Source organism: Henckelia pumila, unplaced genomic scaffold (assembly GCF_033568475.1).
Source record: "Henckelia pumila isolate YLH828 unplaced genomic scaffold, ASM3356847v2 CTG_461:::fragment_3, whole genome shotgun sequence".
NCBI classification, from domain to species: Eukaryota; Viridiplantae; Streptophyta; class Magnoliopsida; order Lamiales; family Gesneriaceae; genus Henckelia; species Henckelia pumila.
The window spans coordinates 15,348,331-15,492,509 of record NW_027331831.1 but is presented as its reverse complement, the minus strand read 5'-3'; the positions used below and the strand labels follow the sequence as shown (position 1 = coordinate 15,492,509).

Below are 144,179 nucleotides of genomic sequence, written 5' to 3'. Positions count from 1 at the left end.
CTGAAGATTTTACCGTGCATGAGAAAGTTAAGGAAAAAAGATTTGAAACTATGTTTGAGAGAGACAAATGCACATTTTCTTGTAGTTGTCACCTATTTTAGTTCAGAGGAATAATTTGTAGGCATGCTATTATAGTTTTGATCCGCAATAAGTTTTCGGTCGTTCCCAAGCAATATATACTTCGGCGTTGGAGGAAGGATGTGCGTAGATTGTATACGAGGGTGAAGATCAATTATAATGGATGGATAACTACTCCTGGTCAGTTAAATTATGAGAAGTTGTGTGACGCATTTAAAAATGTTGCAGATTTGGCTGCAGATAATGATAATGAAACTCAAATGCTTCTCGAGTGGATTGAAAGTAAAACAAGTGATCTTGCTATTTCAAAGTTGCGATTAGATTGTGGTCGTAATTTGGTACCACCTCCAAGCATGCAAGTACAGTCTGATCATGTTGATAATTTATACCAAGCTTCTACTTGCAAAGTTCTTGATCCAAAATATACTAAAACAAAAGGAGCCCCTAAGAAACTTTGAAAAAATGTCCATTGGAGAAGTGCTCCAAGAAATCGAAGGTATAAGATATTCTCAATAATTTTTTATGAATTATCAATATCTGGCATTCTATTCATACATATGTTGGTTTGTAGGTATCGGTGAAATCAATCAAAGGAAAAAACTCACAACCAGAAAATATTGAATATAGTAATGTGTTTATTCAACCACCTGGTCAAAATTCTGTGATGACTCCGCTCTCTTTCTCACAACAATTAATGGTATAATATTATGATCTTAATGTTTCAAGTCGTTAATAATGTTTGTGTTTGTTTCTTACGTTTGCATAATAATTCTAGGGTGTTCATCATCTTCCTTGGAATATCGATTGCGACGTACATTTAGTATCCAATTACGGAATTGATCAAGCATCGAGGCGGTGTTCCAATGTGGATAAAGAGATGGAATGAGTTATGAAGCAAGTCAATTGGACATCCGATTAGATATATATTAATTTAGATTTTTTTAATGTTAGTTGGAAGATTCTGAATTTGAAACAAATGTGCATTCATGTTTTTTCACGCAATTTGATATGCTTCGGTTTGTATGTTTCATTCATGAAAACTCCTATTTAGTTTGTAATATGCATTCATTAAGATATTATAATATTTCTTATCAATTAAAAATATTGAAAATTTTAAATTTACAATTTTCAAGTAATCACCTTCATACGCAAAGTACAAATTAAGAAGAAAAAAATTTAAGAGAAAAATATAAACTAAAATAAATAAAAATAATCGAACAACAAAAATTTCTCAATTGGATCCCAATTTAAATTCTTGAAAATATGGACAATAAATAATGAAAAACGAAAAAAAAAATTTAAAACTAAGAATTTTTTGGCTTAAAATAAAAATAAAATAAATAAAAAACAATAGTTTTTATCTAAATGTATTTTTTGAGCAAATTAAACAATTAGAGAAGAAATCATTTTAAAAAGAATTTAGGGTAATTTTGTAATTTAAGAACAACTTGTAATCCTATTTGTAAGTCTATTTGTACATGTAGCATTATCCAAAAAAAAAATTTGAAAAAATTCAAATTATCGTGAGAAATTGATTATAATTCAATTGGAGAGATTTTGATGAGATGACTTGTAATCCAATTTGTAAAGCTATTTGTACATATAGCATTATCCAAACAATATTTGGTGCGACGTGCGAATACAACCTTGTAACAGCTTACTCTACGTATTTTTTGTTAGAATCCAAGAGAGGTTAAATAATTGGGTCACTTAACAAATATAATTTAACATTTTTAAAATGGTTTTAGGAAATTTTGTGTTCACGTTGTGGAAAAGTTGATGCCAATTGAATAATAAGTAACAATTTTATTTAAAAAAAAGACAATGAAAGCGATAAACAATACAAGAATTTGTTAAAAAATCTTTTGTGTGTGTGTGTGAGGAATTTTAATGATCTTGATCCTCATGCCGCTACTTTCTTTACGAGTGATCGCACCGCGATTTTGAACAGTTTTTCACTAATTTTAAATCGAATTATTATGTACGGTTCGATTTGAATTTTTTTTAATCATGTTTTTTTTAATATAAAAGTAGATGTGCGGTTTCGGACGGTCATGTGGTTTTTTTATGAATAGAAAATAATCAACAACTTAATTACAAACAAAGTATTAATGAGCAATGAAATAAAACAAAAAAAAGTTGATATAATAATATTAAATAACCTTAAAATGTCTTAAAAAAATATAGTCTAAATTACATAAAAAAAAATAGATAAAACGATAATAAAAATTTGAACCATGCAATTTTATAGTTCCAATCAGGCACTTGACGTCTTCTTCATCACTTTAACTTGAAGATGTTTCTGAGCTGGTTGACTCTGTATCTAATTCAACTCATTTGCATTTGTTCTCTTCTGCCAACAATGTTTTTTGATCTTTCTTCCTTCGGAAAATTTTCCTTTCTTCTCTGGATCCTTTCTTGACAGATGACTTCTTCCAATCTTTCTTTGGTCTGGTACATTCTGTTATGAAGTGTTAATTTCTTCCACAGTTGTAAAAAGCTTGATCTGATTCATTGGTTCTTTTCTTCGAAAACTAGACTTGTTCAAGCTTTGAAAGTTCTCGTGGTTCTTTCTCATGAATTTTTCAAATTTCTTCACAAACAATGACATGACATCACTGCTAAGTTGTTCTGCTTCCTTTGATGTAGATGATTCATCTACTGCTGTTAAGATTTTAGTGACTTGTGGAGAAGTTGGTTCCTCTTCAATACTAGCACCCTGCTCGAACTCATAAGCTTTGAGGTTTGCAAACAAATCATTTAGTTCAGTTTTGTTGAGGTCTTTTGATTCCCTCATTGCAATGGTTTTAACATCTCATTCTCTTGGTAATTCTCTCATGTCTTTCAGAGCAACCTCTTTGTTGATGTATCTTTTTCCCAATGCATTCAACTCAATGATGCTGCCGCTAAACCTTTCATCAAACTCGTTCATGGTTTCTCCAGCCTTCATTTTAATGCTATCAAACTTTTGAATAGCCACAACGAGTTTGTTTTTTTTTGGTCTGATCATTGGTTTCACAAAATTGAGTAAGCTTCTCCCAAATATCCTTGGCAGTAGAGCATGTTTTGATCTTGCTGAACATGTGACGCCCAGGGCTGAGGAGGCAGGGAGTGATCGCCGGTGCCAAGAGGTTTCACAGACAATGAGCGGCTTCTGGTAGGCTTCTAGGCGGAGGAAGACATGAATGAACCGATCCTGTACCGGAATGAGAGGGATTCTGCGACTGTGTAGGTATGAGACTGCATAGTTGAGGAGGGCTTAAAATATTTCATATTTACTACTCATATCAAGAAGGTGCATCTTCTTTTCGGGAGCTCATCATATAAGAACTTCAAAGTTAAGCGTACTTGACTTGTGAAAATTTTAGGATGGGTGACCCCCTGGGAAGTTTTCCAGGGTGCGTGTGAGTAAGGACATAAGCACACTGGAAAGAATCGTCTTGATACAGTGGGTCGTTAAAGAACATGTTTTTATCCAGAGTTTTTGTAGTGACCCTACCCGGATCACCTACTAACCAGAGTCTTAAGCATGCAACAATAACCAGAAAACTTAATCAGAGTTACTATGGAAAATAATACAATCTAAAGTGAATAGAAAAAAACCAATTACAAGATTAATCTAGAGACCACCGGCGGCCCCTTCTACCAAGCCCTGATCACCGAATAATCACTGGTCTCGATTCTGGTCCACCTGCATACCTGCCTCGTCGAATGGGATGTCCAACAAATATAAAAACAAGGATGTGAGAGAACTACACTCACGACGTAAAGCACGAGTATACAAATCTACTATGATGCATGCATATGACTTGGTACTGGGTATCACACTTTCTGCTCAGTCTGGGCGCCAATGAGTATGTAGTACCATCTGGGTTCAACTCTGCTGGAAATATACACACACTCGTCCGAACCACCATAGCGTCAGTCCCCATCAACATGACGTGTCTCGATGTCAGACAATATACAAGAAATATAGGGCTGAGCGACCCTACTACAAATGATATCTCGAAGGAGACTCGGCTCAATATGAATATTCACATGCAATATATCAAAGTAGTAAAACATGTATCATGGCACATAATATGCAGCACATAAACATGCATACTCGTTAGATATCTCAGTTAGTACTTAAGTACCTCAATCAATGGCCTTGATGTACAAGTATCTACAGTCCAAGCTTACAAGTCATGACAATACCATATCACTAATACTGGTCTATAAACCTTAACTAAGCTAATAAATACTCCCTAATACTAATAGGGATCTCGGACTATATCTGTATCTGTAGTCAACCCACTGATGTCGAAGGCCTTGACCCAAGCACAGCTCTTCTACAAGCCCCGTAGCACCTCGCTAATGTTCGAGCCTCGAGTATAAGGCTAAAACCCTATGAATATACACTGATACACACTCAAACACCTCAAACACACACTGAATTATGAATTTTAACCCCTATTTATAGGCAAGGGTTCGGAAGCTCTGATCCCTGGTTCGAAAGCTCCAAACTTGCATGTCTGCCACGTGCTAAACTTGCCCTCTTTGGAAGCTCCGATCCCACCATTTGGACGTTTCGATCTCATGCATGCGATTGCATGTCAAAATGTTGGCGACACGTCACTAATATGCATGGCCTAAATCTTCAGAAGTTTTGATTTCACGTTCGGTGGTTCCGATCTCTCCCTCAGCTTTCGACCTTCATCGATTGATCGGACCTTATGATCTTCCTATTGTTCATGTTTTGACCTTCCGAACTACCCGAGTCAACTTTGACTCTTGGACCATTTTCTAACATCCTGGATTCAATTTCTTGGTCCGATTAATCATATTAAAATCCCTTGATCATGTTTTAATCATTTAAGCTCGTAAATGGGATTCGGGTTACTATAATTTTGTACAATATGACTGCGTTTACTTAGTGAGATGTGATTACATATGGATAAATCATACTAAGACTATTAAAATAATTTTGAAGGATTTGGAATAATGATGGATAAATAATAACATGTTTACTTTGAATTATTAATTTTTAGATTGAAATAATGATTGATGAAAGAATTTCAGTTTTACCCTCCACATTTGATAAATAATCTTATGTTTAATTTTGTATTCATATAAGTTTTGTTGAATATGTAAAATATTTATTGATTCACATGTGAGTCATTTTTATTTATCAAAATTATTGGTTATAAAAATATGTATCTTTTAAAAAAATAGATAAAATTGATAAACTGAGTTATAGCAAAAAACAAAATGGAGAGAAATTGGGAAGGAAACAAAGGAATTAAAGGAGGGTAGATTAGGATTTCATAGATTTTTTTTCACAAATATTGTTCAGGATATGTTATACCTCATGTAATTAAGGATGATAAATCTCAGGAAATCAAGATTGAATGACGGGCCTTGAGATTTGAGGGAAATTAATATTTTATAAATAAACAATATATGAGATTAAATTAATAAGCTCATTCTATGGTTATCAAATCAAGTAAACACACCCTATGTATTTTGCCACATTATCTAGATTGACCTTATTTTTGTCCTCAGTAGTCTACTCTGGTATGGGCTTTTCTATCATCTGGGGTGCATCTTCGGTTATAGTCACTGCAGTGTTGGCTTTCAAGATCTTCATTGGTCCATCAGTGATGATGTACCACATATCACCGTCATGTGCAGACAAGTATGCCTGCATATGAATTTTTCAATCATCATATTCCTCCTTTGAAAACATATGAATCTTGTTAAAGGATGCCATAAGTATCAAGAGTAGTTCAAGTTAAGCAAAATCCTATGCTCTAATACCACTTTTTAGGATAAAAAATGTGTGTAGAGGGGGAATGAATACACAGTTTAAAATAATTTCAAAAGCTTGTCTTACAACTGAGCTGAGTTACCAGTTCGATTGTCAAAAATTTTGCTTAACAAAATTTTCTTGTTAGAACTGATCTGGTCAGATGAAAATTTTTTACACTAACTTAATTGAACTATTAGCTAGGCAAACTAAAAGTAAAGAACAGCAAGGACACGAGATTTTTTATGAAATTTTGAAGTCAAAAGCATCTATGTCTCCCCCTATTCTATTTCCAGAAAAATTTCTACTAGAAGAGTTTGATTTATAAAACACTTTGCACAAACTCAATCCAATCAACGCTTGACTGGAACTGTTAGCAATACTATCTCAGAATCAAAACACTTTTTGATGGAGTTACAACAAATATTAATGATATTGTATGATCTTCAAAGCTTGACTGAGTATCACAAGTTGATCACTAAATTCAATCTGGTATATCAATAAGTGTGTGTGTGATAGCAGCTTGAAGTGTTTGATCTGGTTCTTTGTTTGAATAGAGATTAGGAAAGCCTTTAGAACACTTGTATGCTTGATGATTCAAAAATTCAGGAGGAGCCTTCAAATACGTACATCTTCGAGTATTTATAGTAGAGAATGTTCAATGTTTAAAAATCTATTCGAGGAGAATATGTTCCAAGAATATCCATACACCAAATATAGTACAGATCGTACGGGGCAATAGGAATGTAGCTAGATATGGTAATAACGTCTTTATTATTTGTGTTTTTCTCCAAAAACCTAGATAAATTATAAGTGAAAGCGTGAACAAAGTTTGGAGATAATTTCTTTGATCTGGTCTGGATTGTCTGAACTTGTCTGGTAGCCTGAATTGGTCTCACAATGAAGATCAATCTAGAATGACCAGACTACTTCCTATTTAGCCAAAACGTGGTCCAATAAAATTACTAATCTGATAAGAGATTCGTTATCATTTTAGTCTTGTAACCATCAGATATTGTAGGACCAATTATGATATATATTTGAAAGTTTTCTTGGTTTTTTTCAAGGTTTCGTCTGGTCTGCTTGAACTTGTTCGAGTAAAACACTTTTATGTCATCACCAAAATTAAGATATAACTTTATCAAAACATGTTTTTGTAGTGACTCGCTTCCGGATCACCTACTAAACAATCTTAAGCATGCAATTAAATCTTAAAGCATGATTATGAATAAAAACAACAAAAATTAAAACTTACAAGAAATCAACCAGCAGAATATAACCGGCCCTAAAACCCAAGGTAAAATATAGTTTTACAACCCATAAAAAATAATACTGAAAATACTCTCAACCTAATATAGGAAACAAACAGGATCCACAGAACTGCTAAAACCTCAACGACCGCTCCCTTTGGGTCTGTCCAACCTAATCCCTGACCCGTGAAATGGGGTATCCAAGATAAAACCGAGGATGTGAGTGATAACAACGCTCAGTATGAAAGTATGAGTATACACATGCTATGAGTGCAAATGTAAATGTACGGGTACCATAAACCTATCACGGTAAACTCTGCTCAGTTAAGTGGAGCCATGATATGTAGCAATCTGGGCCATCGCATCAGGAGCTGGCTCACACACCAGAATAATATGTGGATATCGATGACCTGATCCCACATTAACGGGTCCAACCATCCACTCAAAAATACGATATTGAGCGACCCCACTACGGGTATGTAGTGACCCAACCCGAAATCACTAATTAACCAAAGCTTAAAGCATGAAATTCAACTTAAAATCGGTAATCACAAAATCCAGCGGAAACTTAATTAAAAATACTAAAACAACCGGCCCTAAATCAAATACTGCAATAATAATACTATTTTACAACCCCATCGAATAAAATGCTAAAATCCCAAAATAACAGAAACCTAGTATAGTACAAATCCACCCTGCAGTAGCTCAACGACCATTATTGTAGTGACCCGCACCGTGATCACCTACTAACCAGAAACTTAGTCATGCAATTAAACAATAGTTAATCATAATCATAGATATACTGTAGAAATTCAAACTAAATAAATAACTTAATACTAGTAAGGTAAAACCTAGTGGATAACCCTGCAATCCTGCCTTGGTCACCACTCAATCTCAAAATCTCTAGGAGAATTACCTGTAACTGCCTCATCGAATAGGGTGTCAAGACAACAGAAAATAACTGAACGTGAGCTTAAAATGCTCAATATAAGAGTATGAGTATACATATATTATATGCGCATGAATGCAAGTGATCTGGGTACCAAGACACTAAGTCAAGAAAACTGCTCACAGATCGGGCCCAAGTTATATAGCACTCTGCGCCGTCGCACCAGGAGGCGGCTCATATACCCGACAGTGGATTCTATCGGTGACCTGACACGAGTCAACGTGTCCAACCATCCACTACAAATATGGTGAGCACCCTACTACCAGCTAACTCAAGAATACATGATCGATATGCTCATGGATGCAGCATAATATCATGACAGGTATATGCAGATAAAATCATGTCATATAATCAATGTAACACATAATACATGCATACTCAGTCAGGATATCTCGAACAGTACTTTCGTACCCTAATTCTACCAGGCAGTCGTAGAAGAATCCATCTAGGTTCCAAGCCTATCAACAGCACTACAATTCATAATAACCATGCATCATCTTACATGCTACAAAATCCTTAATTAAACTATAACATACTCCCTTTCTATAAGAATTTATAGATATACCTTCGTCCTTTATCAGCCCGCTGATGTCGATTGCCCCAAAGCTTGGGCACAACCTTGCTACGACCTCTGGACACCTCGCCAAAGCTCCGCTGCTTGGCCACTATTACGGACACTGTCCGCTAACTATAAAAATACTACTACCTACTCCAATTTTTATAAAAGAGTCCCGAAGCCCTTAAAATCGAGCCATTACGGGAGAGGAGAGGTTTTGGAATTGGTGCGAAAATGAGCTCCTCGGAACCCCTATTTATAGAGCACGATCAGAATCTCCGATCGCACGATCAAAAGCTCCGATCGCACGATTGTAAGCTTCGATCTGCGCATGCATGCCACGTTTTGGACGGCTACGATCGGAAGCTCCGATCTGCACTTTGGAGGCTCCGATCTCCATGCATGCAGCTACGTGTTCAAACCACCTTGACACCTGTTTCTGGTTGAGTTCGGAAGCTCCAAAATGGATCGGAAGCTCCGATCTGTTCGCTTTTTCCGAACTGTTTTTGGGTGCTTCCGAACTTGTTTGGGACCCCCGGGGAGCCTTCCTACCATTTTCGGGCGTTTCGGATCCGAGTTTCAACTTATTTTAACCAAATAATGACTACTTAAACATGTTTTGACACTTTTAAAATTATATGTCATTTTTTAACATGTATAAAATCACTTAATCTTGTAAAATAGAATCGGGCAACTACATTCTCCTTTACTTAAGAGATTTCGTACTCGAAATCAGGTCTTAGTACCAGTAGAAATTTTAATTAAGAATTCACAGATTTTTATTATTTCAAAACATTTCACAAGATACTTCATTGAATTCAAGGATCAAATCATCTCAGGGCGCTCTGAACTCATCCAAATTTTTAGTTCCCAAGTGGCTTTCTCAGTGTCTTAACACTGCCACTAAACCACAAACAAAAGGAATAATATTATTCCACAATACTTTTCTCATGATTCCAAAAATATAATGGTCTCTCCACATATGTCAAATATGTATCCAGTTGTACCTTAGATGGTTGCAAGATGTAAAACTCATCTGCCACAAACTATCACAAAGATGATACATAAAACCCATCGTGGATAATAAACCAGTATAGCTGAAAGGTTATTCTGTAACTATATCTTGTTTATTTTCCAACATCCCAAATGGACCAATAAACCTTGGAGATATCTTTCTTGTAGATAAACTATATCAACATCCTGTTGCTCCAACTCTGGTCCTTCTACTTGTCATTTTCTCTAACATTTCAAATAGCAGTGGAATATGACATTTCTCCTGTACAACTTTTCAAATGGTGTCATACCATTACTACTATGATAACCATTGTTGTACGCGAGTTCAATAAAAGAAAATGATCTTACCAAGCTGGGTCAAAATCCATAGTGAAAGCTCGTAACATATTTTCAAAATACAGGTATTAAGCTCTGACTGGTCATCAGTCTCCGAATGATAGGTTGTACTCACATTGAAATAGTCCCCAAGACATGTTGGAAACTCCCACAGAATCTGGAAACAAATCTGGATCTCTATCCCTAACAATTCTTACTGGCATGCCATGAAAACGCACAATCACTTGAATGTACAAACGAACCATTCAGTCAAACTGAAATCTAGGTTATATGGAAGGAAATGCGCTATTTTTATGAGTCAATACATCACAAACCTGATAGCATCATAATTCCTCGAGAATACTGGCAAATGGGTCACAAAGTTCGTCGTGATAATTCCCATTTCCACTCAGGAATCAGTAAACTATGATACAAACCTCCAGGTTGTCGATGTTCTGTCTTAATCTGTTGACATACCCAATACTCAGAATCATATTGATACTCAATGCGCTTCATACCTTTCCACCAGAACCGAGTAAACAAATCCTTGTGCATGTTTCAATAGTAACTTTATCCTTGAACTGAATACACTCACCTTATCAGTTCTAAAGTACCCCGGATAATCTTGTCATTAGGTAATACCATTAACACAAAGTTCTTGTAATCTTTCTAATTACTTAACTAAAATATTAACTACTGACTGCTAATCCGAGTTATGACACTTCTGCGAAAATCACAATTAGTCATCAACTAAATTTGGATACGCATAATTACTCTCATTATCCTCTGTCAGTATCAAATGAAAAGATAAGATTCATCTATACTGTATCACTTATCTGGTCAGACACTGGTCTTGACCTTCCAGTGTTAAAAACATTATTGATAACCATCAATCACAAATTTCTAATTCCCAAGTCACAACTCTTAGGATTTCTTTCTTTGAAATATTAGATTGAAATATTCTTATCACTGTAGATTGGATCCTTATACATCAAAAGGATACTACTACTCATAACAAAGAATAACTAATACTCTGTCAATTCTCTCGTATATGTGTGACCGCTAGAATCGGTGTGATTAAATATCTACTGGCAAACGTACCAGGTCAAGTAATAGTAAAGTGGACAAAGGTCCAGATGTCGAACCCACAGGGACTGTACAAATATGACTACCAGGATATGATTATTCCTATTTAATCTAGACTAATCAATAAGAGTGATTTTAGATTTTAAACTAAGAAATTAAATTGCAAATAAAATTCAACTCAAACACAGCAGATATTTTTGGATTAAATTAGATAGGGAAAAAGATCGATCAAGGAGTCACGTAGGTACCAGCAAAATTATGTAACAAGTAGTTGATTCAAGATTCAGATTTAATCTTAATTCACGGGAATTCTCCTAGTTTGTTCAAAGGACTATTTTTAGAACAATCAAACCTATTGAAATATTGATGGATTAATATTTCATAATTCTAATCAAATTTGAATGCATGACGAATAGTGAAAATTCAGTAAACACCTACACCGCACACTGAAACCGAATTCTATTTCTAGTCGATTTTACAATATGTTGATTATCAAAGTGATCAAAATCAAAACCTCTTCTGTCGACCTGGAATCGATTAACATGCAAGAAAATAACTGGCCAGATCACTCACAAGACAAATATAAATTTGATAATCAATAAAATAAAATCATGTAGTAACCCGTATCCAAAATTAACGATTAATGAGTGATTAATAGAACGATCATGTTAGATTAAATAAAACATGATTAAGGAAGTTCCAGATGGGTTAACAAGGTTCGGAAGTGGATTCAGAACACTGGATAATGTTTAGAGGGTTGTCGAGTTTGGAGGCTCCGTTGTCGAGTTCGGAGGCTCCGATGTCGAAGTTCGGACGACCCGAAGAGGGTTCGGACGCTCCGATCGTTCTGCCGACAGAAGTCATGGATGACGTCATTTTTCTGACATAAGCAATGACACATTATCGAGTTCGGACGACCCAAAGTCAAGATCGGATGGTCCAATTGTGTTCAGACGCTCCAAAGCGTGGTTCGGACGGTCCGAACTCCGTTTATAAATAGGAGGGCCGAGATTCATTTTCAGTCGCACCATTCACCTCTCTTCTCTCGATTCCTTGGTCTTCCAGCTTAGATCTAGGGCATTCTAGGTGTCCCGTTGGGAATCCAGAAGTGACATAGCGATCCAGGCTTCGTAGCGGAGCTGTGGCATAGTTTTAAGGCAAGCGACAGCAAAGGGCTGACGACGGACGCAGGTATAGCTTTTGCTTACTAAAAATATTTAGGAGTATGCAATAGCTTAGTTAAGGCTTTTAGAGCACTATAATGATATTAGTATCATTTGGCATTGTAGTGCGGATTATAGGCGTAGACCTAGAGCTGGTAGAGCACGCCTAGCATTTGAGGTACAAAATTACTGTTCGAGATATCCTGACTGAGTATGCATGTATTATGTGACTGCATGATTTATATGACATGATTTTATGCTGCATACATTTGCATCTTGAGCTATATCTTTTGAGATGTCTGTTAGTAGGGTTCTACCCTATCCTGTTAGTGGATGGACTTCCATCGATTTGGGTCCGGCGTATCCACTAGTATTTCGGTATGTGAGCCACCTCTTGAAGTGACGGCACAACGTGCTACATACCAGGGCCCGGTCTGTCTCTGTATCTGATTCTTGACCTCTAGTCTGTAGGCGGTTCACTTGCATTCATGTATACTCATACTCTCGTGCTGAGCATTCTATTCTCACGTCTCGTACTCTATGTTTCTGGAAACCCTTTTCCATGGGGCAGGTTTGCGATTGGACGAGGCAGGTGGATCCAAGAGGGGCTAGGCGGTGGTTGGCCAGCTGGAGCTTCGTCTAGGTTTTTATTCTGTTGTATTTGTATTGATACAGCTTTTGATTTGGTTGTATAAACTATTTGGGTATTTGCAGATTCCTTTCCGTGGGATTGTATTAGTGTTTATGGTTTCCGCAGTTTAATTCTGATTACTGTTTAATTAAGTTAATTGCATGCCTAAGTTCTGTTTAGTAGGTGATCTTGGTAAGGGTCACTACATTTATGGTATCAGAGCATGCATAGTATTCTTGGGATTAGACTCTGCATAAGATAACCGCGAGGTAATTTTGTAGATGGAAGACCGCGATGATCAGAGCTGCCATGGCATTATAGGTGGACGTTGGGGCGATGCGGACCGGGAGCGTCGTCGGGAACGCCATCATCGTCGCCATGATGATCAGCGTTTCAGTGTGCACCGATTCTTATCTATGGGTCCTAAGCCCTTGTTTGGAGGCGAGTCTCCAGAGGATGCGGAGAACTGGTTAGACTGCATGGAGACTACTTTTCGGACATTCCACTATACTGAGGAGCAGAAGATGGAGACGCTTGGTTATCTTCTGGATGGGCGAGCCCGTAGGTGGTGGAGGTTTACTTCTACACCCTTTGTTACGGCGAGAGGAGTAGCCACCTGGGCCGAGTTCCGCACAGCTTTTCAGAAGCTGTATTTTCCCCCTGCACTCCGTCAGACGAAGGCGGGTGAGTTACTGAGCTTGCGTCAGGGAGCCATGTCTATTGAAGAGTATCCGCAGAATTTCTTTGATCTGTTGTCCTATTGCCCCAAGATCGCTGATAGCCCTGAGATGAAGTACAATCTGTTCCTTCAGGGCCTTAACCCTGAGATTCATGATCGTGTGGCAGTTGGTGATGATATGACCTATGAGGGTTTGGTGAGCCATTGTCACCAGGCAGAGGATAGCATCCGGCGGAACAGGTCTTTTTCTCAGTCTAGGTCTGCGAGTTCTTTGGGTCCCCGTGCTCAGTCTTTCAAGAAGTCTGGATCTACTTCTTCTTCCTCTGGTTCCGCTGGTGTTGTTCATTTTGGGAAGAAGGACAAGTGCGACCATTGCGGGAAGAACCATCCATCAGACAAGTGTCGTAGAGCTTCTGGAGTTTGTTTTCGTTGTGGAGAGGTGGGTCATCTCCAGAGGGATTGTCCACTATCTGAAAGAGGCGGTTCTGGCTCTGGTTCAGGATCTGGTTCTCAGGCTACCATTCAGCAGAGGTCGCAGGGACAGTCTGCTGGGAGTTCTCATTTGAGGCCGTGGGCTTCTGGCTAGGTGTTTGCCTTGAAGCACGATCAGGTAGTGGAGGAGAATGAGAAGGTCATCGCAGGTACATTTCTGTTATATGGTATACCTGCTCTTGTACTTATTGACACTGGTGCATCTTATTCCTTTATTTTTGCACGTTTTGTTAAGAGGAATAAGTTACCATGCATTGCACTAGATGTAGTAGTTTCTGTTTCTACTCCGACGGGTCAATCTGTTTTGGCTAAGCGTCTAGTGATGGGTTGCCCTTTAGAATTCAAAGGGAACATTCTGATAGCGAATCTCATGGTTCTTGCGATGGATGACTTTGATTTTATTCTGGGGATTGATATGTTGACTACCTATCGAGCTTTAGTGGACTGCTATCAGAGATTAGTACGTTTTCATTCGGATGGGAGTGATAGCTGGTTTTTCTATGGTGAGCGAGCGCGACCCCCGATGCCCTTGGTGAGCTTTACGAGCCCGCTCGATAAATATTTGATTCGTATTCGAGCTTATCAAACTCGAGGCGAATTCGAACATGTTCGAACTTTTTTTCGAGCCGAGCTCGAGCCAAAATTACTCTGTTCGATAGTTCGCGAATAGTTCGCAAGCCTTAATATTTAATTAATATAATATAATTATATACTAATATATATACATTTCGAGCTTTCGAACCATAATATCCGAATAGTTCACGAATAGGTTCGAATATTTCGAATCGAACTTGAACTCGAACTTCATTTCGAGCCGAACTCGAGCCAAAATATTTGAAATTATCGAACTTCGAATCGAGCTCAAACTCGAATATACTCTTATCGAGCCGAATTTGAACCTTAAAATTTTACCATTATTTGGCTCGATTCGGTTCGTTTGCACCCCTACTTTGCCCTATGAGTGTAGAGTTTCTGTAGATTGGCATGACTCTCTGTCTTGCGTTATATTTCGTCGTATTTTTTTCTCGTTTTCTTTTTCCCGAGGAGTGCAACTCATCAGTTTACTCGATGTGTATGTATTTTTCGGCTCTAGACAACAGCTCCTCCAAGGTGTTTGGGGATTTTCCTGCTATAGATTCCTTGAACCTTCCAGGGTGAAAGTTTTGCTGCATTATTCCAGACAGCAAATCGTGGTTCACGTGTAGGACTTCGTGAACTGCGTGAGTAAATCGTCGAACATATTCTCAAAAGCTTTCTCCTTATTTTTGAATGATTGTGAATAGGTATGTTGTTGTTTTCGGGTATTTTTTGTTAATCGAGAATTGATGGATGAAGCACTGGATGAGCTGCTCCAGGTTGCCGATGCATCCGGACGGTAGCTTATTGAAGAGTGCTCGCCCTGATAACGTTGTTATGAATATCTTGCAGTAAGCAGCATCTGTGATGTCAAACAAATCTGCTTTTGCATAGAACATGTCAATATGATCTTGAAGATCACTAGTTCCATCGAACTCAGGTAGGCTGGGGATTTAGACTCCCTTAGGCAATGCTTCAGATAGAATGGCGTTAGTGAACAGGCTCCGACATGCAGGAAAGATTACTGACGAATTCTCTCCAGTTACATATGTGTGAGATCCATCTACACGGGTTGGATTAGTGGTTTTGTTTTCATCAGAGACGTCGTGAACTGTGTGAGCACTTGCTTCCCTCTCTTTAAGAGTAGTATTTTTCTTGCTCCCCTTAGGATCTTTGTCATTCACTTTAGACTTAGTTTTCTTTAGGTCTTTGTTACCGGGGTCATGAGATGAGAGACCTCTGCTATGAGCTCTCTTGTCGGTGCTTCGGCGTTGATGGGATTCCACGAACTGAGCGACCGTTTCAGTCGCTACGCGTGCGGTTGTTCCTTCTATTAAGGCTGTCAACGTTTCCTGTGTGAAACTAAATCCAGGTGGTGGTTTGGAGATTGGAGGTAGGTCTCCATTGAGATTATTTCCTTGAGATGTTTGTGAAGGAGTATGCATTCTCAATGATGCAATGAACAATTTCCCACAGACGGCGCCAAGCTGATGTAGCAAAAAATTGATATTACCCAATTAGAGAAAATCTGGGTAACTTGTGAAGATCTGGATGGTAGGATTTATACTCGAACTGTTCCAAAAACTGAACTTCGTGGGTTGTTACCTGCATCACAAAGCAAAGTGAGTGGCGCCGGGGGTTGCCCGACGAAGACACTCCGATGCTCAAGTCAGTATTTGCCCAATAAAAGTTCTAGAGAACTAGAGCATGTGACTATAAAGTGTGTATCTTAAGAATGAGAGAACTTGAGCTATTTATAGATAGTCGGAGAGTTTCATGGGCTTGAGCCTCTTATGGGCTTTTAGGAATTTATGGGCCTTGATAAAGAGTCCAAATAAATAACTAAATTATATGAGACCCAAATGGATTGAGTCGTTGGACTTGGGCCCGGGAGAAAGTCAAATTGAGTAATAACCCATCAACCAGGATAACTTTTCTCATACCAAAATATCGCACTACAAAATCATGTTTGTATGTTGGATCCTCCATATCTCAATAATCTATGTATAAAAAGGCAAAGTTAAACTATATATTTACAATTATTAATGATTTTTTTTTAAAAAAATAAAATTTATGTAAACATATATAAAATTTTAGAAATAATATATAAAAAATTAAAATATAACCTACCAATTGATGACATTGAAATAATTTTGACTTAGTTACGACAATCACGTAAACATTGATTGTCTGGTATAGAGACTACATTGAGAGGATTGAACCCAATAAGATAAATGCATAAAAAAGCAAATTTTTGCTCTCATGAACAGTCTCATCAACCACATCTGTATTCAAAGGTTCACTAGAAAACTTGAATCCACATATCATTGATGGAGAATGTATGATCGAAAATCTCTCATACATGAGTCTTAATGATAAAATTAATTTCATATTTATTTGTTGTTTTCTTATACTTCATGTTTTTTTTTGCAACAGACATTTTTTATGATAAACTAGCGACAGAAGCACACGCAACTGCGTGTATGATATAATATATGATTTTTTATGATTTTTTATTTATGAAATAATGTATTATTTAATATTTAAAAATTAGTTATTGAGAAGATAATATAAATTTAATATACTACTATATTAAAAAAGGTAGAATAAAAAGAATGGAGAAAAATGTGAATAAAGGGTAAAATTGAAAGATATTTTGGTATGTGATGACACACCAAAAAGTAGTTATTCAAAGACCCTCAACCATTATATAATAGTATAGATATATGACCTTTTTGAGAATAAGTTTTACTCTTTCCATGACTGGACTCTTGATTGTTCCGTGTATGCGCGAACCTTAAAAAAGAAAAAAATATAAATAATACTCCCTTTAATCAGAAAAAAATGTATAAAAAAACAATTTCTTGATCATGGAATGCGCATTCCAAACTGAAATCTATGTTGTTTCGATACGTAAGTAAATCCTAACAACGAACCAATCGAGTTTAAGCATACATAAATCTTCGAAGGATTTACCTCACGAATGACACTAAACAATGAAACCATATTTTTTTCCCATTCTAATTGAATACCGATTGTCTGAATATATAATAAAATGTCGAAATCACAATAAATTAGTGAGCATCTAAACGTACAACTAAATATATAAAAGTAACATAAAACCATAAACAAAAGTGATGATATCGATTTTTTCCTCCGGGTTCGGTCTGGTAGAGTGGATCTCCAAATCTTCAATAAATCGGGTCGGGTCGGGCACGATGGATTTTTGCACAGACAGAAGCCAAGTTAGGGGGCGCTGAAAGTGTTTTCGGCGTGACCCCTCCGATGCCTAAGTCAGTACTCGAAAGTGAAAGAGATTGACTAAAAGTAAGAACAAGAGAATATGTGTGCGTGAGTGCGTGAACAAAAAGTGAATAGAAGAGATGAATGAATAAACCATGAACCATACTTGTATTTATAGGGGCTTAGAGGGGTAGGTTACCTTGTCAAGGTAGAACATGTGTTAGAGTAGGACTCTAATTGATGAGTCTGAAATCATATCAAATCTTGGATTCATAAGATATTGTCCTTATCTGTTGCAGATCTTCATGTATCCGAGAGTACTGGAAGATTCTAGATATTGGGCCCTTCCTGCGCCCGGGTCGGGCTTCAACCATACCAGTTAGGGCTCAAGCCCATGAATTTATGATCATGAGCACATTCCCTAACAGGGTCATCCCATACTGGACTTCTCATAAAATAAGACTAGATGGGCCTCAAAGTATATTTCCAAAAATATGGATTATTAGGCTCGGGTCGGGATTTTACCATGCCTAGATAGGGCTCGGCCCAGTGAGCTCAACAGTTAGGGCTTGAGTCAAGCGCTCTTTCCTTTGTCTTGAATATGTCCATCTAACTTGAATTGGTACATGAGGCATGATCGAATGGGCTTTGTATTGTCTTAAATCCTGTATCATAATAATAGTAGATGATTTTTTACCCACGTTCCCTGATTATGGGTTGTCGGGTTCGGGTCGGACCAGACCCAATTATTTATGGGGGCATCAATAGTAACTCCCCTTTTGGTCTAAAAGAAGTATGAAGTTTAGACCAAGTGGTCTGGTTGGATCCCGAACCGAGCAGGAAAAATTTTCTCCGTACAGATCATATCTCTAATAGGAGTACAACTGTGATATAAACCGTGTTACCAAGCTGGAATTAACAAGTATGAGTCATATTCCCGAGGCTGAAATATGACAAAATTTTGCAAAGTACTAAACATATTCCCGAGCTGGAATATAGCAAAATTTTTCTTAAGCATTAAACATATTCCCTAACTGGAAACATGATTTAAAGATCCACACCAAGTGCAAAGTATATTCCCGAGCTGGAATAAGATTATGAAATTTTAACAAGTGTAAAGCATACTCCGAGCTGGAATTTTGCTAAAATTCAACCACAAATCGCATGATGTACGCCGAGCTGATCGGGCTATTAAGTTTGATCACAAATTCCGTGTTGTATACGGAGTTGGTCGGGCTTTGATTTTGACCACGAGTGGCTGGGTGTCAAGCTTGGTCGAGATTTTGAGATAACCACGAGTGGCATGGGTTTACATATTGCCGAGCTGGTCGGGATTTTGAGATAACCACGAGTGGCGTGGGTTTATATATTGCCGAGCGGGTCGGGCTTTTGAGATAACCACGAGTGGCGTGGGTTTACATATTGCCGAGCTGGTCGAGCTTTTGAGATAACCACGAGTGGCATGGGTTTACATATTACCGAGCTGGTCGGGCTTTTGAGATAACCACGAGTGGCGTGGGTTTACTGATAAGTGCATTTCGTGCACGTAATTTGCATATGGTTTTACTTGACTTTTGATATTTATTGGTAGATATTACGTGAAATTGTTGTTGTTTTTGTGTTTGTAGGTAGTTATGGACCTTGATGAGTATTTAAAGGATTTGAGCCTAAAAGATGAAAATTAAAGGAAGAATCAAGAGCTGAAAAAGAGAAGAAAAAGGCAAAAATCGAGGTCAAGGCGCGCCCGCGCCAACTGATGGGGCGCCCGCGTTGTTATTGAAGAATTAGGCAGAAAATTCGAGCTGAAGGCGAGCCCACGCTGACCATCCGCACGCCCGCGCTGTTGAAGAAGATTTTGAAGAGTGTTTTGCGAGTCTAAGGCGCGCCCGCCCTGTTCCCTGTGCGCCCGCGCCGTCGTTTGTGAGGAAATAAAGAGTCCGAATGTTTATGGAAATTTTGGGGATATTTTTGGTATTATATTTGGAAGATTGTTAGGTCATATTTAAGGGATTTTTCTGAGTCATTAAGCTATCTATCAGCCGCCAATACACACAATATTCTTGAGAGCACTTTTGTGAGTTTTTGGGATCAAGAATTGAAGATTACTTGGAACGAAGACGAAGATTTTCAACCGGACACGGAAGAAAGACTACGGCTTTGTTACTTCTTTTTTATTTTCTTTTGATTGTTGAATTATGTTTGAGATATTAAACATGATTTGGTTTTTATTGAATTTGAGCATGAACTAAACTTTTCTAGTCTAGAGGTTGACGTAGCTTGGTTGAGACATATTCATGAATATTTGATTTTAATGCATTGAATTTCTATAGATTAATTGTGTTTCTAGAATTGAATGTCTTCTTAATTTACTGGCCATAAATTGGGTTGTTATATTTACATAGAATCGTTGCTCGGGAGAGGGGATTTTGAGTAGGATCATTAGAAACTACACTATTAATTGTTTATATAGCTCGGAAGAGTATATAGCTTTAATAGAACCTTTAATGAACATCGTTTTACATATATCACTACATCTAGATTTTTAATAGGGATATTAAAATCGAACTGTAGTTGATACACTCTATTTATTGCTCAGGAGAGGGGAATAGAATAATTTAAGTGTTCTTGGTTATTAATCGAAAGAAATTCATAAAATAGATTAATTAGGATTGAATATTGTTGAGACCAAGTGAAATCAAAACCTCTGGACTATTTTTTTCTCTGATTGATAATTTCTATAAATTTGTGTGTGCGTGAGCTTGATAATTCTTCATTACTTTTTTAAGTTTTCAGCAAATTTCCAAAGTTGATTTTTTAGATAAAATTAAGACTGTTTTAATTACAAGTATTGAATATTTTCAAATTACTCTTCGTGGGATCGACACTCTCTCTTTCACTATACTAAAACTTGACACTTGTACGCTTGCGAGAAATTTTCACAACAAGTTTTTGGCGCCGTTGCCGGGGAGTAATGTTTGATTTTGTTTAGTCTTGTTACCAATTAGTCTAAGTTTTAATTAAGAGCTTTTATTTCATCTTATTTTTAGTACTAATTAATTTTTTTCTTATTTTTAATTGCAGTCTATGCGACGATCTCAAAGTGCGAACTCTCTATTATTTGATCCGGAGATCGAGCGCACTACACGTGCTCTAAGAAGATTTAGAAGAGAAGAATTAAGGAACATGGCTGAAGAAGAAGCACAACAAGCTCCTCTGGTGCCAATCAGAGATCACTTCAGGCCGACGATCCAGGCTCACTATTCTGGAATCGCTCGAGGGACAAAAAATTCCAACAACTTTGAGTTGAAGCCGGCCTTAATCAACATGGTTCAGCAGAACCAATTCAATGTAACTGCCACAGCTGATCCTCACTTACACTTGCGCACTTTTCTAGATATTACTGATACTGTAAAAATAAATGGTGTTTCTGAGGATATAATACGCTTACGTTTGTTTCCTTTTTCTCTCAGGGACAAGGCACGGAGTTGGCTACAGTCATTGCCGCTAGGAAGCATAACAACTTGGGAGGGCATGGCTGTGAAATTTTTAGAGAAGTTCTTTCCACCATCTAAGGCAACCCTGCTGAAGATTGAGATCAGTACCTTTCAACAGCATGATTCAGAACAGCTATACGAGGCATGGGAAAGGTACAAAGATTTGTTAAGGCGTTGTCCTAATCATAATTTTGCAGATTGGGAAGAAATAGAGTTTTTCTACAATGGACTAAATGCGCCTACAAGAATGTCTGTGGACTCTGCTGCTGGAGGTATCATATTTGCCAAAGATCCCATTCAGGCTTATGATATGCTGAACAGATGACTATCAATAGTTATCAATGGCCGTCTGAACGTATGGGAGTCAAGAAGGGAGTGTACAGTGTAGATCCTCTCACATCCATCATTGCACAGCTGTCTGCATTGAGTACACAAGTTGCTTCTCTGAATAAGGTGAATATTGCAGAACCTGCAGGTTGTTGGTTGTTATAGAAGAATCTCATCCACCTGAGGAAGCTCAATATATCAATCCCAGAGGCTATGAAAATTATCGAGGTAACCCTCCACCCAATACTTATCATCCTGGCTTACGTAACCATGAAAACTTTTCTTATGCCAACAACAAAAATGTGTTGAAACCCCCTCCGAGATTCAATACAAATCAAGGGGAAGGGAAAGCGTCTTTGGAGGATGTTGTGTCTACATTTTTTACTGAATCTAACAAGAGGATGTCGAGGACTGAAACTCGAATGGACAACATGGAGACACACATGTGCAGTTTGGGAGCTATGATGAAATCCATGGAGACACAGATTGGACAGCTTGCACATGCATTGAAGGATCAAAATCGAGGACAGTTTCCCAGCAATACTGAAGTGAATCCAAAAGAACAATGCAAAGAAGTTGAGTTAAGAAGTGAGAAGAAGTTAGAAGCTGAGGAGAAGAGCAGAGCAAAAGAAGTAGATGAACCAGTGGTTGAAGAAATTGTGGTTGAAGAGCCCAAGAAGGAATCTGAATCTAAACCGATGTACAAGCCACAGCTTCCATACCCACAGCGGTTTAAGAAGAAGGCACTTGATGAGCAGTTTTCCAAGTTTCTAGACATCTTCAAGTACACATCAATATTCCATTTGCAGATGCCTTGGAACAAATGCCTAACTATGCAAAGTTTGTTGGAGAACGCGGCGATCAGATCAATCAGAATTGATACCCGGTGCAGCGGAAGTTTAAAAATTTTATATGGAACGATTCCATAATGGGTATCAAAACCTTACGATTAAATTGTGTGTGTAAAAATTAAATAACAATTATAAATTTTTACCTCCAATCTCGAATCGAGATTATGGACACCAACAGATTGCTCTGCTCTTGTTGTATATCCCTGGAACTGATGGACGAACTGTTCTTCAATCAGGTCCACGGACGGATATTTAATCCCTCTGATAGATTGCACTAGAAAATCTATCAGAAGTTTCTACGAAGAGAATTAACGAATTTGATCCGTTAAACCAGACTGTAATTCAAAATTCACAGGCTGGATTTTCCTGAGCAGAGGGGAGGGGGGCGGCCACTGTTAGAGAAAAATACTAGGGTTTTCGAAAATTTGTGACCTGTTGTATGTAATTTCTGTACTGCAATAACTTATTTATAATGTAGGCCACTAACAGCTTAGGGCCCATTAGTCATAAGTTCAAGCCCGACAAGCAAAGCCCGCATGTTCAGAAATTAATATAAAATTCATCATGACTCCGATTGATAAACTGATTTCACCAATGTGCACAGAAACCATTTCTGTACCTTTTAAAGTCAAGATAAATTTTTCTGAATCCGAATTCAGTGATTTCCAAAAATTCCCATCCCTATGTCATTTTAGGAAATCTTACTCCTCTACTCTTAAATAAGAAGTCCAACTTCTTTGTTCATTAAATTTAACTCTTTAAATTTAACTATCTCAACGGGGATTAAAAATCCATTACTCTGTGTGACCCTCAATGGTTCAGGGATACAGCTAGCCGTGGGCTCACAACTCCTTGTGTCTCGGAACAACAATTTCCGACTTGCCCATCGAATCATGGTAAGAGCGCCTAGCAACATCGCCCCATGATTCCCTAGGTATCACTGATAGTGCCTGCAAGAACCAATAGATTTTGGTTAGCGTACAGTACGGTCCCTTCATCCATATATCCCGATCGAATCAACAACCATTGGTATATCGAGAGTTGTTCGAGATTCGATAACTATGCAATAAATCTTGAAGATCAAATAGTGACATCGCATGTGCTACTAAGAAACCATTTCTTAAATCACATCATGTACTCTGGCCAGAGATTCGTCACACTAATATCTCCTCAGATCGCATAGGATATCCACACTCGCAAGTATGTGGTGAATCCTTGACAACAAAGCATCGACTCCTATATGTGTTGTAACTGTACCCAATCCCGACACCTAATGACCCCAATAGAGTCGGTAAACGAGTCAAAGCACAGTACTAGCATATAGAGTCTCAATGATGTTTCAAGTAGTAAGGACTAATGGTGTACAACCAAAACCGCGGACTTTATCCACTCGATAAGTGATAACCACTTGAAAAGTCCGGATAGGGTAGTTCGATCATTCATCGTATGAATATCCATTTGCATGCTTCGAACATCTCTATGTTCCTTATCAATGAAACGTGGTACTCTGCATCGCAAATGCTAGTCTCAATCTCGAGCGATCCTTATCCTTATTATCGGACGGCTCAATCGACTAGGAACAGTTTAGAATATACAGTGACTATAAGATGTGTTTCATGATAGACATCCCCATGTACTACCACATCTTACATACACTATAGTATATTCAAAGTCTTTATCAAAACAACAATAGTATATCACAATATAACAATATGAATAAAGATAAAGTCATTGCCATTAATAAAAGTGTAAATTATATTAAACAAAAGATTGTTTATACAAAGAGTCATCAAAGCCCTTAGCCACAAGTTGGCTCACCGGGCACCCACTCTTTCAATCTCCCACTTGCCCTAAAGCCAACTAGTCATACTACGTAGACCCATTGCTTCGCGATGTTTGTCAAATAATGGTCCTGGCAAGGGCTTAGTAAGTGGATCAACGATATTGTCTGCAGAGGCCACTCTTTCGACAGTGATGTCTCCTCTTTCCACAATCTTCCGGATGATGTGGTATTTCCTCAGTACGTGTTTGGATCTTTGATGAGACCTTGGTTCCTTTGCCTGAGCAATGGCACCCGTGTTGTCACAGTACACCGGGACTGGACCAACAACTTCAGGAATGACGCCCAACTCTTGGACGAAATTCCTCATCCAAACGGCCTCTTTAGCAGCAGCTAATGCTGCAATGTATTCTGCCTCAGTGGTGGAATCCGCTGTGGTGTCCTGCTTGGAACTCTTTCAAGAGACAGCACCGCCATTGAGCATGAACACAAATCCAGAGGTTGACTTCGAGTCATCCACGTCACTTTGGAAGCTAGAGTCGGTATAGCCTTCCAATCTTAGTTCTCTTCCTCCATATACCATGAACATATTCTTAGTCCTTCGTAAGTACTTAAGAATGTCCTTCACGGCTTTCCAATGCATTTGACCGGGATTAGCTTGATATCTGCTCATGACACTCAAAGCAAATGCTACATCCGGTCTGGTAGATATCATCCCATACATGATACTACCTATGGCTGACGCATATGGTACATGTGTCATTTTCTCTATCTCTTCATTAGTCTTGGGATACATAGACCTGGATAGAGAAACTCCATGACACATGGGTAGATGTCCTCTCTTGGACCCATCCATTGAAAACCGTTTCAATATGGTGTCGATGTAGGTTGATTGAGTGAGTCCTATCATTCTCTTAGATCTATCTCTATAGATCTGTATCCCTAGAATATAGGATGCCTCACCCAAATCCTTCATCGAGAATCTACCTGATAACCATATCTTTGTTGACTGCAACATCCCTACATCATTCCCAATGAGTAGGATGTCATCAACATAAAGTACTAAGAATGTCACAGCATCCTTAACTACTTTCTTGTACACGCATGGTTCCTCCGCGCCTTGTAGGTCAATACCTTACCATCAGGCCCAAGCTTTCTCTTGTAGATCCATTTACACCCTATTGGAACAATTCCATCGGGAGGATCTACTAAAGACCAAACTTGGTTTGTATGCATCGAATCTATTTCCGACTGCATAGCTTCAAGCCATAAATTTGAATCCGCATCAGAAATCGCTTCCTTGAAGTTTCTTGGATCATATCCAACATCGGGTTCATCTTGATCCCCTTCAAGAAGAAGACCATATCGAATAGGAGGTCTAAAAGTCCTCTCGGATCTTCTAGGTACAGGCGTGTCTATCAATGGTTCCTGAGGTGTAGGATCGTTATTTTGTATTTCGGGTTCTTCTCGAATTTCTTCGAGTTCCATCATCTTGCCTTTCTTATCCAATAAGAACTCCTTCTCCAAGAAGGTGGCATTCCTTGAAACAAACACCTTTGTTTCAGCAGGATAATAGAAATAATATCCGATTGAATTCTTCGGATACCCTACAAAATAACATAAGGTGGATCGACTATCCAACTTATCTCCCACTGTCTGCTTCACGTAAGCAGGACATCCCCAAATCCTCAAGTACGAATACTTAGGAGCTTTGCCATTCCATAACTCGTATGGTGTTTTGTCCACTGCTTTAGTGTGGACGTTGTTCAACAACAATACCGCCGTTTCAAGCGCATAGACCCAAAACGAAGGTGGAAGCTCAGTGAAGCTCATCATGGATCGAACCATGTCCAACAAAGTTCAATTACGACGCTCCGATACACCATTCAGCTGTGGTGTCATAGGAGGAGTCCACTGAGAGAGAATCCCATTCTCTTTCAGATAGTCCAAAAACTCGATACTTAAGTATTCTCCACCTCGATCCGATCGAAGTGCTTTAATACTTTTACCTAACTTGTTTTCTACTTCAGCCTTGAATTCTTTGAACTTTTCAAATGCTTCAGACTTATATTTCATTAAATATAAATACCCATACCTTGAAAAATCATCATTAAAGGTAATGAAGTAGGTGTGGCCATATTGAGTACCAATTCTAAATGGACCACAAACGTCTGTATGGATCAAATCCAACAGATTTTGACTACGCTCAGGTTTCCCCTTAAAAGGAGATTTAGTCATTTTTCCTTTCAGGCAGGATTCACAAGTAGGTAGAGAGTTAATATCAGACATATCAAACATGCCCTCTCCCACTAGCTTGTTCATCCTCCTTGAGGAAATATGACCTAGCCTAACATGCCAAAGGTTTGCCGGGTTTTGACTATCGATTTTCCTTTTGTTTGTTGTTACCGGTTTATCAACATAATTTATTGGAACGTCTTTTAATTTTAAGTTATATAGATCGTTTTCAAGTTGTTCATTTTCAATCAAACATTCATTCTTGTAAATATTGCAAATCCCATTCACAAAATTGCAAAAAAAACCATCTCTATCAAGCATAGAAACAGAAATAATGTTTTTAATCAAATCTGGAACAAATAAAACATCTGTCAAAAGTAACTTAAAATCGTTCTGCAAAATTAAATAAACATCTCCCACAGCTTTGGTTTCAACTCTAGAACCATTTCTGAGCCTCAGCTGGGTCTCACCCATCCTTAGCCTATTACTTCTTGTCATCATTTGCAACTCATTGCAAATATGAGATCCACATCCGGTATCCAATACCCAAGAAGTAGTGTTAAGTGAAACATTTATTTCAATATAGAACATACCCTTCGCAGTTCGCAAGTGCTCGAGGTATTCCTTGCAGTTACGTTTCCAATGACCGGGTTTCTTGCAGTGATGGCAAACTTGTTTAGACTTGTCCAATTTTTCATGTAACATTTGGCCTTGAGATCATGGTCCAACCATTTCTCTAGTTCGGCCAACCTTTCGGCAGTTACATCAGCCGGGGCTGTTTTCGGAGAAGCCTTTTCTAACACTTAGAAAATCTTTTCCGAACTTAGGACAATCTTAACTTATGGAATCATTCTGTATTGTTTGCGCCAGTAAGTTTGTTTTGTTGGAGAATTGAAACATGTGGATTACGAAGATTCATCATAATGATATACTGAGATGAAACAGATCGATGATTGTTTAATTAATTTACTAAGACATAAAATATGGCGAAATTTATTTTATGAATCTCACTCCCACTATTTTAACGGTTTCACTACCCTCTAGTGAAAACGGGAAACTGTTTTCCTTAGTGGGAACATGGAGTCCAATTGACAAACTATGGTCCCGAATAATATCAGCCAACCATAATTTTCAAAAGGTAGAGCCCAATTGCTTCCAAAGCAACCTCCACGTTTTTTACCTCATGTCCAATAAGGGCCCAATAATATGACGTCGTTTATTGTGACATGTCAAGATGACCCATCAATATTAAGTTGTGATGGACGGTCGCCATGTGGATCCTCCAATAATATGAGCCGATCCCATGGGAGTTTCACCCAACTTACAACATGTGTCGATCCAATGTACAGCTTTTCGACGAACGGGCCCCCCCAATAATATGAGCCGGACCGTATCCGCGGGTAGCATCTCATACATTGATCGTTGATGGAAGGTTGGAACATTTAAACAATTTTAAATTTCCTTTATTTATCTTGATATCAATTTTAAATCATATTTAAAATGAGGGATTTTATTTTTGAAAATTTGTCTCATCATTTTTAAAATTTTGTATGCTTGTCGGATTCACACAATTTTGTCTAAAACATGCATACAACAATAATATCATATATTATATAGGATGATCGATTCCATTTCTAATCGACCCGTGGTTGCCAATCACGAGTCTTAGTCCAATCCTAGGTAATATGCAGTATGCAATGCAATCCTATTACATTGAGCTTCCAATTTACATTTCTTCTGTCTTTATTGTCTGCTGGGCCCACCTCCATCTTCAAATCTTCATCTCCCACTAAATCTAATGTATTTACAATAAATAACAATGACAAGTAGGGGATACATTTTTGAGGGGTGAAAACGGGCCATAAACCAAGCCCACTTTTATTACATATGACATTCATATTGGGCCATAAACCAGGCCCATTAATAAATCCAACAACAATAAAAACAAATATAAATTCCTAACATACACCTACAAAATTTTTCATGGCAATCGATCATCCTTATCCAATAACATTTAATTCAAAATTAATTTATTGGATAACATGCAATGGCAATTTAAATTTAAAAGGATAAAATCATATTTCATATATAAAATCTTATTTTACATACAAAATCATATTTTATCTTTTTATCAAATAAAATCATATTTTATCTATAAAATCCAATTTTATACATAAAATCATATTTTACTCAATATATCCATAAGATCATATCTTATCATCAATTGTACCAAAAATAATTAATTTCAAAAATCTGATTTAATGGATAAAATATTTAAATTTTCCAAAAATTCAAATTTATCTAAAAATCAATTTTAAAATTTTCGGACTCGAACAATTCGATCCGATGCCTCGTGGACCAATCAAAAACAAATTTCGATCGGACCAAAAATAGAATTTTAACATATTAAAATTTAATTTTAAAATTAAAAAATTAATTTTTCCGCGGGCCGCCCGGGACACTCCCGGGCTGCCCGCGCCCCAAAGGGCTCGGGCCGGGCAGCTCGGCTGCCCCTAGGGCAGCGACGATTGCTGCCCTGGGCAGCGCCGTGCGCCGCCCTGCGCTGCCCGGGGCAGCGACCATCGCTGCCCCCCCAGGCAGCGATCCAATCGCTGCCCATGTTTTGCCTGAAAAAAAAAAATTTATTTTAAAAATTTATTTTGTTTCAAAAAACCGAGGCTTAAAAATTTTTGTACAATCGATTAATTTAATCGCTTGATCTGAGCAACCTGGCTCTGATACCACTGTTGGAGAACGCGACGATCAGATCAATCAGAATTGATACCCGGTGCAGCGGAAGTTTAAAAATTTTATATGGAACGATTCCATAATGGGTATCAAAACTTTACGATTAAATTGTGTGTGTAAAAATTAAATAACAATTATAAATTTTTACCTCCAATCTCGAATCGAGATTATGGACACCAACAGATTGCTCTGCTCTTGTTGTATATCTCTGGAACTGATGGACGAACTGTTCTTCAATCAGGTCCACGAACGGATATTTAATCCCTCTGATAGATTGCACTAGAAAATCTATCAGAAGTTTCTACAAAGAGAATTAACGAATTTGATCCGTTAAACCAGACTGTAATTCAAAATTTACAGGCTGGATTTTCCTGAGCAGAGGGGAGGGGGGCGGCCACTGTTAGAGAAAAATACTAGGGTTTTCGAAAATTTGTGACCTGTTGTATGTAATTTCTGTACAGCAATAACTTATTTATAATGTAGGCCACTAACAGCTTAGGGCCCATTAGTCATAAGTTCAAGCCCGACAAGCAAAGCCCGCATGTTCAGAAATTAATATAAAATTCATCATGACTCCGATTGATAAACTGATTTCACCAATGTGCACAGAAACCATTTCTGCACCTTTTAAAGTCAAGATAAATTTTTCTGAATCCGAATTCAGTGATTTCCAAAAATGCCCATCCCTATGTCATTTTAGGAAATCTTACTCCTCTACTCTTAAATAAGAAGTCCAACTTCTTTGTTCATTAAATTTAACTCTTTAAATTTAACTATCTCAACGGGGATTAAAAATCCATTACTCTGTGTGACCCTCAATGGTTCAGGGATACAGCTAGCCGTGGGCTCACAACTCCTTGTGACTCGGAACAACAATTTCCGACTTGCCCATCGAATCATGGTAAGAGCGCCTAGCAACATCGCCCCATGATTCCCTAGGTATCACTGATAGTGCCTGCAAGAACCAATAGATTTTGGTTAGCGTACAGTATGGTCCCTTCATCCATATATCCCGATCGAATCAACAACCATTGGTATATCGAGAGTTGTTCGAGATTCGATAACTATGCAATACATCTTGAAGATCAAATAGTGACATCGCATGTGCTACTAAGAAACCATTTCTTAAATCACATCATGTACTCTGGCCAGAGATTCGTCACACTAATATCTCCTTAGATCGCATAGGATATCCACACTCGCAAGTATGTGGTGAATCCTTGACAACAAAGCATCGACTCCTATATGTGTTATAACTGTACCCAATCTCGATACCTAATGACCCCAATAGAGTCGGTAAACGAGTCAAAGCACAGTACTAGCATATAGAGTCTCAATGATATTTCAAGTAGTAAGGACTAATGGTGTACAACCAAAACCGCGGACTTTATCCACTCGATAAGTGATAACCACTTGGAATGTCCGGATAGGGTAGTTCGATCATTCATCGTATGAATATCCATTTGCATGCTTCGAACATCTCTATGTTCCTTATCAATGAAACGTGGTACTCTGCATCGCAAATGCTAGTCTCAATCTCGAGTGATCCTTATCCTTATTATCGGACGGCTCAATCGACTAGGAACAATTTAGAATATACAGTGACTATAAGATGTGTTTCATGATAGACATCCCCATGTACTACCACATCTTACATACACTATAGTATATTCAAGGTCTTTATCAAATCAACAATAGTATATCACAATATAACAATATGAAGAAAGATAAAGTCATTGCCATTAATAAAAGTGTAAATTATATTAAACAAAAGATTGTTTATACAAAGAGTCATCAAAGCCCTTAGCCACAAGTTGGCTCACCGGGCACCCACTCTTTCAAAGTTCATCAAAGATGTAATGTATAAGAAGAGGAGATTGCAAGACAATGAAGTGGTGAATTTGACAGAAGAGTGTAGCGCAATCCTGCAGAAAAAATTGCCACAAAAGCTCAAGGATCCAGGGAGTTTTACTATCCCTTGTTTTATTGGTGGTTCTAAGGTAAATAGAGTTTTATGTGATTTAGGAGCAAGTATAAATTTAATGTCTTTTTCTGTGTACAGGACCTTGGAGCTTGGAGAAGTCAGGATGACTACCATCACATTACAGCTGGCTGATCGGAGTATCACATATCCACGTGGTATTGTGGAGGATGTTTTGGTGAAGGTCGAAAAGTTCATATTTCCAGCAGACTTCGTGATTTTGGACATGGATTAAGATGAAGAAACTCCCTTCTCGCTACTGCACGCGCATTGATTGATGTCCACAAAGGAGAACTCACACTTCGAGTTGGTGGTGAAGCGGTTATTTTCAATATTTATCACACCATGAGGGGACCAAACGAGGTAAGTACATGTAAAAGTATTGAAATTGTTGATTCTAATAATTCTTTTTCATGTGCAGGAATTACTGATCCACTCGAAAGATGTTTAGTGGCGGATTAGGTATTTGAGAAGGACGAGGATTGGGAGCTACATGAACAAAAATCATTCCTTGACAGCGCTCCGAAAGAAAAAATGGTGAGTACTAAGGAATCTGAAGCATTGAAAAATAGTGCGCCAGAGGTATCCACTGAAACTCATGATCTGAAAGAATTACCTGCGCATTTATGCTATGAATTCCTTGGTGAAAATTCTACTTGTCCTGTTATTATCTCTGCTCACCTGTCTGCTGTAGAAAAAGATAAGTTGTTGCGAGTTTTGAGAAATTTTAAAACTGCTCTAGGATGGTCAATTTCTGACATTAAGGGTATTAGTCCAACAATTTGCATGCATAAAATTTTGATGGAAGAGTCTTATACCCCTTATGTTGATCATCAGAGGCGGTTGAATCCCGCCATGAAAGAAGTAGTTAAGAAAGAAGTTTTAAAGTTGTTGAATGCGGGAGTGATTTATGTTATTTCTGACAGTAGTTGGGTATCTTCTGTTCAAGTGATGCCTAAAAAGGGTGGGATTACCGTGGTTAAAAACGAAAATAATGAGTTAATCTCCACACGTACAGTAACTGGTTGGCGAGTTTGTATAGATTATAGGAAGTTGAATAAAGCTACTCGTAAGGATCATTTTCCACTTCCTTTCATTGATCAAATGCTTGATAGACTTGCTGGTTATTGCTATTACTGCTTCTTAGATGGTTATTCAGGGTATAATCAAATTGCTATCGCACCGGAGGATCAGGATAAGACTACTTTTACGTGTCCCTATGGCACGTTTGCTTTCAGGAGGATGCCGTTTGGATTGTGTAATGCACCTGCAACTTTTCAGCGGTGTATGATGGTGATTTTTGCAGATATGGTGGAGGAAGTGATGGAAGTTTTTATGGATGACTGTTCAGTATTTGGTACCTCTTTTGATCATTGCTTGCATAATTTGTCTCTTGTTTTGTAGAGGAAAAGAATTTAGTTCTTAACTGGAAGAAGTGTCACTTTATGGTTCAAGAGGGCATTGTCCTAGGACATAAAGTATCATCCAATGGATTAGAGGTGGATCGAGCCAAAGTGGCTGCAATTGAGAAGCTTCCACCTCCAAAGAATATCAAGGGCATCAGAAGTTTTTTAGGCCATGCAGGGTTTTATCGGCGTTTCATCAAGGATTTTTCTAAAATCATACAACCCTTGTGTAATTTACTTGAAAAAGATTCTACATTCATTTTGGATGATGATTGTTTGCAGGCCTTTGAAAAGATCAAGACGGCGTTGACCACCGCACCCATCATGATTGTGCCGGATTGGAAGGAGCCCTTTGAGCTTATGTGCGATGCTAGTGACTATGCAGTGGGCGCTGTATTAGGCCAGAGGAGAGATAAGATTTTTAGAGCAATCTATTATGTCATTCGCACCATGGATGCCGCGCAGCAAAACTACACTACTACCGAAAAAGAGATGCTTGCAGTAGTTTTTGCTTTTGATAAATTTCGTCCTTATTTAATTGGTACTAAAGTAGTTGTTTACACTGACCATGGAACGATTCGCTACTTGTTTGCCAAAAAGGATGCTAAGCCACGCTTGATAAGGTGGATTCTACTTTTACAAGAGTTTGATTTTGAAATCAAGGATAAAAAGGGTAGCGAAAATCAGGTTGCTGATCATTTGTCGAGATTGGAGTTAGAGGACGTTAAGGAGGAGGAGAGCATAAAGGAATTATTTCCGGATGAACAGATCTTTCAGGTAAGTTCTTCTATTCCATGGTTTGCTGATTTCGCTAATTTTTTGTCTTGTGGTGCTATGCCTCCGGAATTGAACCGACATCAGAAAAAGAAATTTTTTCATGACGTTAAGTTCTACTTGTGGGATGATCCCTATGTTTTCAAACGTTGTGCCGATCAAGTGATTTGGAGATGTGTGGCGGGGCAAGAGGCAAATAAAATTTTGGAACAATGCCATTTCTCACCCTATGGAGGACATTTTGGAGCCACACGAACTGCTGCTAAGGTACTACAATCTGGTTTTTATTGGCCTACATTGTTTAAAGATAGTTATACCTTAGTGAAATCATGCGATAATTGTCAAAGAACGGGAACTATTTTTAGAAGGCATGAATTACCCCTCACAAATATTTTAGAAGTGGAATTGTTTGATGTGTGGGGTATTGATTTTATGGGTCTCTTTTCCCCTTCTTTCGGGTACACTTATATTTTATTAGCAGTCGCTTATGTTTCGAAATGGGTGGAAGTCATTGCTACCTCTTCTAATGATGCTCGTGTTGTAGTAAAATTTCTGCAAAAGAATATCTTTACGAGGTTTGGAACTTCACGAGCAATAATCAGTGATGAAGGTACGCACTTTTGAAATAAGATTTTTAATACCTTGCTCACTAAGTATGGTGTCAGGCATAAGGTGGCGTGCACATACCATCCTCAAAACAATGGCCAGGCGGAGATCTCTAACCGGGAAATCAAGCAAATCTTGAAGAAAACGGTTAAGAAAAATCGGAAAGATTGGGCAATCAAGCTAGATGACGCCATTTGGGCCTACCGCACTGCATTCAAAACACTCATTGGGATGTCTCCCTACAGGCTGGTTTTTGGTAAGGCATGCCATTTACCTTTGGAGTTGGAGCACAAGGCATTTTGGGCTATCAAGAAGCTAAACATGGATCTCGAAGCATCCGAGGAGTTACGTAAATTACTATTAGAACCTAATGGGGGGGGGGGATTTAGGTTCTATTGGCAACTTTAGCAATTTAAAGCGATTATGCAAGTACGCAAGTGGAAGACTTAAGCAATCAAATAATAAGTGCGGTAAATAAATGCGTAATGTAAATAAAGCAGTAAAAGGGATAAGAGATGTTTATGGAAGTTCGACGATAAATCGTCTACGTCTCCCCTTCTTGGTTAAGTCGATTAACCAAGGATCCACTAGCACTTCGAACGTCTTGGCCTTGATGGCTCCAAGGATATCCTTACAACTTGACACGATCACCGCGCCGATACAACTCAACACTCTTGGCCTTAAGGGCTCCAAGGATAGCCTCAACACTCGTAAAATACACTTGGCTTCACACACAAGTATTTACAAAACCGAGCAACCAACTCACAAACAAACAACCCTCGATTTTACAACCCAGTATACAACTCGATATGTGAATATATTTTGAACACTCAAAAGGGGCTACAAATTGCTCAACAAATGGCTTGAATAATTCTTGAGAGGATTGAGAGACTTGAAGATGTTGGGATGTGTTGAATGGCCTCGGAATGCCTCTTTTATAGCTGAAAATTCGGCATCGATCGAAACTTCCGATCCCTGCATCGAAGCTTCTGAAATTTGAATTCTGAGACACGCGGGTGTACTGGATCGGAACGTCCGATCCACTTCGGAGCTTCCGATCGGCGCAATAAATGTGTTGTCGAGCAAAAGTCTTCCGGACAAGATTATCAGGCGGCCGTTCAAGATCGGAACGTCCGATCACGTTCGGTGCTTCCGATCTGCTTCACTTCGTTGCCTCTGATCTGCTTCCGAACAATATAATATTCTTAGAAAATGATCGGACCTTCCGATCATAGATCGGAGCTTCCGAACTTGTTCTTTGTAGCTTTCGTTCTTCATTCCGAACAATATAAAACTCCCTGAAATAGATCGGAGCTTCCGAACCCTGATCGGAGCTTCCGATCTACCCTTAGCTTCCGAAGACGCTTCTGATCATGATCGGAGGTTCCGATCTCCAATCGGAGCTTCCGATCCCGTAGCAGTATACTTCTTCGAATTTTGTTTCTGATCTTGAGTATGAATTTAGTCTTAATTCATCTTGAAAATTTTAACTCTGTAATAAGCTCAATGTAAAGATTAGTAACATTTTAACCTAGTTTTGTTAATCATCAAAACATAGAGAAATAAGACTTGTTAATGTATTAAAAACATTAATCTCATAATTCGAGATTTATATGCGTTTAAGGCGTAACAATCTCCCCCTTTTTGATGATCACAAAACTTGGTTAAAAACAGGAGATAAAATATACGATAATCATAAACAATTTTTTTTATAAGTAACAGAGTTTAACGGATAAACAAATTTTATCAGATAAACAAATTTTATCCCAATTAATATTTTAACCATTAATTCTCCCCCTTTGTGATAAGCAAAAAGTAATGAAACATAGAATTAAAAAATACGCAACAATTTCATTACAATAATAATTTTTTTAATACAAAGCAAGAGAAAAAATACAAATAAAAAAATAAAAATCTAAGAGTCATCATCATGCTGCGTAGGAGGATAGCGAGCGGCGAAGTCATCAAATCGAGTCTCCAGAGAGGCAACTCTAGCAGTCAACTCGGTAAAATGAGTGTGCATACTCGTCTCAATGCGATGAAGAGTCTCAAAGAGTCGGTCGCTAGGAAATTGGTTTATTGGTGTAGGAGGAACCTCAGGAGCCTGGAAAGGAAGATCACCAATGGTAGATGCAAAGGCCTCAAAACTGGAAGAGGATGGAATATCAGTGTTGGGCGGACCAGTCGGAAAACCTTTGGTTTGGATAGAGTGAGGAAGAGAGGAAAAGTCTCGATGAAAATCAGAAATAAGAGAAAATCTAGAAAAAGCTCGACTAGGATCATCAACCCATCGAGAATACACAGGATTCCAAGATAAATCCATCCTGATAATAGACTGATGGTTGATGATATGACTCGACTGGATTTCAAGGGATCCCCTCAAAATCAATATCAAAACGACTCAAAATCCGGTTAATAAACCGGGCAAAAGGAAAGGAAACCTTTTTAGCCGTCGTTGCCGTGTGATGCATAGTCTGCATAACAAGGCGCGGAAGGTTAAAAGGTCGAGAGGAGATGATATGAAAAAGGATATACAAATCCAGATATTTGCAAGTGGAGAGGTCTCCACTGCGGGAAACTATGGATGTGGTAATGAGTTTTTGAATGATTTGGAAATCAGGACAAAGACTCTTGAGATGGATTCGATCGTCAGCAGTAGTGGCTTGTCGACCGAGAATAGTAGTAAGAAAGAGATTACGATCAAAGTTTGGATCATTTTGTGGCCAAGTTTGGGAAAAGTATTCACCGGGTCCATTCCTGGGAAGATCAAACCAGGAGGACAGATCAGCAGAAGAAAAGATGATATGCCTTCCTTGAAAGATCGTGGCAATGGTGATATCACCATGCCCTAATTCGAGTTCAAGGTTTGCATAGAACTCGTGAATCAGTGGAGAAAAGATTCGGTCGGGGACAGATGGCTGAAAAAAGGATTCCCAATGTTGAGCATTGATTAAGTTCAACAGTAAGAGATGGGATTGGGCCAAGTAGGTAGTATCTAAGATACGACTTGGATGAATATGACGATGCAAATAATCATCAGGAATGGGCCTAGAAACAGCTGGTTGGGTAGGATCACGGATAATAATAGGGAGACTAGAACTCGCTTGATCGCGACGGCGTTTGACAGGCATTTTTATAGGTTGGAATCGGATGAAATAGAGAAAAGAGAAGAAATTTAGGTGCAAGAAATCGGACTGAGCGATCTGATATTTATAGGGGCTGGAACGATCGGAAGCTCCGATCCGGATCGGTCGTTCCGATCGTGCGGTCCACTGAGGTAAGGCCACGTGTCGATCGGAAGCTCCGAACAGGCTTCGGACGTTCCGATCCTGAGGCGGTAATTAAAGATAAGGCGGTGAAAAGTAATTTGAAAAGACGGATCAGATGGGGATCGGACTTTCCGATTGTGATCGGTGGTTCCGATCCTCATCTTGGAGGGAAAATTTACCACGCAAGTTGAAAAGTGGCGGGATACAGATCGGAAGTTCCGATCTGGATCGGTGGTTCCGATCTGCCTTAGGAAGAAAGCATGATTTCGACTCTTTAAAATTTATTTTATTTAACATTTAAGCAAATAATTCACATAAAAATGTGAGCTTCTTAATTTTGAATAAATACAATTGATTTGTATTATCCAAAATTAATTTGCTCGAATTTAATATTAAGCTCCCCCTTAATATGACATTAAATTTAATTTATGCCTACAAGTGATTACAACTCAATCATGCCAAGTTCACCACGCAAACGAATAAAAGTATTTTCATCTAGTGGTTTTGTAAAAATATCGGCAATTTTATTAGACGTGTCAACATATTGAAGTTCAACTTCATTTCGTTCGATGTGGTCACGAATAAAATGATGACGAATGTCAATATGTTTGGTGCGCAAATGTTGAATCGGATTCTTTGTTAGACATATGGCGCTAGTGTTGTCACAGAAAATAGAGATTTTTGAAAAAGAGACGCCATAGTCGAGCAATTGATGCTTCATCCAAAGAATTTGCACACAACAACTACCAGCAGCCATATATTCGGCTTCGGTCATTGACAACGCAACACAGTTTTGCTTTTTGGAAAACCAAAAAACTAAACAGTTTCCTAAAAAGAAACAGGTTCCACTAGTGCTTTTCCTGTCCACCTTATATCCACCAAAGTCGGCATCACAGTATGCTTTTAAATCAAAGAAAGAATTTTTCGAATACCACAAGCCGAGATTTGGAGTATTTGAAAGATATTTGAAAATGCGTTTTAAGGCGAACAAATGTGATTTCTTTGGACATGATTGAAATCGTGCACACAAGCAAACACTAAACATAATGTCCGGTCTACTAGCAGTAGCATAAAGTAAGGATCCAATCATACTACGAAAGGAAGATTGATCTACAGTTTTACCATTTTCATCCTTGTCGAGTCTGATTGCTGTGCTCATCGGTGTGGATGATGATTTTGTGTTCTCCATTCCAAACTTCTTTAGAATCTCCTTGATGTATTTGCTTTGGTTCACAAAGAACCCATCCTTGCACTGTTTGATTTGTAATCCGAGGAAATAGTTAAGTTTCCCCATCATACTCATCTCGAAGTGTTCCTGCATCAACTTAGAGAAATCTTGACAAAGAGTTTCGTCAGTAAAACCAAAAATTATATCATCAACATAAATTTGCACAATCAAAAGATCATTTTTGACATTCTTGGTAAATAAGGTAATGTCGATCTTTCCTCTTGAAAAACCATTTGAAAGCAAGAAAGTAGACAGTTTATCATACCAAGCTCGAGGAGCTTGTTTCAAACCATACAATGCTTTGTTTAGTCTAAACACATGATCAGGCAAAGAAAGATCAACAAAGCCATCAGGTTGCTCAATATAAACCTCTTCTTTCAATTCACCATTAAGAAAGGCACTTTTGACATCCATTTGAAATAACTTAAAATTTCTAGAGCAAGCAAAAGCAAGTAGCATGCGAATAGATTCTAGTCTAGCAACAGGCGCATAAGTTTCATCATAATCTATGCCTTCTTCTTGACTATATCCTTTAGCAACAAGCCTAGCTTTATTTCTAGTGATAGTACCATGCTCGTCAAGTTTATTCCTAAACACCCATTTAGTACCAATGATAGATCTATCATGCGGCCTAGGAACAAGAAACCAAACATCATTGCGTTTAAACTCATTTAACTCATCTTGCATCGCAATTATCCATGCATCATCTAACAAAGCATCATCTATGCATTTAGGTTCAACATGCGAAACAAAGGCAAGATGATTACCAATATTATTAAGAGAAGAACGAGTGGCTACTCCCTTCGAAGGACTTCCGATGATAAGATCCATTGGGTGATCTTTGTGAAGCGTCCAATCCTTCGGAAGTGGTGTTTTCTCAACGGAAACATCTATATCATTTAGGCTTGAGAAAGCCAACTCTTCTTCGAGTAATTCTACATCATCAATGTTAGAGCGAACAATAGTAGACATAGATTCATCAAAAATAACATGCATAGATTCTTCAACAAGTAAAGTGCGTTTATTAAAAACTGTAAAGGCCTTACTTGAGGTAGAATATCCGAGAAAGATACCTTTGTCGGATTTGGCATCAAATTTTCCAAGGTTGTCCTTACCATTTTTATGTATGTAGCATTTGGAACCGAAAGCTCGAAAGTAAGAAATGTTAGGCTTTCTCCCTCTCCATAATTCATATGGAGTTTTCTTGAGAATTGGCCTTATTGATACGCGATTGATAATGTAACAGGCAGTGTTCATTGCTTCAGCCCAAAAATATTTTGGTAGAGAATGCTCACATATCATGGTCCTCGCAATCTCCACAAGTATCCTATTTTTCCTCTCAACGACCCCGTTTTGTTGAGGAGTCCTAGGACAAGAAAAATTATGACCGATGCCTTTCTCTTCACAAAAGTTTGAAAAACTCTCATTTTGAAATTCAGTTTCGTGGTCACTACGGATCTGCTTTATTGAAAGATTTTTCTCATTCTCAACACGTTTCACAAAAGTTTTAAAATAATCAAAGGCATCATTTTTGTGGGCTAAAAACAATGTTCACGTGAATCGTGAGAAATCATCCACAATGACAAATGCATAAAGCTTCCCTCCTAGGTTAGCGTTCCTCGAGGGATCACATAGATCTAGGTGAAGAAGTTCAAGGGGCATAGAAGTTGATATAAAATTTTTGCTTTTAAAAGATTCCCTTGTATGTTTTCCAAGTTGACATGCATCACAAAAAGAATCTAATTTTAAATTGAGTTTTGGCATACCAACAACTAAATCAAGTTTAAAAAGTTTTTCTATGGTACTAGGACCAACATGACCTAGTCGTCTATGCCAAAGAATGTTGTCATCAACATTCAAGGATACAAGGCTTTTAATATTTGATAAAGATAAATTGTTTAAAGAAACCTTGTAAACATTTTCACTTCTATATCCTTTGAAATTTATGGATTTGTCAGTCGTGAGTGATATAGTGCAGTGTTGGGGAGTGAATTTGACTTCATAACCTCTATCGCACAATTGACTTATGCTTAGTAGATTAGGCTTAAGCCCTTTCACTAGGAGTACATCATCAATCAAGCAAGATTCAGATATACCTATTGAGCCGATTCCTTCAATGATTCCTTTGCTGTTGTCTCCAAAGGTTACAGTTCCCTTCTCCTTTGGTTTGATTGATTGAAGTAGCTCCTTGTTCCCCGTCATATGTCTAGAACATCCACTGTCTAGATACCATATGTTAGGGAGAACAATTTTCCTATTTCCCTACAAGAAGATATTTTGGTACCCTTTAGTTCTTTTGGGTCCACAGTGTTAGAAAAGAAAAATACAAAACAGATTTCCAAGAGTTCAGTCTCTCATAGCGACATTATCGCCACTTTATAAGAGTGCTCCTAGTAGTAGGTAGGGCTATGCCTCTTTAAAAACCTATTTTCTTGGACAGAGCAGCGTTCATCAGGAAGACCAGTCGCATCAAGGCAATTTAAACCGGTCTATGATGAACTCCGTTAGATCATGATCTCATAATGCCAACTGATGAGTTGTTAAGTACTCTTAGGCCTCCATTTCATATAGCTCTTTTTATCATATTGATATTTTAAAGATCTACACTTATGTCTAGCATGTCCTATTTTACAACAGTAAGAACATGCAGGGGATGATCTCATTTTTGCTTTAGCAATTAGACTAGTGAAATCTATAGATTTCTTACCATACCCTATTTCACCTTTATCAAAACTACATTTTTGCATGCTTAGTAAATTATTCAAGTTATTACTACTTACATTGAATTTAGCAAAAGATTTCTCTAAGTGAGCTATGTCATCCTTTAATCTTAGGTTTTCATGCTCCTTAGTTTCTAATTCATGTTTGAGCTTTCTATTTTCTTTTCTAAGAGATTTAGCCATATCAAACATGTTTTTATATGCATGTAGTAGTTCGTCATAGGAAGGTACCTCATCATCGTCGTCGAAGATGATGTCATCACTTTTAGCCATGAGGCAGATGTTGGCTTCCTCCTCGTCATTGTCGCTATCGCTCCAAGTGGCTAGAAGTGCTTTCTTCTTTCCCTTGTCAACTTTCTTCTTGAGAGGACACTCATTTACATAGTGGCCTTGTTGTTGACAGTTGTAGCAAGTAACTTCCTTATCCGGCTTCTTTTGGAATTTGTTTCCTCGCATGAATCGTTTGAACTTTCTTGCGAAGAGCGCCATATCATCATCATCATCATCTTCTTTGGATTGTCTAGATAGAGCAATCCCCTTTGCCTTGGTATCTTCTTTCTTTAATTCCTTCCTTGTTGATAATTCCAGCTCATGGGTTTTTAGAGTCCCATGTAGTTGATCAAGATCGTAGGATGCGGTGTCGCCTTTGTTTGACTCGATGATGACCGTCCTCTTGGCATCCCACTCCTTGGATAAGGCGTATAGAGCTCTCCTCCACACTTGTTTGGTTGGATATTGTTCCCCGAGTTGGGCTAGCTCATTGATAATTTGAGTAAGCCTTCGGAACATAGTATCTACATCTTCGTTTGATTCCATCTCGAATGTTTCATATTTGAGTTGGAGTAGATCGATCTTCGTCTCTTTGACTTGATTAGTCCCTTCATGGCATATCTCCAACTTGTTCCATATCTCTTTAGCTGATGAGCACATTGAGATCCAGTTGTACTCATTCATATCTAAGGAACAATGAAGAATATTCATGGCTTTAGCATTTTGAGAAATTAATCGCATGTCCTCCTTGGAAAAGTCGTCCATTCCCTTGGGAATTTTGACACCCTCAACCTCTTTAGTAGGTATGTAGGGACCTTTCACAGTAACTTTCCAAAGATCATAATCTAAGGATTGGATATATAGGGACATTCGGTTTTTTCAATATCCGTAGTTTATGCCATTGAAAAGAGGAGGACGATTTGTTGATTGCCCTTGAGCATAGTCGCTCGCTAGATTTTCCATAGAGCCTTTTTGAAAATATTTTGTAAAAAAGGTGGCTCTGATACCACTTGTTAGAACCTAATGGGGGGGGGATTTAGGTTCTATTGGCAACTTTAGCAATTTAAAGCGATTATGCAAGTACGCAAGCGGAAGACTTAAGCAATCAAATAATAAGTGCGGTAAATAAATGCGTAATGTAAATAAAGCAGTAAAAGGGATAAGAGATGTTTATGGAAGTTCGACGATAAATCGTCTACGTCTCCCCTTCTTGGTTAAGTCGATTAACCAAGGATCCACTAGCACTTCGAACGTCTTGGCCTTGATGACTCCAAGGATAGCCTTACAACTTGACACGATCACCGCGCCGATACAACTCAACACTCTTGGCCTTAAGGGCTCCTAGGATAGCCTCAACACTCGTAAAATACACTTGTCTTCACACACAAGTGTTTACAAAACCGAGCAACCAACTCACAAACAAACAACCCTCGATTTTACAACCCAGTATACAACTCGATATGTGAATATATTTTGAACACTCAAAAGGGGCTACAAATTGCTCAACAAATGGCTTGAATAATGCTTGAGAGGATTGAGAGACTTGAAGATGTTGGGATGTGTTGAATGGCCTCGGAATGCCTCCTTTTATAGCTGAAAATTCGGCATCGATCGGAACTTCCGATCCCTGCATCGGAGCTTCCGAAATTTTAATTCTGAGACACGCGGGTGTACTGGATCGGAACGTCCGATCCACTTCGGAGCTTCCAATCGGCGCAATAAATGTGTTGTCGAGCAAAAGTCTTCCGGACAAGATTATCAAGCGGCCGTTCAAGATCGGAACATCCGATCACGTTCGGTGCTTCCGATCTGCTTCACTTCGTTGCCTCCGATCTGCTTCTGAACAATATAATATTCTTAGAAAATGATCGGACCTTCCGATCATAGATCGGAGCTTCCGAACTTGTTCTTCATAGCTTCCGTTCTTCATTCCGAACAATATAAAACTCCCTGAAATAGATCGGAGCTTCCGAACCCTGATCAGAGCTTCCGATCTACCCTTAGCTTCCGAAGACGCTTCTGATCATGATCGGAGGTTCCGATCTCCAATCGGAGCTTCCGATCCCGTAGCAGTATACTTCTTCGAATTTTGTTTCTAATCTTGAGTATGAATTTAGTCTTAATTCATCTTGAAAATTCTAACTCTGTAATAAGCTCAATGTAAAGATTAGTAACATTTTAACATAGTTTTGTTAATCATCAAAACATAGAGAAATAAGACTTGTTAATGCATTAAAAACATTAATCTCATAATTCGAGATTTATATGCGTTTAAGGCGTAACAATTACAGTTGACGGAATTGGACGAGTTTCGAAGTAAAGCATATGAGAATGCCAAGCTATACAAAGAACAAACAAAGAAGTGGCATGATAAAAACATTGTGCATAGGGAATTCGAAACGGGTCAGAAAGTTTTGTTATTTAACTCTCGTTTGAAATTATTTCCAGGGAAGTTGAAATCGCGATGGTCCGGGCCGTTTCTCTTGGTGACCGTTTATCCACATGGTGCCATTGAATTGCGGTGTACAGATGGAAGAACTTTCAAGGTTAATGGGCAGAGAGTCAAGCACTACTTTGGCAATGAAGTACCACCCGCATCCAGCACTTTGCTTGATGATCCCAACTAAAGACTGGTGCAAGTCGGGCTGATGACTTTAAACCAAGAGCTTTTTGGGAGGCAACCCAAACCTTTTAGTTTATGTCTTTATTTTTCCTTATTTTCTCGTTGTTTTTTTTGCTTTTTAGTTTTTACTATTATTTTTGTATGCTTTGGAATTAATTTGGTTATTTTTCTATGTTTTTTTCAGGATTTTGGAGCCCAAGTTCGAGCTCACGGCGCGCCCGCCCCAATAATCAGCGCGCCCGCGCCTCTCCTGAGTTATTTCTGTGAATTTTTTGAGCCTAAGGCGCGCCCGCCCTATCCATCCGCGCGCCCGCCCCGACTGCATGATATTTTTTTCGAGCAAGAGGCGCGCCCGCCCTGTTCCCTGCGCACCCGCCCCGCCCCTAAATTCTTAAAATCGACAACAATCGAGCTGGAGGCGCGCCCGCCCTATCACGCCGAGCGCCCGCCCCGCCTCTGTTATTCCATATATCCGACTTTCCCTTCTATTCTTTCTTCAAATCTTTTCCCTAATTTTTCTAGACGCCTCCATCCTCACGCCACCTTCCATTCTCACACTTCACAATTCGGCGATTCTATCTACTAATCTCCAACATACACCCTCTAATTTCTTTTCTCATCATCTTTTTGAAGCGGGTCGGTGTATCACATTCAAAGAAGGCTTGCCTCGATTCGGAATTCTATCGGTTCTACAATGGGAAACTTTTGATTCTCTACTCTTATCGGACTCATCTGGCGTAAGTTCATCTTTTTCTGATCATAAACTTGATTTGGGTGAAGAGTATTCAGAAATTCTATCTATTGCGGTGTGTGGATATTGAAGTCTTGTGTGTTACTCAATCTGTGGAGTGTGGATTCTATTGGATTGTAGTTGAAGCGTTCGTTGTTGTTTGTGGATTGGGAATTCTATTCAAGTTTGGGGGAGTTGTGATTGTTGCAAATTGGTTGATTTTTGTGTTACTTGGGGTGCATACTAAGTGTTTGATTAATGGCACCAAAGAAGAAACAAAAATATGTTGCATCCTCTTCTACTGCCGCTCCGGAGCCTGAACCGCAGCGTTTTTGGAATGAGAGTGCCGAAGAGCATTACCAACGCTGTCTAGGGAAAACGATACTACCGGAGCGTGGGTTTGATACGACATCGGGATTTGAGAATGATGAATTTTTTAGTACAATTGGTCGGGCTGTGGCTGGGCGTCAATGGTTACATTTTGTTAAGCCACCTCAGGATGCAGTCGTCCCAGTAGTTCGTGAATTTTATGCGAGCTTGAAAGTAAAGCACATGCAGTTTAAAGTGCATGTCCGCGGCCAGCTGGTGCCTTTTGATGCTCACACTATTAACACCATGTACAACCTCCCGCCAGTGTTTCACGATGAGTACGAGGAATACCGAGCTAATGACGTGGATTACACGGCGATTCTGAGCCATATATGTGTTTCGGGTGCGAAATGGCGCATGGGCCATGATCATTTGCCCTCCAAATTGAAGAAGACAGAGCTAATTCCTGATGCTAAGCTGTGGTATAACTTTGTGTGTGCTCGCCTTAAACCAACTGACCACGAGCATGAGGTGACACGAAAACAAGCGATTCTTGTTTATTGTATTTTGGAGGGAAAAGCAATTGATTTGGGATAGATTTGTCAAGCAATGATTCAAGGTGCGGTGGCAGGTAAGACGACTGGCGGGTTTGCATTGCCGGCACTTATCACTGACCTTTGTGAATAGGCGGGAGTACAGTGGAGCCAGAATGAAGAATTGCTGAAAGCTACTGCTCCTATTGCTTGTCATGCTCAATTCCGTATGGTGTCGACTTCTGAGCAGAGAACGCGTGCTGAGAGGCGAGATTTTAATGAGAGAGTAGCTGCACGAAGTGGCCCTACCACCCGACCTCAGGTTCCCCCAGTTGCGCCTGATCGTGTTGCTATTCTGGAGGATGAATTGCGATTGCACCGTCAAGAGTTTCGGACGTTTCAGCAGACTACTGATGTCTTTATGGACTACATGATGGATTTTACAGATGCTTTGCGACATCAGTTTCCACAGGCTGCTAATTCGACTCATCCATTCCCTCTGTATCCACAGTGGCCGCCTACTTTTGGGCCTTTCGGTCCTGCTCATGATGATGTTGCTGGTGATGGCGACGACCACTGACGGTCGTCTTTTGTGGTACATGTCCTTTATGCCTTTTTGTTTTAATTCCTTGAGGACAATGAATGTACTAAGTTTGGGGGGATTGTGTCCTTTTTTACTTTTGGTGTTTTTGCTTTTTCTTTTGCTTTTATTTTGTTTTGTGTTTTATTTTAGTTGTTTGGTTCTTAGGCGTTGTGTTGGTGTGTGGCTGAATTTGAGTAATTGTGTTTTTGGTGAGTGATGTTGAGAAGTCATGAATGAAATGGATTGATGGCCAATGATGTTAACTTTTTTGTTTTATAACTGAAATCTATGATTATCTGCCTAGTTGACAAAATTTTGAAATAAACGGAACCAAGTGAACAATTGAACTTCTATATACTCTGGGATTTTGCTTGAATCTGAATCTTGATACAGACAAACATAAAAATGATTGAGGCATTTTTTGGATTTTTTGGGCCTGAATTTTATTGAATCAATGTATCCTTAGTTGCCCAGTTGAGCCTACACGTTTATTAGTACATTGAGGTACTGAAAAATCTGAATTTGTGTGAAAATCATCGTTTACTGCTGATGATTATTCTTTTCTGCACTGATTGGAATTCGTATGATTTAATTGTAGATTGAGACTTGTCTAGAACTAGTTCAAACACTCCTCGAGGCGAAATACGGGCATAACTGTGATTAGGAATGATTTAGGCAATTTTTCTGAAATCGTTTGAGCCTTTCAAGCTACCTTGTAATGCATGTATCCCTAGTACCGTGTTTGAGCTTTATTTGAAAATCGAATGGCATACGTGTAAACGTGTGATTAAACCCCCATTCATCATTATTTCAAGGTCCTACATTGACTACCTAATTAGCCTAAACACTAATTCCTACCTTTAAGGGAGTAATTTGAGTGCTAAAATGTTATATGCTCCTGGTGTTATTTGTGAAAAATGGAATGGTGTAGTGAATGAATTGAAAATATGAAAAGAGGTAGTAGAAAAAAAAAAGAGTTGAAAAAAGTTGTGAAAGAAAGTGTGAAAAGTTGAAAAAATCAATGAAGTGAAGAAAAAAGTGTAAATTTGTGAATGAAAGGAGTTGAAATTAGAGTTTAAGCATAAGTATGAATTACTCCTTATTTTGAATTCTTATCCTTCAATTGTAGCCATGAGCCAGGCCTGACATTATAAGCTGATTAAGTCCTAATTGACCGAGTCACAGTTGCCCAATATACTAGTGGAGAGGGGTTGCGAGAATTTAGCCTATGGACTGTTGATTGAAACTCTTAATGATTATGAATTCTTGATCGAAACACGCACACACTTTTATTCTTTGAATCACACTGATTATGAGTGTTTTTGATGATACCTCCTTGAATTTGATCCTGTGCTACCATGAAAGTCCTCATGATTTGTGAATGTTTGAATTGAGTTAAGAGAAGAGAATTTTGAACTGTGAGTTGCGGAGTTTCTTAAGTTTATGAGGTTGAATTATTTTTCTGGTTAACTTATTTTTCAAGTGTTAGTAGGATAGATTTGATTGGATTTAAATTGTTTTGGAATTCCAAACTGAGGTCATTGATCCATAGTAATTCTTTATGGTTAGTGTTCATGCATTTGTGGTGAGTTGTGTTAGTTTTGCTCGAGACGAACAAAAGTTCAAGTTTGGGGGAATTTGATAAGTGCATTTTGTGCACGTAATTTGTATATGATTTTACTTGACTTTTGATATTTATTGATAGATATTGCGTGAAATTGTTGTTGTTTTTGTGTTTGTAGGTAGTTATGGACCTTGATGAGTATTTAAAGGATTTGAGCCTAAAAAATGAAAATTAAAGGAAGAATCAAGAGCTGAAAAAGAGAAGAAAAAGGCAAAAATCGAGGTCAAGGCGCGCCCGCGCCAACTGATGGGGCGCCCACGCTGTTATTGAAGAATTAGGCAGAAAAGTTGAGCTGAAGGCGAGCCCGCGCTGACCATCCGCGCGCCCGCACTGTTGAAGAAGATTTTGAAGAGTGTTTTGCGAGTCTAAGGCACGCCCGCCCTGTTCCCTGCGCGCCCGCGCCGTCGTCTGTGAGGAAATAAAGAGTCCGACTGTTTATGGAAACTTTGGGGATATTTTTGGTATTATGTTTGGAAGATTGTTAGGTCATATTTAAGGGATTTTTCTGAGTCATTAAGCTATCTATCAGCCGCCAATACACACAATATTCTTGAGAGCACTTTTGTGAGTTTTTGGGATCAAGAATTGAAGATTGCTTGGAACGAAGACGAAGATTTTCCACCGGACACGGAAGAAAGACTACGGCTTTGTTACTTCTTTTTTTATTTTCTTTTGATTGTTGAATTATGTTTGAGATATTAAACATGATTTGGTTTTTATTGAATTTGAGCATGAACTAAATTTTCTAGTCTAGAGGTTGACGTAGCTTGGTTGAGACATATTCATGAATATTTGATTTTAATGCATTGAATTTCTATAGATTAATTATGTTTCTAGAATTGAATGTCTTCTTAATTTACTGGCCATAAATTGAGTTGTTATATTTACTTAAAATAGTTGCTCGGGAGAGGGGATTTTGAGTAGGATCATTAGGAACTACACTATTAATTGTTTATATAGCTCGGGAGAGTATATAGCTTTAATATAACCTTTAATGAACATATTTTTACACATATCACTACATCTAGATTTTTAATAGGGATATTAAAATCGAACTGTAGTTGATACACTATATTTATTGCTCGGGAGAGGGGAATAGAATAATCTAAGTGTTCTTGGTTATTAATCGAAAGAAATTCATAAAATAGATTAATTAGGATTGAATATTGTTGAGACCAAGTGAAATCAAAACCTCTGGACTATTTTTTTTCTCTGATTGATAATTTCTATAAATTTGTGTGTGCGTGAGCTTGATAATTCTTCATTACTTTTTTAAGTTTTCAGCAAATTTCTAAAGTTGATTTTCTAGATAAAATTAAGACTATTTTAATTACAAGTATTGAATATTTTCAAATTACTCTTCGTGGGATCGACACTCTCTCTTTCACTATACTAAAACTTGACACTCGTACGCTTGCGAGAAATTTTCACAACATTTACATATTGCCGAGCTGGTCGGGCTTTTGAGATAACCACGAGTGACGTGGGTTTACATATTGCCGAGCTGTTTGGGCTTTGGAGATAACCACGAGTGGCGTGGGTTTACATATTGCCGAGCTGGTCGAGCTTTTGAGATAACCATGAGTTGTGTAGGTTTACATATTGCCGAGCTGGTCGGGCTTTTGAATTCTTCGCTTTTGACAAAAAACATGTCTTTTTCATTAATAACTCAAAAAGATATTTCAAAAATTTGAAATATAACAAAATAACTTGGATACTATTGTTAACAAAATTAATGAAATAACTCACAACCCATTGTGTTATGAGGCTCGGTAGTGGAGTAGGATTGTCCAAGAACCTATGCATAATATTTCATCAAGTGTTGGGCGTTCCATGACCTCTTTTCTTTCGCTCATAATGGTCTGGACCATCCCGAACCCTTTTTCCGGGCCGATACCTTCTTCCTTGTCGCGCTACCAATATATCTTTCATTACCTCATCTTGTTGAATTATCCTCTCAATCTCTTGTTCCAATTGTCGACAGTCATTGGTGATGTGCCCATATTCATTGTGAAAATCACAATACTTATCAGATTTTGGCCTGCGAGGCCCCTGCTCACTCCATGGGGGTATTTGTAGAAGTCTTTTTTCCTCGCATATTCGCAGGGTCTGAGTCTTACTCATCCTTAGAGGGGTGAAGGATGTGAATTTTCCAAGCAGCTCGGGTCGGGGAGATGGTCCAGCCCTCCGCGGTGTGTTAGGGATTTTAGGATTCCTTGGACTTGCAGGCTTGTCTGTCCACCCATTTGACCGGAAAACATGTATCTCTTCTAAATTCACGTATTTTTCTGCCCGAGCAAGCAACTCATCGTATGTAGACGGTGGTTTTTTTTTTATCAAGGATTTAAGTAAATCCCCTGTAGCTAGTCCCTGGGTGAAGGCGCTGATGAGCAGATCGGTAGTAGCAGTAGGCACTTCAAGGGCCAAAGCACTGAATCGACGAATATATGTGCGCAAATCCTCTTGGCCTTGCTGTTTGATAGCGAAAAGGCTGAGAGTGGTCGTAGGGTGTTTTTTGCTACTAGCAAAATGGTGTAGAAAGGCCTTACTGAAATCCTAGAACTCCTTGATATCCCCTAGCCGCAATAGGTTGAACCATTGTTGTGCTGGCCCAATTAGAGTATTGAGGAAGACTCGGCACTTGATCGGTCAGAATATTTATGCAGCAGTGCAGCATTCTCAAAACGGGACAGGTGTTCTTTCGGATCCCCTTTTCCATCATATTCCCCCACATGTGGAAACTTAAAGTTTTTAGGGAGTTCGGACTCCAGTATTTCAGCAGAGAAAGGAATATTCCGGACCGGCGTGGATAGGTATCCGGACTCTTTCTTTTTCAATAGTTCCATCTCCTCTTTTAATTTCTTGATCTCTTCCAATTGTGCGTTCTGATCTGGCGGTGGGGGAGGGGGATTGGCTCCCGCCCTTGCAGTCATAGCCCTTTCAACAGCGGCAGTAACTAGTTGTTCCATCTGTGCGTTTATTCCATTCGTGTCAGCCATTCCAACTCTTTTTCTTCAAATTCCCACAGACGGCGCCAATTGATGATGTCGATTTTTTCCTCCGGATTCGGTCTGATAGAGTGGATCTCCAAATATTCAATAAATCGGGTCGGGTCGGGCACGATGGATTTCTGCACAGACAGAAGCCAAGTTAGGGGGCGCCGAAGGTGTTTTCGGCGTGACCCCTCCGATGCCTAAGTCAGTACTCGAAAGTGAAAGAGCTTGACTAAAAGTAAGAACAAGAGAATATGTGTGCGTGAGTGTGTGAACAAAAAGCGAATAGAAGAGATGAATGAATAAACCATGAACCATACTTGTATTTATAGGGGCTTAGAGGGGTAGGTTACCTTGTCAAGGTAGAACATGTGTTAAAGTAGGACTCTAATTGATGAGTCTGAAATCATATCAAATCTTGGATTCATAAGATATTGTCCTTATCTGTTGCAGATCTTCATGTGTCCGAGAGTACTGAAAAATTCTAGATATTGGGCCATACCTGCGCCCGGGTCGGGCTTCAACCATACCAGTTAGAGCTCAAGCCCATGAATTTATGATCATGAGCCCATTCCCTAACAAGGTCATCCCAGACTGGGCTTCTCATAAAATAAGAATAGATGTGCCTCAAAGTATATTTCCAAAAATATGGATTATTGGGCTCGGGTCGGGATTTTACCATGCCTGGATAGGGCTCGGCCTAGTGAGCTCAACAGCTAGGGCTTGAGTCAAGCGCTCTTCCCTTTGTCTTGAATATGTCCATCTAACTTGCATTGGTACATGAGGCATGATCGAATGGGCTTTGTATTGTCTTAAATCATGTATCATAACAATAGTAGGTGATTTTTGACCCACGTTCCCTGATTATGAGTTGTCGGGTTCGGGTCGGACCAAACCCAATTATTTATGGGGCATCAAAAAGTAAATTGATTGATATAACCAACACAAATATTTCAACGTAGTTTCTATTTTCAGACCTCATATTCAAATTTGAAGTATAATAAAAATGAAATCAAAAAGACTTGATAAAAAAAAATCCATCAAAAAGCACAAAACTAATCTATTAAGGTAGTGTTTGAAAGAGCTTCTAGAAAACATTTTTCATCTTTTCGTTAACAAAATTTTTGTTAACAAAAAAGCTGATAAGTGCAAGAGGTCTTTAACACTACCGAAATGTTTTCAAATGTTTACTGCAGCAAGCTTAAACATATATCCTAATAACTTTTTGACAGGTTATTTATTGTGTCTCTTAAAAAAAAAAAAAATATATTTTTTGTTATATTTATTAATTAAAATATAATATATATTATATGTATGTGTGTGAGAGAGATGTGTGGTGCACCGCCTTGCCTGTAGTTTGAGAAGGTGGGGAGAATTGGAATTCATGGAAGACAGTTTCAGGTGTCGCGTAGACAAGGCTTTCGGCTCCCTCGCCGCTACCAGCCCTTCCTTGTGGTCTCTTACGGACCAAGAAATCGAAAGGCGGGAGTGGAATCGAAGCAAATACCTCCAGGAGGAGGAAGAAGAAGAAGTGGATGAAGCAGGACCTTCCGTTTTTCGATCTCAGTTTAAGGCGGATCTTCGCGACTTCGATGCAAGAGATGAGGAGGATCAGGAAATTGATGCTCACAAACCGCGTAATCCGATTCGCGATGTGGAATCTGTTGCCGATGAACACTGGGATGTTCAATCTAACATTGGCCTCGACTGTACCCTTGATTATGAGGTAAATTTCTTAAATTTTTACGTGCAGATAGTTCGGATTATGTGACTTTAGTCGGATACCTCCTGCCCTAGTTTTTTTGTGCCTAATATGAGGAGCGTGGAGCACGATATTTGGAATTACGGCTATGTGTGTGTAATCTTGTTTGATTAAAAGATAATTATGTTTTTGAGTTGTCACTTGAGCCTAGCAGTTTGGTCCATTCCTAATTCAACACTACACAACTGCGAAATGGGTTTTAATTTGTACGCAGTTTGTAGAGTTTTGTAGATGTTAGGTTTTAAAGTCCTTGTTGGATTTTCCACATCCGTTTATCTGGAAATAGATTTTTATGGATGCGAAACTGTGAGTTATGGTTTACGGTGCTTGTGTTGTGATTGTGTTTTTTCTTTTCATTATATTTTTAAGAGGGGAGGTTCTGCTCTAAATTAGATTGGTTTGGCTCCTTGTACCATGAGCTTCAGAGTGTTTCTTCTCATTGCAAATGTTTCGTTAATATTTTTTGAATTGCTTTGAATGTAAATGGATAAAGTGCCATTAAGCTTGTTGACAATGTCCGGCCAAATTCAAACTAGGCAACGTTAATTGGCTGTGATCACTGTGTGATATTCAAGTCCCAAAAGCCTTGTTATAACTTTCCTTCTCTCAGTCAATCAAAATACTCTTGACGTATAAGTTATAATCGATAGGTGAATTAGCTAATATTTTACTTATCAATAGTCGGCTTTAATTTGATGCGTTCCTTTTTTATTTGGACTTGTTCTTCCTTTGGAAGAAGAATTGCGCAGAGCTTATATGACAGTTGATTATTTTTTACACCTGTGTACTGTACACGTACAGCTATTTAGGTGGATCTGGTGTCTGAGTAACCATGTTTAGTGCTCTAGCCAAGTGGATGTGCTCTAAAGCCAAGTGGGTGTGCATGTAATATAGGTTCTGAAGTGGATGTATTTCAGGAAGAGATTATGTTCCTGGTCTGTGAGATACAACAAGTTCTTTCTTTAGACATTAGATGGAAGAATTCTGGTGCATGATCTCTGATGCGTTTATTATCATCATCTTATATTGCATACTGTTTTGATTGTTTCTGTGGGTTTTTCTCTTGGTTAGTGGAAGTTTGTCTTTTTTTCTTATGGAGTTTTACTGAGTTTTCATCGTCTTCCACCACCCTCTTTTGGCTTATGCAGGAAGAAGAAGATGAATATGACAAAGTGGCAGTTGGCATGGAAGAGACTGGTGACCGCTTGTACATGAGAGATGTTAAATTTGCTGATTATAAAGTTGATGAACTAAGCACGCATAGTGAGCTTCCCAATTCATTCCAGGTTGCTGGAAGAGACCCTCGTGCAAATCACATGGCTGCTAAAATTAGACTAAATGAAGATGCAGAAGCTGCTGGGAACTTCGATTCTTTGCAACTTTCTGAAAAGTCAGTGACCACGGATTCAGAGGTTGTAGAGCTTAAAAAGGGGGATTTAGATAGTGATAATCTGAAATCAATACTGAAGAAGAGAGAGAATTTGATGGAGTCCAGGTCACATAAACGGGTCCGCTTCATGTTTGACCACAAAAGCAATAATACTCAGAACCAGGACGAACAGCAGCCTCCAGGGGCCAATGATTTTGCATCGGAGGCATGTTCAAAGGACAACGGTGGAGCGCCAGAACAAGCATCTGATCTTTTGCAAGATCGACCTGGTGTTCCAGACTACATTAGAAATCCTTCAAAGTACACACGCTATACATTTGACTCATCCGAGGATATGGACGAGCAATCCAATCGAAAAGCTTACATGGATCTCTTCCATTACTTGAGGCAAAAAAACAGTGATAGCTCATCAATGCACGACACATCTGTTGATACTCCGAAATCAGTAATCTTCACTCCAAAAAGGAAACATTATGATTTGATGGTAGAGGGCAGTGAGACTAAACCACGATTAAGAGATCATCTCGAAAACAAGGGCTGCTCCATTGCTTCTACATCAGTGAACACCCTAGAAACTGAAGTCTCAGCCATGGACGAAGATGAACCACTTCCTGCAGTTGATAAAGGCTGCACCTTTCCCAAACCAGGTCGTCAATATCGGACAAAGACTACTACTTTTAAGCCTGACGATGATGCGAGTTGATAGAGCGTTTCTTATTCCTAGCTTAGCTCTAATACATGTAATTTGTGCTGCTTGGGCGCTTGTCATTGAGACTTGAAGAAATGCCCATTTATCGACTATCGTCACTTCTCCTGTTTTAATTTGCTTGGATGCTCTAAAATTTATCGTGTTTTTCTCACAGCCTCATGAGTCACGACCTGCTTCATTATCATGTCCGTTGCCATTTGAAAAAGATAATGTTGATTTTGTTTTTTTGGGTGTTGGAAACATATGTTCATACGTCCCAATGGTATGGTAGCAGGTTGTATTCGGACGAGTGAATTCGGAATTTAAAAAAGATTTAAAAGAAAAATATTTGAAAAAGGTTTCAATTATTTGATCATTTCATATGTTTTTAAAAATGTAAACAAAATGTAACAAAAAAAAAAAAATTAAACAAAATGCCCCTCCATCGTTTCAGTCAATGCAGTCATTTCAATCATGGTGGAAACTAATTTGGACCATGCGGCTGCCTCCAAACGTACGAATCTTCTTGGAATTTTATACATGCGTCGATGAATTTGTTAGCACATCATGTCCCATGTAATGGTATTTGTAAACTGTGCAATATTAATTATTACATCTAAAAATTCCACTTGTTTAGGCTCAATCTTAAAAATTAACTCCAAATATTTTTTAGGCCGAAGCTTATTTGTATTATATATTTAATTTAAGCAGACCGTTCTACAAAAGCCTATATAACGCTCTCGATGATTTGAGCGTGCCGGAAACCCTCTCGGCACCTTTGATTTTGTTTTGTGACGGTTGAAGATCTCGACTACTTATGCTCTATATATTATTATGTCCGATTGTGAAAGGAGTGTGGAAGAACTCCATATTTTGGGGTCTTTTAAAAAAGTTCCGAGCAGGGTCGTTTCTTTAGTGTGCTGCCTGTAGCATCATCAAAGTGTCTGCGTATTGAGGATTTTGAATTATTTGATATGATTATGATATGTTGGGCTGTCTGGATATAATCGCGGAAGAGAGTGCATGATAAGGGGAGACCGAATTATGGTAGTGACATTATTAACGGAGTCATATATTGACGATCTACTACTGTCCATGCAATTTGTTTGCACAGATTTTCAGCCAACATCAGAAACAGAATGGAAACCACCACTTCCAAACACACGATGTTGATGCGGGTTTTGATGTCGTCGGAAATCGTTTCAGCGTGGGGGGCAGTAGTTAGGGATGCAAATGGATCAGTTCGGGGTGCATCATCAAGCATTATTAAAACCCAGACGTGTGGAGCTATTGGCCATCAGATTCGGAATAGATTTCTGCTTGCGTTGTGGGTTCTCGGATGTGTACATTTTCTAAAATTCTTCTCAAGCTATCAATGCACTTATTAATGCACCTAAAGAGGATCTTGGACATCATGGAGTTTTAGCAATGGAAATACAAGCAATGATCGAGTCTGAAACATTCATTTCATTACAACATATGAGAAGATCCGCTAATAAAGTGGCTCATGGTTTAGGCCAAAAAGTTATCTCGGTATCTCTTCGAATTCGAGTGGCTAGATGGAGATATCCACTTTGGTTTCATGATATTGTATCTAAGGATATTTGATTATGGTTCTATGGTATTTTAGATTATTTTTTATAAAAAAAAACAGTAGATTGATTGGGATTCTACATCCAAAAAAAAAATGTAAACGTAATGTATTGAAAAAAATATGTTAAAACATCCAACTAATATTTTGTAAAAAAATCTAAAAAAGTGTAATTAATTTGATTCAAAAATTTGAAATCCATTATTTTAAAACTCAACTATCCAAATAAGCGCCTTAGGAGTTAGGAATTTGTTGCCGTGCATGAAAAAAACAAAAGGTCAAAAAAACAATTTTGGTCGTATTCGGTCGACATAAATTAGGTTCCACTGGTTTCTAAGCAACAGTGGTCCGGAAAGGCTGGGCACGGGCTTTTTCAAGAAAAGCCATTGGCAATTAAGTGACAAACTGCATAAAAAGTATTCCACAAAAAAGAAAGAAAAAAAAGTGTAGCATCAAATCTTATATTACATTCTCCGTCTAAGTTTACCATTTTTTGTAGGGAATTTGGTTTGACAAGGCATGAATGTATTCATATAATGTCAATGGATGAGATAATGATCTAATTGTTAGTTCAGACGTGTGAATCACCCATTCTATTATCCTTGAACTTAGACCACTTGCTTTGTATAAGTATCTTGCGTCAACTTCAGGATTACTAAAATTAGATGCTCAAGTCGAGTACGAAATCAATCCAGCTACCGACGTAAAGATCTTAAACCATCAGAGATCGTCGTGCTCTCACTTCTGCTACGTCTAAATGACGTCGAGCTCAAAATTTTTAAGATCGGGATGATAGAAAAATACAAAGACGACGAAAGTGTATAAGATATCGACCACTCACTCTAAGACTAGGGTACCATTAGCCCTCTCCTCAGGTCAGGCCCAAGCATGGAAGATTGGTATACATGTGCTGTACATGAACATAAATGGGTGGATGGAGACTACACATACGGACATACTTCAGCATTTAAATAAAGATGTGATTTATATTTTAATAGAATAATTTACTTATGAGTATATTTATAACTTTTTCAATAATAATTTTGTAGTATTTATACATGCTTTGAATTTTTAAAATATCCTCAAGGAGCAAGGATGAAGCTAAAAAGACAATTATCTGTACATAAACTACACGTTACATTTCTAGCAACAAAAAAGAAATGCTAACTAATGACTGTCACACTATCACGGCAAAAAGAACTACTAAAATACAAAAAATAAGGTCAAAATAAATCAACATCATTAAATTATTAATAAATAAATCAACATTACATTACTATCTGATTGATAATGTAACAGTAAATGGCTGTATGTCGTTAGTTTGTAGCGCCAAGGAAGGCGGTTACGGCTGTATTACCATCAAGAAAGCTTCCAAACACAGGCTGCAATAGGGGGAGAAAAGGTTACTTAATAATCGAATATCTAAAAAAATATGAGTGATAAAAAATGAGCTTCAAATATATGAACATACTTAGATGCAGCTTTTAGTACATGCACAATACAATAAAGACTTTCAATTGGTTCGCACAGCCATTCCAAAAATAAAAATAAAAATGGTTTGCACAGGTTTAGATTAGCCTCACTTGAGCAGGGCCAAGAGCTAAGTTATCAAAAACCCATAGTACTGGCACCAGGGCTCAATACTCTATCCTTGCACAGGACACAGGATAGGACAGTGTCCTCTAACGAAGCTCACGCTCAAGGCTCTATTTCTGCGCCGCGCAAAGGATAGGACGCAGTCCTTTAACGAAGCTCCCACAGCATAAGCATAACCAAGTCTTGACGAGCTTTAAAATCTCAAGGCCACTTTTAAGTGGACCTTCTGGAAATAGTAAATCAGCTATGAACTGCAAGATACCAAACATCTTTCTTCCCTTGTATATGCTAGGAATTTTGTTTTCTTGCTATTTAACAATTCGTAAATACATATGTTATGTTGATGAAACTTTCTTCAGATATTTTGATTCTAGAACAGCATTATTTAGGACACCATGTATAAAGCATGTGGCTCGCCTTGTGCCCGCTGACTAGGCTCTGCAATACTTATAATCCTTAGTGCGCCTAATAACTATGATCGAGTGGGTTGAGAAAATTTACATCCTAAATAATAACAAAACTATTGAAAACGAATAATTATGTATAGGACTATCAGGTGCAATATTCCAGCACTTCAAGAACAGAGTGATTCAATATACCATCCACAGTTTCACTTCACAGACTCGTTAAACCCAAATCACTTCTGATTGGTCATGATCAATACTTGAAATACAGCTAGCGAGGTCATTGTGTAGCTTGCTTAAACTCATCCTAATACTTATTAAAATTGGAAGAAAAAACGCTTCAATATCATGGTGTGAAACAAAAAGAGTTTATATTTTAAAAATAAAAATCAACCCACCAGCAGGATAATGATAATTTTATCGTCATCTACAAGACTTGATAAACATAAATTTACGATGCACCGATTGATAATTTAAACGCAATCCCACACTCGAAGAGAGAAGTTTTAATGGCAGAGAAAAATATAAATGTCAGGATATAATATATACATGATTCACACTCCTTTTCAGGCGAGGAGACAAAAAACTGCCCCCACCCAACCACAATCCCCCCATCACTCGTTAGAAGAGTTCAAAGTCAGGTTCCCAAGACTCCGTAACAACCAACCTTCTGCCTCACTACATCTCTCATCCCCTTTTATGCCCTGCACATGCATAACAAACTACCCTATCTTGTTGGGCTTCTCTCATCAGGACATGGGCCTATAAGTATTTGTCCCGTAACACATTCAAAGAAGAGTTCTATTATGTAATTTTTGTACAAACCTTAGCCTTTAGGGTTTCAAGACAAATATAAGCTTCTTTATATCTCAGAAACTTCAAACAATCTTTTAGCTTTCCTGCCTTTTAAAGTGGTATAAAGGAGTTGAATCAATTCTCAGCAGTCGTACCTCTATATAATCGGAACTTGAAAGGAAAAATGGCTCTTGCTCCAGAACACCACCATTGTTTGCGACAATTCTTTCTAATTCCTGCCATAACGCATACAAGCCAATGAAGTAGAAAACAAGGTAATAATAATTTTTCAAGGAAATAACAGTTGAGCACTCTGAACTTTAAATGCAAGATTCCAAAACAATGACAGGCCATAAACTATCAAGATAGAGAAAACATTCTTTGTTGAGTATGTTTCTTGCTAGACGGTCTCACGGATCTTTATCCGTGGATGGGTCAACCATGCTCATATTTACAATAAAAAGTAAAACTTTTGAGTTTTGACATAAAAAGTAATAATTTTTCATGGGTAATCCAAATAGGAGATCTGTCTCACAAAATTGACACGCGAGACCGTCTCTCAGGAATTTTTGTGTTCTTTGTTTATGGTGGATGAGAAGATAGCGAAATAATTTTTGTAAAAACTAGAAAATATGAGGGAGCTTAACATTTTCTTTTTTAAAAAACAACTGCACATAGGCACACTTTTATCATTAGACCGCAAAACATATAAGGGAGGGGAAGACTATGTCAAGGCCTCCTAGTATAGCCGTATTGTCGGAGATTGAGATAATTGGATTGATAACATGTATCCTTGATTAGCATAGATAAGGGGATTAGACGATTAGAAGTCCAAAATTATAGTGATAGGATTTCCTAAAATTCTTTCTTGAAATGCGTATAAATAGCTGTGCGGAACTGTTGAGAAATAATATCATAATTTGACCATTTCTTCTGACATGGTAACAGAGCCGGGCCAGATCCAAAATCAATTTCCCTGACCGTCTATTCCAGCCTTCACCTATCGCATGCTTTGTGCGAGTTTAATTTCACTTTTCTGCCCTATTCATATCACAAACCCTATTGGCGTTCTGGTGTCAACCTCTGAAGACTCTACAAAATCAGTTCAATCTGGAGATGTAATCGTAACATGTCGATAGGAGATTTACAGAACATTCGGACGACTTATCAGCTCGATGGTAAGAATTGCTTAAAGTGGTCTCAGTTTGTGCAGACCTACTTGAAAGGAAAGGAGGGAATCAAGCACATTCTAGGCAAAGGACCGAAACCTGGTGAAAAACGTTCAGGCATGGGACGAAGCCGATTCAGTGGTTATGTCAGGACTGTCGGATTCAGACATTCAGTGGATCCAAGAATAAGTGACAGTCATGTTCCTAAACTCTGCTAAAGCCATATGGGACTCAATCCGGTGGATCTACTCAAAGGCTCGAGACACAACTCACGTCTATGAATTAAAAGTCAAGGTGGGATCGATTAAGCAAGGTAACAAATCAGTAACTGAGTATGCAACTACTCAGAAATTTTATTGATAAAGACATGTTATATGATTTTCCAGCCCGATAAACTCTGAATTGATCAAGTTAGAGTTCAAATCCTTGAAAAGGATGAAGTCCCTTTACTGGATGAAACAATCTCCTTAATACAAGCCGAGGAGAGTAAAAGGAGTGTGATACTGGAACATCAGAATCTGGATGGATCAGCCATGGTGGCAGAAAATTCAGAACTTTCACATCCAGTTCAATGTAATGGAAAGGGGGGCAGCCAAAAGCTATGGCACGTGACAGCAAGAAGGATCTTTGGTGCTCCTATTGCATGAAGAGTGGAAATACAAAAGATAAGTGTTGGAAACTCCATGGCAGACAACGTGAATGGAACCAGCGAGGAGGACAACTGAGAAATTCAGCACATGCACACCTCGGTCAATCAAGCTTGGAAAATAATTAAAAAATAACGACCTTAAAGATGAGATTGAAAAGCTCAAGGTCATGATCATGTCTCTTAAGAAATCTGGTGGAGAAAAATCTGGAGATTGCTCCTTAGCAGTTTTAGGCAAGTATCCAATTTCTTTAGGGATAAATGTCTCAGATAAAGCTATTAGAAATTCATGGGTTATAGACTCGGGAGCTACTGACCACGTGGCACATTTCTCACTTAAGTTCACAACCAATACACTATGTCCTAGTAGTCGAAAAATAACTACAGACGATGGATCCTTCATTACTTTTGCTAGAATAGGTAATGTTCACATTAGCGAATTACTTACCTTAAATTGTACTCCATGCGCCAAAGTTATCCACAAACCTTGTATTCATTCAAAACTCACGTCTGATATGAACTGTAATGTCTTATTTTATCCATCATTCTGTGTTTTCTTGGACCAGAGTTCGGGAAGGAAGATTGGACTGGCTTTCCTCATCCTTTCTCTCTTCACTATCAAATAATCTGTGGCTTCAACATTTTAAGCTAGGGCATAACATCATTTGGGATTTTAAAGTTATGTTTCCATCTTTGTTCAAGGGATTAGAAAATAAACAACTTCATTTTGACGTGAGTGAGTTTGCAAAACACGAGCGTGTACCCTTTCCAATCAGCAATAAAAGAACTACTTTTTATTTAAGTCATAGTGATATTTGGGGACTTTCACATATGCTGAATGTGTCTGATTCTCGCTGGTTTGTTTTGTTTGTTGATGATTGCACTAGGATTTCATGGGTCTTCCTTCTCAAATCCAAGATATAAACAAGTGGTGTATTTCAAAATTTCCACAACATGATTCAGAATTTGGGGTGAAAATAAAAAAAGTTAGGTCGGACAATGGGAAGGATTATTTCAACCATGCCTTATCCCCGTATCTTGAAAAAGAAGGGTTCCTAAGTTAATACTCCACAACAAAATGGAGTGGCTGAACACCAAAATGGTCACTTACTAGCCCACCACTCGACAACTTCTCTTTCATCATAACGTTCCTAAACTTTACGGGGGAGTGGGAGTTTTCACAGCTGTGTATATCATAAATCGTTTGCCTTCCAAAATCTTGGGATTCAAATTACCATAAATATTCTCTCTCAATTCTATCCTACCCCGAAGACAGCAAATAATCTCACCCTTCGAGTCTTTGAATGTACTGCATTGTTCACATTCATAGCCAAAATTAGGGGTGCCAAATTTTTAAAAAATCCCGACCCGTCCCGATTCCCAACCCGTTCCCGTCCCGAATTTTTCCTGTCCCGAACTTTTCCCGACCCGAGTGTTCGGGATTTTTCCCGACCCGATCAATGTCGGGATCGGGATCGGGATAGGCAACCCTTCCCCGACGGGATTTCCGACCCGACCCGAATATAAAAATAATATTTTTTAATAATATTTTTTTAATTAAAAAAATTAATTTTTTTTAATTTTATGTTTTAATATTAATGTTTTATAATTATATACCATATAATTTTTTTTATATTTATATTTTTTAATATTAACATTGAGTTATAATTTTTTATTTTGTTTTTTTTATTATTATGAATAATTATATGTTTTTTTATTAATCAAGTACTTGTTTTAGTTTATTTGTAATGTACTAAAAAAATGTTTTAGTTTTTTAATGGTTATATATAAAGAAATTTTAATTTATTTGTAATGTATTAAGAAATTGTTTGATTTTTTTCATAAATTTTTTTCAAAAAAATATTTTCATAGAATTTTTTTAAAAAAAAAATATTATTCGCGATTACCCTCTCCCGAACGACGGGATCCCGAACATTCGGGTCCCGACACATCTCGGGTGCGTGATCGGGAGAAAAAAAATATCTCAATTCCTATCGGAACGGGAATCGGGTAAGGGGGTTACGGGACGGGTCCCGACCAGATTCCACCCCTAGCCAAAATAGGGGGAAACTTGAACCTAGAGCTGTTGAGTGTGTTTTTGGGATGCTCATCAACTAAGAAAGGTTACAAGTGTTATCATCTGTCTACCAAACGATGTTTTGTATCCGTCGATGTCACTTTTGACTAGCAAACTCCATATTTCAGCCGACCTCATTCACAAGGGGAACACATATAATCTCTCAATGACCAAGATAGGGATGCCTTTTTGCTGGACATATCCTCAGCCATTGAGACACCCAAATCAACTTGTACACCAGCTGAACCTTCTTCAACAATTGATGGCTGGCCTGATCACTTGTGTTTTAACCATGTATACTCGAGAAGAAAGAAGCCCGATGCTGATCCTGAGCAAGTTCAACAATTCCCTCTCAACTCCATAACTGAGGTTCGTCCCTCTTTATATTTCGATTTCCCAATCTGTCCAAAATAATGATTTGTCCATTGCTCTTAGAAAACGAAAAAGAGAATGCACAAAACAACCTATTTATCCTATGGCAAAGTGGGTCACCTTTAAAAACTTACCCTACCACATAGAAACTTCTTAACGAGTTTAAATACTATATAAATCTTTATCTGAAGCTTTATCTAATGAGAATTGGAGACTTGCTATGAAACATGACATGCAGGCACTAGAGAAGAATCAAACATGGGAAATTACAGATCTATCACCTGGAAAGAGAGCTATTGGATGCAGACGGGTGTTACAATTAAGTATAAATTGGATTGCTAAAAAGATAATAAGCTAGGCTAGTTGCTAAAAGATCTACACAGACGTATGAGGTGGATTACCAAGAGATTTTGCACAGTTAATATATGTGTAGAGTCTAATTATTTATTTAAATTATTTTAGGCATTTTACATGTATTGATGTAGCCCTAATACTATTTATATGTATTGGTAGCCGTCACTGTATAGCCGATTGACATACATTGTGTGACAGATAGTTATAAAAAAATAGTTCAGAGAGGGAACATATTCTTGTAAAAAATTCTTTGTTTTTTTGGTTTCAATATAGAAAATTGCAGTGGTTGCAAGTGGACGTAACTCTCACATCGAGAGTGAACAATTATAAATCTTGTGTTTTATTGTGTTTATTTTTCGTCATCTTTCATCGTGTTCGGTAATCAATTAAATCCTAACAACTGGTACCAAAGCGCCAACCAAAGCACTCTTACCCAAGTTGATTTTCAATCCAGACATAGCACAAAAAATATTCACAATATCCAAAATAAGTGTGACGTGTCCATCCTCCACAAAAAAAAAAAGTATCATCCGCAAAATTGAAGGTGGGAAATTCCAACCCTATCTTTGCCCACCTCCAATCCACGAATCACATTCATTGATTTAGCCTTATCCAACATTCTGCGCAACACATCCACTACAACATTAAATAAAAAAGGAGATAAAGGATCCCCTTGCCTAAGATAAGAATCGAGAACGACACAAATGTAAGTCTCGTTTGTTATACCATTGATAGTTCACCCCTCAAAAAATTCTCGGAAACCTTCGTCAAATCCCCCTTTCATAATATCCCAACATTCTTGATAAACTGCCAATGTGAAGCTGTCTGGACCCGGAGATTTATATCCCTCACTGTCAAAAACCGCCTTATTATTCCTCAGTAGGTCTTCTCGAGCTCTGCGTTTGACTCTGCACCAATAGGACCCCAGTCCACTCTATCAACTCCCCAACCCCAACTACGCTGCTTGCCATACAAATCACGAAAAAAATCAACAATATGTGACTCAATCTGCGCATCCTCCGTAATACACGAACCGTCTTCCAAATCCAATCTATTAATAACTGCTCTACTTCTTCGATGATTAAGTAACGAATGGAAAAACTTAGTGTTGCAGTCCCCTTCCTTAATCCATCCAACCCTCGTCGAACCTGAAAGGCGTCGGACCCCAAACTGCTTTGGAAGTGTCCAACAAAGGAAAATGATCTGAAGGAATACTAGGCAACACTGACTGCCCAAGAAAATATCGAGTCAGCAACAGATAAGAACCTTCCTCAAATTAGTCCAAGTAAATTTAGCATTCAAAAGAGGAGGATCACACAAATCGAGCTCATTAATCAAAGTGCCAAAACTCCTCATGCTAGAAGTCAACGAAGGGCTATTAAGCTTCTCACTTGATGATCTGACCACGTTAATCCCCTCCCACACACCATCGATCTCCACAGATGACTAGCAACCATGCCAATTCATCCCAAAAACACCTGTCTATCCCTTGGTCTACACGGCCCATACACTGCTGAGAACCACCAATCTGTAGCACCGTCTTTCTCAATATTCAAGAATACGGAAAACTGGCCCAAAAGGCATCCTTCACCTTCACCGACCTACTATCCCACACCACCAAAATACCCCCTGCTGAACCCATGGCCGGAAGAATTAACCACTCAACAAACCTACTTTCCAAAGACTAGCAATAAAACTCCTGTCTATTGGCTGCTTTCTAATCTCTTGACTCACCAAAATATCCGGCTTTTCTCGAACCCCCTAGTTTCAAACCTTTGTCATAATTTTTGCCGCAAACCAACCGATTTAACTCCCTCACATTTTTGGTGCCGACCAAGCACCTCCTCCCCTCTCCTTCTTGCCTTGAAAATTAACCTTCCTCGACCCCAAAAGAGATAGACAATCACTGATTCCCTCCTCCCCCTTATTACCCTTCCCAGCGACCGAGATTTCTCCCTGCCCCCCTCTTTCACTCCCTCGACTGGGAATTCTACCTAGAGGACCGGCTTTTCAACAGTCATCGAATTCTTAACAAGATCCAACTCCCCAAGTGGACCCCGAGAAGAGAAAAAGGCGCCGGAGAACATAATTAAGATAGAACAATTTTCAGAAAAGGAACAATTGCAAAATCAAGTTAGGGACTATAAGCCATTAGGCCCCTCCATTCAGTCCAACTAAAAAAGTTATGATTTTATCCATACATTTTTACATAAAACTTTGAATCAAATCATTATTTCATACTTCAATTAACTATTCAAAGCACAACTATAACACAATCACACGTTTTTTCTCTCCTCATCCATCCAATGAACCTGCTATGCCTACGATAAATCTCAACCTTTCAAACTGAGATTAAACTGCAGAAAGGTTTGAATCTCAATGAGAAAATATGTGAAAGCTAAAATTATCATAGAAGAATAAGCAAAGAACAAGATCGGTGCCCGACTCAGACCACTCGGTGACAGCTCCACAAGAATCCTTTTTTTACATTCTCAATCAAATGATACAGGTTACTTGTTTCTCTAGATTCTAGCGTATATTGTGAAGGTAGATGTGATTTCCAACAACTTAAAAGCATTCACACTGTTATGCACTTGGCATAGACGTCTTAATAGAGCTAGGCAATGCTCATGTGATTTAAACACCATATTCACTCAATCAGCAGCTCGTAAGTTTGATTATTGAGTTTCTGTCCTCGAATAAAGTAAAATAGGAGTATTAGGAATTTCAAACTAAAATGTCCATGATTGCTGCAACAGAACCATCAGGTATGGATACATCTCATGACATTTAAAACTGAGACATACCTTTCCCGTCAAAATTTCATACTCGAGGAGATCCTCCACAATTTTCTTCAACACCAGATGATTTTTCTGAAGCATCATTTTTGCTTTATCATAAGCCAAGTTGTAGATCTGCAATATACAGTTGAAAATGGCATAAAAATAGCATCCTCACATTTTTAGTTTGGCCAGGGATGCTTAAGGAATGTCTACAAGACAAACCGACTTAAACGCATTAGGAAAGTGAGATTCAACCCGAAATCACATATCATCGACCATTTTAAACCACATTTTCTAGAACAAAATTTTCTATATGACATAATGTTGTTCACATTTCTGTCATTCACATTCATGTGTTCACTCTTTCATTAAAATACCAAACACGAAGAAAAACCCACAAGTAAATGTCAAATTCTACCCAAAAAACCGCTTAAGCTTGTTCTTTTGCCAGATAAATAAGATCATGCAGCAAAGCAAGTGCAAGAACCATACTTTTTCGACTTTAGATGCCATCTCATATTCAAAGTTGTCTCCCATACTCAAAGCTGTGTCCTGTGCCAATTAATTGAAGAATGAATATACCTATCAGTGTGAGATATTTCAGGACGTGAGTTATGCATGAAAAATGACATGAAATTATAATGTGGATAAAGCATATAAAAATGCTACCACATCAAGTCTCAGATAGTTTCAACCCTTTTACACTACCATGTTTAAATTATAAGTTACAAGGATTGCATCCTACTGATGTAGGCATTTGAATCCTTCTCCGTTCTGCCCACAAACTTATTTCAATTTATTGATATGGACCTACAGCCATCAGAATTATGCAAATCTAACAACTTTGGAAAGATGATTGCATCGACAAGATAAAAAACATGATAACAGATTAATAAACCAGACAGGGAGGAAGGCTTAAAAACCATGAAACATGATCTTTTACTGTGCGGGGCGGAGCCAAGATCTTGGTTCAGTGTAAGCAACAACATCATATCATTTAATTAATAAGGCAAAAAAAAAAGGCACCGGTAAATTGACAGCCATAAATAATGTGCCCTAAGGTTCGAACACAAGCTACACATGACCAGAAGCACCTGTTAATCGATGGGAAAATGTCGGAAAAATGACGAAGAATAGCACGCACAGAACCCACAATGAAAACAAAATTTGATGGAAAATAGAAACTCTATAGTAAAAAAATAAGCATGAATTGATTCCCGATCGCAACAAGGAAACAAACTTTAAAAAAATTGAATAATCGATGAACATTGAAGGAAAAAGAGAGCCTAAGATTTGGTGAAATTCTGAATTTTGTAAAGAATATGGAAGATGAGACAGTATGTAATATGAATTGAAATGATTGTCAATCAAAGCATGTCTTTCGTGACTCGTGAGGAGAAATCATCGTACAAAAGGTTCTAGACTATCTATCTGGGTAGTAATAGCACGTAAAAATTTAAATTTTTGCCTAAAATTTGGGCCTTAAAATTATTTTAAAAAAATGTTGTTTCTTTTGGTCCAATATAGGCAGCTGGCCCTGTAATAATACCAAGTAAAATTGAAAATTTTGGGTTTAAAAATTATAATATATATAATATTTGTTGGTTTTTTGGGCCCAGTGTGGGCAGCTAGCTCCGCCCATGTCACCGTTGTGGAAAGCAAAGCTGCCCACACTAGGCCCATGCTATCTCAGCCCATGTCATTGTGGCGGTAAGCAAACTAAGGTCTCGGCAGAATAATGATACCTCATCCTAGATAAGATCCATAAAACCAAGGAAAAATATCAACCACTGGAAAAGGTTCTATTCTGTAGGGTGTGGTAGTAGCAGAACAATGAAGATGAAGAGTGATGGAATGGCGAGTTCTAAAATTCGCTAGGCGCTAAAAAGGTTTTATACCGAAATAAATTAAAATGATTATCATTTGGGACTAAAAATAAATAAATTGTACCGCATTCCCATGATGGTAAATTGTTGGACTATCATCAGGACCCCATCCAAACTGAATAACCATCCGCGTAGCTATCTGCACCAAATATTTATTTTCAGACAACTGATTCAAGCATAGTGCAAAACGACAAATTATGTGGAGATAAAAACCTCTTGTGCCTCGTTTAATTCTGATGAAGAAAGAATGTTTTCTTCCCCAAACGGAAGCATCATTTGGGATGCAATATAAGAACCAAAATTAAATACAAGTTTCTTTTCAAGATATGCTCTTGTTTCAACATTCCCATTCATGGAATCCTCATTCCTAGCCTTGGTAATTTTGGTGCATCCAATTCCCTAAAATACAATGAACCAAATTCCCTTAATAATTGTTAGAAGAAATATTTGGTCACATACATCTGGTAAAAGTCAATCCGGCCTTACAAATAGCTCATTGGTGGTCCTTGTTCTCAGTACATAGACAGAAGTCACAAGAAAAAGTGGCACATCATTTTCTGGTTCCTAGAAGCATAGCTAAATAGCTAAATCAAGCACACGTGGCTAGTTGGACTCGACCACAGTTCCCTCGAGATTGTAAATAAAAAACGGAACTGCCTCTCAAAAACCAAAACTGGAAATGGAACTAACCGCTTACGATTTGGTTCCAGTTCTTGAAAATAGAAAACCAGAACTGAGACTGTGTAGAAATGTAATTTAAAATCTCTAATTAATCTTAAATTTTATGATCCAGTAGCATAGGAAGATAACTTAATTTATATAAATCTTATATTATAAATTATATTTAATTCCCCTTTCTATTTATTTTATAATAAAAATATAATATTTTATAATTATACTATTAAATAATGAATTTTAATTAGTTCTATCATCACAAACTGTACCTTTGTTTTTTTAATATTTGACATTTAATTTAAATAAATAAATAAATTTCAATTTAAATCGGTTCAAACCGAAACCAAAACTATATCCAAACGGCTCAATATCAGTTCTGCTTTTCATTGAAACTAGAATAATTGGTTTAAAACTGTGGTCAGGCCTATGCGCTGGCATTATGGCACTGTTCCAATAAGCATGGGAATAAAACTTTCATTGCTACTCCTGATAAGCAATTCTTTCCAAGTACTACAAGAAAAAAGAATTGCACTTCCGCATACGTAATAGTTATTTTTTTTTTGGTATGAAACTATAATATTATAGATAAAATTAGATTATAAGATTTACAAAAAATGGACCAGTGGTCCACAAAAGCTAACTATTATCCAATGCAAACAGCCACAGTTATCAAACTAAATCAAAGCCAATTTCCAATCCCTATACAAGTCTAATATAGCCAAGGATTGAAAATTAGAACCCTTGTGGGCCCACGTGGATACTCTCAATTTGATCTTGTCCCAAATTTTCTGCACTGATTCTTCACTATCTTCAAAAATTCTTTTGTTCCTCTCCAGCCATAACGACCAACACATGCAATGAACCACTATTAACCAAAAAACTTTTCCTTTCTCTCCAAGCCAAACTCCTAGATCAGTAGCATAAAGGTCATTGTTGATTTCGGGATTACCCAAGATAATCCCAATTCCTTGAGAACAAGGTTCCACAAGGAGCCAGAGAACGGGCAATGAATAACCATGTGATCCTGAGTCTCTCCCCCCTGTTTGCATAGCACACACCAGTTCGGGCTAAGGGAGATAATCGGGAGCCTCTTTTGAATCAAATCACAGGTAGGTAATCTTCCCAACGCAGCTGTCCATGAGAAAACCTGAACCTTTGTCGGAATAGGGGCTTTCCAGATAGGGTAAAAAAGAGAGAAGCTAGGGAATCGCTCCTCTAGAAAGAAGGACTCGAAGAAAGATTTTACCGAAAATACGCCTGAGCTGTCCCACACCCATTTCCTCACATCCTCCGCTCCCTCTATTAAGTTTACCCCCCTCAAAACTTCCAGCAAGTTACCTAGCTGGCCCAATTCATCATCCCTCAAATCGCGTCGAAAATGCAAATTCCAAGATAAAGAGTCAGAGGAAAAAGATGGATCTCGACAAAGGAAAAAATAAATCTGTCTATTGTGCTCCCTAGAAATCTGAAAGAGGTTAGGAAAAAGATCTTTAAAACTAGAATTCCCCACCCAACAATCTTCCCAAAATCTAAATCTATCCCCCCCCTAAAACCACAGCCCTCACAGAGTGACTGAAAGCCAGATACATCCTCGATATGAATTTCCACGGACTTCTAAAAGTGTTGTGTCTAGCCAATCCCGCATCCCAACCGTTATCTTGAACTCCGTATTTGCTCGCTATAATTTTCTTCCAAAAAGTGTGCCCCTCCGTCGAAAATCGCCACCACCATTTACCTAGCAAAGCCTTGTTTCGAAGGCAAAGATTGCCTATTCCCAAGCCTCCTCTATCTTTTGGTCTACAAACTTTATCCCAGCCTACCAGATGACAATGGGTCTCCCCATCCAATACATCCCACAAAAAGTTCCGCATAATTTTCTCCATATCCTCTGCAACGCCTCGTGGAATCCTAAACAACGACATAAAATACAAGGAAAGGGCACTCATGACCGCCGAAATCAGCGTGAGTCTGCCACCTCTCGAGAGGAAAGCTTTCTTCCAACTAGCTAGCCTTTTAGACATCTTAAAGATCACTGGTTCCCAGAATGAAACCTTTAATGGGTTCCCTCCCAATGGTACTCCAAGGTATTGAATGGGCCAAGATTCCACCCCACAACCAATCTCCCTAGCCAACCCTTCCTCCACTTCTTTATCACAGTTACAGCTCAAGAGTGCACTTTTCTCCTTGTTAATCTTTAATCCGAACATATCACAGAAAACAAATAGGATATCCATCAACATTCTCACATGATTCTCATTATGCGCAAAAAACAGAGCATCATCGGCAAATTGTATGTGAGAGACCTCAATTCTATCCTTCTCAATCTCCCAACCTCTAAAGATATCTAAAGACTTTGCCTTGTCAATCAATCTTCCCAAAACATCCGCCACCAAGTTAAACAGGAACGGAGATAAAGGGTCTCCCTGTCGTAACCCTTTCTCCCCCTTAAATTTACCGGTTGGTCTCCCGTTAACAAAAACTGAATAACATACATTGCTGAGACATCCTTTAATCCATTTCCTCCATCTATTCCCAAACCCTTTCTTATGGAGAACAAAATCCAAGAATCGCCAATTAACGTTATCATAGGCTTTCTCAAAGTCCGCCTTGAAAACCCAACCTCTCTTCTTCTTCAATCTGAATTCTTCCACCGCCTCATTCGCTATCAAGCAACAATCCAAGATTTGACGACCTTCAATGAAAGCGCTCTGTGAATGTGCAATGGTGATCTCTAGCACCTTCTTGAGACGCGACGCTAGTACCTTAGCGATTATCTTGTAAAGACTAGTGACTAGGCTAATCGGTCTAAAATCCTTAATGCGCAGTGATTCTTTCTTTTTTGATACCAAACTAATATATGTCTCATTCGTTACTCCGTTCACAATACCTCCCTCATAGAATTCCTTAAACACCCTCATCAAATCTTCCTTAATCGTATGCCAACACTCCTTATACACTTCCATTGAGAAACCATCCGGTCCCGGGGCTTTCGATCCTTCACACTCAAACACTGCTTTTTTAATTTCATACTCGGAAAAAGGTAGCTCGAGCTGCTCCATAGAATCTCTGTCAATTGCGCTCCATTCCACCCCCTCAACACCCCATCCCCTCTCTCTGATTCGCTGTAAAGTTTTGTGAAGAAGTCTATAATTGCCGAACTGATAATCTCTTTATTTGTGCTTACAGTTCCGTCTTCCAGTTCCAGACTCTCTATACATGTCCTGCTTCTCCTTTGACTTAGTAACGAATGAAAGAATTTTGAGTTGCAGTCCCCTTCCTTTAACCATTTCACCTTTGCCTTCTGCGCTTCCATTTGCAGTTTCCTACATACTAACTCTTCTAGCTCAGTTCTGAAAACTCTTCTGTCCTCCACCAAGGTATCTGATCCCGTTCCTTCCCACTCTTGAACGTCCAGCGCTTGAATCTTGTTCTCCAGCTCATATCTCCTCATATCTAAGTTCCCAAAACTCTGTACATTCCATCTCTTAACCTCCACTTTCGTTCCCTTCAATTTGCTCATAAATTTATATCCTTCCCAGCCTTGAGGATTTTGACTCGACCACCATTTAAAGAATTCCTCCTTGAAGTTCTTAAGCTTAAGCCAAACATTTTCAAATCTAAAAGGTGTAGGCCCCCACTCTTCCTTCGATGTATTCAAAATCAAAGGAAAATGATCAGAAGTAATTCTTGGTAGCACTGATTGTCTGCCGCACCCGAACGCCTCCTTCCATCCTCCCGAGAACAAAAATCTGTCCAACCTGCACCAGATGGGTGAAGCCCGCATATTTGACCATGTGAATTTTGCATTCAACAAGGGAGGGTCGTACAGCTCTAGCTCATACGTAATAGTTATAACTACTGAAAATGTTAAAAAATGGCCACACAATTACCCTGGGTCATGGATATTGAAAATTGTATCCCAACTGGATCAAATAAAATATATTCTACAATTGCATAATGTCTATTTAGACTCGACGAAAAATGAGGATCTGGTAATAGTAAAGAGATGGTATCATGGTAAAATAATTAGAAGCATACTGGCAAAAGATGAAGACAGATCATCTACCTCCCACGAAGAAGGTTCAAGCCATAGATTATCAACATAATCAAAATTTGGTAACAATAGAGCTATAAGACCACGACCGGCAGCCCAAACAGCATGCGGAAATTTTGTTTCCCTTGACCACTGTAAAAGAAAGAATCAAATAACATGTCAGTTCCACACCGAATATATAATGACTAAATCATAGGCAATTAAGACACCGTACGAGGAAATACATAAAATATAAAGCCAGTCCCATGCCGAAGATATAATGACTAAATCATAGACAATTAAGACATCATAGAAGGACATACATAAAATAAAACTTGTACTGCCTTTAGAAGCTGTCTTCTCTGTATTCAGCTTACATTAGACATACTCGTATATATTGTTAGGCAAGACATTACCAGAACAAGTCAGATAAATGCATTCTTGATAAACAATGGCAACATGATTGCAAGTCAATGTTTTGACAACAAATAGAACAAACGATATCGTAATTAGAATCAACATGATTTGTCACAACAAGTAAATTGAGGTTTTCAAGGGTTAAGTCAAATAAAAATTTGAAATAAAAATAAACAAACCTTAGAGATGGTAGTAGGGCCGTAGGCAGTAACATAAGAATGAAAATAGAACAGGAAAAAAAAATCAAAATTGTTAAAACAAAGCACGTGGCAACATTACATCGAAAAACCCGTTCCAAAATCTTTGAAGCCTACAAACATCGTTTTCCACTTGTTGCAAAGTGGGAAAGATAATATTAATTAATCACATTATATTTCAGTAATGTCCTAGGTATTTTTGCAGATACCAGTTAATAGAACTCTACAGATTATTTATCCGACTTTCAGTAATGGAGCACCTAGCTAATTCCTGCACTGCAGTACTTTCTTTGCATGATACGGAGCATTGTATAAAATAAATATAGTCAAAATGGCAACTTACATCAAGAGGTGGATTCAGAAATTCTATGCCATTGGTTATTTGACCATATGGTTCCATCAGGTCAACAACATCCTGCAAATCCTCTTTCGTCAATGTCAGTCCAAGATGATTCACCAACATCCTGCTAATTTTCTTCGAAGTTTTGGTTTTCCTGGCCCATTTGGGGATGATACCACTAAAAGTCTGCATAATGGTAATATAAACCAAATATAAAATAACATAAATTAGATAGTTCCACATTTACTACGTGACAAAAGACTGCAAAAAGAAAAAGAGGAAATGTGATGTTCTCACAAAAACCATGAAACTTTTTTTCATCATGGTCATACATTACAAACAAAAAGTTTGTCATCTATATAAAGGAAATGAATGTCCTATTGGCATTGCTATGTGTTGATAAATGGATTTGAACATAACTCAACCCCAAAAGCTAGCTCTAGGGAGAGGGTTGCCCTTGTCTATATAACAAACTCTCAGGAACTCTATCCAACCGATGTGGGACATATTTCAATACACACCCCACTCGCATAGGAATGAACATTTGGAGCGTGGAGATATTAACGGGTGTCTTAAGTCTTAACTATAGGCAGCCCAATTATGGGCGATCCAACAAATAACGGTGAGTCTGGGCTCTAATACCATGTTAAGAAATTTCTTAACTTAGACCTAACTCATCCCCAAAAGCTAGCTCAAGAGGGAGGGTTGTCCTTGTCTATATAAGAAACTCCGAGGATCTCTATCCACCGATGTGGAACATATTTCAACACTATGGCTTGCATCATGTCTACCGCCAATTCCTCTAGTTTAAATGTACCAAAAGTGTAGGTGAAGTTCTTCAAAAATATGATACCGAAACAAAAATTGGATGGTGGAGGTCAATGAAACAATGGTTCCCAATTAAGTCATGCATGGGAAAAATAACTGGTCCACCAAATCAGGATGGAACATACTAGTAGTCTCCCATCAAACCCAACCCCAAACCTGTTCATAATAAAAATGTGCCAACACCTCCTCAATTAGGTGTCAACGAAGCCACATAAATTGCATTACATTGTAAATAAACATCGAATTTGAGCCATAGAAAGGTGTTTACAACAAAGAAATCAAAATTTTCCATTACCATATCTGAATGGTTTGTACAACAGAAAGTAAATTGAACATATATTGATGACAACAAATTGGATCAAATAATTTTTCTTTTTTTTTTTTAATAAAAAAAATCAATCAAAGAGTATTTTGGAACAATGAGAATTTGATCTCCAAGAGAAAGTGACTAGCCACCTAAAATATTTCTGAAAACAAAAGAATTGAGATAAAAACACTACTTACTACCTCACCCAATCATCCTTTCCCCCACCTCGCTTAATACAGAAAATGATAACAATGACCACTAATTCATGTTCCGTTTGTTGTCTTTAATCAATTTTAAAATAATAATCACAGAAGGAAACAACATGAATATGGAGAATGATAAAAACCTGAATAAAATGGTGTTCAACACTAATTACCAACCGTGTGTTGTATCTATCCTTCCCTCTTCTGATTGTTGTTCTTGAAATCCATTTGAGTTCGTTCGTATGTGGGGCTGGTCAAGATTCTTTTCTCGATGTGGTATCGACTGTGTGTACAATGAATTTCTTGCAAATAACAATATTCTTTTTGTCAAAATTCAAAATCTTAGGGTTTTGAAGAAGGAACTGAAGCAACTCAACTTTGCCTATTTCTGGCATGATTCCACTTAAGCTCGTGAGACTAGAGAGCTCTTGGATGCACAATTTCGGTTACTCTAGTCTTAGTACTTCTATTGGCCATTGTAATTCTAATTCTTACCACACTACAAGCCTTCAAAAACTGCTTGATTTCTATTCGAAGCAGAACGATTCTCGATTCTTCAATGCTCAGAAAGCTAAGTACGGTTATTTGAGAAGTTTTGATGGTATGCTCACTTCTTTCATGACCTAGCAAGGAAAAATTGCTCCGTAGTTCAATTGTTGATTTGTTTCCTTGTGTCTTGACAATGGGCAGTACACTAGTGACTCTTCTCAGGTTGTGCACGAATTCGAGGGATTTTATTCTCGTCTGCTAAGTGCGGTTATTTTGGTTGTAGGCTGCTCTCATGGATCAACAACATGCTATGTTTATTGCTAATGTTATTCGACATGAGATTAAAGATCCTATGTTTAACATTGGAGATTATAAAGCTCTAGGCTTGGATGGATGTAACACCTTTTCTTTAAGAAATATTAGAGCGATCACGAAAGACGTTTCTCTTCTGGTGTTGGAATTCATTCAACTGACTTCCATGTTAAGGAAGCTTAATCACTCGGCAATTGCACTTGATCCCAAGTCTTTTCACACATCTTGGCTCAATGACTATCGTCCAATTTCTTGTTGAAACATTTTCTCTAAGATCATCCCCAAGATTCTTGTTATACGGATTTATGTCATCTTGGATTGTAGTATTGATGGTGCTTAGATGACTTCCATAAAGGGGCATGTTGTTTCTGAAAATATTCACCTTGCACAGGAACTTCTTTGCAAACGCCATCGCTGATGAACTTCGTGTAGATGTATTTTGAAGGAGGACATCCAAGAGCATTTGATACAAAGAAATAGGGCTTCCTGTGTGAGGTACTCCTAAATTTGGGAATTTGGCTTTCATTCTACCTTTTCTAGGTTGGATCATGGAGCGTGACCATGACATCATATAATATCTCGAGATGGATTGATGGAACATCAGCATTTGTCACCGTGATACCTTCCTTCCTATATATTTGCATTCTAAGTTGAGTATTTCTCTAGAATGCCCAAGCGGGAAACGAGCTAGCCCAGAAGAACTCTTTTATACATTGGGAAGGTGGAACTCATTCCATCTAATCTGCAGGTAATTAAATGTTTATGATTTTCTATTCTACCTATTCCCTTAGACACGATTGATAGGATAGCCTACGTTGCTCTTTTTCTAGGAATACAAACAATCCCCTAGTTTTCTGGACAGCCCTTTTTAATTCTAAGGACATGGTGATGTCGGGCTTAGGTATCTCGTTCTCTATGAATTCAATGGATTCACAACACTTATTTGAGAAGGGTTGACATGTGGGCTTGGACTGCAAGAAATATCCTCTCTCCTTTGATCAATAATATCTTGTTAATTTGATATGAATGGGTGAGCGTGACAAGATCAGTACAATGTGTTGAGCAAGAAATATCAATTATTCTTTGATCAAGACAATCTTATTGATTCGAGACTAATTGGTGAATTTGGCGGGATCAATTCAATGTGTTGCGCAATTTTCAGTCTCTTGGTCATAGCCTGGTCTCCGAGTTGTATTTAAATTTCAAGTGTAGGAGCAATCAGGTGGCTTGGATCTCTGTAGATTGAGACTCATGCACCCTTCACTCTCTGATTGGGGTTGCACGACAAATCACTCACTAGGGACAAGCTCCCTTTGTCATGGACAAGAAATGTGTTCTTTGTCATTTGGCAGATGAATCTATCAATTATCCTTCTTTGGATGTGCGTACAGTTCAAATAGGTGGGGCAAGGTAAGGAATTGGCTTAAATTGGGTTTTCTATGAAGACTATCAAGAGTATCTTGAAGTGGTTCAAGAAGACCATCTAAGGGAAGTTCAGAATTACGAAAACTAGGTTATTACCCATGTCTTGTAATGGGTACTAAATTTGGTTAACTCTTGATTAAAAACACTTTGAGAATATAGACCCACGTGAATAAACTTTTTGTAAAAAAATATTGCACGTACTTAGGTGTTTGTACTCCTTGCATTCATTCTGTTGAAGATTTCAGAAATATTTAGGTGATATTGTAGATACTAATTTGTACATTTTCCTTTGTGTAAATTATCTAGAATAGGAAATTATCTTAAGATCAATTGGTGATTTGATTACCTTTTATTATGATCATATAACTTGTATAAAGGCTGTGCAATTTCAGTAGGAATTTAAGCAAGATTTACAAAATTATTCTTGTTTCATGGTATCAGAGACACCGATCTTGGGGGTGTTTCTGCATCTCTGCGTTTTTTTTACAGCCTATCACAATATGGCCTTAGAATCATCCTCCTTCGCGGTAAACCAGGTGACTCCGCCAACCCCAGTATCCTCGAATCCTTCATTTGACAGACATTCGCTGCAAATTACCCAACACAAGCTCGATGGATTGAATTTTATAGAGTGGTTCCAAGCCGTCGTTCTTGTAATCAAGGGAAGGGAGAAGATTGGATATTTGATAGGTACGAAAAAAGTTCCATTAGAAACTGATCCAAGTTTCGGTTCATGGGAAGCCGAAAACTCCATTGTTATGGCTTGGCTCATAAACTTTATGGAGCCAAGCGTTGGCCGCACATACTTGTACCACCAGACAGCCAAGGAAATCTGGGAAACCGTACAAGAAATCTACTCGGATTTAGAAAATACATCACAATGTTTTGAGATTCGGTCGAAACTTCGAAACACAAGGCAAGGAAATCTGAACGTGACAGAATACTTCAACTCTCTCATGGAATTAGGGCAAGAAATCGATCTATTCTATGACCATCCAACTTATGCAACAAAATACAAGACGATGCTTGAAAAGGAGCGCATTTTTTACAAGGTCTTAATCATGATTTGGATGAAGTTCGTGGATGCTGGAGACAAAACCATTCCCGTCTCTTGGGGAATCATTTGCTGAAGTTCGAAGGGAGGAAAGTAAACAACGTGTTATGTTGCATTCCCCGTGACAAGATATCCTCTTCCTTAGATGTCCAGGGTTCTGCTCCGATCGCGCACAAGCAAGACGGAAATCGCGTCGATCGCGATTGCTACTCAGCTGTATAAACCAGAAGTAGCCCGTGGGTATCAATCCGATGGTCGAGTGGTGTGCGATTTTTGCAAAAAGCCCAATCATACTCGTGATACTTGTTGGGAAATTCACAGAAAGCCCATTGATTGGAAGCCCAAGAAGCAACAAAGACTGCCCAAGTCAGCCCATATTGCTGAGTCCACCTCTAGCGTTGCTACTGGACCAGAATTCTCCAGTGAGGATTTGGACATGTTGCGTCAACTGTTGCAACAAACTAGAGCATCCATGGGATCTGTGACTCAAACCTCAAAATCGCCTACTGCAGCTATGGCCAAAACATGTATGATTCATCATAATTTCCTATCAAAATCACCACACATAGATTGCTGGATTGTTGACACAGGAGCCTCCGACCATACGACTGGAACAATAGCCGTCTTTGACACAACAATTGCAACAACAAAATTGATGTTTGGGTTATTGATTGAAAAGTATCACCTGCTGTGGGGAAGGGCACGGTAAGTTTATCGAATATGACACTAAAATAAGTGTTATTTGTGCCTAATTTATCTCACAATTTCCTGTCAGTAAGTAAACTAACCGAGGATATGAATGTGTTGTAACCTTTTTTCGTTTTATTGTTAATTTCAGGACAATTTTTCGGGGAAGATGATTGGAGTTGCTGAGAAGAAAGATGGATTGTATTATCTGTTGGGAACAAAGAATTCTAGCCGTGCTAAGCCTCAAAATCTTTCAATTTTAGTTGTTTCTAACTCTAATGTAATGTTGTGGCACCAACGTTTGGGACACCCTAGCTTTTAGTATATGAAAATTTTGTATCCTCGTCTTTTTATCAATAAAGATCAACATTCCTTTCAGTGTGAACAATGTGTACTTGCAAAGCAACCTCGTACAAATTACCCTATGCATGTATCAACCTTCAAAACCATTTCAGCTAGTCCATATCAGCTAGTCCATAGTGATATATGGGGACGGCTAGAACTTCAAATCTCACTAAAACACAATGGTTTGTAACCGTCATCGATGATCACACGAGGGTGTGTTGGGCAGTGTTCTAAAAGGCGGGGCCTAGGACTGCCTATGCGGTTGTCCACCGCCCCGATTTTTAGACAGTTGAAGCTTTTTTAAAAAAATATTATTTGACATATTTGTCCATCAATTTGTATTAGATGAAGATTGAAATTATGTCATGTAATTGGAGTTTGAATTCGATAAAGAGAAATTATTGGGAAAATATTAAGATAAACAAGAATAATTAGATATTTAGACTAAAAAAACACCGCTTAGGCAGGTGAATTCGATAAAGAGGAATTATTGGAGAAATATTAAGATGAGTCGGACTAAAATAATTAGATATTTAGGTTAAAAAGAAAAAACCGCCTAGGCGGAGATATTTAGGCTAAAATGAAAAAATCGCCTAGGCGCCGCCTAAGCGTCTAGGCGCTAGGCAGGGGGTGACCGCCCGCTTACCGATTTTTAGAACCTTGGTGCGGGTATACCTAATGAAAGAAAAATCTGAAACCTTCTACTCGTTCAACAATTTCATAATTTTTCTTGAATGTATTTCAGTCCAATATTCATTTTTTCGCACAGATAATGGAAGGGAATACCTATCAAGTGAGTTTAACCAGTACTTGGGAGAAAATGGGATACACCATCAAACCTCTTGTGTCAATATACTAAAACAAAATGAGGTGGCAGAGAGAAAAAATCGTCATTTGCTAGAAGTTGCTAGGTCCCTATGTTCACTAGCTCCATTCCAAATTCCTAATGAGGGGAGGCAATTCTCACATCTACTTATTTTATAAACCGTCTACCCTCGAAAACATTCAAATTCAAAACTCCTTTGAGTGCTCTAGCGGTCTGTTTTCCCAACCTTAATCTTTTCAGTTAGTTATCCCAAAAATTTTTGGTTGTACTGTTTTTGTTCACAACAAACAACCAAACCGAAGGCATTCAAGTGTGTTTTTGTAGGATACTCACCAACCCAAAAAGGATACAAGTGTTACTCCCCTTCTTTCAAAAGTTTTTTGTCTCTTTGGAAGTCACTTTCTTTGAAAATACTTTTTTTCTACTCTCCTACTCTCCAGTCACTTTCTTCGAAAATACTTTTTTCTACTCTCCTACTCCTCTCCAGGGGAAAATAATGAAGAGGATAGTATTTGGGATCCTACTTTGTCATTACCCAAATTAGAAGATGTGTCTCCTCCTATAAATTCAGCTCTTGTACCTGCTTCTAGTCCTATCCAGATTCAGGAACAGGGGAGGGAAGTACATGAGGAGGTAGTTTCAAGGAAACCACTTCAGACCTAGTCTCGCAAACCAAAGACTTCTCAGCACAACCAAACATCGATCCCAGAATTGGAACCTGCTATGAGCAAAGATTTGGAACTTCCAATTGCACAAGGGAAAGGAGTAAGATCTTGTACTATGCATCATATCGCAAATTTTCTAACTTGTAAAAGGTTGTCTCTTGTTTTAAGACCTTCGCACCAAAACTTGACAGAGTGGAAATTCAAAAAAAAATTGATGATGCTTTGAAAGATTAAAAAATGGGAAAGTGTTGTAAGGAAGAAATGACAGATCTGCATAAGAATGAAACTTGGGATATAGTGGATCTACCCAAGCATAAGAAAGTGGTTGGAAGTAAATGGATGTTTACAGTGAAGTAAAGGGATTATGGAGAAGTCGAAAGATACAAGGCTCGGTTGGTGGCACAAAGGTTTACTCAAACATATAGAATAGACTACGAAGAGACATTTGCTCCAGTGCCAAAATTCAATTCAATACGCGTGTTGTTATCTCTTGCTACAAACTTGGATTGGGAATGCACCAGCAATCATTCAAAAATGGACGAGGAGTACATGAAGATTCCACCTAGTTTCCAGTCAGAACATGAGCAAGGGAAAGCTTGTAAGCTGCAGAAATCATTGATTGGGTTGAAACAATCCCCACAAGTGTTGTTCACTAGATTTAGCTCCACTCTCATACGACTAGGATATAGTCAAGGAAAGAAGGCCATCTTCATTGTGTATGTGGATAACATCCTGATTACAGGTGATGACTTTGTTGAGATCCATCAGCTCAAAGAAATATTGAGGAAGGAATTTGAAATAAAAGATTAAGGATCCTTAAAGTATTTTCTTGGCATGGAGAGAGCTAGAAGTAAAGATGACATCTTCGTTTCTCAAAGCAAATACACTCTTGATTTGCTGAAAGAAAAATTGGACTGCAAACCGGTAGTAACCCCGTGGGAAAAAAATTGGAAGAGCGGTATTATGGAGAATGAACCTTATGCAGGCAGACATTGGAAGATACAAACGCCTAGTTGGCAGACTAATATACTTATCTCTCACAGGACCTGATACCGCATATGTCGTTGGTAAGGTGAGTCAATGCATCCATTCTCCAACTCAAAGCCATCTAACAAGCAGTGAATCATATTTTGAGATATCTCAAAGGAACTCCACACCGAGGAGGCGAGGACTCATGCTCCTAAAAAATAATAACCAAAGCATTGAGGCATATGTTGATGCCGACTCGGCTGGAAGTGATGACTGTAAGTCAACTTTTGGTTTTTGCTCGAAGTTGTGGGGAAATTTGGTTACATGGAGAAGCAAGAATCAACGCCGAGGCTGAATATCGAGCTATTGCACAAGGGATGTGTGAAGTTATTTGGCTACAACGGTTAATGCAAGACCTGAGAATTACTATCAGCTCACCTATCGAGTTGTATAGTAACAGTAAATCTGTTATTAGCATTGTGAACAATCCAATCCAGCAGGATCGAATGAAACATGTAAAGATAGACCAAAGTTTTATTAAGGATGAAATGGAAGAAAGAGGCATTAAATTACCCTATATATCGTATCATGATCAATAAGCTGATATACTCAACAAGAGTTTCACAAAGCCAAGTCATGAAAATCTTCGTTGCAAGCTTGGAATGAGAGATATCTATTCCTAAGCTTGAGCAGGAATGTTGAAGATTTCAGAAATATTTAGGAGATATTGTAGTTACTAATTTGTACACTTTCCTTTGTGTAAATTATAAGAAATTATCTTAGGATCAATTAGTGATTTGATTACATTTTATTAGGAAAAATTAGCATTTTGGTCCTGTATGTTGGCCTGTTTTTTGTTTTGGTCCTGTATGTTGTCATGTTTTGGAAAAGATACAATAACTTGGATATTTTTTTGGTTTTGGTCATGTATGTTGTCATGTTTTGGAAAAGGTATAATAACTTGGATATTTTTTTGTTTTGGTCCTATATGTTGTTATGGTTTGTAAAAGGTACAATAACTTGGATATTTTTTTTTGTTTTGGTCCTGTATGTTATCATGACTCGAGAGAGATATCATGTTTTGCTTAGTTAACGTAATATTTTACCTACATGACATTTATTGATTATTATGTCATTATGTGGCTTAAATTGGATTGCACATAAGCAGAATTAACTAAAACAAAACAAAAAAAAACCTAAAATATATATAAAAAATATGTGAATCATTTATCTCAAAAAAAACCTTCACACAAAAAAAAACCTAATTGAAGAGGCCAAGTCCAAATCGTATTCTACCTCTCTTAAATAATAAAATCCAATAAATTTTGGTTAGGTTTTTGTTTTAATAAAATTACCTTCGAGGTAAATGGCGGACAGTGTATTCATATGCAAGCCATGTGATAGAAAATTTAGCCATTTAAATCTTTTTCGTTGAGATAAAGGGGGGCGATCCTTTAATTAGATTTTTGTTTGTGTGAAATTTTTTTGAGGTAAATTATTCACGTATTTTTTTTTATATTTTAATTTTTTTATAGTTAATTTTGCTCATATTGAACCCAAATTATACCACATGAAAATGAATAGGTGCCAAGTTGGCGAAATCTTATGTCAAATAAGCAAAACCCGACAGCTTCGAGAGTTCTGGTAACATAGGATGAAATCTAAAAAAATATCAAAGTTATTGTATTTTTTCCAAAACATGAAAACATACAGGATCAAATCCAAAAAAAATATCCAATTTATTGTACCTTTTACAAAACATGATAACATACAGGACCAAAACCAAAAACATATCCAAGTTATTGTATCTTTTCCAAAACATGACAATATACAGGACCAAAACCAAAAACAGTCCAACATAAGACCAAATTGCTAATTTTCCCCATTTTATTATGATTATATAACTTGTATACAATTTCAATAGAAAAGTAAGCAAGATTTACAAAATTATGCTTGTTTCACATTCTTATAATACACACTTCGAAAATATAGTTAGATAGTTTGGATTTTGTACTTCCTTGTGTATACTTATTTGTATCATTTTATCTTCTGACCCATGAACTACTTATTGATGAAAGAAAGAACAGAGAGGAAAAGAGGACTAAAGTAAAGCCTGAAATTGCAATCATATGCAAATGTTGTGCATGAAATCATGAACATCTGAAACATGATAAATTTGAGACGATAATGGACAATAACAGCCATTTTCAGGAAACAAACGTCATGCTGGTAGTCGTAGTTCTTACCGCAAACCAACTGCAATAGCTCATAAGTTCATCTGTGTCAATAAACTTTCTTCTAAAGGCCGAACCTTCCAAAGACAGGGGTACGCGTTTTAATTCGATAGGACGCAGAAGAGCTGTCTTTTCAGCAACCTGTAGTGTTTTAAAAAACAAGTTTTATCAGCTTGCCCAAGCAAAACTATGTTGCGACAACTGATCACAAATATGATATAACAAAATATAATGGAAAATAAACTGAAATATATTGATTAAAATAAGGAATTACAATGATAAAACCCGGAGAAAAGCTCTGTCCAAGAGTAAAACCCATTTGTTTATGTATTCAAGATAACAAGAGAATGAAATGGGACCCAGAATTTGATTTTACAAGATTGATTCTATCTGATACAGGCACACGGTGGGAATCCAAAGCAGATCAGTCGAAACCAGTCTGTGTCCAGAAGTAGTATTCAAATGATGAACACATACAACTGGTTCATCATTACCCTCAAACAGAAGCCAAACAGGACCAATATTTGTGGAAATGAACAGCAAATTAAAATTGCTGATAATGCTCAAGCCAGGATCGAGTTCATTTTTCTTTAAACTCACATATCAGTAACATGAACTGGATGTACATTCAATGATTCAAATAAAGAATCTTAGCCAACCGCAGCCAAAGTTGCAGAGCCATTTTAAGCAATGAGCTACTATTCTTCATGACATCAAGCTACCAAAACGGACACATATAGTGATAAATAAACTTACATACACCATAAAAATAATTCCAGAAACAAAAAATGAGAATGTAAACATACCAAGTCGTCATCTCCTCTTCAATTTTCAAATACAAGTAAACTGTCCACAACAGATTCAAGTGACAAAAAACTAACTCTCTATTAAATAAAGTGGGCAAGATCATTGATGGTCACTCCTATCATGCACTAAGAATACATTACGAAAAACTAAAAATTCTGGTTAAAGAGTTTTAAACAATTGTACTTTCAGCTATGCCCTCGAGAACCAGAGCCATATTCAATTTTCATGTTAGGTAAAAATTAACATCAAATTCTTTGTATTGCATCCGTACTCCTTGATTCCCCGAAAATCCAGATTCAAGTTTTCTTAATTTCCAAGTAACAAACTGTTGGTCAAACTAGCTCGTTAGGCCTGAGGAGAGGATCAGAAAGGAAAACCAAGAAAGAAAATCAAGAATGTCTCCACGTGATAGGAAAAATGGCAAAAGTCTCCACAAAGACCCATCAAAATCAGCACCTAATTCATTTTGCTTCTGGGTCACACAAAAGTATAACAATTGTCAACATCCAAACCATAATAGCTTTATTTAGCCTGAGCTACAAAAAATTATAAAAATTGAGAACATATGTTAAGATCATCGACTTGAGTCTAACTCCAACTCAAAAGCTAGCTCAAGAGAGATGATTGTCCAAGTCTATAATAGAACTCCCAACACTTAATCCAGCCGATGTGGAATATCTAACACATCTCTCGCGCCTAGAAATGAACAACTAGAGCGTTAAGTTTACAAAACATTAGTGGGTGGCAACACATAAAGGCGGGAATGGACCCTAATACCATGTTAAGATCATGGACGTGGGTCTAACTCCACCTCAAAAGCTAGCTCTGGGGAGGAGGATTGTCCAATCTAATCTCTCTAACTCCCAATGACTTAATCCAGACGACGTGGTACATCTAACAACATCCAAACAATAATTTAAGCTTTATTTAGTTTAAGCATAAAAAGAGGGTCAGCATCCCATAGAAGTATTTTGAATCACCTTTCTCCAATCTACAAAATCAACGAGATCCTCATCCATTGTTTCTTCAGCAGAGATACGTAGTATTTTCTCTCTTTCCGATTGTGTTGGCCGTTGAAGTTGAAACATTCTATCCATCCGGCCAGGACGCTGCAATGCGGCATCAATTTGTTTAACATTTCGAGTGGTAGCCATCAAAACTACCCCATCTTGTTTCTCAAACCTGCAACATTACAAGCTCATGAAGGACAGCAGGTGAGAAATAAAAGAAAATTCAATATCGATTTAGGTGCTCCAAACACTTCTCCCTGAAGATGATCTACTCGATCTCCAATACTACGATCTCAACATGAATATTGCTACCTCAACAAATACCTCAATACGATCAACATTTGAAAAATACACAATTTATCTGATATGTAAACTTCTTCAGTTCCTTGGGCCCAGTTGAACACTGCATAAACTTGCTGGGAATCCATCTAAAAGGTTATCCATGCGGATGTGGTATGTAACTTTATAAAGTTCCCAAATTAGGGTCCATTATACAAATCTCTAGAATTGAATCCTCTGGTGTGAATAAAAATTGGAAAAGAACCTTTTAGATCCGATCATGGAATATGACCAATCGAAACATGAAAAGACCAAAATTTAATATATGTTAAATGAGCGATGAAAATAACCTATAGTTAAAGGCGAATCACTAGGCAAAGCAACAGAGACACACGAAAAAACATTAACATTCCAGCCACTAGTTTGGCTTCAGAAATGCTGATTCCGCAAATTAACAATTTTCTTAACAATAAATTATACTTGAAACTTGCAATAACTCATAAAGTGTAAAGTAATAAGATGTAATATTAAGCTCACGGAAGAATAAATTCTTGTGCTGAAAACAGTACATCAAATTTGTGTAACTTGCCAAGACGATTTAAAATTAGTCTTTGCAAGGGTGAAGGTTACAAGAATATAACTTATTATAAAACATTAATAAAAAAGCAAAATGCTCTCATCATAAATTATTGCAGTATTAAAAGAGACAACAAACGAAATACATACCCATCAAGTTCCACCAGAAGCTGATTGATGAAAGCCTCATGGTCCTGCTTTTTAGTGTGAATGAATTTGCCACGGACTCCAGCAAAGAGGTCAAAATCTTCCACTAAAATAATGACAGGAGCCTGGATACATGATTATTTCATTCAATGAAAAGTTGAATTGAAGCTAATGATAAATATTATTTAAGAGTACAGGTTTTCAATTAAGTTATAAAAAGATTGAAAAGGAAAATAAAAGAATATCAGCAGGAATGTGCAGTGGTGATGAGAAAGAATTTTCATGTCGATGGGTACAATAGGATGGATGCCATAGATCATTAGTTGCATTTCCGGTGTCTCGTAAAATTTCATTAATAGTAACTCTATCCTAGAAATATCCTTGACCCTTTTTTTATAAAAAACGAGATCATATTAATATATAAAAAGAACATGTAATGATTACAAAAAGCGGATAAGTTATCACCATATGTAGTCTTTAGAACCCACTATATATATCAACAAAATATAACAGTCCAATCTCTGATTAAGTGTAGAGTGGAGAACATAGCAAACTCTTTATAATTCCTAATCCACATAGAAGCCCGCAACTTGATCTTTTCCCAAAACATATCTCCCGATTCTGCTTTATCTGCAAAGATTCTTTTGTTCATTTCCAACCAAACATGTCAACAAATACAATGAATCACCGTCGTCCAAAACATTCTCCCATCCTACCAAGGCCATGCCATAGATCACTTGCAAATAAATCCTTCTCTGACCTCAGAGTTACCCACACGAAACCAACTCCTCCATAGCTCTATACCAAAAGCCTCCGGTGAATGTACAGTGAATGAAAATGTGGTCCAGTGTCTCCTCCTCCCGCCGACAAAGCACACACCAACTTGGGCATAGAGCACAAGAAGGCTAACGCTTTTGCAATGTCTCACAGGTTGGAAGTTTTCTGCACAACAACCCACAAGAAAACTTGTACCTTCGATGGAATAGGCATTTTCCATATAACACGAAAAAAGGGGAACGGAGGAAATAATCTTTTCCATAACATCTGCTACATCTTTCGGTATTCTAAACAGTGGGTGTCAATTCGGGTATGTCGGGTGCGTTCGGGTCCGGTTGGCGAAAATATTTCTAAAAAATTTCTCAACCCGAACCCGACTAACCCGAACCAACACGATTTATTTTTATTTTTTTAACACAATAATTAAATAAAAATTCAAAACACACAATAATAATAGTAATATTTAATTTAATCACATAATAACAAAATCTAAGCTTATATATCATTTAAATTTCAAAGTCTAGTTGTAGAAAATTTAAAGTATACTTACTACAAAACATAAAAAAAAAATTTAATTTTAAAAAATAAAAATTGTACAAAATAAACATTAAATGACGAAAATCTATTATATCAATATACAAAAAAAATTTCAAACATACAATGTATAAAAATGTAGCAAATCTTTCTAAATTTTATATAAAAATAAGAATAATAAAAATTTTTGTGTCATCTTGGGTCAACCTGGATCAACCTTGACCCAAACCTGATTAATCTTTTCGGGTTAGCAAATCTTATTAATATACAATAAATTTTTTCAAACATACAATGTATAAAAATGTAGCAAATTTTTCTTAATTTATATAAAAATAAGAATAATAAAAAAATTTCGTGTCATCTCGGGTTGACCCGAACCCGATTAATTTTTTCGGGTTAGCTTTCGGCCTACCCCCTGTAGACAGAAACGTCTTCTTCCAACTTGCTAATTTCTTCGACATCTTAGACAAAATAGGTTCCCAAAATGATAATTTCAGCGGATTACCTCCCAACGGGTATTTAATAAGCCAGAATCCCTCCCACGACCGATTTCTGCCACCAATTCAACCACCTCTTCTTCTTCACAATTAAGCCCCATCAAGGCATTCTTATCTAGATTAATCTTCAGTCCTGACATTTGACAAAAGGACTTAAGAATTTTCACCAAAAAACGCACCTAATCAGCTTCCTTAACAAAAAAACAATGTATCATCCGCAAATTGAATGTGAGAAATCTCCACCCTTTCTCAACCAACTTGCACTACTTTGATAAGCTCCAAAGATTTCGCCTTATCTACCAACCTGCCCATCACATCTGCCAGCAAGTTAAACAAAAATGGTGACAGTGGATCACCTTGCCTAAGACCTTTTTCACCTTTAAATTTTCCATGAGGTTTTCCATTAATAAAAACCTCCGAGAATCACACATTCGAGACACAACCCTTAATCCACTTTCTCCAGCTCACCCCAAAACCTTTCTTAAATAATACAAAATCCAAGAACCTCCATTCTGCATTGCCGTACGCCTTCTCAAAATCCACTTTAAACACCCACCCTTTCTTCTTTTTAACTCTCAACTCCTCAACCACTTCACTAGCTACAAGACAACAATCCATGATCTGTCTGCCTTCAATGAATGCACTTTGACTTTCTGCTATCGTGGCTTGCAAAACTTTCTTCAATCGAATCGCCAAGGCTTTAGCTATAATCTTATATAGGCTTGTTGTCAAACTTATCGGCCTGAAATCTTTAACCTTAACCGAGTCCTGTTTCTTCAAGATCAAACATATGTATGTTTCATTAGTGATTTTGTTGATAATTCCCCCCCCTCATAAAATTCTTCCAAGACCCTAATCAAATCCCCTTTAACAATCTCCCAACACCCCTGATAGAAAGCCATTGAAAATCCGTCCGAGCCCTGAGCCTTTGATCCATCCCTATCGAAAATTGCCGCTTTAATCTCCTCCCCTGAAAAGGGTCTCTCCAATTCTAACCTTGTCTTTCACCATTGGCACTCCATTCCACCCCTTCTATACCCCAACCCCCTGCCTCAGATAGATGTACAAAGTTTTGAAATATTCCCCTATGATAGTCTCGATCTCTTCCCCCTCCGAAGTCGATGTCCCATCCTCCTTGACTAATTCTGTAGATCCCTGGCCCTCACTTTCTTTCTCATCCAAAAGGATAATCTTATTTTCCAGCTCCGCGCATCTCTATCCTATGTACTCAAATACCTTTTTATTCCACTTTTTTAGATCACTTTTGATATGTTTCAGCTTCATCATAAATTTGTCCTTTCCAACCCTGATTATTCCACCATGATGCAAAAGTTTGTTTAAATTCCTTGACTTACTTCCTCATAGAACATGATTCATCATAATATATACATTAATATATATATATATATATATATATGTATATATGATTCAGTCACATATGATATTTTTCATCTGACGCTCAAGTAAAAAAAAACTAAAGATAGGATTTTAAGAATCGTAATTTCATAGATATCATTCCAGTCAAAAATAGAGTAAAGTTTGCTGCTTAACAACATCAAAGTACGAAAGTAGATATGTTAATTAACCCCACTGAGATCATGACAATATGAAAAGCTCACAAACCTAGTCAAAATAATTTAACGAACGGGACAAAGCCAATAAAATAATATGAAAATACAAGTCACCAGATCTCGGGCTGTTTGAAACAGTTCTCTAACATTTGATGAACTTTGGCCCACCCAAAGACCAGCTTCCAACTGCTGGGCTTTCACTTCAACAACAGGGACTTTTGCTTCTGCTGCAATTGCAAGAGCTAACGATGTTTTACCTGTTCCTCTCTCACCCACAATGAGAACACCCTGCGACACATGAGATTAAAATTCACAGAAAAGCCACAGGCAGTGAGCATCCATATAGAGCCATGGAACAATATTTTATAGCATAAGATAACAGAACCAAAAGAATATCGACACTGCATTTACTTTCAAGCTCTGAAAATGACAATCATACTCAGAATATTTACTATAATCACAATTAGAACATCGTGGCAGTTTAAAATTCTGAAGCCCATAAAAAAAGACAACCCTCGCTCGCCGAAATATTGCTCTAATCCATTTGAGTTGAAGAGGTTCAGGGTTATGTTAGCACTTTTGCAGAAATTGCAACAAAAGAAATGGATAGATTGAATATAGATGGCAATGGCAGTGAGTACTTCTGAAACTTAAGGCAGCCACACCTCTTCTTGTCTTAGTTTCCATTGTATATTGCTGAGAAGAAAAATATGTGCTCCACTATTATGCCACAAAAACAGAAATTAGGACATTAAATTTTGGTGGTGGCGACAACCACAGTAAATGGCATCACCGTGGCCTTGTATTTATTCCCACCGTTCTTTCTTTATACCATTAGGATCCAACCAAGGGCCATGGTGTGATGTGAAAAATAGGAGAATTTGGGGTCAAGTGAATGTTACTGATATTTTCTTTAAGCAAATGAAAAAATGAAAGCTTACACGAAGACTAAAAACCTAAATCTATAATATATATATATATAGTCAAGTGAATGTTACCGATATTTTCTTTAAGCAAATGACAATATATATAGTCAAGTGAATGTTACTGATATTTTCTTTAAGCAAATGACAAGATGAAGAATTATACGAGGACTAAAAAAACCTAATTGTATAATATATATATACATATATATAGTTTTGATCTCACGCACCCTAGTGTACAGGATTTTTGTGAGCGAGCACTAAAACCCACTAGTGTGTTTTAGTGATTTTTTTTTGTTTTTTTAAAAACCACTAAAACACACTAGTGGGTTTTAGTGGTAGCTCACGAAAATTCTGCACACTACGATGCGTAGAATCTAATAAGTTAATAGAAACATGAAAATGTTCCACTGCCATGAATGTAAATATTCGTTAGTTGGAGCGTGGACGCTTGGTAATTCAATTTTTTTTTTTTTTTTGATACAGGAAACGAAATTATATTATATATACGAATCAACTATTTTTTTTGATAAGAAACTATAATATTATAGATAAAATGAGATTACTTAGAATACAAAAAGTGGACCAGTGGTCCACAAAAGCTAACTATTAATTACAAAAAGCGAATAAGATATCCGCGCACATAGTCCCTACAGCTCAGAACATATTAACAACATCTAATGGTCCAATCCCTAGCTAAATCTGAAATCGATAATGTAGTAGACTCCTTTTGCCTCCTTATCCACGTGGATATCGAAATATTAATCTTTTCCCAACACTCCTCCCCCTATATCATCAAACATCCTTCTATTTCTCCCCAACCAAACCGTCCAACAAATACAGTGTACCACTACTGTCCAAAAAATTCCACACAAACCCCCCCCTCCCCTCGTACCAAGGTCTCGACCAAGATCAGTACCATATAAGTCCCTTGTTGTCCTCGGAGCAACCCAAACCAGACCCAGCTTTTCCAAAGTTCTGAGCCATAGACATCTTGTGAAAGGACAGTGAATGAAGATGTGGTCCTGTGTCTAGACGCATGCTAATTCAAATTGCAAAAATATAATATGGAGAGAATAATATGGTCCAGATTTCCCCCTTTTTCTAGACATGAAAATTACAAGTCATAAATCAGAAATATCACCAGCACATGCATAAGAATATCCCGTAGATTATTATAACAGGGGTCTAAAAAACTGCATCTGCAAACAGGTATCATGAATCTGTCGTTAGAAACATAATTTCAGAACAAGAGACCACTGCCACATTTGACATAACAAACATACCCGAGGTGCACGAGCTCCCATCTCTCGAAATGCGTGAGGATTTCGTAGAAATGCCACAACTTCGTTTATTTCTTCTTTCATTGATTCGACACTCGCAAAATCTTTTAATCGTATGGGAGGGTTTTTTATCCTCTAGGATTAGCAAAAGGTAAAACATATTAGTATTTTGATATAAAATATCCATACATCACGAGAAAAACTGAATACATAAATTGGGTATGCAATGATAACCTTCATGTGGTCGAAGGCAGTGCTAATTGGATCGACACCGGCCCTTTTCTTTCGTTTTATTCTCCTCATCCTGAACTTAAAATATGCTTTCTGCAAAATTGCATTAAAATAATAATAAAATAACTGTCAATCGCAACGAGCAAAATAACTAATAGACAGACGCTTCTTGATAATTATTGACTGGAGAAATACTAAGCCCAGCTATTTCTTAAACATACACAGCGAAGACAGCTAGTCATCTAGATTAAGATGGAGTCTTTGTCTTGTCAAAATATCTGCTGTCACCATTTGGGCAGCAATTTGGGGTGGCAAAATTATCCTCAATTGCAACAGTAGAAGTGTAGAACATATCCGCATGTAAAATGATCAAAAGAAGATGAGTTTAAGGAATAACAATAACAAGCCAACACTTGGGACATGATTAGCATGCAGAAATGGGCTGGAAATGAAATAAGCATTTCCGAACTTATTTCAAAACAGATTGCTGGTATATTTTAGAATTAAGAATGTTTTCCCTTTGGTTTGCCCAAGTCCAATCTTTCATTTTTTTTACTTTCTGATAAAATTTTCCTCATTTATCTATATTTTTAACAAAATAATCCTCACAATAATGATGATGATCAAAACAACAACAACAATAGTAATAGGAGTATAGGACTGGCAGTAACAAAAAACAATAATGATAACAACAATAAAAGGAATAACATAGTAATAATAATAATAAAATAATGGTAATTACTGTTAATTATTTATTAAAGGTGGTTCAGTTACTAATATAGTTATTTCCCTTCCAACCATAAATTTCAAACCACCAATAATAAGATTGAAATAAAATAAGGAATATAATTTCATTCTTTACAATAGCAATCACAGGAAATTGTAAATTTTTATAATTTTATTCTCATCCGCATTCAATTCCAAAACTAATTTTATTCCTACTTGTTTTCATTCTTGTATTACAATTGGAAAATGTTTCAGATGCAATGAACAGAGTCATAATGAACTGTCAGTTAATTATGTAGAAGAAGGTGGTGGTGATGAGAGCAAATGATTGAGATGATATTTATGAGGCTACCAAAATTGAAGGAGACGAGGGAGAAGCGTTAGCATGTATTGTTCAACTCCTACTGCTATCCCCGCAGAAGCAAGTTTTTTTCTTTTGTAAGAAACGATAATACATTAAATTTAAGAAGGATAATTACAAAACTGGACAAGTGGTCCGTGCAACCTAACACCCAGATCTGAACATATCAAAAGCATATTAAACTTCAATTCCTATATAAATTTGAAACCGAAAATAACTTAAAGTCTTTGTGCTTTCCGATCCAACTAGGGGACTGAAATTTATCTTATCCCAAACACCCTTCCCGCGTCTCTTCCAAATTGTCAAAAACCATCGTATTCCTCTCCAACACAATGACCAACAAATACAATGAACGACTGTCAAAAAATTTCTACCCCTCCGACCCAGTTCGTGACCAAGATCAGCAGTAAAAAATCCTTCATCGAACTCGTAGTCACCCAAACCAAACCCAACTCCTCCAATGCATTGAACAAAAGATAGGTTGTAAAAGGACAATGAATTAAAATGTGATTTTGAGTCTCCATCTCTTGCCGACATAACACGCACCAACGAACCTCAAGGACAAGTTTTTTTTTTTTTTGAAGAGGAGACTGATGAAACACATTAAACAAGTTTCCAATTAATGCTAATAATTTTCTATTATATTATTTCAAAAATTATTTCTTTAAGTTACATGATTGCATTAGAACTAGAAACCTAATTGCTTTATAACTATTCTCAGTATTATCTAATCGCATTGGAGTTATTCTTGTATTCCATTTTAGTCTCTACCATTCAATCTTAATAATTATCTTAAGAGCCACTGCCCATCTTCTATTATTATTGACGTTTCAATTCATTCAAACACGTTCTATTTGGCAACCAACATATAACAAGCAAATAAATTGAGTATCTTCAAGATAGAAAGTTACCACTCTCCCCAACTTCCGTATGTTAGGATCTCTTCTCATCGGGCCAAAACCAAGAATTCTTGGAATCTTCTTCTTCATGTATCGAATCACATGAAACACCACATATCCATATATAGAGGCTCTAATTAAAAACCAAAAATACCACTGGAACTCATCTGTTTTCCTTGATCTAAAGTTTGTTTCAGCCTCAGATTGCCATGTCAAATACCATGTTGAGCCAACTGACATATCGGAATACTCTGGCCAAGCCATACCTAACCGCATCCTCAACTGTGAAAAAAGGTAAGAATCCATTAAAAATATTAAGGATATAGTAAATCGGCTATGGAAAGAAATGGAAAGACAGATCAACCAGAAGTTTATTTGAGTTGGTTGCCGCAATGACAATGAGCCAATGAGGAATTACCTGATAAGGGATAATAAACTCCAAAACAGGGAAAACAATCATCATCATTATGTCATCATTGATATTTCTTATTTTTTCAAGGGTCCATTTCCTTGCATGTGAAACATTGTTGCTACTCCACAATCCAGTAAAGCACTGACGACACATTGTCAATATTAAGAGAAATTGTTGGCTCAAATCCAACTCTGAAAAAGGAATCCACATCAGCTGAACTGCAGTTGGTATCCCAGCCGCAACCATTCTCAAATACAATGCATCAAAACCCCCAAAATCTTCAAACAGCATCTCAAATTCCTGTCGTACACTTAATAACATGATAAGACTCAAAAGAAATCACTAAGGAAAATCAATTGTGGAAGGAAGGAAAAGTAAAGCACCAACTTTGATGTCTACGAAAAATTCCTTGTCATTCCCCTTAAGTGTGATATACATGGCAGACCAATCATGTCTTATTCGAGCACCCTCCACTAGTTTTTTTGATACAGCATAAGGAACGGCTATTGGATCCAATTCCCACCTATTCCGCTGCTCGTTAAACCAACTCCTAGAAGTCACTCTATCCCGATCCAAAAGAATGTGTTCCTAAAATTGACATGTCTCAAATCAGGTAAGAAATAAGAAAATTCACATGATGTCATGTACAAGACACAAATTTGGCATATACATGCAGAGAAAGCATTGGAAGTTAATTAAGGATAGTTTAAACTCCCCCACTGCTTTTAACTGATTGGTTCTGCAAAGATTAACCAGTTTTTCATCACATAATACCAGAATGCAAATGCCATCGACTTCACATTGCAAACATCAACCAGAGAACCAAAGACCATATTTTGGGCGCCTTGAAATTTCTACCTCAATTTCTTTCAAAATAGGGAAGAAAGATTAATCCATAAGAAAGAGTCAAATAGGATGATTGATTAGTCTCGAACACAAAGGGGAAAAAAAAGAACCAAGACGATGCTCATCAGGTGTCCTACAGCTCGCAAAATAACTAATTGCCTATTTCTCTTAGAAAAGAGCTACATATTTGGTTCGTTTGCATAGTTAAGCCATGTAACACATCGAATGTTGGATACAAGTATGAAGAACTTGGTTTGTGTTAACCATTTCTACAAAGTACACATTTCAGATAACTACAAGTGAATTGCTGCGAGTCTAGCTTACAGACCCTACTTCGATGAGCATCACAGGAAACAAATGTAATCACAACTGACTCTGAGGTAATATCATTGCACACAATCTGGTCCACATATTGTTTGAATGGTCTACAGATGGGTACAATAAACTCATCTAGTAGGCTGTAGGCTGATCATTATCATAAAATGAGTGCAATAAACTAATCTAGTAGGCCGATCATTTTCATGTGGCGAGAATAGACGCAACTAAAGAAATGTGTGTAGCGCCCAAAAAAATGTGTGCATTTCTACACGAACAAACTATTTAACAGGATCGCAAAACTATATGAAAACCACTCTATGATTGCACAAAAACATATTTACATGAAATGATATTTACCTGAATGAATTTCATGTTTTACAACTTAAATGAAATATACATACAATTACTAATCAAACAAAAAGGTTACTTGCAAAAACATAATTAACCATATTAGTTACATTCTTCAAATGTTTACCGCCATGCTAACGATGATTCAATGAGAGTTGTTTAGTACATTGCAAAACCTTTGTTCAGTTTTGCACAACTAATTAATATTGTAAAAATTCTGCACCTGCCTTTATTTTAAAAATTATAATTGAAATAATTGTTTAACCATTCTACATCATATAACAATCTGGGAACCAAATTTAGGTCACTAAAAAATTGCTAGCTACTCAGATTTAGCCATTCCCTCCTTGCAAATGCTGCTACATTAACTTCAGGAATTGAACTCAAGTTCTTCACTTGGACTACTTTTTAAGCCAAATGGATGCCTATGTATTCAAGCAAGGACGCCCTTGGTGTCCAAAATGCCGAAAGCCCAATCACACATTGGATACTTGTTGGAGAATTCATGGGAAGCCCACTGATTGGAAACCAGCTCGAGAAAGAAGAGCAAATGCTGCAGTAACGGAAGATCAATCCCATGATTCCCAGCCTTTCACAAAAGAACAACTCAATGTACTCCAAAACTGTTCTGCCAGAATAATTCCGCGCCATCTTCTTCACTGGTCAGCACTGGTAATGTTGCACATCGAGGTAATTCCCCGTTTGCTTTGATTACGCAGCTCGAATTATCAAACAATTGGATAGTTGACTCCGGTGCCTCAGATCACATGGCTGGAAATTTGGAACTTTTTTCTACTTTCAATCTTTGTAAAACCGCCCAAACAGTACGCATTGCAACTGGTGCATGCTCACGAGTGGCTGGTTATGGTTCGGTTCAATTAACTCCAGATATTTCCCTCCAATCTGTATTATTCGTGTCAGATCTTAATTGCAATCTGTTATCAGTGAGTAAACTCAACAACGATATCAAATGCACGTCTAAATTCTATGCTGATTCTTGTGTTTTCCAGGATTTGGCATCGGGGAGGACGATTGGCAGTGCTGACCTATGTGCAGGATTGTATCTTCTGAAGATGAACACCTCCAAGAGAACCCTGACCACCACCAATTCCTACAATCCTTCATTTTCTTATTCTGTTTTGACTTCAAATTCAAATAAGGATGGTGAAATTTTGATTTGGCACTATCGTTTAGGACATCCTAATTTCTTGTACCTTGAGAAATTGTTTCCATCCTTGTTCAATAAAAATATGAATTCTAAGTCTTTACAGTGTGATATTTGTCAATTGTCCAAGCATACACGTTCCACTTTCATGCCACAACATTACAAATCATCTAAACCTTTCTCCCTTATACACAGTGATATTTGGGGCCCCTCGAATGTGACAAATATTAGTGGCACTCGTTGGTTCCTATTTTTTGTCGACGATCACACACGTCTATCTTGGGTTTTCTTAATGAAAGACAAATCTGAAACGGCCAATATTTTCAAACAGTTCCACACCATGATTCAAACCCAATTCTGCACCAAAAGTTAGATCTTGCGCACAGATAGAGCCCGTGATTATTTCAATTCCGTCTTGGGGGGTTACCTACAATCCCAGGGCATCATTCATCAAAGTCCATGCGTCGACACACCTCAACAAAATGGGGTTTCCGAGAGAAAAAACAGACATCTCCTAGAAGTTGCCCGGTCCTTATTGTTTACAAAAAATGTTCCTAGGTGCTATTGGGGGATGCCATTCTCACAGCCACTTATCTCATCAATAGAATGCCTTCTAGGATCCTTAAATTCCAAACCCCTGTACAAAAATTCCTTCAATTATTCCCCAACTCGCATCTACTTTCTGATATCCCACTCAAAGTATTTGGATGCACCTCGTTTGTCCATGTCCATTCCCATAACCGCAATAAACTTGAACCACGGGCTATTAGATGCATCTTCCTTGGATATTCTCCAAATCAGAAAGGTTACAAGTGTTACTCTCCAACACAAAAAAGGTTTTACACCTCCATGGATGTTACATTCTTTGGAATGACCCCTTTTATCCCAACTCTCTGCTTCAGGGGGAGAAATCCAATGCAGAACCGAAAACTTGGGATCCCATCACACCATCCATATCTTATCTCGAGCCAGCTGCTATAATCCAAAATGAACCTGAGCTGCCTTCTTCTCGAGTAGCTACTGAGCCATCTTCTGACCCAGTAACCAGTGAGCTACCAGCCTCTAGTGGTCCACATCCCACTCAACCAATTCAGGTGTACTCTCGAAGGAAAAATCATCAACAGAATATCCAAGGTCCAACACTAACTCACACTGTCCAAGACTCTTCCAAGCTGCCAAACTCAGGTACCCTTGAAAACAATACTCATGTGTTGGAAAATTATTTGGATGATAGACCCATTGCTCTAAGAAAAGGGGTTAGAAGTTGCACTCAACACCCCATTGGGAATTTTGTCTCACTTGAACGTTTTTCTCCAACATATTGTGCATTTCTTTCAAATTTAGACCAGGTACAGATTCCATCCACTATTGATGAAGCTATGAATGACCCAAAGTGGAAAGCTGCTGTGTTTGACGAGATAAGGGCTCTCGAAAAGAACAATACATGGAAAATTTCTGATCTTCCACTAGGAAAGAAAACAGTTGGTTGCAAATGGATTTTCACGGTCAAACACAAGTCTGATGGAAGTATAGAAAGGTTCAAAGCACGACTTGTAGCCAAAGGGTACACGCAATCATATGGTATTGACTACCAAGAAACGTTTGCTCCAGTAGCGAAACTCAACACCGTTCGAGTCCTCTTATCAATTGCTGCCAACTTAGATTGGCCATTGCACCAACTTGATGTGAAAAACGCATTCCTTAATGGAAATCTTGAAGAAGAGGTATACATGGACATTTCTTCTGGTTTTGCATCAGCAGGCACAAACAATAAAGTGTGCAGATTACTAAAGTCACTTTATGGTCTCAAACAATCACCTAGGGCTTGGTTTTTCCGATTTGCTAATGTCTTGAAGGGGGATGGATACACTCAATGCCAAGCTGATCACACTTTATTTGTAAAGCATTTGGGGAAAGGAAAGACTACAGTACTCATTGTTTATGTAGACGACATTGTTCTTACAGGGAATCACGAGGAAGTAATGTCTCATGTGAAAGCTCTACTCTCGAAAGAATTCGAAATAAAAGACCTCGGACACCTTAGATATTTTTTGGGAATGGAAGTAGCAAGATCATCAGTAGGAATCTCAATCTCACAGCGAAAATATGTTCTAGACCTTTTGAAGGAAACTGGTATGTTGGGATGCAAACCAGTTGACACTCCCATGGATCCAAACATCAAGGTGGGAACAAATATGGATAGTCCTCCAGTAGACAAAGGGAGATATCAAAGGCTAATAGGCAAACTTATATACCTGTCACATACGCGACCAGATATCGCATTTGTTGTGAGCGTTATTAGTCAATTCATGAACAACCCTACTGAAGAACACATGGGAGCTGCATACCGAGTGTTAAGATATCTAAAAGGTACTGCTGGAAAAGGATTACTCTTTAGAAAAACGTCCATCAGAACTGTTAAAGTTTACAGTGACGCTGATTGGGCCGGGTCTCCAACAGATAGGCGTTCTACTTCAGGCTACTGTTCATTCGTATGGGGAAATTTGGTGGCATGGCAAAGCAAGAAACAATCAGTGGTAGCTCGTAGTAGTGCGGAAGCTGAATTTCGATCTTTAGCTCATGGAATTTGTGAAGGAATGTGGATCAAGAGACTGCTTAATGAGTTGAAGATAGAAGGAAATCGTCATGTTGAACTTATGTGTGATAATCAAGCAGCAATCAGCATATCCAAGAATCCAGTTCATCATGATCGGACCAAACATATTGAAGTGGATCGACACTTTATCAGTGAGAAGGTTGAAATGGGAATTGTTGAGCTGAGTTACATTCCTACTCAATTACAAGTTGCAGACATTTTGACAAAGGCCCTTCACCGACCTATTTTTGAGGAATTGTGTTCCAAGTTGGGCATGTTGAACCTATATGACCAAACTTGAGGGGTAGTGTTGAATATTAAATATTAGATGATTATCAACTATTTAAGATTAGATAGGATTTTATCTTTATACATTTGTATTTTAATTCTTTAGATTAGGATAATCATTATCTTATTGTATTCCTTAATTTCAGGTTTCTAGTTTTTTTTTTATAGGAAACTATACTATTATAGATAAAATTAGATTACTAGATTACAAAAATTGGACCAGTGGTCCACAGAAGCTAACTATTTTCCAATGCAAACAACGGCACCTATCAAACTAAATCAAAGTCGGTTTCCAATCCCTATACAAGTCTAATATAGCCAAAGATTGAAAATTAGAACCCTTGTGAGCCCACATGGATACTCTCAATTTGATCTTGTCCCAAATTTCATTTACTGATTCTTCACTATCTTCAAAAATTCTTCTGTTCCTCTCCAACCATAACGACCAACACACACAATGAACCACTATTAACCAAAAAACTCTCTCTTTCTCTCCAAGCCGAACTCCTAGATCAAAAGCATAAAGGTCTTTTGTTGAGTTTGGGATTACCCAAGATAATCACAATTCCTTGAGAACAAGGTTCCACAAGGAGCCAGAGAACGGGCAGTGTGTAACCATATGATCCTGAGTCTCTCCCCCCTGTTTGCATAGCACACACCAGTTCGGGCTAAGGGAGATATTCGGGAGCCTCTTTTGCATCAAATCACAAGTAGGTAATCTTCCCAACGCAGCAGTCCATGAGAAAACCTGAACCTTTGTCGGAATCGGGGCTTTCCAGATTGGGTAAAAAAGAGAGAAGCTAGGGAATCGCTCCTCTAGAAAGAAAGACTCGAAAAAAAGACTTTACCGAAAATACGCCTGACCTGTCCCACACCCATTTCCTCACATCCTCCGCTCCCTCTATTAAGTTTACCCCCCTCAAAACTTCCAGCAAGTTACCTAGCTGGCCCAATTCATCATCCCTCAAATCGCGACGAAAATGCAAATTCCAAGATATAGAGTTAGAGGAAAAAGATGGATCTCGACAAAGGAAAAAAGAAATTTGTCTATTGTGCTCCCTAGAAATCTGAAAGAGGTTAGGAATGTATTTGAGCAGATACAACACCTACATCAAAATTCACAAGCTTTCTTCACAAATACGTGGAATGTATTTGAGCAGATATGAAAATTATTACAATACTAGAAGGATATTTTCGTACCATAGACGTAATATTATTAAAAAATGGTTATTTAAGTGCAGTAACAACGTGTATTCAACAACTCGTCTTGGCAAGGGTTAAACGTGCAACTATATATAAAAGGTTAAGGGTTGGGATGCCTGTTAAATTTTCACATGGATGAAGTGCATATTTTTCAATAATTGATAGGGGAGTTTAGTGCAAAAAGCTCCTAAAGTTTTTACTTAATACAACAACATTACTAATCGACATTGTATTTTTGTAATATACTATGTTTAAATTGCATAACAATTTAGGTTTGGTTTCTAGAGAGATATAAAACAAGAAATTGCATGATCATATAAATCGGAGCAATATCACATTTTTCAATTCAAAATAAAATTTAAAGGGCTAGGCTACTTAAGAGGGGGAGAGACTATATGATCACCTACATAACATGTGATAAACAACTCATATTAATCATATGCCATATAATCATTTATATTGAAAAAAAGACCACTTCTAGAAGGTGCATGAACGTTTATTGTATCGCAGGCATTTTTTCACTGTAAGCAAGTAAAAACACTTAAAGTGCACGTAAAATTCCAGTGATCTAAAGAAAATTTCAGAAAACCTTACCTGTCTTTCGGCCACATACTTTTTACCTAAGTCGGAGTCCTCCAATAAACTTCTTTTTAAGTTAGTCTTAACTTCATCTCTCCATTTCTTCCAACCGCTAAGTAAATGGAGGCCTACTGCTTTTGGAACTATTACCTCCTTCCTTCCAAACATCCACTTCAACTCAATATCCGGAAAATCCTTGATAACCTCATCTGCGGGTGTGATTTCAATATAACGCCTTTCTTTACCATGTTTCTTCATAGACTTTTTAATGCGATCTTCGAGGTTCTTTTGCATCTCCTTTGAATCCCTAAGCACTTGTTGTATCCGAAGAGCAAAATCAGTCGCATCTTGATATGAAAGATAACCCCTCTCCTCATTTGTCAGAACGCTGGGTAAAATTATTTGCTCTTGTAACTGCCTATGTGCATGTTGCAATTCTTTCTGAATCTCACCTTTAGAGAGCTTCGTAGCAGGGGCTGCCGAAGAACTGTGACTCCAAGAGACCAAAAGCAGAATAAGATGCAACAGTTGGATCAGAACCTAGCTACTAGAAATGCAATGCAACCTATCACTCCTATGAAGATTTTGAAACTGCAAACAGCGGCAATTAGCACCTAATATGAAAATATTGTTCCTGAAAACTTGCATGGGAAGAGATCATAGAAGTTTCAATGATTAACAAAGTACTTATACCAAGCAATGTAGTAGGCACGCCCAAGCGCAGGTAAGAAAAAAGACCATTTGTTGCCCAAAATGTAAGGTATCAAAAAGGTAAATTCACAGGAAAGTCAATGCATATCATTACAGCTACCAACGCACTTAACAATATAAAATAAGCTGTTTAAAGTTTCTTCTTCCATCGAAGACCTGGGACTAATGAGGTACGACATTGATAGCCTCAGACTCAAAGTCAATGCATATCATTACAGGTACCAACGCACTAATTAGGACTTGATAGTTCCTACTTTTTCCCCATTGGTTTTTTCCCTAAATAACAGCGTGTTAAATAAATTGTGAGGCAGCATACTTTGGATACATACTTAGACATATTGACTCAAAATGTTTGTCGGGCAATTTACCCCCCTTTGTGCATACTTACCATCCACCCCTGCTTGTAATCCCGAAAATATGCAGAGTTACAAATTTCATAATTTGGTTTTTTCTCCAGAAAACTCTGAGATTGCCGATGATGGGGAAAAAGTGAAGCAAAATAATTTTAAATAATCAGATTTTCGTTGGGCGCTCTGATATTCTAAACCAAATCAAGTTTCATAAGATTAGATTCTCCTCGAGTTTTGATATCCTAAAAGTAAGATCTTCAACAACATATTGGAAGCAAGGGCAATAAATGGCAGACAGCTCATTTTGAAGCCTGACGTTGGAAACTGAACTTGACGCAGGCAACCCATTTTGAATTCTTCCAGAAGCACATGAGCATTTGGAATTCTAATAGACACCAAAACTCTTAGGATACCAGAAGGGGGGGAATGGAGAAAGGAGACATGTTGTATTCCTGATATAAATGCCAAAATGAAGGCCATACAAAACATCAGCAGTGTAAAGATGGTACAATAAAGTTGACAGGAAATGAATTAGTAGCATACATTGAAACTAACTTACAATCACTACAGACGTAGATATGTATACACACATTTGTGTAATAATAACTTGCTGTCAAATTACAAATATATAAAGGACATTGAACCAACATTTTAGCAATCACGCATTATCATCAGCGATCATTTTCTTGGTAAATTCAACGAAATGACATTATCACACTTTATTAGTTTAAAGCAATTCATGGTTTACCTCTGAATGCCACGCTTCCTCATATCCCTCGTAAAGCCCTGTACCAATGCCTCACACTCTCTCTCAATAAACAAGAGCTCCCTCACGCCAATGCTTAGGGCCATGGTTTCCTTCCTTGATATCAAATCCTCAATCTCATCAATCCTTTCCGATATGTCATTGTACTCTTTTTCCCAACTCATCCTTTCCTCCCTCAACTTTTGAATCTTTACACCACCACCTTTGGCTTTCCTTAACAAACTCTCTTCCTCCCTCTTTGCCTTAAATAATTTCTCAACTATTTCCTCGGATCGGTTCATCAGCTTATCCTTTTCCTCTTTCAAAACTTGCAACTTCGCATAAAGATCATTCATTATCTCTTCTTGCAACGTCCTCTTAGTAGCTTTAACCTCCTTTAAGCCCTCCTTGACTTTCGTCAAAGAATCCTCATTTTCCGATTTTTTCGACTCCTCTATCATCTTGAGCAGCCTACCCACATCTTCCAACAACCTCCTAGTAAAATTCGAGTACTCATGACCCTTTTTCTCATTCTCTTTGCTCAACAATAATTCGCTCGCTACAGGTGAAGAGACAGCGGCAAAAACTGGCTTCTGAAACCCAAAAACAGGACAGAAAAATCCCAGAACAACACATAACAACGCATAAGCAATGGGTTTGGCAACTTCGAACCCATGCTGTTCATTTTTATCAAGTTTTGTAAAACTATATGGGATATTCAGCTGTCGGCCATTGCTGCCAACCATATAACAACTAACAACAGAAGACTGAACATATCTAAGCGGAACAGCGTGCGTGGTGTTTGGAAACGACCGGAATCTGAACGAGTGACTTCCGAAGCGAATGATTTTGGGATTTGGCCTAGCGGAGCCATGAATTTCGAAGCAGAATAGAGGATTCTGAAGGGGTGAAGTGAGAGCATTGGGATTCATGAGCGCATTTGGTGAGTGAAAGAGCAGCAAATTGCGAACTCCGCCTTTGCTCAAAGAGATAAGCCCCGGCCAGGATTGCTGGGGTTTTAGGCCGCCTTCTCAAATCTTTCGCCTTTTTACCAACTCGGATTGGAAATAAATAAATAAATGACAAAATTTTTAAAAATGATAAAAATAAATTAATTAATTAATTAATTAAGTAATTATTATTATAATAAATAATAAATAATTAATTAAAATATACCAAAAAACAAATAAATTTATATATTCCCATTCCAAAAGCCTTCAAGACATATTCTTCAAAAAAAAATCAGTTTTAATTTTATTAAATTTTTAAAAAATAATGATATTTGGATGGTGAAATCGTGTTTAAAAAACAAATTAATTAATACATTCTCATTCCAAAAGCCTTCAAAACATATTCTTCAAAAAAAAATTCAAAATTCAAATTTTATTAATTTTTTTTAAAATAATGATATATGGATGGTAAAATCATGTTTAAAATCTGAAATAGTCAAGAAAAAACATATACGTTCCAAAAAACAATGGAACAAAACAAAAATATAACATACGTGGAAGCTAAAGTTGAACTATCTCTTAAGACAAATTTTCATCACACATAATGTTTGTGAAATTCGACAATCGTCTACAACGGATTATGTTTTATGATAGGAGTACTTGAAATCACAAAATCGAGAGAATCTCTATAAGTTTTTTTAACTTTCGTTTATGAAGAACAAAATTTATATGTGGCAACATGTAAGAAATGTAATAATGTGTTCTCGAGTTTCTGGTTGTCTAAAAAAATATCATTGTGAGGTATGGTCTATTTATATATTTCAATGGGTTGGAGAGTCATTTCACGATTAGATGTATCTCTAGGCTTGAAATTCAATATTTTCTGTCAGATCGGGATCTAATGGTATAGAACACACCTCATTTGGTGAGCCACAACCATTTGATCATATCTCTTTATCAAATTCGATCTAATGGGTCATTTTGAATTGAATGGTCCATATTGCGTATCTTTAGGAGGACTACATCATTTGGATGTAAAACCTAGATTTGACATATCTCTACCAACAGCCTCAATCTAACGGTTTAGATTTCATCTCCTTGTTGAAAATCAATCCAATCCATCTGATCATCATCCAACGGTTATGATCGCACCACCCACTCGTGAATCACCATGTAGTGACTCGGTTTTGATATTGACTTAAATACTTATTAAATATTATTATAATACCATTGATTGATCGCTTCTAAGTTTTTAGTTACATTTATTTTATGTTATCTACACTCTACTTAATGTGAAAAAATGTATTCACAAATGGAGTGAAAATAACAAAAAAATTATAGTATAAATAACAACTCCCATCAAGTTTAGGTAATCAAACATCAGATAATTCGTAACCACCGAAGGTCAGTTTGGATCTTCCAAATGGTCCGGGTCTTTCGAACCCACCTGGCCAGAAAATTATCAACACATCCAATGAGGATCAACACGTACCAATTTGGAACTTTCGGACCTACGATCGGAGCTTCCAATCTCAGACTATAAATAGGTCATGTGAGATTCATAATCTACACACCAACTACATAGTTTCTCTATATTCTAAATAGTATTTTAGGATATTTTTGTCCATTTTTGAAGGTCAGCCGAGTTGCAAAGAGACTTCAAAGTAGACGACGACTCGATAAGTGATCAGCGAAGTAAGCATCCCCAAAGTACTAACAACGGAAAAAGCCTTAGTAGTATCCGGGGAAAGAATATAAGAATTATAAGTAATTTTTAGATAGTAACGCCATTTTTTTAGTTGTAGTTCCTAGGCCTTGAGCATAAGCATTCCAAGACTGTTGAATTAGAGGTACGTAAGTACTGACTGAAATGACCAAAGTAGTATACATTCTTATTTGTGCATCTTTGTTGTCATTCGATACATATTTTACCACTTTGTTACTTATGTTGCATATCATGTAAGCATGTATTCTTTGAGATAAATCTGAACTAATAGGGCCGTTCAGCCCAATTTTTATTGGATAGTATGGGTACCTGGAGCCACCCATTGAATCGAAAGACCAGCATGAAATGGTGAACCAGAACATTGCATGTAGTGACCCTGCATTGAATCACCTACTAACTGGAAACTAATAGCATGCATTAAACTTAATAAGCAAAATGCTTAACAGAGTAAAACTTGCGGAAACATAACCCGAATTCACATAGCTTAGTAAAACAGTCACAAGCTTATTTCAGTAGTGATACAACCATATCGAATAAACTTTAAATAAAATTGTCTAAATTATTATACAGCTAAACAAATCTTGTTGCATAAAAGCCCCTGAAAAGCTCCGGCTCCCTAGTCCTGCCTCGAGCTACCGGCTCCGTCCATCATGCGACCTGCCCAGTGGAATAGGGTGTCCAAGATAATAACTAGGACGTGAGCGCTAACGCCCAGTATATAAACATGAGTAAACATATGTATATAATGCATGCAACATGATGACTGGTAAAGGGTCATCTGAAAAAGTCATGCTCAGTACCGGCGCCACATGAGTGCTGCCACCGCACGGATTAACCTCTGGGTGCAACCACACTCGTCTAGTACATCAGAGTAGTCAGACATATATGTCCCCGCCGTCGCGATACTCTCAGTGACATTGAAACGACCCTGACTCAACATAAGTAATAATTAAATAAAATGCTGATTTTTCAAAAAATTTTATAAAAATTTCGGCATGACCTATTTATTTAAGTGAAAACCCGCCTGTATCAGACAGCAAACAAAATAAAATGAAATAAATAAACAACCGACGACACAAGTAAACTAAACCGAGAAAAGAATGAGAACCCAATGAAGAGATTCGACATAACAAATATCCAAAAGTATTTAAAAATCTAATGTTTACATGCCCAAAACAATTCTAACTAAACATTACATATACATTTGACAAATAAGCAAAATAAATGCTTCAAAACATATAAATTCTAGTAACTATGCGGAAGACGAGCATAGGTCGGAGGGATGTGTCGTGCCCGCATCGAAGTCCACTCGATAGTCTTGCCCCTCGATCTAAATGAAATATTGCTCACCTGGAAACAATAAGTGTAGTGAGTCTAAAAGACTCAGCAAGAATATGGGGGGATGTCGAGTACTACGTAAATACAAGCACACACAGATTTAAAATAGCATATACTAAAAATACTTTTTTTTGTGCCCTTACTTTAAACAAAATAGACTTCTAAAATGAGAGAACAAGAATATAACATATGCATGGCTAAGTCATAAATAATCAATGTAACTGCATAAACTATGCTGAAACATAGTCATAAATATTTTGAACTGTAACTGAATAAACTGTTCTGGAACATAGACATAAATATTTGAACTTAGATCCTTGAATTGTGACTCTGTGATTTTAATCATGATCATGGCTGTAGTACACTATGCCGCAAGAAAATCAGGATTTCTCCCAACCCGTCTTGCCCATACTTGGTAAGGGAAGCTAGAATTTCTCCCGGCCCATCCAAACCCATACTTGGTAAGGGAATCTAGGATTTCTCCCGGCCCGTCCAAACCCATAAATTTGGAAAGGGAAGCCAGAACGTCTCTTAGCCCGTCCAAACCCATACTTTCTATGGTCACAATCATCTCACTTCGTTCCTAAAAATATTTTCTTTCATACTTGAATATGGACTTATCATGCATATGTAAATATAATGTACTTGTAAACATTTACTCAATAATTATGCAAGAGACTCAAATATTGATGACCGGGATGGTGATTAAGGAACAGACCATGGATGAGAATCTAAACCATAATGTAGCGCTTAAGATGATTCGAGCGGTTTGCCAATAAAATTTGTAACTTGCTCGATTCTTAATCAAAAAGGATTCCGCTTGAAACCACCACACACTTAAAACTAAGAATAGAAGTCATTCTCAATGCACCCATCATCGCTAGACCAAGCTAAAGTCTCCCATTTCTGGGCAGCAAGCTCATGTGTCTAGAATTTTGCACCTATTTCTTCAAAGGCTTAGAACTCGACCAAAACTTAACCAAATTACTTCCCACTTGAACCGAAATATTCCTAACGTCATAGGATAAATCCAGACCCGAGGCCATAACCATAATCTGAATTTAACCCTGTTTAAACATTAAATTCCGGAAAGCAACTTAAACACCCAAAATTCTGCACCTCTTAGATCAAATGCTTAGAACTTAAGGAAAAATCAACCGAATTGAATTCCGCTTGAAATTTCGTTTCTAACATCCTAAGATACCACCAGCCCCGAGCCCTTCCCTAAATTCAGACTCTAACCCTATTTTAAAAGTTCATTTCCGGACAGCCCACACCTTACAAAAATTATGCTCAAATCTTGCCTTTTACCCTCAACCAAAAGCTTAGCTATGTGACTCCAAAGTTCCAAGCCTCTAAGCTAGGGTTAAGTCCAGAACTTAGGTTCATTTCCAACACCTAGAACCCGCCCATAACCTGCTTAAACTCAGCTTCAACATGGCAGCATCACAGCACCTCAAACCGAGCCCAACCATCCTCCTTACTCGAATGCGCCTCAACTCCTTCTCACAAGCTAACTTCATAACATCCTAAACTCTACCATGTGAACTACATATCAACCATGGTAGCTCTAAATCATCATCCAAGTACCACAAGCAATCAACACACCAAATTTTCGAACTCAAGCCACTGGCAAGGAGTTCTGAAATTTTCGAATGGACAAGGCATCAATGCAAAACTGTTTCGAAGCTAGAACACAATCAATCCTCAACAATAATTACAATGTGAACATTTCTCAAACACCTAAAATGCATAAATCCCCATAGCCAAAAATCTTCAAGAAAACAGGGCACTCGATCCTTTTAAAAAAAACGTAAGGTTTATATATATATAAATTCAAACACACCACATACACATCTACAGAGTGAGAAAGGAAGCCACATTCTTGCCTAAGCTATAAATCGAATTCAAGAGCTTAATCAAGCTAAAACCGAAGCAAGGAGAATGGAGTTGCTTGAGCTGGAATCCGAGCTTAAAGGGAGAGAAGCGGCTCGTTCATATGATCCTCGTAGATGCCTCGCCGGAAAAGAAAGAAGGAGAAGAGCTGCGGCGGCGATCCAAGGAGAAAAGGAAGAAGCCGATGCTTGAGCTTGGGGAAGAAGATATGATATTTGAGTCGGGAGGTGTGTATGAGTGTTTGAGGCGTGAGTTGAGTGTGTGTTAAGAGTGTAATATGTTGGAGGCTAGGGTTAAATCTAAGTTCAAGTGTGTAAGTATAGGAAAAGTGCTACACATTTTTAAAAAGTGCTATTCAAACTTAGCAACTTAGAACTTTGAATTTAATTTCACTAAATAAAACACAAGCTTGAAAATTCAAGAATTAAACACTTTAAATATTCTGATGTCACGACAACGAGTAAAATATTTAAATAACAAGCAGATCGATTAAAATAATTTAAACAGGCTAGGCCAATGTTTAAAATAATTTAAATAAATAAAGAAGCAAAAATTAAAAAAAATCTTTAAAATGATTTGGACAATTAAAAAGGATTTAAATAAATAAGCTATACATTTAAAATAATTTAAAATAACTAATCGCTAAACTTAGGCTTATTTAAAATAAATAAGTTGGACACTTGAAAATAATTAAACAAATAAGCTAAACAGTTAAAATCATTTAAAAGAATAAACTAAACAATTAATTAAAATCATTTAAATATGCAAGCTTGAACCTTTAAAATATTAAAACAATTAAATTTCATAATAAAAAATCATTTTGACAAATAAACTTAAACAATTAAAAACATTAATTAAATATTTAGTACAATAAAATCATTGAATAAATAATAAAAATATTTTATTAGCACATAATTCAAATAAATAATTTAAATCAATTAAACCTAAAAATAATAATCATAATATTTATTAAATTTAATGCATGCAATTTAGTAGATTAGATTTTAGGTACTACAATTCCTCCCCCACTTAAATGGAATTTCGTTCTCGAAATTCAGGACTCACTAACTAGGTCCAGATACCTTAGACCAGATCAACACTAAGTTTTCCAACTTAGCACCTACCTGAGTTGGTCCAAATCAACTTTCGTTGCGCACTCTGATGCTTACTGATATCTATATCATCAAGGATCTGACTAACTTTTATTCCAATATAAAAGTTACAATTCTTACATTTTCCCAAGTGGTCTTATCCTCAAAGAAATTCTCTCACTCTTCAAATTTACTTCCAATCTAAATTTACAAACTCAGAAACGTCATCTTACTGCAACTGATAAGTTCTCCATCCTACAAATTCTTAGATCTTTAAGTTATTGCACAACTTACATTTTGTTAACCTTATATCCTACGTCGGAATTCCAATCAATAGAGCCCATATAACCAATAAATAATTTATGTCGACCTCGACCAAAACTTAAAAACTGTCTAACAACGAAGCTATACTTAATGTCTTTTTACCAATTAAACTTAACTCATATAATATATAATTCTACCTCATTAGGCCTCAAGATACAAGAAGGATCTGACCCATACTTCTACAACCAAACTCTGCGGCATACCTAAAAGATAAAAACAAATTACCAATCTCCTCAACCAATCGCATAAGGACCGACAAAACGAGTTAATTTCCTTATATTCCCAAATCGGTAATATTACAGAACAATGATACCCTCGAGAACAACTTAATATCCATTTTGAAATTCTAAAGGTTCATGCCACGTATTAGTAGTGCTATGCTTGATGATCATGTACTATGCCCAATCCCAAATGCAACGACTAATAATTCCATAATTTACACCTAAAGTAAAAAATATATATACCACGAGCTATTATCCACTTATTGGATTAGAAGATCTCTAAGTACCGAATACTTCTAACATATCGCCTGAAGACATATCCCAAATCTCTAGTTCAACTTGACAGTAATTCTGAAAATCCGAAGAAATTCCCAAATTGTATATGTACAACCTGAATTCATATTTCAAGACCTTAATACCCAATTATACACCTTGAAGAGTTTGTAATTCGATCGTAAATGCTTACTCATTGATCCTCCAGTACCATAGCATTTCGCCGATAGATAAATCTTCAGTTTATTCAGAAAACTTCCTAAATATTCTATTCATCCTTCTGTACCTATAGTTGGTGCATTATTCTTACAGGTTGACGTTCACAAAATCTTAAAATGCTAATATAAAGTACCCAAAATTCTCTAGGGACAACTCTATTTCCCTATCTCGTGACTGACCAGCCATTCAGCTTACCAAAAACGTCTGCTTACTCTTAACGATCCTATTTAAAATGCAACAACCCATTCAACTAATTCACTAACTAGCAATCTTCTCGCTAGAACTAGTTATAACTAGTAGTCGTCATTCCTCGGATCACAACAATAACTTAGGATTTTATTTAGCACTAACACTAATTTCCAACGGTCTAAACACTCACTATGCGGTTACGAGCCAAATTTCTACACAAGGAATCGAAATGATAGTTTAAACTATAATCCACCCAAGTCCCTGTCATTGTGGATCATGAAAGGAAACAGACATACAAGTAATGCTGCTTAATATGAAATGAAATAATGCATGCATTACAAACAAACGAGCTGAAAATAAAAAATCTAGATAAGTGAAAACAACTCACTCATAATTAAATTCTTGAGGTGAGTGAATATTAATGGAGGCTCCATGAATAATGAATATGAGTCAACAAGATACAAATCTCGTGATCATTAATCCATGGGTAATGGAATCATGCTCAAACAATCAAAGCATAAATAAGACAATCAGTGTGACTTCAGTCGAGATAAATTCACACAAGTTAATGATTAGGGGAAACAACGGTCTCAAGACATATTCAGGTGTCAACCACACAACATAAGTATATCACTAAAAAGGAAGACAAAGTGAATCTCACTCACATCAACCTGTGGCCCTAGAACCGAAGGAAAAATTTCAAAAAGTGTGGAATATAAGCAAGATTTTATTAAGAAGTTCAGCCAATGCCAAAGTATCTGAATACAACGTTGACTGATGTCATACGAATTCATAAATGAACAAAGGATGTGCAAATAAATTTCAGATACTCAAAAGTATATGTTGCAATGGATACAAGCAAAATTGAAGAATAAAAAAATAGTGATCGAAATAATAGTTCACAAATTTGAAAGGCTCATAGTAACCGACTCATTATTTCCCCAAAATCATACTTGCCCAAATAAACAAAGAAAACTCAAAATACCTATAATATTATAAAACAAAGTTCGTAACTCAAGTCTTCACACGAGTTCGATTCACTAACTTATTTGACAAACATACCTCTATCAATTTCTAAGCAAACATTCACTTAGTTTTATCCGACTAAATTCCATCCCTAAGAGAATAAATTACAGCAAGGACAGATCAAATAATATCTCCTAATACGCAAGTTTAATATTTTTGACAAATTCCTACAATCTCACCAAATATTGTTAACGCCACCTAATAACTCAAACAACATCCACGTACTGTCCAGAACTGGAAGGAATATTAGTACACTAACTCCGTTTAACTTGAAACCGCATGCTATAAAAATAAATATTAGAATGGTACACTTTAAACTACTAAAACAATTTTTTTTAATGAAAATAAACACTAAACTACGCACTTAAACAAATTAAACATCTAGTTTTGAAAATATTTTAAAAAGAATGTGACATCAAAACATTTAAAGTAATAAATCAACAACTACTATCAATGTTTTCATAACCGGACCGATGATCGAACCGGTCTACTTTAAAAAAACGGTCCAACCGGTTCGACCGTTTTAACCGGGCGATCGGACCGGAAAACCATTAATATAATATAATTAATAATATCTTTTAAATTTTAAAAATCTAAAAGATGTATATAAATAAACAAAAATATATTTATCATAGTTTAAAAAATAAATAACTATATAAATATATTCAAAATATTAATTATAGTTATATATTAAAAATAAATTAATTAATTAAAAAAATATAATAATAGAAAAATAATATTTTTAACGAAGTACAAATTTCAAATAATCATGTGTATATATATAATAAAATATTAAATTAAGATTTGAAAATTAAAAAAAAAACAATTTTAAAAAAAAATAATTCGAAAACCGGTTCAATCGGTTTTCTGGCCGGTTCTTGGGACCGGTTCTTGGCCGGTTTGACCGGTTTTGACCAGTTCTTGACTAGTTTTGAGCGGTTAAACCGTTACAACGGTTTTTAGGGGTATTTCGGACCGGACCAGTGACCGGTTCCCGATCGAACCGGCCGGTCCGGTCCGGTTTTTAAAACATTGACGACTACCATATAAAATTCATTAAAACTTACAGACTTTGAGACGAGATTTCTCGAGTTTCTTGCAACCGACAGTAGGCACAATCCAAACCAGAACCATGCTCTGATACCAACTGAAATGACCCGGACTCAACATAAGTAATAATTAAATAAAATGCTGATTTTTCAGAAAATTTTATAAAAATTTCGGCATGACCTATTTCTTTAAGTGAAAACCCGCCTGTCTCAGACAACAAACAAAATAAAATGAAAGAAATAAACAATCGACGACACAAAATAAACTAAACCGAGAAAAGAACGAGAACCCAAGGAAGAGATTCGACATAACAAATATCCAAAAATGTTTAAAAATCTAATTTTTACATGCCCAAAACAATTCTAACTAAACATTACATAAACATTTGACAAATACGCAAAATAAATGCTTCTTAACATATAAATTCTAGTAACTATGCGGAAGACGAGCATAGGTCGGAGGGATGTGTCGTGCCCGCATCGCAGTCCACTCGTTAAGTCTTGCCCCTCGATCTAAATGAAATACTCCTCACCTGAAAATAATAAGTGTAGTGATTCTAAAATACTCAGCAAGAATATGAGGGGATATCGAGTAGTACGTAAATACAAGAACACACTGATTTAAAGTAGCATATACTAAAAATACTTTGTTTTGTGCCCTTACTTTAAACAAAATAGACTTCTAAAATGAGAGAACAAGAATATAACATATGCATGGCTAAGTCAGAAATAATCAATGTAACTGCATAAACTGCACTGAAACATAATCATAAATATTTTGAACTGTCGCTGTAACTGAATAAACTGTTCTGGAACATAGACATAAATATTTGAACTTATATCCTTGAATTGTGACTATGTGATTTCGATCATGATCGTGGCTGCAGTGCACTATGCCGCAAGAAAATCAGGATTTCTCCCAACCCGTCTTGCCCATACTTGGTAAGGAAAGCTAGGATTTCTCCCGGCCCATCCAAACCCATACTTGGTAAGGGAATCTAGGATTTCTCCCAGCCCGTCCAAACCCATAAATTTGGTAAGGGAAGCCAGAACGTCTCCCAGCCTGTCCAAACCCATACTTTCTATAGTAACAATCATCTCACTTCGTTCCTAAAAATATTTTCTTTCATAATTGAATATGGACTTATCATGCATATGTAAATATAATTTACTTGTAAACATTTACTCGATAATCATGAAAGAGCCTCAAATATGGACGACCAGGATGGTGATTTAGGGAACAGACCATGGATGGGAATCTAAACCATAATGTAGCGCTTAAGACGATTCGAGCGGTTTGCCCGTAAAATTTGTAACTTGCTCGATTCTTAATCAAAATGGATTCCGCTTGAAACCACAACTCCCACACACTTAAAACTAAGAATATAAGTCATTCTCAATGCACCCATTATCGCTAGACCAAGCTAAAGTCTCCCATTTCTGGGCAGCAAGCTCATGTGTCTAGAATTCTGCACCTATTTCTTCAAAGGCTTAGAACTCGACCAAAACTTAACCAAATTACTTCCCGCTTGAACCGACATATTCCTAACGTCATAGGATAAATCCAGACCCGAGCCCATAACCATAATATGAATTTAACCCTGTTTTAAACATTAAATTCCGGACAGCAACTTAAACACCCAAAATTTTGCACCTCTTAGATCAAATGCTTAGAACTTAAGGAAAAATCAACCGAATTGAATTCCGCATGAAACGTCATTTCCCTAACATCCTAAGATACAACCAGCCCCGATCCCTTCCCAAAATTCAGACTCTAACACAGTTTTAAAAGTTCATTTCCGGACAGCCCACACCTTACAAAAATTCTGCTCAAATCTTGCCTTTTACCCTCAACCAAAAGCTTAGCTATGTGACTCCCAAGTTCCAAGCCTCTAAGCTAGGGTCAAGACCAGCACTTAGGTTCATTTCCAACACCTAGAACCCGCCCATAACCTGCTTAAACTCAGCTCCAACATGGCACCATCACAGCACCTCAAACCGAGCCCAACCATCCTCCTTACTCGAATGCGCCCCAACTCCTTCTCACAAGCTAACTTCATAACATCCTAAACGCTACCATGTGAACTACATATCAACCATGGTAGCTCTAAATCACTATCCAAGTACCACAAGCAATCAACACACAAAATTTTCGAGCTCAAGCCACTGACAAGGAGTTTTTGAAATTTTCGAATGGACAAGGCATCAATGCAAAACTGTTTCGAAGCTAGAACACAATCAATCCTCAACAATAATTACAATGTGAACATTTCTCAAACACCTAAAATTCATAAAACCCATAGCCGAAAATCTTCAAGAAAACAGGGTACTCCTAAAATGCATAAAACCCATAGCCGAAAATCTTCAAGAAAACAGGGTACTCGATCGTTTTTTTTAAAAAAACGTAAGGTTTATATATATATAAGTTCAAACACACCACATACACATCTACAAAGTGAGAAAGGAAGCCACATTCTTGCCTAAGCTATAAATCGAATTCAAGAGCTCAATCAAGCTAAAAACCAAAGCAAGGAGAATGGAGTTTCTCGAGATGGAATCCGAGCTTAAAGGGAGAGAAGCAGCTCGTTCATATAATCCTCGTACACGCCTCGCCGGAAAAGAAAGAAGGAGAAGAGATGTGGCGGCGATCCAAGGAGAAAAGGAAGAAGCCGATGCTTGAGCTTGGGGAAGAAGAGATGATATTTGAGTCGGGAGGTGTGTGTGAGTGTTTGAGGCGTGAGTTGAGTGTGTGTTAAGAGTGTAATATGTTGGAGGCTAGGGTTAAATCTAAGTCCAAGTGTGTAAGTATAGGAAAAGTCCTACACATTTTTAAAAAGTGCTATTCAAACTTAGCAACTTAGGACTTTGAATTTAATTGCACTAAATAAAACACAAGCTTGAAAATCCAAAAATTAAACACTTTATATATTCTGATGTCACGACAACGAGTAAAATATTTAAATAACATGCAGATCGATTAAAATATTTTAAACAAGCTAAGCTAATGTGTAAAATATTTTAAATAAATAAAGAAGCGAAAATAAAAAAAATCTTTAAAATGATTTGGAAAATTAAAAAAGATTTAAATAAATAAGCTAGACAATTAAAATAATTTAAAATAACTAATCGCTAAACTTAGGCTTATTTAAAATAAATAAGTTGGACACTCGAAAATATTTAAACAAATAAGCTAAAAAGTTAAAATCATTTAAAAGAATAAACTAAACAATTAATTAAAATCATTTAAATATGCAAGCTTAAAACTTTAAAATATTAAAAGAATTAAATTTCATAATAAAAAATCATTTTGACAAATAATCTTAAACAATTAAAAATATTAATTAAATAGTTAGTACAATAAAATCATTGAATAAATAATAAAAATATTTTATTAGCACATAATTCAAATAAAGAATTTAAATCAATTAAATCTAAAAATAATAATCATAATATTTATTAAATTTAATGCATGCAATTTAGTAGATTAGATTTTAGGTACTACAGACAGATTATCGAGTATAGAGCTGAGCGGCTCTATAATCAGGTATAACAAGGTATAGGCTCAACGTGTATGTGCACATGATATATGAATATAGAAAGCGATAAAATATACATAATGCCACATAATAATGCCAAATAAATGCAACATATAAACATGTATACTCGCTGACAATCTCAGTCAATGTGTACGTACCTCTAGGCTAGTTCGAGTCTAATAGGATCCTAGGTTCCAAGCCTATATTCAAAAGTTCACCGTATCACTACACAAGTTCTATAAGCCTTAACTAAGCTAATAAGTACTCCCAAAACTTAAATAGATTTCCGGACCATACCTTCTTCCGTAGTAAACCCTTTGGAGTCGCTAGTCCCGGATGACTATAACCATACCTTGGTTATTCCAGAACCTCTATAATAACCGATAGGGCCCTCAAGTGTATAACTCACACTATATAACTGAATAAAAAACTCGGGAATTCGTAATTCAAAATGAAATCGAAAGAGCCCTATTTATAGGAAAATTTTCGGTCAAGTTCGGACCCTCCGAACTCGGGTTCGGATCATCCGATCCAGCTCACTGCCTGCATGCAAGACACGTCGAGTTCGGACCATCCGATCGCCACTTCGGGCCCTCCGAAGTGTTCTAATTCCGACACTTGTCAAAATCCATTGCTGAGTAATCCTGCCTGCTTGGCATAAGGGAGTTCGGGCCGTCCGATCCTGGTTCGGACCGTCCGAACGTGCCTTAACTCCGAAGTCAACAAGCCCTTCTTCGGAGCCCCCGGTTGCTGAGTTCGGAACGTCCGAAGTTCTCTTCAGACCTTTCGAACTGGCTCAAATATTGAAAGCCCAATTCTTGATTCTGAAGTCCAGTTAAGCCCTTGAATTGGTTAATTACTAACTCTTAATCATGTTTAACATATCATTATCTTAAAATGAAATTTGGGTTACAACATTCTCCCCACCTTTAGACATTTCGTCCGCGAAATAAAATCTAAAGACAAATTAAGATAACAATATGAAACATCAAACTATGTTTTATTACAACAACTGTAATTACATCTTTACATGGTAATCAAAAGTACAAAGCAAACAACTCAGGATATTCCGCTCGCATACGGCTCTCTGTTTCCGAAATCTCAGCAACCGTCGTCGGACGAGACCAGTTCAGCACTGCCTCTATCTTACTTGGATCAACAGATATTCCTTCACTAGAAATCATATGACCGAGAAACACTACTCGATCAAGCCAGAATTCACATTTGCTCAATTTCGCATACAGCTGCTTCTCTCGTAATGTCTGCAATACAATTCTTAGATGTTGTGCATCACTACAAGAAAAATGCACAAACACAACACTTAAAAAACAACGCTTTTAACGAAAAGGGTTGTCTTTTTTTAAAAGACAACGCTTTTAGTGAAAAGCGTTGTCGTTATATGTTTTTTTATTCATCAAATACAAAGCTTTTTTTAAAAAGCGTTGTGAATACGCGTTTTTTAGGGTCAAAGACAACGCTTTTAAAAGTGTTGTCTATTAGCATTTTTTTCCCATGTATCTCAACACTTTTTAAAAATTGATGTGGAAAAACTATTATTTTTATTTAAAATAAAACATAAAATAAATAATATTCCCTTAACCCAAGATCCCCAAATCCGACCCCTTCTCTCAATTACTTCAACAGATCCGATCTCTTTCTCTTTTTTCTCTCTTTCAATTCAAAATCTGATGTCGATTTTTGCTCAATTCTTCAAACGATTTTTGAAGTGACTCCGACAACCCACCTCGCAACGTTCTCGCTCGGGCTGTCGGGAAGCCCACCTCACATCTGCTGCTACGCTCCCAGTGAGTATCAAAGCTCTTTCGCGGTCTCAAAGGGTGTTTTGCACAAAGGCTGTTGTATCAGAGCTTCCCAATAAAAAATCGTTCCGCAAAGTGGGTGCTGAATCAACGGGCTCCGTTCCTTTTGATCAACTTCTTCATGTTGTTCAAACTTTTGCTGAGACTGGTGCCCAAGTTTATTAGCTTTTTGCCTTACTGTGCAATGTATCGAATACTATGTAGCAAATGGTTATTGATCTGTTTGCTCTCATGCTTTGACAGCAGCTTTAGCGCTCGTATAGCTTAGAAATTGAGTAGAATGAACTTGAATAGTACAGATTCTGAATCTGCATTATGAATAAAACTTGTAGTGCTCTGTGATGTCTTTGATTTTGCACTAGAAACAGGTCATTTGAATTAAAATTTAAAGAGATATGCCCATATTTCTGAAACTGCACTGTATGGAGAATAATGTTTTTCACCTACTGTCATTTCGAAATCTGGTATTGATCAGTGCATATTTTGAGGTTGAAACTCACATAAAACTTGTAGATAATTGTGTTTTCTTTGATTTTCCATCATTTATAACTCATTCGGATGTAAAATGAATTTTATATGAATTTTCTACTGAACTCGCTCCAATCTGCAAAAAACATAATGTCCGAGTTTCAGGTGTGTTCTTGCAGATAGATTTAGGCTTATTAGATGATTTTATTTGGAAAATCTTTATGAAGATGAAATGTAGAAAAATGAGTTAGATTTCATTTCCAATTTATAGAACTATTTTTTAATGAGAAATGAATTAAATATGATTTTTACACTATCGGCTGAGAATTTGGTTTCGACCTTGTTGCATGTACTGTCCGTAGAAGTTAGCTTCTGCAGAAACTTAGACAAAAAATTCAAATAATCATTTTCATCACAATTTTATCCTTTGATATCAGTAGCAACAAATTTTACCTAGGAGAATGAACCTTTCTAAACCTTGATTATGGTTTTTTCTGTAGCTGCCAGAATGCCTCTGGGTAATTGGATACTTGCGCCGCATTGGTGTGTACTTGATATTTGATTTAACGTGTCAGTTAATTTAAGTTTTCATGTTATACTTGTGTTCTCAGCGGTGTTTTGCAGTATTGTGCTATGGGCCTCAGATGGGTTGGATTGGATTTCTGAGAACTAATTCCCCTTTATTTGAATAGTAAACACATATTCACATAGTTGTTTATTTTTGTATTTTGGAATTTTAATTTGCTCTCATTGTAGACATATTTTTTATTACAGAGTAGTGCTTAATGTTTTTCGAAGAACATGAGTACGGCTGTTAAAAATTTTTAGGTGTAATGTCCTATAACTGATATTGTCATTCCTTGCATGTTACAAGGTTCTGGTAAATCTAAACAAATGGTTGGAGGACTGAGTTGCCCATAGCTGTTTTAGGAGGTGGGGTCATTGACAAAATGAAAGATAAGAAACTAAAGGATGTGGCGTGGTAGGGCAAATGTTCTGGTACAGTGTACGTATAAGGGTCTCACTTTTTATGTTCTATGCTGCATTTTCATCAACTTAGTTACTAACTTAATTTCTTTTTTGTAGCTATATTGCTGGAAATGAACAGGAAAGACACTTTTCACCGATAAATGAGGCATGCTCAATGTTAGTACGATAATCCAGTTTTTACATTTTTTTTCTTGTTATCGTTAGATTTTTTTGATTAAATAAACTAAAGAAAGAGTGAGTTATATTTCCCACTGATCCAAATCAACACATTTTTGTGTTTCAGAATCACATTTTTTCTTTTTGGAATTTTTGAGATGGTGTTTCATTAATAATTTGAAAGTTGGTGCTTTTAAGTGTTTTGTAAATTATTCAACTTCATGCAACAGGGAGTACCTATCAGAATTTGAAGTTTGCTATTTTGAGTGAATCCGAAACATATGCATGGTGGGAAATCGAATCGAGGAACCATTAAAATGAGAATAGCTTTCAAGCCAATAATCTTAATCTTTATATGTCATGATCTTTTTTATTCTCTCTTCTTAAAGATTTTTTTCCTCAAGTTTTTTCTTGTAAATTTATAATTCTTGAACAGTTTATATATCTTCTTAAATTTTTTTTTCTCTGTTTGAGAAACCTAAGGCTTCTTGACTTGGGCCACAATTAGTAAATAGAGTTCACATAAAAAAAAAGAAACGAAAGTAGTACATGATCAAGATGCTTCGTTCTAGGAAACGAATGTTACTTTAAAGTTAATTTTTTTTATTTTTATTTTTGCCATTTAGATGTGCTCGAGTGTCCTCTCATATTGTATACATATTTGAATTGGAAATTATATGCCAAATTTGAAACTAATTATAAATTATGGGATGTTAGAAATCTTATTTTCAGAGTGGAGATCATGATTACGCTAGTGGCTTGGACCAGTAATTATAAAGAAGAATGAGCTTATGTGTACAATCTTTGAATTGAAGTCAAACACATTGTAGTAAAGTTTTTGTTCTTTTTTATTTTTCAGGTGAAATGGCGGAGTGGTTGTTGCATCATTATCGATTATATAAAAAATTATGAAAGAACTTGCCAAGGTATGACTTGAAGTCGTTTAATTGTCCCAACCAAATTTGCAGTCGTTTAATTGTTTTTGTTAACTTAATTTACCTTATCATAATTTCACATAATCATTTATACAGTAATTAGGCCAAACAGAAATCCTGCTTGCTTGATTTGACAGAACGTGCCAAGGTATGACTTGAAGCTCATCCATCGTTTTCTGTGTTCTGTATTACGTACATTGGCATAATGGACTTGTAAATATTATTTATGTCATGTTAATCAATTTGCAAAATATCACGAGTTATGACCAGTTCGTACATTTTTTAGTTAACTTAATGCGTTGTACAAATAACATTACATTTTTTCACATACACTGTTACCTTATATTCCCTTGCATCTGTAGTGCCTCCTTTAATTTGATTCAACAATAAAGATCTGGAAAGTGGACATTGGGTGTCTTCTCCACAGATTAAATGGCCACAGGTTTGGCGTTTAGATATATAAAATTTACAAAACCATATGGAACTATGTCTGAATTTTACATAAAACCATAGAAGTGTTTCTCGTGCGTAATGATCCTATAAAACAAGAAAAGGGTTTGACAAACATTATAATCTCTCACATTCAAACCATTACTTTTCTTTTACTAAGTTTGGTGGGATAATTAAGACTTTGAACCTGATGACAAACCCAAAAATAAAACACTTATTACAGAGCTTGACTTCATTGAATAGAGCTAGTGTTTAGTTCTACTCACTATAATGTCCACCAATCCGAATATTGCAGGGATCTTTTTTATTTCGTTGCATTATTTAGCCCAAATGACGAGTATCTGGCCAGTGGATCATTGGATAAATTCTTGCACATATGGTCTGTGAAGAAAGCCAATATGATAAATTTCTATTATCTGGTCAGAATTTCTGTATAAATGCAAGAAAATTATGATGAATAAAAAGGAAAATAAAAAAAAAAATTCTTCCGATTAATATTTTTGAATACATGGCATGTGGAAATTTAGTTTACATGTGATTTTTGTGCTTGGGTATGGAACACTTTTCATTACTTTTATTAACAAGGGTGGATTATTTGGTGTTCTGCATACATCCCAGTCATTGTTACTTTGTTAGTATATCAAATAAATTTGTATTGCCTCTGATTTGATTGTTATTTAATGCATAAAGTAAGGGGGTTGCAATTAGGAATGTAGTTTGTTCAACTATTATAATTTGTTCAACCATTCATTTTTAGCAACTTGTGGCTTGAATTTCGTAATTCGTAGTTCATGTTCTTTGCTGCCAAATATGTGTTTGCTTTTACTTTTCATTTTAATCTATTCATATTTGTTTATGTTTGTTTTTATTTTTAATAGTTTACAGTATGGAGATACAATTTAAATGAAAAGAGATTGTTGCGGCTTTTATGAAAGCTTGGGACGCTAACATGTGCTGAAGGAATGAATCAAAGTTTTTCGAGATTAATCTTATATCTTAAAATCATAAATTTCCATCTTCAACATACAAATAAAGTCTGAGAAATATGAATGAAATTTGTACCAAAACGAAGGTCTCGAAGCGGTGATCGCAGATATATATTTATCTGGAATTTCTGACAACCGGAGCGCAAGTTATCGGAGCTTGAACGGGACAAAAATGGCGTCCAAAGGTTTCAGCCGTGTACTGCCTCTCTACCCTTTTCTTCTGATGTTTTCCACGTGAAAAAGAGATAATTCAAGTAGAGAATTAGATATATATTGCATATTTGCACTTTAGTCCCTGAACTTTTGGCTATTTGCAATTCAGTTCCCGGAAAAATGATTTAATTCAATTTTAATCCTTATTCATTTAAGAATATTAGAATTTAAATACTAAACTCTAAATATTCCCAAATTAAGTGTTCATTAATTTAGAATTCGATTATTTTTATATTTGAATGATTTATAATATTGGAATACTCTATATTAAATTTTATTTTACAAATTTTTGAATTTTGAGTGATTTATAATATTGAAAATTTGTGAATTAATTTTTTTTTTGTTTTTTATTTGAACAAAGACAACAAAAGCGTTATCTTTACCAGAAAAGACAACACTTTTTAAGCGTTGTCTTTTTCAGATACAACGACGCTTAAAAAGCGTTGTCTTTTCCAGAAACGACAACACTTTTTATAAAAGATAACGCTTAAAAACGTTGTCTTTAAAAAGCGTTGTCTTTGAGCATGGTCTTTTACAACATTGGCTACGACAACGCTTTTGTGGGAACATTAACAACGCGGAAAAAGCGCTGTCTTTAGCCGTTTTTTCTTGTAGTGAGCATGCTCATTCTTGTCATGAGAATAGACAAGAATATCATCAATGAAAACAATGACGAATCTATCCAGATATTCACGAAATACCTGATTCATCAGATTCATAAAGACTTTCGGTGCATTCGTCAAACCGAATGGCATTACCAAAAATTCATAATGCCTGTATCTTGTTCTAAAAGCAGTCGTAGAAATATCTGAGTCTCGTACCCGCATCTGGTGGTATTCCGACCACAGATCTATCTTGGAGTAGACAGAAGTACCCTGTAGTTGATCGAACAGATCATTAATTCGTGGCAAAGGATACTTATTCTTGATGGTGACACGATTCAACTGTTTGTAATCAATACATAATCGCATCGATCCATCCTTCTTCTTGACGAACAAAACAGGTTCTCCCCACAGAGAAACACTCGGACGAATATATCCCTTATCAAGCAGATCCTGCAACTGCTGTTTCAATTCCCTCATTTCTGGAGGTGCCAGACGATAAGATGCTTGAGATATAGGTGTTGTTCTTGGTACTAGATCAATTCCAAATTCAACCTCTCGAACCGGAGGAAAACCAGAAATCTCATCAGGGAATACATCAGGAAACTTGCTAACAATCGATAAATGATCAATACCCGAACTACTCATGGACATATCAACTGCATAAATGAGGTAGCCCTCCCCACCTGACTCTAATACATGACATGCCTTCAGATCCGATACAAGTGGCATCAGAGGTCGCGCACCCTCACCATAAAAGTACCAGCTCTCACCCTCATCAGGATGAAACTATACCAATTGCTGATAACAATCCACAATAGCATGATACAAAGTCAGCATATCTATTCTCAAAATACAGTCAAAATCTGCCATCGCTAAGATCGTCAAATTAGCTGATAACACATTACCCTCAAACTCTAGAAGGCAACCCATCACTAGACGCTTAGTTACTATATCCTGCTCCAGCGGAGTAGATACAACTAAATCCATATCTAATGATACACTATGTCTCTTAACAAAGCGATTAGAAATAAAGGAATGCGATGCTCCAGTATCAATTAAAACAAGTGCAGGAATACCATATAACAAAAAGATACCTGCCAACATGCGATCGCTTCCCTCAGTAGTCTGCTCCTGAGACAGAGCAAATACCTGCCCTTGTGACTGTGGACGATAACCAGAAGAACTCAGTGGTGCTGGCTGCTGACGTGGAAAAGTCGAAGCTTGAGATCCAACCTGTGATCCCGATCCACTAGCATAACCCATACGCTGAGGAAAATCTCTCCGCAGATGTCCCTGCTCATCACAAATATAACAAGCACCAGTAGCCTTCCGACACAAAGCTGCTGGATGCTTCCCACCACAGTGACTGCAAAACTCCTCCTTTTTCTTCTTCTTCCCAAAACAGAATGTACATCGTGAACCACGAGAACCAGACGAAGTAGTAGTAGAAGAAGACATAGGTCTAGATTGCACAACAGATTGAGCCCTAGGCCCAAGAGATCCACTAGGCTGTCTTGACATCATCAACAGTGCCCGCCTGTTGCTATTCTCCACTTGACGGAAATGGTTCACCAAAGTCTCATAAGATGTCGGATCATCACAAACGACAACTTGTGAATAGATATCTTGATTCAAGCCTTGCAGAATGATATCATACTTGGACGCATCACTATCATTGATATGAGGACTGAAAGGTAGCAGATCAAGAAATCATTGCTCATATTGATTAATAGTCATTGATCCTTTCCTCAGAGTCAGAAACTCCATAGATCGTGTCTGTCGAACTGCTGGAGGAAAATATAATTTTTGAAACTGCTGACAGAAATCCCCTCAAGTCACCTGTCCTCTCTCAGTACGTGCCTGAGTAGCCTTGACATCCCACCATAAGCGTGCTCGATCCTCTAGAACAAATTCTAGAACTTTCATTTTCTGCTCTTTAGTGCAATAGAAAGCTCGAAAAGCACTCTCGAGTTTGGACATCCATCCTCTCGCTTGTTCAGGATTTTCGCCACCCAATAAAGGCTTCGGTCTTACTTGCATAAACTTGTTGATAATATAGTGACGTCTACCCTCATGAGGACGATGTCGATCCTCATGATGATGGCGATGGTAACGATGATGATCATCTCCCTGGCCAACACTACCGTGACTCTCATCACCTCTCCCGGCCATATCCTGAAAAGAATTGCAGATTAATAATCCCAAATGCGCAATAATTACTCAAGACTAGACTAAATCCCAAATACAAATCCCAAAATCTAAGCATGCTCTGATACCAAAAATGTAGTGGCCCTGCATTGAATCACCTACTAACTGGCAACTAATAACATGCATTAAATTTAATAAGCAAAATGTTTAACAGAGTAAAACTTGCGGAAACATAACCCGAATTCACATAGCTTAGTAAACACAGCCACAGGTTTATTTCAGTAGTGATACAACCATATCGAATAAACTTTAATAAAACTGTCTAAATTATTATATAGCCAAACAAATCCTGCTTTATAAAAGCCCCTGAAAAGCTCTGGCTCCCTAGACCTGCCTCGAGCTACCGGCTCCATCCATCCTGCGACCTGCCCCGTAGAATATGGTGTCCAAGATAATAACTAAGACGTGAGCGCTAACGCCCAGTACATAAACATGAGTAAACATATGTATATAATGCATGCAACATAATGACTGGTAAATGGTCATCTGAAAAAGTCATGCTCAGTATCGGTGCCACATGAGTGCTGCCACCGCACGGATCAACCTCTGGGTGCAACCACACTCGTCTAGTACACCAGAGTAGTCAGACATATATATCCCTGCCGTCGCGGTACTCTCAGTGACAGACTATCGAGTATAGAGCTGAGCGGACCTATAATCAGGTATAACAAGGTATAGGCTCAACGTGTATGTGCACATGATATATGAATATAGAAAGCGATAAAACATACATCATGCCACATAATAATGCCAAATAAATGCAACATATAAACATGTATACTCGCTGGCAATCGCAGTCAATGTGTACGTACTTCTAGGCTAGTTCGAGTCTAATAGGATCTTAGGTTCCAAGCCTATATTCAAAAGTTCACCGTATCACTACACAAGTTTTATAAGCCTTAACAAAGCTAATAAGTACTCCCAAAACTTAAATAGATTTCCGGACCATACCTTCTTCCGTAGTAAGCCCTTTGGAGTCGCTAGTCCCGGATGACTATAACAACACCTTGGTTATTCCAGAACCTCTATAATAACCGATATGGTCCTCAAGTGTATAACTCACACTATATAGCTGAAGAAGGAAACTCAGGAATTCGTAATTCAAAATGAAATTGAATGAGCCCTATTTATAGGAGAATTTTCGGTCAAGTTCGGACCCTCCGAACTCGGGTTTGGATTGTTCGATCCAGCTCACTGCCTGCATACAAGACACGTTGAGTTCGGACCGCCCGATCGCCACTTCGGTCCGTCCGAAGTGTTCTAATTCCGACATTTTTCAAATTGAAACACAACCCTTTCTCCCGCCTCTCCTTCATTTCAGCAATCGTTAATCTCCGTAATGGTGGCTTGAGTGGTGGAGCTGGTACTCTCCCAGGTGGTACAGTTGCCAGAGTCTTGGTTGGCCCAGTAATGGGAGTAATGGAAGTCCCTGGTATTGTGCATGGGAGCACTCCTCGATTTACGATCCCCCCTAAATCGTCGTTTCATTCTTCAAATAGTTGCGCCTTGGTCAGGGCTTCCATGAGGCTTTGAGGAGGAACAATCAAGAGTTCCCGGCAAATTTCTGGTTTCAACCCCCATATGAAAAAATTGAGGAACATAGGCTCTGTCACTCCAGTGATTCTATTCATTAATCTTTCAAACTCCGCTCGATAAGTTGCTACTCGATCAACTTATATTAACTTTTCAATCCTTCCCAATGGATCGTCATAAATAGATGATCCGAACCTGGCCTTGAGCTCTGCCAAAAAATGCTCCCAGCCACGTAAGGCCTTGTTCTGATCCATCCATTGATACCAAGACGCCGATTCGCCCTCCATGTGGAAGGCTACCACCTGCAGCCGGATTTCAGAGATTTGTATACTTGTACTTTAAGTACAGGGTGATTGGTTCATTCATGTCCTTATTTTTATATTGGACATATCATTCTCACGGACTCACGGTACATGTATCAGGTTAGAAGAACCAGACAGTCAAAAAAATGTCATATGAGATCCAATTGTTCGTCCAAAAAAGGTTTACCAGTTGGTTATTATTGGATTTTATTTCCAGTATTCGATATGGTCGTGAAATAATTTGCTAGGTTTATTTTTTTTTTTCAATTGTTCTTGGAAGTATTGTGTGTATTATGAAATTATGTTGGGTTTATTGACTAATTTATCAAGTTTAATGTAGTAGCCCGACTTCATTTTACAAGATTAATTAAGTAAAAATGGTTAAGCATAGATTAGAGGCTTAATTTGAAATTAATTGGACACTTTTCAAATTTTTGATCAAGGTGAGTTCGGAGCATCCGAACTAAGATCGGAGGATCCGAACCCTTCAGAGGCTTGAGCTGGGGATCGGAGGATGCGGAGAGATCAGACCGTCCGAACCCAGATCGGATCGTCCGAACTTAGTTAGGCCATGCAGCTGATGAGGTGTCAAGGTTGAACGGACACGAGGCAGTTCAGAGCATCTGAAGGCAGGATCGGACCATCCAAACTGTGCATGCAGTGACGTGTCTCGCATGAAAGGATTGGACCGTCCGAAGTCCCCGATCGGATCGTCCGAACTCCGCCTATAAATAGGCCCTCCAAGATTTCATTTCTAACACCAAATTCAATAGTTTCTCTCTCGGTCTTAGGGTATTCTAGGCGTTTTTGGGAGATTCCAGCCTTCCTAGGCTTGGTCCAAAGGTTGGCGAGGCGCTCTGAGGCTTGCTGCGGACCGGTGCCCAAGTCCTGGGTCAGTCGTCATCAGTGGGCTGACAACGGACTCAGGTATAACTCTGGATCCTTATAGTAAATAGGGAGTATGCTATAGCTTAGTTAAGACTTTTAGAATAATATTTTAATGCATGAGTACTTTACATTGTAGTTCTGACTGTAGGCTTGGACATAGAGCTGGTCTAGCTCGCCTAGTGTATGAGGTACAGAAGTATTATTCGAGATATCCAGATTGAGTATGCATGTATTATGTGTTTTGCATAGATTATGTGATTGCATGTTTTATATTCCTTTATATGCAACATGTCACGACTGTATGTTGCATACATGAGCATATTAAGCCTTTACCTTAGAGGTATCCTGCAGTAGGCTGCTCATCCTACGAGTTTGTGGATGGTTGGATACGTAAGTCTTGTATCAGGTCACCTTGAGCTTAGACACATGTACTAGTATCAGGTCACCATTATCCACTGGGTATATGAGCCACCTCCTGAGGCGACGACGCATCGTGCTATATACCCTGGACCCGGTCTATGAGCTTGTTTCTTGACCTGAGTGTCTTGGTACCCAGTTCACTTGCATACATGCACATATAATACTATATACTCATACTATCGTACTAAGATTTTCATGCTCACGTCCCGTACTTTGTTGTATTTGGACATCCTATCCCATGGGGCAGGTCTGCGGCTGGATGAGGCAGGTGATTCCAAGAGAGATTAGGCAGTGGATGGCCAGCAGGATTATTGTCTAGGCTTATGTTTCTGTTGTCTTTGGGTTAATACTCTGGATTATTCGATATGGTTGTATAAAAATACTTTAATTTTTGTTTAAGTTTTCCGCTGTTATTTCTCTGTTTTATTTGATTAAGTTAAATGCACGCTTAAACTTCTGATTAGTAGGTGATCCCGGTGCGGGTCACTACATTTAATTAAGTCGATTGTACGTGCTTTACTTATATTGTTGGCGTCCCAAGTAAGGTCACAACACACCACATATCTTTGGTAGTGAGCTTTTAGATAAAGATCCAACGGCTAGTAACTGCTACCAACTCACACGTCTGAGTGGCGCCTGATCGCTCGCCACATCACCCATTCATTACCACATGAATGCTAACTATGCCACACGCTACATCAACACATGCCATGTAGCGACCCTACCCGGATCCACTACCTAATCAGAGTTATTAGTGCATGCATAAAATACTTAAAGCGTAAAACGAGAATAATTTAAATACGACAAATTCAATCGACATAATACGACCCATGAAAACAAAAGTGTATAATACTCTTATACAACCAAATCAAAAGTCTTAGGGTAACAAGCCCTATCACTAAACTCTCGCTGCAACAGGCACCGACCTCAACCCTGTTGCGAGTCACCTGGATCATCCAGCCTCAAACTTGCCCCGCCACAAGGTATCCCAAAAACACCAAAATAGAGGGGCATGAACGACTACGCTCAATGCGGAAGCAATGATATATAAACAAATATGCAGCAGGCAAATGACTTTAAAATACTGGGAATAATAGTCTACTCAGGGCGCCATGAATACACAGTACCGTGCTAAGAGAGCGACTCCGCGGGGTACTCATGTATTCCCCTATCAAATATAGCATCTACTGCACGATAGTGGTCGTTCCTAGTGATAGCAAAACCTGGGGCTGAGCCTCCCCAGACACGAATCCATAAGGAGTAACTCATCACCTATGGAAACTATCATGACTCACATCACACCAGATGCAGTCCAGTGTAAAAACATGCATGTGCTAAATCCATAAAACATGGTAAAACACATAGCACATACTCATGCAAAATATAAGAATATATATCATGCCGGCTATCTCGGTCAGTACTTACGCACCTCTAACACTGCAGGAAAATCCTAGCACCACTGGTCTAGATCCCACGTCTACAAGCCCACTATACTGCGTCTACAATACAAATACGCATGAATCATTATTTAAGCTCTAAAAGACTTAATTAAGCTATTTTATACTCCTAAATATTTTTAGGATGCCAAAGCTATACCTGCGTCCGTCGTTAGCCCGCTGATGGCGACTGCCTAAAAAATTAGGCACAGCTCCGCTATGACGCCGGGATCGCTCCGCTACTTTCGGATTCCCAATATGACGCCTAGATATCCCTAGATATGACTAGAAAGGCTACAGAATGAGAGAGAAAAGAGTGAAGGTGCAAGTTGCAAATGAGCCTTGGATCCCATATTTATAGACAACGATCGGAGCGTCTGATGGCACGTTCGGAGCATCCGATCACACATTGGAACGTCCGATGTCCCATCAATCGTAAGCAATGATGTCACCTTGCTGAGTTCATGCCTGACGTCACAATCGGATCGTCCGAACACTGATCGGATCGTCCGAACACTGATCAGATCATCCGATCTCAATCGAAGTGTCCAATTTCGGAACGTTGCTTCCGATATCACCTTTCTTAATTGTGATTATCTCCCCTTAATTACCTTATATTGGGTATGAGTCACTACATTCTTCCCCACATAAGAAGTTTCTTCCTCGAAATTTAAGTTTGAGGAAAGTAAAGAAATAAACACAAGTGTTCTTTATTACAACTGAACATAGTACAAATCTTTCTTACAAAGAAAGTACAAAACATCAAAACAACTCTGGATGCTCAGCTCGCATTCGGCTCTCCAGCTCCCAAGTCGTTTCCTCTGTTCCTCTGCATTGCCACTGCACCATCACTAATGGTATGCGTTTATTGCAAAGCACCTTGTCCTTCCTATCTAGAATCCTGAGAGGTCTTTCCACATAGGATAGGTCCTGATCCAATTGAACCTCGGTTGGATGCAAGATGTGTGACTCGTCCGCCACGTACTGCTTCAACAAGGACACATGAACACATCATAGATACCTGAAAGATAAGGTGGCAAAGCTAAACGATAAGCCATGTCTCTAACTTTCTCAAGAATCTCGAAAGGTCCGATAAACCTCGACGACAACTTTCCTTTGAGTCCAAATTTCATCACCTTACGAAAATGTGACACTCGCAGGAACACATGCTCTCTTACCTCAAAATGCAACGGTCTGCGGTGAGTGTTAACATAGCTTGCCTGTAGATCCTGGGCTGCCTTAATCATACAACGCATCAACTCCACTGCATCGGTCATCTGCTGAATCATTTGTGGACCTTCGACTTGATGCTCGCCAACTTCGTCCCAAAACAAAGGCGTACGACAACGGCGTCCATATAGAGCCTCGAATGGTGCCATTCCAATATTGCGATGGTAGCTGTTATTATACGCAAACTCCACCAACGCAAAATGATCATGCCACGCTAGTACAAAATCCATGACTGTAGCTCGAAGCATATCCTCGAGGGTACGAATAGTCCTCTCACTCTGTCTGTCGGTCTCTGGATGATAAGTTGTACTGAGACTCAGCGTTGTACCAAGAGCTCGCTAGAAGCTACCCCAAAACCTAGAGGTAAACCTTGGATATCGGTCACTGACGATGCTCAATGGAATTCCATGCAGACGAACAACCTATTGCACATACAGACGTGCCATCTTGTCGAACGTAAAGTCCCGATTATATGGCAGAAAATGTACGGACTTCGACAATTGATCAAAAACAACCAAAATAGCATCGCAATTCCTAGAAGACATAGGCAAGTGGGTGAAAAAGTCCATAGTCACATGATCCCACTTCCACTCAGGAATCTCTAAACTCTGAAGCAATCCACCGGGTGGTCAAAACTCTGCCTTGATCTGCTGACACACAAGGCATCGAGACACGAACTGATAAACACCGCGCTTCATTTCTTTCCACCAAAACCTCGTACGTAGATCCTTGTACATTTTCATACTGCCCGGATGTACAGAAAATCTACTACGGTGAGCCTGCGACAGAATCTCATCTCGTAGTGTGGAATCATCAAGAACCACCACACGTCCGAAAAGACACAACAGACCATCTGGAACGACCCTGACCTCTACTAAACAATAACTAAATAAAATTTGGGTTTTCAAAATTTTTTGGCATGACCCCTCTATAAATATTCAAACCCGCCTATCACAGACAGCAATTTAAAATGCAAAAAACAACACTAAATAACTAGACCGATAAAGGAACGAGAAAAGGAGAAAAGATTCGACATTTCGAACACCAAAGATTAAGCAACTACATATTTACATGTCTACAAATAAGTCTATAAATCCTTACAATATCATTTATCCAATCAACAAAATGAAAGACTTTAAAGTGCTAAAATAATCTCTTGCGGAAGACTAGCATGGTCAAAGGGATGTGTCATGCCTGCAACGCAGTCCACTCGATATTCTTGCCCCTCGGTCTCAATGAAAATACTCCTCACCTGAAAACAATGAGTGTAGTGAGTCTAAAAGACTCAGCAAGAACATAGGGGGGGGGGATAACGAGTACTACGTAAATACAAGCACACACAAATTAAAAATAGCTTGATAATAAAATACTTTGTGCCCTTAATTTGAATAAAATGTACTTCTAAAATGAGAGAACATGAATATAACATATGCATGGCTAAGTCATTTATAATCAATGAAACTGCATAAACTGTATCTGAATCTGTAACAGTAACTGTAACTGTGAACTTAGATCCTTGATTGTGACTCTGTGATTTCGATCATGATCATGGATATAGTGCACAATGCCGCAAGGAGGTCGAGATGAAACCCAACCCGATCTTGCCCTATATTGGTAAGGGAGACCAGAATAGCTCTGGCCCCACACGAACACATGCTAAGGTAAGGAAACCCATAATGATCTCAGCCCCACACGAACACATGCTAAGGTAAGGAAACCCATAAATGTAGTCACAATCATCTCACTTCGTTCAAAATATTTTCTTTCCTTCTTGAATATGGGACTTAGCATGCATATGTAAATATGACATACATGTAAACGTTAATCGATAATCATGCATATGACTCACACATGGATGATCGGGATGGTGATTTAGGAGACAACCAAAAGATGGGAAACTAAACCATAATTTAACGCTTAAGACATATTGGAGCGGTTTGCCCGTAAAATTTGTAACTTGCTCGATTCTTAATCAAAAAGGATTTTGCTTGAAACCACGACTTCATGACACTTAGAACTAAGTAGAGAAATCATCCTCGGAATTTATTTCTTAAGCAATCATTTTATAAAAATCCATTCCCGGGCAGCAAGCTTAAAAGTCTAGAATTCTGCACCTTTACATTCAAAAATCTAAAACTAGGGGTGTTCATGGTTTGGTTAACCGCCCGAACCGAGCCGAAACCGAAATTCGGTTTTCGGATTTTCGGTTTTCGGTTCGATTCGGTTTTTTTGGTCGGTTCACCGAACCGAACCGAAAACCGATTTTTTTGATTTTTTTGAATTTTTAATTATTTTTTAATATTTTAATTAATATTTTTATTTATTTTTATTAATAAATAAATATAAAATAAATAAAATAATTTAAAAATATATAAATTCGGTTAAACCGAAAACCGAATCGAAAAATCGAAAAAATTTTGGTTTTTAACCGAACCGAACCGTTAAATTCGGTTCGGTTTTCGGTTTGGATTTTCGGTTTCGGTTCGGTTCGGTTCGGACCAAATGAACACCCCTATCTAGAACTCAACCAAGACATAACCGAATTGATTTCCGCTTGAACCGACATATTCCCAACATCTAAGACAAGTTCCAGACCCGAGACCCTAATGAAATTTCACCTTTAACCCTGGATTAATCACGTATTCCCGGACAGCCCCAACGCCCATGAAAATTCTGCTCAAGATTAAAATCTCAAACTCAACCAAAATTTAACCGAATTAATTCCCGCTTTCACCAAAGTAATCCCAACATCCTAAACCAATACCAGGCCCGAGCCCTTGCTAAAACATGATTCCAACCCTGATTTTACCATTAGTTTCCGGGCAGCCCCAACACTTAGCAAAATTCTGCTCAAGTCCACTTCTTGTAATTAATCAAAAACTTAGCTATGAAACTTCCCAAGTTCCAAGTTACTAGACTAGGATCAAGACCAACACCTAGGCTCATCTTAAGCTCCTATAAACTCACCCAAAGCCAGCTCACTTCACTCAAGATGGTAGCCCCTAGACACAATCAAAACCGAGCCATACCTTAGCCAACTCGAACTGCTCCTCTATTCCAACTTACCACCTAAATTCAAGCCATCCTAAACACTACCATGTGAGCTAAAATCTCACCCATGGTAGCCCCTAATCACCATCCAAGCAATACAAATAACAACACATCATTCATGAATCGAATACACTGGAAAAATTCTGAAATTTTTTGAAAATCTTATGGCATCAATGCATTCACCATTTTAAAGCTATAACATATTCAATTCCTCGACAAAATCATAATGTGAACATTTCTAAAAATCTACAATTCACAATCCCTATGGCCGAGAATCCTTCAAGAAGACAGGGCATGGCACTGACTATTCTAAAAAATAAGGAAATACATATGGCCATTCAAATTCTTAACTCGATTCAATCCACAATTAGAAACCATAATATGATAATTCCTGAAACGTAAACAAGGCAAAATAACATAATGAGATTTTCGAACAAAACAAAAAAAAATAGGGCACCGAGGTTTCAAAAAAAAAATCGAAAAGGAAGAAACGAAATGCAAAAATCACAACTCTAGCACACGACATAATATTCTACTCGGTCAAGAAGGAAACCATATTCTTGCCTAGCTAGGAAAAATCAAAAGAACAGGAGCCCGATTGAGTTGTGACCGATGCAATAGGAGCTGCAACAAGCTGGGATCGAGCTCACAAGAAAAGGGACCAGCTCGACCAGCTTTCCATGGAGGAGCTTCGCCTGGAAGAAGAGCTGCTGGCGGCGAGAATCTTGAAGGAGGGAGGAGCCGACGGCTGAGTGTTGGAGTAGAAAGGGGAGAAATCGTGCGTCAGAGAAAATGGGGAAGAAATGTCGTGAATGTCAGTGTGTATGCGTGTGTTATTTTAGGGGTTAGGGTTATGTATTAAAATTGAGTGTGTAGGTGTTAGGAAAAAAAAGTGCTACACAATTTTAAAAAGTGCTATTCCAATTTAGCAACTAGGGCCGTAAATTAAATTGCACTAAATAAAACACAAGCTTTAAAATCCAAGACTTTAAAAACTTTAAATATTTCAATGTCACGACAACGAGTAAAATATTTAAATAACAAGCAAAGTGATTAAAATAATTTAAACAAACTAGACTATCGTTTAAAAGTAATTTAAATAATTACACAAGCAAAAATAAAAACCTTTAAAATGATTTGGACAATTAAAAAAGATTTAAATAAATAAGCTAGACATTTAAAATAGTTTAAAATAATTTAAAATAACTAAAAACTAAACTTAGGCTATTTAAAATAAATAAGTTGAACACTCAAAAATATTTAAAAAAATAAGCTAAACAGTTAAAATCATTTAAAAGAATAAACTAAACTATTAAAAATTAAAATTAAAATAATTTAAGTATGCAAGCTTAAACCTTTAAAATATTTAAAACAATTTAAATTGCACAATAAAATCATTTAGATAAATAAACCTAAAAAACTAAAAACATTAATTAAATAATTAGTACAATAAAAATTATTTGAATAAATAATAAAAATATTATAATAGCACATAATTCAAATAAAGATTTTAAATCAATTAAACCTAAAAAATAATAATCCTAATATTTATTAAATTAATGCATGCGATTTAGTAGAGTGGATTTTAGGCGTCACACCATCATTTTGCAAATTAAAACCAGAATTATTTCCATCTTGAGCCAATCGGGCTAACTTCTGCGTCTACGTATCAACGGACTGAGATTCACGTATACGAGCATACAAGGCTGGCTCGGCAAGTACAGAAGAAACGCGAACTCCCTACTGTTCCTTCTTGTGTAAAAAAATGAATCCCAAGGAAAAACATTCCTCTACGACTCGTGCAACTGAGCTGATACAAAGGTAACTCACATACACTTTGCGGCTAAAAGCATCCGCAACTGTATTGGAAGAGCCTGGATGGTACTTGATCTCACAATCGTAGTCTTTCAGAAGATCCATCCATCTTCGCTGCCTCATATTCAACTCAGCCTGAGTGAACAAATACTTCAACCTTTTATGGTCAGTGAAAATCTCAAACCTCTCACCGTACAAGTAATGTATCTTAACAGCAAAGGCAATGGCTGCAAGCTGCAAATCGTGTACGGGATAGTTCTTCTTGTGTGTCTTCAATTTCCTAGAGGCATAGGCAATCACATGACCTCTCTGTGACAGCACACATCCCAAACCCTGGAGAGAAGCATTGGTATAAACCACAAAACCACCTGATCCAGATGGTAGAGCCAATACGGGAGCTGTAGTCAGACGGCGTCGCAACCCGTGAAAACTATCCTCGCACTCTGAAGTCCAAACGAAAGACACATCTTTCTTCGTTAGCTGCTTCAAAGGCTTAGCAATCTGAGAAAAGTTTTCCACGAATCTTTGGTAGTAGCCTGCCATCCCAAGAAACCTACGAATCTCTGAAACTGTCGTCGGACGCGACCAGTTCAAAATGGCTTCCGTCTTACGAGGATCAACTGAAACACCATCTCATGAAATCACATGACCAAGAAAAACAACTCGGTCAATCCAGAAATCACACTTGTTCTACTTAGCATACAACTGTCGCTCTCTCAAAACCTGAAGAATAGTATGGAGATGGAAAGCATGCCCATAAACACTGCGAGAATACACCAGGATATCGTCGATGAACACTACCACGAACTTATCCAGAAAAGTCGCAAAAAACCATGTTCATCAAATCCATAAAGACAGTTGGAACAGTCTCAACCCAAACGGCATCACCAAGAACTCGTAGTGACCATACCGTGTGCGAAACACTCACTGTCTTAGAGATATCCTCCTCTCTAACCCGCAACTGGTGAAATCCCGACCGCAGATCAATCTTCGAGTAAACGGAAGTACCCTGTAACTGATAAAAAAGATCATCTATCCGCGGAAGAGGATACTTATTCTTCACAGTCACCTGGCTAAGCTGTCGATAATCTATACACAGACGCATCAAACCATATTTCTTCTTGACAAATAAGACTGGGGCTCCCCACGGTGAAACACTCGGCCGAATGTAGCCCTTATAAAAAAGATCGTGCAGCTGCTTCTGCAACTCTTGCATCTCTGAAGGTGCTAAACGGTACGGAGCTCTGGAAATGGGCACTGTCTCTGACATTAACTCAATGCCAAACTTGATCTCCCTCACTGGTGGTAAACCTGGAATCTCTTTCGGAAACACATCGGGAAACTCACGGACTACGGGTATCTCCTGGATGTCTGGTCCCTCCAAGGATGCATTGATGGCGTAGATAAGGTAGCCTTCCCCGCTAGACTCTATAACATGTCGGGCTTTCATATCAGAAACCACTAGCATCGGGGGTCGCGCTCCCTCACCATAGAAGTACCATGCCTATCCATCCTCAGGGCGAAACTGAACAAACCGCGAAAATCAATCAACTATAGCTCTATAGTTAGTCAGAAGATCAATTCCAATAATGCAGTCAAAATCATCCATAGCTAGGATCATTAGGTTAGCACTAAGCTGGCACCCCTCAAAATCCAAAAGGCAACCATCCACTAGACGTTTAGCTAAAACCTTGATACCGATCGAAGAATAAACCACTAACAACACGTCTAAAGGAACAAACGGTAATCTATACCTCTTAGCAAAACGTGTTGAGATGAATGAGTGTGACACACCAGTATCAATTAAGACATACGCAGGAAAACACATAAACTACAGGTACCTGCAATCATCCGATCACTTTCAGCCTCCGCCTGCTCCTGGTTAAGTACAAAGATTTGCCCCTGAATAAGTGGCCGTAGATAAAAATGACAACGGGAATACCACATAACAGAAAGATACCCGCCAACATGCGATCGCTTCACTCAGTAGCCTGATCCTGAGACAGAGCATACACCTGCCCCTGCGTGTGCGGACGGAAACTAGAAGTACTAGGTGGTGCTGGCTGCTGACGTGGATGAGTAGAAGCATGAGATCCCATCTGTGATCCCGATCCACTCGCAGCTCCCATACGCTGAGGACAATCTCTCCGCAGATTTCTTTGCTCACCGCAAAGATAACATGCACCAGAAGCCTCCGACAAGAAGCTGCAGAATGCTTCCTACCACAGTGACTGCAAAATTCATCTTTCTTCTTATTCATTCCAAACCGTAACATACCTCGTTAACCACGAGATCCAGATGAAGTAGTAGTAGAAGAAGACGTAGCACCAGACTGTACAACAGATTGAGCCCTAGGCCCAAGAGATCCACTAGGTTGTCCTGGCATCATCAACAGTGCCCGCCTATTGTTGTTCTGCACTTGATGGCATCGATTAACCAGAGTCTCATAAGATGTCGGTCGGATCAGCACAGACAACAACCTGTGAATAAATATCCTGATTCAAGCCTTGCAAAAAGATATCATACTTGGACGCATCACTCTCATTGATATGGGGACTGTAAGGTAACAGATCAATGAATCGCTGCTGATACTCATCAAAAGTCATAGATCCCTGCCTCAGTGTCAGCAACTCCATCGATCGTGGCTGACGGACATCTGGAGGAAAATATAATTTCTAAAAATGCTGACGGAAATCCTCCCAAGTCACCCGTCCTCTCTCAGTACGCGTCTGAGCTGCCTTGGCATCCCACCATAAACGTGCACGTCCATCTAGAAAAAACTCTAGAACTTCCATCTTCTGCTCTTCAATACACTCGAAAGCTTGAAAAGCACTTTCAATCCTGGCCATCCAGTTTTCTCGCTTCCTCAGGATTCTCTCCTCCCAACAAGGGTTTCGGTCCTACTTTGTGGGGACCTAGGGTTGATAATCTCATCTTAGAGCAATTAATAATTAATAAAACAATAAAATAATAATTAAACCAAGAGTCAAAAAAATTTTAAAAAAATTCATCCTCTCGCTCGATCGGATAAACTCATCCGATCGAGCGAGCCCAAAAGCTCAATTCTCGAGTTTTAAAATTCTCAGGCTGCGCTCGATCCCACGTACTCACACGATCGAGCGAGCTCAAAGTTTCAATTCTCTGTATTTGAAATTTACAGGCCGCGCTCGATCCTATGAGTATGCGCGATCGAGCGTGCCAAAAATCTCAAAGTTCTATTTTGCAATTTCAAGGCCGCGCTCGATCCCGCGAATTCATGCGATCGAGCGGGCTCCTCTGCTTCAAAAATCTGAAGAACTTTGTTTGCTGTCAAAGCATGAACATTCAATCCAAATCAACTCAAAACAATACAAAACATGGTTGAATACTTCCCAAACATGCATATATACATATACCAAGGTTTCAAGCATAGCTGCATGCAATTCTTACATCAGACGAGACGTTTGGAAGTGATAAACAACCAAATTCTTCACAAGTATCGCAAATGTATTTCAAACTACAACAACCAAAGTTTTCTAACATGTTTGTTGTTGTCTAAAACATATAACATCAGCTACAACCCGAGTCCTCACTTTCTAAACTCTCTCCCAAGCTGTCAATGTCGTATTTGACCAGCTCCTGCCCCCTCTGTTGCCATGCACACATACAAAACAAAGCAACCGGATAAACTCCGCTGAGAATACAATCTCAGTATAATCGACATATAAAGCGTTAAATAAATCATATCAACTCTAAACATATCGACTCGAGAATAGATTAAAATAATGCATATATCGAATAAGAATTGATTCATTTAAAGTTGTTGCCATCAAGATTCGTAAACGATCTTGACATGGATATCAATCTATCGTAGCCATTCTTGACTCGAAAATAAGGTCGCCTCAGACCTTGACATAGAATCAATTCAATATCATATCATATCGTAATTATATCGACTCAGACTCAAAGATCCACTACCTGAGATGGATCAACAACATCAAAATCAAATCAAAACAATAAACAAGTTTGTTATTTTGGCGGGACAACTCAAGAAGCGTCATTCTCGAGTTTCAAATCCCTGACTCGCAATGTCGTCTTATACCTTCTGGTTTTCTTGGCTTTGAATGCTTCAAATTTGAAACATAATATCAAAACATTCATATCAAACTTCATTCAACTCTATCATTTCAAAATCGATTCAAAAACATCTATATATCTTCAATCAAACTAACTTCAACCTCGACTTCTTCTTCTTCGGTTCAAATTCAAGTTATTTAGTCGTTAGCCTTCAAAACTAGTCTAAAATTGAAGAATAAAAATACTAAAACGTCAACAACATCTCTACGAACGTCTCAGCTCAATCATCGACTATCAAAGCAGTCTCAAAACATAACCCAATAACGTAGCGATTGAAAATCGGTAACCGACGAAATATCGTAATCATTTTCCACCTCATAAACGTGATACATCAGAAAGATAATCTCATAAACCAGCATATCAGACACAATCAGCTGCTATAACTCTCGATATGCATGCTGGAAATCATAACAAGTTCATTCAATAATCAATCTTCACACCGGTTTCGACTATACGAAGTAGAAACGTTCAAGAACATGACCATACAATCAAATTCTGATCTTTATCAAATTTCAATATTCAAAACATTCCAAAATGATGAGAAACTTACATTAGATCGAAGCCCTCATTGCAAGGATTTCAGAACAATTTTCGAAATCGAAATCAGACGATCGAATCAAAAGTTACGGCGATTTGAAAATCGGAATTTCAAAGAAAAAGAAAAGATCTCGGCTCCTCTTTTCAATTTTTCTGAATGCCTATATCCTTCACATGTATACATGCTGATACATAATATTAAAATCGGATATGTATTCAGATAATTGCAATTTAGCCCCTCAATTCTTCAGTATTTGCAATTCGGTCCTCGGCCCTTATTTTAATTCAATTTCAATCCTAAATAATTTAAGAATATTAGAATTTAAATCGAAACTCTAAATATTCCCAAATTAAATATACTCGGATTAAAATTAAATAAATTTGGATTAAATTAAATAATCCCGGGCCTTACATTTCTCCCCCACTAAGACATGAGTTCGTCCTTGAATTCATAAACAATATAGATATGCAGTCGGTATACTCATAAGAATAAAGAATAACATAATATTGAATAAGAACTCACTTTAGTGGAATAGGTAGGGAAATCTCTGCCTTATGTCTTCTTCAACTTCCCATGTCGCTTCTTCAACTTCATGCCGACTCCATTGAATCTTCACCAATGGAATGGTCTTCGTTCGGAGTTGCTTTTCCTTTCGATCAATTATCTGCATCGGCTGTTTAAAATAGCTAAGAGTCTCATCCAACTCAGCTTCATCAGGTTGCAAGATATGAGATTCGTCAGGTTGATACTTTCGAAGCATCGAGACATGAAATACATCATGTATACCAGATAAAGATATAGGAAGAGCGAATCGATAAGCAAGATTGCCTATCTTATAGAGTATCTCATATGGACCAATAAATCGCGGAGATAACTTTCCTCGCTTGCCAAATCTGACTGTGCCCCTGAATGGTGAAATCTTCAAGAACACTCTATCTCCCTGTTCAAAAGATAATGGCCGACGTCTGATATTCGCATATCTGGTCTGTCTGTGCTGCGCTGTTCTCATTCTCTGCTGAATCAACTTTACTTTCTCAGTCATTTGTCTAATCATATCTGGTCCATACAATGGCGATCGACACTTCTTTCCATACAATGCTTCGAATAGAGCCATCTCTATACTCGTTTGATAACTGTTGTTATAAGAGAATTCCACAAGTGGTATTGAATCTTGCCATGTAGTAACAAAATCAAGTATTACAGCACTAAGCATATCCTCAAGAGTCTGAATAGTTCGTTTAAATTGTCCGACGGTTTGAGGATGATAAGCGGTACTCAAATGTAAACGCGTACTTAGAGCTTCCTGTAGGCTATGCCAAAAGTGCGAAGTAAATCTAGGATCTCGATCAGATACAATCAACTTTGGCACACCGTGCAGTCTTACCACTTCTCGAATATAGAGATCTGTCATTTGATCATGATGATATGTCATTCGGTAGGGAATAAAACACACAGATTTCGTTAGTCTGTCAATGATCACCCAAATAGCAACACATCCTCGGGATGATCGTGGCAATTTCGTCACAAAGTCCATGGAAATGTGGTCCCATTTCCATTCAGGAATAGATAAACTCTG

General features: G+C 37.7%; 3 protein-coding genes and 1 long non-coding RNA gene across 4 annotated transcripts; 2 read left to right on the top strand and 2 right to left on the bottom strand.

Annotated features, from left to right (window-relative positions):
- Positions 1-52,244: 52,244 nt before the first annotated feature.
- On the top strand, positions 52,245-54,918 carry LOC140871855 (uncharacterized). The gene is made up of 2 exons (XM_073274592.1): positions 52,245-52,630; positions 53,815-54,918. Exons 1-2 carry the CDS (start codon positions 52,289-52,291, stop codon positions 54,757-54,759), a joined length of 1,287 nt encoding a protein of 428 aa, XP_073130693.1. The 5' UTR covers positions 52,245-52,288; the 3' UTR covers positions 54,760-54,918.
- A 2,466-nt stretch (positions 54,919-57,384) lies between these two features.
- Positions 57,385-105,646, bottom strand: LOC140871492 (probable inactive ATP-dependent zinc metalloprotease FTSHI 5, chloroplastic). Its single transcript, XM_073274023.1, has 19 exons — positions 104,609-105,646; positions 102,815-103,286; positions 95,844-96,044; positions 95,463-95,756; positions 95,057-95,326; positions 93,062-93,151; positions 92,831-92,962; positions 90,736-90,909; positions 87,246-87,367; positions 86,211-86,412; positions 84,436-84,564; positions 74,083-74,265; positions 73,159-73,278; positions 68,631-68,816; positions 68,482-68,556; positions 67,024-67,083; positions 66,556-66,663; positions 59,286-59,366; positions 57,385-57,717 (listed from the first exon to the last, which is right to left on the bottom strand). The coding sequence occupies exons 1-19, from the start codon at positions 105,535-105,537 to the stop codon at positions 57,652-57,654; spliced, it is 3,894 nt and encodes a 1,297-aa protein (XP_073130124.1). The 5' UTR covers positions 105,538-105,646; the 3' UTR covers positions 57,385-57,651.
- Positions 105,647-121,817: 16,171 nt separating this feature from the next.
- On the top strand, positions 121,818-124,218 carry LOC140871415 (uncharacterized). Its single transcript, XR_012147706.1, has 4 exons — positions 121,818-121,877; positions 122,737-122,803; positions 122,909-122,960; positions 124,148-124,218. It is a non-coding gene; the product is annotated as an uncharacterized lncRNA (long non-coding RNA).
- An 8,416-nt stretch (positions 124,219-132,634) lies between these two features.
- LOC140872054 (uncharacterized) lies at positions 132,635-140,798 on the bottom strand. Its single transcript, XM_073274787.1, has 8 exons — positions 140,658-140,798; positions 139,791-139,851; positions 139,019-139,377; positions 138,860-138,937; positions 138,673-138,712; positions 138,318-138,569; positions 132,875-133,375; positions 132,635-132,693 (listed from the first exon to the last, which is right to left on the bottom strand). Exons 1-8 carry the CDS (start codon positions 140,796-140,798, stop codon positions 132,635-132,637), a joined length of 1,491 nt encoding a protein of 496 aa, XP_073130888.1.
- Positions 140,799-144,179: the final 3,381 nt, after the last annotated feature.

Bases quoted from the DNA above. Each gene is read 5' to 3' on its own strand.
- LOC140871492 (XM_073274023.1), bottom strand. From the start codon at position 105,537: ATGAATCCCAATGCTCTCACTTCACCCCTTCAGAATCCTCTATTCTGC. The intron at 73,279-74,082 runs GTAAGTTGCCAT...TTTCTTTTACAG, and splicing joins TTCTGAATCCACCTCTTGAT to TGGTCAAGGGAAACAAAATT. The intron at 57,718-59,285 runs GTACGACTGCTG...CCCCTATTGCAG, and splicing joins CAAGTTCCGATTATATAGAG to CCTGTGTTTGGAAGCTTTCT.
- LOC140871855 (XM_073274592.1), top strand. From the start codon at position 52,289: ATGGAAGACAGTTTCAGGTGTCGCGTAGACAAGGCTTTCGGCTCCCTC. The intron at 52,631-53,814 runs GTAAATTTCTTA...TGGCTTATGCAG, and splicing joins ACTGTACCCTTGATTATGAG to GAAGAAGAAGATGAATATGA.
- LOC140872054 (XM_073274787.1), bottom strand. From the start codon at position 140,798: ATGGCCAGGATTGAAAGTGCTTTTCAAGCTTTCGAGTGTATTGAAGAG. The intron at 139,378-139,790 runs GTACCTGTAGTT...GACATGTTATAG, and splicing joins AAGTGATCGGATGATTGCAG to AGTCTAGCGGGGAAGGCTAC. The intron at 132,694-132,874 runs GTATCTATGATG...GTGATGGTGCAG, and splicing joins TTTGCCACCTTATCTTTCAG to TGGCAATGCAGAGGAACAGA.